At 40.0% G+C, this 144,179-nt stretch overlaps 1 protein-coding gene across 3 annotated transcripts; it reads left to right on the top strand.

Annotated features, from left to right (window-relative positions):
- Positions 1-1,588: 1,588 nt before the first annotated feature.
- TMEM200A (transmembrane protein 200A) lies at positions 1,589-74,524 on the top strand. Of its 3 annotated transcripts, XM_030853478.3 has the most exons (3): positions 1,589-1,913; positions 2,270-2,737; positions 71,569-74,524. In XM_030853478.3, exon 3 carries the CDS (start codon positions 71,585-71,587, stop codon positions 73,058-73,060), a length of 1,476 nt encoding a protein of 491 aa, XP_030709338.1. In that variant the 5' UTR covers positions 1,589-1,913; positions 2,270-2,737; positions 71,569-71,584; the 3' UTR covers positions 73,061-74,524. The 3 variants fall into 3 exon arrangements, with proteins under 3 accessions (XP_030709338.1, XP_030709337.1, XP_060139763.1); XM_030853477.3 differs by having other exon boundaries at positions 1,589-2,737; XM_060283780.2 differs by lacking the exons at positions 1,589-1,913; positions 2,270-2,737 and adding an exon at positions 55,916-56,043.
- Positions 74,525-144,179: the final 69,655 nt, after the last annotated feature.

Consider the following 144,179-nt stretch of genomic DNA (forward strand, 5'->3'; position numbering starts at 1 on the left):
GTAAAAAATACAGTATGTGAAGTGCAGTGCAGCTTGATGGTGAGAGCTTCCATCCATTACCTCAAAAGAAAATATGGAGCTAAATTCAAAATCCATTACTGACCTGGTATTTTTGCTGCGCTTTTCCCAGATGGAGGGATACTGGCCATTAGCAGAGATGAAATAATTTACCTGAGTTTGAACACTCAATGCCAGGGAAGAATTTATAAATAATATCTTGGGAGTTGCTTGGTCTACTGAATTGCAGATAATCCTGTATTTATAGAATATTTTACCCCATTTTTTCTGAGACTAATAGTAATTATTTTTAACAGAAATGTAAATAATTCCCCTTTGGTGATCTTATGTAGTCCATTTTTCAGCTTCTTTTTTAAAGTCTAAGTTCAGAAATGAATCATCAATATTTGTGGCCAAAAGAATGTGCTTATTCCTTATTTCATGGCCTGCATCTTTGAGGGAGGCTCAGTCTTTCACTGTGTAACGTGGCTAGATGACCATTTTAAATGTGTCACTACTTGTCTTAGGATGTCATGTTTAATGGTCCTGATGGACACCATGAGCCCATTCTTCATTTCCTAGAAAGCTACTGAACATAATCAGGAGATATCCTCTCTCAGGAGCTTTACAGAGAAATGTGGTTTCAAGATATTTAGTCATAAAAAGTAGAGGCTACGATTAGAAGGAAGGCACCATGGAATCACACTCCTTTAATGGGATGCCTGGGCAAATGTGTAAGAACACCTAAGTGAGTTGAGCAGTTGGCTGTGGGCTAAAGATTATAGAAAGAGGTGGGGCAAAAATAAAACCACAGATGGTTTACAGCGGTGACTCATTTCTCCACCCCCTTCCAACTTCCAACCCTTTTAGTTTTGTTTTTAACATTTCGATTGTGAAATTTTTACTAAAAGTGCCAAATCTCCGAGTTCTTCTAGTCGAGACAGGAAGATTGTACCAAAGAAATCCATTTCTACCGCAGTCTCTCTCCACTGCCCTGATTTCCAAGATTTTTTTTAATGTTAAAGTTTTGCATGGAATTCTATTCTCTCTCTCCCTCTCGCATACATTTTCCACATCCAGAAACAAACCCTTCTTGAAAATGAGATCAGCAGATTGCACATTGAAAGACACAAATACACTGCACTAGAATGCCATACTTGCCCTCTAGTTACCAGCTCAAATGCATTCAGGAGACACATAGGTACAACCCACTCCCTGCGCTGGTGGATTGTATGCTCTGTACCTGCCAGGGTTGTGGTTGGAATATCTGCTAATCCAGAGTTTTACATAAAACTTTATTTACTGAATTGACCGGCATATATACAACCATCAGTTCTGTCTCTGCGGAATAGGAGGTAACTATCATAACATTTTACTCTATGAATAGGGCACAGTCCCCACTCACAGGATGTTTGGGGGCAAGGAGGATTAACCTACACCCCTCCTTGACTGTGATGTTTGGAGTTGAACCTAAGCACTGCTCATCGAAGCCCTCAACGATCCGGTTCGCCCTCGTCCTCCCTGCCCATGACCCTCGCCCCCGAGCCGCTCTCCCGGAGCCCCTTTCAGGGCTAGATCTGGTGGGCGCTCCAGAGCGGTGCAGATAGCGGACGTTCGCGGTGTCCGCTCCGCGCGGTGTTTGGCTCCGCTTGCGCAGCGCCCGCGCAGCCCGCCAGGGGGACCCCGACCCGCCCAGGCGCCGTCTGATAAGAAAGAGTCCGAGGGGCGTGGAGCCAGTGTCCTGCCGCGCCTGCTCCAGGAAAACCGGGATTCAGCCGGGTCTTCTCCACTCCTCCGGGGACTGGCGGGACCCCGGCTCCGAGACCTGGGGTTCCAGCGAGAGGCTCTCCCCGAGGGTGGGAGTGTCCGTTTCCACCCTCTGGCCTTCCAGCCCGGAGAAGAGCTCCTGGAAGCGGGTATTTTGTTCTCAAAGATAGGTTTTTGTCTGCGGTGATTCCCTGTTCAGGAAGTGCAACTTTGCGGCCGCTGCACGGGTCTTGGGGGCTGGGGGTCCTGGAGGGAGAGGATTGGATTTTGTCTGCATCCTCGAGGAGGAGGCTGGCGGCGAGATTGGGGGCGGCCGGGCCGGGGGAGTGCCCACGGGTCGTGGACGGCTGGAGCTTGGCGTGCACCAGGTCGCGATCGCACGGCCACGCTCTTGGTAGCCCGCCCGGCCCCCTGCACCCCGTCCCCAGCCTCCTCTTCGGCGCTTGGGGCGTGAGGTTCGGTGGGCATCTTTCAGGAGCCGAGCAGAAAACTTTTCCCTTCCCAGCCCCCGGTCCCTTTTGTCTTTCTTGTGCGGCGGCGGCGACGACTGAGCAGCGATTCCCTGTCCCCTGCCCGGCGCACCGCGCCGGGTGACCTCCGAGGGCGGGAGCGCTCGGACTCCGTGCGCCCTACGGCTGCGGCCGGCGTCCCGGCGACCCACGGCGGGCACAGACAGCGACGCGCCCCCCGCCCAGAGGCCGCCGCCGCCACTCCCCTCCGCCGGCCCGCACACCTCGCCGCCCGCCCCCTCGCCTGACTCATCCGCCTGCCGTGGCAGCGCCGCGCCCGCTGCCCGAGCCCCGCCGGGATGGGGAGCGAGACCGCGGCTGCCCGCGGCTGCCGAGCTTCCTGCTGACGCCCCCGACCCCGTCGCCTCCTTCGCTCGGCTCCGGAGGCGCCGGACGTCGCACCAGCTCCGGGAGTGAGAGCCGCGACAGGCGACCGGACCCCCGAGGCCCCGAGCTCAGGACAGGTGAGGGGGAAGGAAAGGGTGCTGCCGGCGGTGGGGAGGTGGGTGGGCAGTCAGTGCAGCTGAAACGGGGCGCTGCTTTATTCCCCCTCCCCCGCCCCGCTTGGGACCCCGGAGTTAGGGTAAACACTGTCTCCTGAAGTTTGCGAAATAAACCAAGCCCGCCGTCAGTTCCGGACTCCCCAGTCCTCAGAGCGCAAGAGGAGCCGCGAGGGGCAGCCTCAGAACCCGGAGCCTTGGAGCGCCTGGCTGGGTTTCTCCAAGCTACACCCTCCTTTGTCTTCGTTCCAGAGACTCAGCATTCTCTGTAAAGATGTCCACAGCGTAATTTATAGTAGTCCTTGGCAAGAGCAAAGTGTGGTCAGGGTTTCCTAAAGCAATATCTGTATGTGGTAGTATCTTCGTAGGCGACATGGAGACGCGAAGCAATTGTTTGCCAAGTTCAGCACTATTCTTCTCCCTATGGAGTCTGTCCTTAAGAGAAAGGGCTGAGGGTTTGAAAGATTTTCTCCATTAATCATTCTTTTGCTATAATTAATTGCCCAAGCCAGCAGTTCACATTTTGTAGGTACAAGCTCTCTGTGTGTATTTACTGCTGCTAGATTTCGACTAAGAAGTATGTGTATGTGTGTGTGAGGTGATATTTGTAATAAGAACAGTTCACTATTTCAATACCAGTTTCAGGCATTGGTAATGCCAGATAGTCAGATGCTTCACATTTATGTAATTTACTCATTGAAGTCAGACCAAGTACACCTTAGTCTGGTGTTGGACTAAGTATGTTGGGCTAAAGTGTCTCTTACCCGGATTTTTCTTCTAAAGACCTTCAGAAGTACTTGTGGACAACTGTACATACAGAAAACATTTCAAGAATCAACAACTATTCTTATTTGTCAGTAAGAATATTGAACTTTTAGGTTTTGCTGTCAAACCGAGTTCTGAGATACACTTTCTGTAGTGCTTTATGAATAAATTATTACCAGCTCCTATGAAAGCTATTTACTTTGCTGGTTTGTCACGTCTTGCGTTATGGAAACTCTTATAAAATGACCTTCAAGTTTGTTATTTGGCTACTGATACTAGAATATGTTACCATTTTGTAAAAAGTAGGCTAAATTTCAAAACTTCTCAAATCTTACTTTATTTTTCCACTACTTTTTCCCCATACAGAAGCATCTGCTTTAGTTTCATGCTTTTCAAACAGCTTAAGTGAAGAATAGGCATTCTTCGTAACAGAAAGTAATGCTTCTATTAAGTAGAAACTATAATTAAATGCTTTAGTAAAGTAATGTTATGAGATATTTTTCACTCAAAATATATATACTGAAGGGTTAGGAATGATTTTCTCTAATGAAGTCCTACTACAGAGCTCATAATTGTGAGATGATTTAGGTATAATTTGTAACCCTGGTTATAATTAGTTTTGTATCCTAGGCTGGGGAATCTTTCAGTGAAAGAGAGTTGTGTGGGGAGCTTCTGTATGCAATTTCCAGGCAGCTGGCACATAGAGATTTACCTGCTGCTTCTGAGTCAGGTCCAGAGAAACACATGTAGTATTCCAAAGGCACCCACAGCAGAATGGATTCTTCAGGAAAGATCATTGTAAAGAATGATGGCTGCACTTGTATTCCAACTTGGAGGAATTATTAGTGAAGCTTTTGAATCTTCCCAGAGTGAGATCGCAACACCTGGACTTTTGTAGTTTCAGAATTTTGACAATAGCTCATTGGACAGAGAAAGATAACTACTGACATACAGAGGGAGTGGATTTGAATGGTTTGTTTCCCATGATAATTCTCAGCATAAAGGAAAAGAAATTCATTTTAATTTAGGAGAATAGATAAGAGCAAAAATAAAAGCAGATGTCACTTTTTACATTTCTTTTTTGTTTTGTTTTGTTTTTTTTTGTTTTTTTTTTTTTTTTGCTGTACGCGGGCCTCTCACTGTTGTGGTCTCTCCCGTTGTGGAGCACAGGCTGCAGACGCACAGGCTCATCAGCCATGGCTCACGGGCCCAGCCGCTCCGCGGCATGTGGGATCTTCCCGGACCGGGGCACGAACCCGTGTCCCCTGCATCGGCAGGCGGACTCTCAACCACTGCGCCACCAGGGAAGCCCACTTTTTACATTTCTTAAACAAAATTAGTAGAAGATAAAATAGTCTTCATGGTAATGCATATTACTTATCAATAGAATGTACAGTCTAAAAGAGGAGGCAGTTTTAAAATAAATTTCATTTAGTGTTGGTCTCCCTAAATGAGAGGCTGCATGGGGAGTTCGGTCAAGCAGAACACATCTGCAAAAAGAACTTGTGTAGAGATGGAAAAAACAAATCTGCAGTGAGAGGGACCCCTCATTTTATGACGCAAGATATGATTTGCAGTTTTATCAAGTGTATTCATTTCAGGACTTAAGATATGTTTTGTCTGCTAAGGTCTGATATGTGCCCAAGCATTCAGAAAACATGGGTGAACCCTTGTTATGGTGCCAGGCTTGCTGAAGGACAGCAAAGTAGCCTCTCCTATGGGAGCTTACAGGCTGGCGGGGAGGGGACTGGAAAAGTGCCATAGATCGCGGAGCACCTGGAGGAGTCCTTGAGCATCAGGGGACTGCTTCATACTGGGGAGCAGGATGGTGGATTTCCAAGGACACTGGATGGGCAGTTGGAAAAGCCAAGTTGTTGTCCTGGCTGAGACACTAATGATGTGGCCCTGGGTATGTTTCTAGGCTTTTCTGAGCCTCTCTGCTTTCATCGACAGACCAAGGACTTTGGACTGTGATCTTTTCATCCTCTTTTTAAAATGCTGCATTATGAGGAAAAATCAGGATGAGGTGTGGGTGGTGGTGGGGTGGGTGAGTAAAGTCTGGGTTGGGGGAAGACAGGCTGTGCTGTACACAGGGAAAGAACAATGACCATGGTAATAGAAGGTCAAGGAGATCTGACCTGGGGCATCTGGCCCATCGTTGATTATATGAGTTTAAAATACATAACAGGGGCTTCACTGGTGGCGCAGTGGTTGAGAGTCCGCCTGCCGATGCAGGGGACATGGGTTCGTACCCCGGTCTGGGAAGATCCCACATGCCGCGGAGCGGCTGGGCCCATGAGCCGTGGCCGCTGAGCCTGCGCGTCCGGAGCCTGTGCTCCGCAGCGGGAGAGGCCACAACAGTGAGAGGCCCGCGTACCGCAAAAAAAAAAAACAAAACAGAAAACAAAGTAATAAATAGCAACATTCACTTAGTACCTGATGGTTTTCGATGAATTTTCACACATAATGCCAATCGATTTTCATTACAACCACAAGAGTTTATTCAAGCAGAAAGGTGATGAAACCAGGACTAATTTCTCAAAGCACGTTTGCACCAGTACACTCCATTGCCTTTCTATAGGAACAGGAAAAGCTAGAACACACTTTGGAAACCCTGTGTAAATGGGAGAGAGATATAAGGGTGGCATCAGATTTTAGTGGAGTTTCAAATTTCTGAGTAAAAATTTAGGTTACATTCTGGAAGATAAGAATCTCCAATTGTGAGATCAAGACCTGACACATCTGGAATTCTGATTGTTAATCTTTAGTTTGATTACTCCTGTTCTGGGCTTCCTCCTGATCTCATCTCCCTCCCCATTCCCAGCAGGAGTTCTGGTGATTTGATTATTACAGTCATTGATAAGACTTTTCCAAGAGTTTTGAGTGCAATTGGAAAAAGGAAATTCTCATATAAAGCTGGGGATTCTTGGACCATTGTACTGTTAATTAATGGGATATGTTCCAATAGCAAATTGTGCTTTGGAAACTGTGACCAGAGGTGAAATTACACAAAATTCATGGGAATGTGAGCAAAGTGTGAAGAGGTGGATGTGTGCATTCCTTCCTACAGTGTCCTTGTCGCTCTGCTCCAAGCACTAAAGGGGTGTCAAGTGCACTAAAGGGGGTCAAGTCCCCTCCCCCTCCCCCTGTGTTCCTGTGGAAGGGAGCTGATCAGGATTCATCTGGTTATACACTCGAGGGACCTACATTTAACTGCGTTAGGCAGAAAAAGTAGATTTATTGGCTCATGTGACTGGAAAGTCCGAACATGGACTTTGCTTTAGTCATGGCTGGAACCCAGAGCCTCACATGACTTTGTTAAGGTTCGTTCTGTCTCTCCTCATTTCTCAGCTTCTCTTCTTTCTGAATCAGCTTCATTCTGAGGCCTCTTTCTACGTGCTAAGAAAGGTGACCATTGGTAGTTCCGAACCTGCATCCTTTGGCTTTTGATCCATAAGAAAGAGAGGTCTTCTCTCTTCCAGGTCCCATTTATAGAATCTCCTGAAAGGGCTATGGTTGGCCCTGCTATGGAGGTCATTGAATCAGTCTCTGTGTCCAGCAGAGAGTGCTACTGTGATAGTCTTGGACTGGATCATGTGCCCAACCCTGTATATATGTGATGCTAGTGGTGGGATGGGGAAAAGGAGACCGGTAGAGGCACCATGATTGACATGTTAAGATCATATAGATCTCCCAAGACAATGAGGCTGCCAATCAAAAACAACATGTCTATTATTGCGGAGAATTGCCCCCTCCATTTTGAGACAGCCACTTGCACAACGATGTGAAGTTTGCACATGGAAGCAACTCAGGTGACCACGGCCATGCAAATTCCAGAAGTGGGACCTTCCTCCCAGCCAAGGCAAAGCTAGGTGATGAAATAATTCCCTCCATGTCTAGACTTTGCTAAGAGGATCTAGAATGTTTTTTTTTTTTTTTTTTTTTTGCGGTACGCGGGCCTCTCACTGTTGTGGCCTCTCCCGTTGCGGAGCACAGGCTCCAGACGCGCAGGCTCAGCGGCCATGGCTCACAGGCCCAGCCGCTCCGTGGCATGTGGGATCTTCCCGGACCGGGGCACGAACCCGTGTCCCCTGCATTGGCAGGCGGACTCCCAACCACTGCGCCACCAGGGAAGCCCCCAGAATATTATTGAATGAGGAGCCCACCATTTATCCATGTCCATGTGCTTTTAGCAAATACCCCTGTGCCTTATTTCCAGCCTAGGGATTTTATTTCCTGAAGGCCTGGTCTTCTAGGGATCATTTGATTAGAGACTCCTACTTTGGGCATTATGAGATTAGAGACCCAGTGACACAGTGACAGTTTGAACAAGGAAGTAAAGTGATGAACACAGAACTATTGTTTATAGAAGTTCATTGAGTTTGTGAGAAATGGGCAGAGAGGAGGCAGCAGGCACAGATTAGGGTTACCACTTAGGAGACCTAAGGTAATAGGTCCTAAATGAGAATACTGGCATGTGTGAGCAACATTATTAAGGTCTGGTGAGGATGAAGGAGCGTCTGTGTTGACAAAAACATTGGTAGGTTGAAACAGATCAAGGGGAACCAAACCAGGAAGGTAGGCTAGGCCAGTAGGTGAAGTGGCTGTGTGTTGCAGGTAGATTCATAGCAACTGGACTGTATCAAAAGGAGGCCTGTGGCCACCACGTGTCCTAGGGGCAAAACCTTTATATGTGTAGCACTGACATTTATTAAAGACCTACCTAGTATGCCAAGTACCATGTTAAATGCTTTACATTCATTATGTTATTGAAATCTCAAAAAAGCCCTCTACTGTGAGAAAGCTGAAAGTTAGGGAGGTAAATAAGTTGCTCAAGGTTATGTGGTCATTAAGTAGTAGACCTGGGATTCAAACCCTGGCAGTCTGAAACAAAAGCCTGTGCTTAAACTACGCACCACCACCTCTCAAGGTCAAGGTCAGAATCTAGTATATCAGGCCAAATTGAAGGGTGGGCCCCATATTGGGCCTCCCAGTAGGCAACCAGAGTGCCAGGAGTCCAGGTCAGACAGAGGGGATGGAATAGAGGCTATCAGGGTGAAGGTGTAGAGCATTCGTGCTCAGTGGCAAACTGGACAAGAGTGCCACAGTAAGAATAGAACAGGCGTAGATTCTTGGTTTGGGGTTTGGGTACAGGGAGGAAAGTGAGTGGGAACAGCATCAGGAAGTTGAATAGGTGGGCAGATCAATAGAACTAGAGCCTGATTGTTGATCTGAGAACAGGAACTCTGCCGTCTGCCCTGCTTTAGATATCCTTCGTGGTGTAAGTCAGTAAGAATACGGCATGGGCAACGGGCAACTCCTTAGAGGGAGACGGAGTTCTATTAGTTGTCAGGCACTATTAAGAGCATCTGCCATATGCCTTAGATACATAATCTCACCGAGTCTTCATTAGACTCCTGGGAGGAGATATATCTCGGCTTTTTTTTTTTTTTTTGAGCAAGGAAATGAAGGCTTAGAGAAGTTAAATTACTTGCCTGAGCTCCTGGAGCCAGACTGGAAAATCAAGGAGCTGTCATGGAAACCGAGATATATCTGTATCTCCACCTCATCCTGGATCTTCAGGGAGACATCCTGGTCCTGGCAGGGCAAGGTCAATTTCAAGTCTGGGCCATAGACAGGGGGAAGTCAGCAGGGTTGTATGGTTGGGAAGGGACATCGTGAGTGAACGTTTAGACATCTTAATGTGAGCTGAGAGCAGGTCACCTGAATGGCGTTGTCCAGCAGGACTATATCCAGCTTTGGCAGAAAACTTAATAACCTAGTAGGTTTTTCCCCCTCAGCGCAGGCTCGCTATCATCATGCAGGATAGATACGTCAGCAAGTCAGATGTTTGGAGGGCTTAATTTTAGTCACTGACTTCAGTTGAAGAGAAGGGACCTTTGCCAGCTGCCATGGCCTGAATTTACCTTTATACACAAAGGTACTTTTCCCAGAAATATGATAAATAAGAAATAGATACATATATGGAGAGAGTTGGAGAGAGAGGAAGAGCATTAGCACATACTGAATGTAGCAGGTATGTGGAATACACTCCAGCTATAAAGGTCTATACTGGAAGATGCTCTAAATGAAACTATTTCCTGATGAAATATGAGTGATATATCATTCCCCAACAAACGCAAGGTCAAATCGGTCTCTGTGTAATTTATGACTGGATGTAGATGTTCGCTGTGTGCAGTGAACTGTGTATACATATGATAAGAAGAAAGGGAATGAAAAGGTAAGTGAAAAGAAATATTTGAGACATAGTTTTGAGAATTCATAGCCTGTTTGGGGAGGTAGGACAACCATGCGTAAACTTTTAAAGCAGCACGATGGAATAATATGATTTCAGAGTTGGCAGTATTTTTCAGAGAGTCATCAGGATCACAGTGCCAGCCAGTATTATGAAATACAAACTTAATAGTAGCAGATGAACGTAAATGTTATGGAAACTAAAAGGAGTGGAACCATCTGAAACCTGGAAGGCTGATCAGGGGAAGCTTCTGGGAGTTCTGATAAGTATGTGTGGGCAGAAAGAAGAGACAAGCGTGTTCCAGGTAGGATGACTAAACTTCTCAGTGAGCCAGAGACCACTGGGAAATTACTTGTAGTTGAACAGGTTGGGTTTGCTACTTGTTACAGTGAGGGAAAATGTACACCACAGGAAAACATGGGGTGTCGCAGTAAAAGGGTGTTAGAAATGCGTGATTATAGGATTTGGTCTTGTAAGTGATTTGGGAGAGGGTTTAAAGAAGCAGGACTGGGCTTCCCTGGTGGCGCAGTGGTTGAGAGTCCGCCTGCCGATGCAGGGGACACGGGTTCGTGCCCCGGGTCCGGGAAGATCCCACATGCCGTGGAGCGGCTGGGCCCGTGAGCCATGGCCGCTGAGCCTGCGTGTCCGGAGCCTGTGCTCCACAACGGGAGAGGCCACAACAGTGATAATGCTATGAGTTTGTATCTTAATAAGTCTTCTCTAGAAGGAGCAAGACTAGAGAGGCTGACACTATAATTGGCAAAGATGCAGCAAATACTCATTAGCCAGATTAGGGGAATATTGGTAATTTTGGGGGTTGGATAATATTTGTGTTTTTGTTTGTGTTCAGATAGGATTACACAGTGGTCTTGTTTCTGTCCTGATTCAGCACGGTCACAGAGTGGCCTTGTCTGGTGCGGATGCTCTGTGAAATCATTTCCATCTAACAGGAGGACCCCAGGGCCAGCTCCCCGATATAATGTCTACTGTGCTCTTTCATAAACTGCAAATGATATTCCAAAGTGTACCTGATTTCATGCACCAACTGAGATTCCCATTACAATATGATGCTGTTAGTGAATTCTTCTCTTGGAGTTATGGAGGTGATTTTCTTCCTATTTTGTAAAATTTTATTTAATAGCATTTATTAAGTTCCCACTGTTTACCAGGTAGCCTGTTAGATTCTGGGGAGGTCAGGATGACAAGGATCTCAAGAATCTCATAATCTAATGAGAGAACTGCATGCAAGTCAGTGACTATGATGCCTTGAAATAAAGCTGGTAGAGATATGAGAATAGGTAAAGAAGAAAAGGGGCTCCTGGGATGAAAGTGATGGTGAGAAAAGTGATCCTCTTTTACAAACAGTGAGCTCATCACAGAGGTGCTGATAGGTGGGCAGCTGCTAAGGTATGTTTGCAGTTTTGAGAATCAGCATCTTTGGGCTGAAACGCAGTATGAACCCCAAGATTCTCAGTCCTCTCTCTAAGCTGATCTTGGTATAGAAGAGGCATGCATTTTTGGCTCACTTGGCAAAGCAAGTATCAGATCAGCTCAGTGCAAGTATGAGAACATACATGTGCAAGTATTTGTGATACAGTAGACTTAGCATTTCTGAAGGGGTGTTATTATTTCTAATAAAAGCAATACATGCTTCTAATGAAACTTTGGAAAATACAGTAACTATAAAAAAAAATCAGGGAGACAATTTGCCTATAATCCCATGACCCCAAAACACCCATAAGAGTCTGGCATTTTTCTTCCCCTTTATATTTAATGAAGTTTTTCCATAGTTAACAACATATTACAATGAGCTCTGTTTGCTTAACCTTGTGTCCTAAATATTTTCCAGCTTCTCGGCAAGCTTTATTAATGTTGTATAATATTTGATTGTATGATTTACCATAATTTATCAACTATTCCCTTAAGATTGGACCGTTAGGCTGTTTCCAAATAACTGGTCTTATAACTGGCATTTTGATGAAATCTTTGTTCATATTTCAGATTACTTCTTTAAGTGAGATCCATGGAAAGGTAATTCCTGGGTCAAAGAGTTTAAATATTTTAAGACCTTCGGTACTTAATGCCAGACTGATTTTCAGAATAAGTGAACTTGTGGTTGACAGTGCAGGGGAATCCCGCCTCACCGTGCCTGCACTAGGGGTTTATTTATTTTTTTCCTAAATGAGAAAAGCTACCATTTCAAAATGAGTAACAGTACCACCAACTGCTGATTTGGTTCCTTTGTACCCAAACCTCTCTTTTAAAGTGGAGGTTGGTCCAATGTTGCGATGAACCACTCGATTTAAAAAAATTTACTCACGAAGTGGTCCTGAATATTCAGATAGGGACCCATGACAGAGAGAAAATTAGCTTGTGAATGACTTTTTAAAGCCAATGACAGGCAGGCACATCGTGCGAGGGCACACTTCAGACGGTGGCGTGGAGAACCTGTGAGTGAAGGTGATGCTGGACAAAGGCCCCACTTTTGGGAGCAAACGCTCTACCAAGCCCGCCTCTGTGGCCTGGCAGTCAGGTCCTCGCAGTCCTGGAACTGTGGAACATTTGGAACTGTTGAGCTCGTGGTCCCTACCCTGTGTGAAGGGGCTGTCACCCAGGGAGCATGGTCTGTTTTGTTCAGGGCCGTGCTCTCAGCAGGCGACCCAGGAGCAGTTAGTGCTGATGGGTAGAATCTGAGGTCGGCTGTGCCCTAAGGTAGGATGTGAACACCTGGGAGATCGCTCCTTCCCGAGGCCCGAGGCCCTCTTAGTCACTGATCCGCGCAAAACGAGCCAAACAAAGATCCTGAATGTGGAACCTTCTGGTTTTACTCCCTTTCCCAAAGGCAAGCCAACCATATCGAAGTGTCTAGTTTTTTGTTTTTGTTTTTTTTGTTTTTTTTTTGCGGCACGCGGGCCTCTCACTGCTGTGGCCTCTCCCGTTGCGGAGCACAGGCTCCGGACGCGCAGGCTCAGCGGCCATGGCTCACGGGCCCAGCCGCTCCGCGGCATGTGGGATCTTCCCGGACCGGGGCACGAACCCATGTCCCCTGCATCGGCAGGCAGACTCTCAACCACTGCGCCACCAGGAAAGCCCGAAGTGTCTAGTTTTCAGAGTGATAAACCTTGCCTTATTGCACAAGAAGGAGGAACTTGGAGTTTATTCAGACCTCTGTGGGGTGTTTACTGCAAAGGAACTATTGAACTTTACCACAGCAGTCAATTCGAGGTGGTTTCTCAGTGCCTGTCTCAGTTTTTCCACAACTGCTCTTTTGCTGCAGAAATAATTCACAACTACAATAAAAATACTTCTGGTTTTCTTCTAAAAGTTGGAGAATATTATCATAGTGTTATGACTCCATTTTCTTCTGTGGATCTCAGTCAATAATTTTGAGCAAAATTATTTTCATTCATTTGTTCACCAAATCATTATTTACTGAGATTCATTCAGTAGTTGCTGTTGAATTATATTTATGACCCATTTTGTCAAATGTGAGGTGTGCCTTACACCATGATAGTGTAGAAAACCTGGTAGGAAAGTATGACCTATACATTTATTATTTGCTCTCTGATGAAACATATAAAAGTTCTCAAATCATCATGCATAACGTAGTAAATGCAAGCTCTGTAGGAAGTTCATTCATTAATAATTGATTCAATAAATGTTATGTGCCAGGGGCTTCCCTGGTGGCACAGTGGTTGGGAATCCACCTGCCAATGCAGGGGACAGGGTTCAAGCCCTGGTCCGGGAAGATCCCACATGCTGCTAAGCCCGTGAGCCGCAACTACTGAGCCCACGTGCCGCATCTACTGAAGCCCATGTGCTCTATAGCCCGTGCTCCACAACCAGAGAAGCCACCGCAGTGAGAAGCCCGCACACTGCAACAAAGAGTAGCCCCCTGCTCGCTGCAACTAGAGAAAGCCCATGCACAGCAATAAAGACCCAACACAGCCAAAAATAATAAATAAATTTAAAAAAATAAATGTTATGTGCCAGGATCTGGGGATAGGGTAAAGATCAAAAGAAAGGTTGTGGTGGAGTGTACATCCTAAATGAGGAAGACAAGTCAGTTTCAGGAAGTAGAAAGTCCTATGAGAAAGGGAAGGAACCTGATGTAACAGAGTGCCTGGGGTTCTGTAGATCAGAAGGTCAGGAAAGACCTCTCTGGGTTTGTCATTTGAACTAAGGCCAGCCTTGCATATTGGGGAGGGGAGGTAGGCTTTATTTTCAGGGAACTGGGAAGCCGTTAGAAGGTTTTTCTTCTGGAGCATGATGTTTGAGGTCATTTATTAAAAATAGTGGTTGAGGTTTAGAATGCTAAGCAATATTGTGATGATGGTGTTGGAGCCGGGAATGAAAGCAACGTTCACGTTAGAAACTCCCTGTGTAGTTCCGCTCAAGATGTGCCCTGCATTATTATGTGGCTGAAGGCATCCCGTAAATAGTATATCCACCTTCAAAGGGTTTTTAATGTGACTACAGATATTCTATATTAATATAAGTATAGTTCTGTCCATAAAATATAAACAACTTAATCAGTCCACTGTGAAGTTTTTATGTAAAGCTTATATTTTTTTAACTGTGCCTAGCATAGTGACTTGTGTATTGTACGCATTCAGTTAATGTTTGCTGAATTAATTATATTGAATCTTCTATACTGTCAGTAAAATATCACCCTACGATATAAAATCACATTTAAGACAGAGTATTTTTATGAAAAGACCAAATTATTTCTTAGAAAAAAATTTAGATAAAATGTTAACTGTACTCTGAATATTAATTTTCAATTATAGTCAAAATTAAAAATTGAAATATTGAAAATAAAAATCTAATTCACAGCTATAATTATCTTCTTTATATGCAGTATAGGTGGAAGTCTCTGGAAAGTCCACATGTTAGATAAGGGTTTCATTAGCAACAGTTGGTTTTATCACACTCTATTTAACACATGTGGAAATTCCTTCTTTATTTTATGAGTCTCCCAATCGTTGAACCAACCTCTATTCAGAACTCTTCTACCAACACTGGCGTAGTGGAACGTAGATGATAATAGCATATAATTAGTGATGTTTGTTAAGCTCATTGTCTTACGGGAGACCGAGTTCAAAATATACTTATTGAGTCATCAGACATTTATGGAGAGTGGGCCAAGTGCCATCCACTGTGGTTGGTTCTGGAAGTTAACAGGCTTCTCGCGAGGAACTCACAGTCCAGAGAGCAATCTGGTACGTACTTAGAGCAAGGGTGAGAGTTTTGAAAGATGATCTTTGGGTCTCCCTGAGTCTAAGCTTGGGGAAAGGAGATGGTAATGAGTGAAACTGGGCATTATTTCACAGAAGGCTTCAATGTGGAATTTGGTTAGGTTTTTTTTTTTAAAGACAGATTACAAAAAGGAGACAAAGAAAAAAAAAGGCAGCACGTGCCATCCATCTTCTGGCAAGAAGGCCATCTACGTCCCGATTCTCATTTCTACTGATATTACCCTGGGGGTTCCCCAGCTGCCAGTGACTCAGTGTTCACTTGGCAGGAGACCCAGGGACTGGCAACATCCCCCTGCCTCCTCCAACACACAACCCCATGAACCCTGCCCCCTTGGCTCACCAGCCTTGGGGTCTAGGGACCCAAGCTTGCCCTGCATGTCCTCGTGGGCACCACTCCTCCAGACCTTCACATACTCCTGCAGCTTTAGATCTGCTGTCTTCTCGGTTGCTAATAGAGCATCACTTATTCATTGCTTTATCCATTCACTCATTCAATAAATATTTTCTGAATACCTACTAATTTAGGCACTGGATATACAACAGGAAACAAAATGAAGTTCCTCGGGAGAGAGACAATACACGTATACTTTCTTGTGACAAGTAATGTGAAGAATGAAGCACAGCTCAGGGACAGAGAACGCTGGGATGGGGGTACTGTAGCCTGGTCACGGAAAGCCCCTGTGATCAGGCCTGATGTTTGAGCAGAGACCTGAATGAAAGGGAGGGAAGGACTCATTAGAACGTCTGGGGGAGAGGAGAGTGCCAGGCAGAGAGCAGAGGGTGCAAAGGCCAGAGGAGGCCGCAGGAGAGGTGGGAGTTGGCTTGGAATGTTTGAATAGCAAAGATGCCATATGGGAACATGTATATGTATATGTATAACTGATGCACTTTGTTATAAAGCAGAAACTAACACACCATTGGAAAGCAATTATACCCCAATAACTGTATATGTATAACTGATTCACTTTGTTATAAAGCAGAAACTAACCATTGTAAAGCAAGTATACCCCAATAAAGATGTAAAAAAAAAAACAGAGCAGGGGCTTATAGAGGGCCTTGGGGCCACGAGGGAACTTTGGGCTTTCCTCTGAGTAGCATAAGAGGCATCTGCCAGGGTCCTGACCTACAGTGGGGGCTTTGCTGGGCTCAGTCCCAATGGTCCTTGACTAGTCTCAGAAGGGAATGTGCAGCGAGTGGAGGCCTAGGTGTTCTGCCCCATCAGCTGTAGGCCTGACTTGATGGGCCTGAACTCCAGTTCAGGATTCTCAGCAGTGATGTGATCAAATGAAAGTGACACGGATAAGGACTTTGAAGCAAGAATAACCCAGAGAATTCCAAAGGAGATGTTTTACTTTGGGTGTGAGCCGAATTTTGCTGTAGATTGGAAACTGCATTCACCGATCCAGAGTGTGAGAGCCATGAGGAGACTTTTTCATACAACAGTAAGAAATCTGAAGTCTGGAAAGGCAGTCCGCTTTTGCTAAAGTTCACTTACTAAGTATTAGGTGCAGATACAGGATTAAAATCCAGGCCTTCCGGGGCTTCCCTGGTGGCGCAGTGGTTGAGAATCTGCCTGCCAATGCAGGGGACACGGGTTCGAGCCCTGGTCTGGGAAGATCCCACATGCTGCAGAGCGACTAGGCCTGTGAGCCACAACTACTGAGCCTGCGTGTCTGGAGCCTGTGCTCCGCAACAAGAGAGGCCGCGATAGTGAGAGGCCCGCGCACCGCAATGAAGAGTGGCCCCCGCTTAAAAGAAAAAAAAAAAAAAAATCCAGGCCTTCCTCCTCCTGATCTTGGCTCTTGAAGAATGGGGTGACATACATGGGTTAAGGAGGAGAAACACTGTGATATTTGGCCTGAGATTAGCTACCTAATAAGAACCAGGACTGTCAGGGTTAATGACTTGGAGCATGCCCAGAAAACCTCCTTAAATATCAGCATTCATTTGGTCAAGAGATGCTCATGGAGCAACTCCTGTGTTCTGGTTACTGACTGCGTGTGGTGCAGGGGGAACAGTGAGCTGTGTTCACAGGGTGGACAGGGAGCTTATGCTCTAGTAATGGGGGCAAAAAATTACATCATAAATAATAAGTGTGGGACTGCCCTGGTGGCGCAGTGGTTAAGAATCCACCTGCCAATGCAGGGGACATGGGTTCGAGCCCTGGTCTGGGAAGATCCCACGTGCCGCGGAGCAACTAAGCACGTGCGCCACAACTACTGAGCCTGTGCTCTAGAGCCCGCAAGCCACAACTACTGAGCCCGTGTGCCACAACTACTGAAGCCTGTGTGCCTTGAGCCCATGCTCCACAACAAGAGAAGCCACTGCAATGAGAAGCCCACGCACCGCAGCGAAGAGTAGCCCCCACTCGCCTCAACTAGAGAAAGCCCGCAAGCAGCAACGAAGACCCAACACAGCCATAAATAAATAAATAAATAAAATTTATATAAAAAAATAAGTGTAATTCGTGGCATGAAGACACACAGGTTGCTAGGAGAGAGGTTCGTGAGTCAGAGGGTCAGTGAAGGCTCCCCTGAGAAATGTCTTGTAAGATGGGACCAGAGACGAGAGGAACTTGTCTGGAGAAGATGCTTGCCAGAAAGGAAAACCCAAGCAGGGAGGTTGAGGAAAGAAGGAGTTGGGTTGTTTTTGAAGGACAGAAAGCAAGCCCTGTTATTGGTCAAAGTGAGCAGGGGAGAGACGCTGGGCCAGCCATTATGCTGTGCCCTGAGGGAAGTGGTAAGGGTTTGATACTTGATCCAAAGAGTAGGCTTTGCAAAAAAGAGGAATGACATGAACTGATTTGCATTTAGGTATCATTCTAGGAGTTTCCTGGTGAAGGAGTTGGAAGAAGCAAGAATGCATAAAGGAAGAGATAACAGGGCCTTCGATCGGGTGGTGGCAGTGATGTTCAAGAGAAGTGGACAGAGTAAAGACAGGTTTTGTGGGCAGAACCAGCAGACATTGGTAACTGAGAGCATGTGGGAAAATGTGGTCCAAGATCCTCCAAGATTTTAGCATGGATGGTGGTAGCATTCATATAGGTGAGGAAGACTTTTCCTAAGTTCCGTTCATGAGTTCAGTTTTGGACATGTTACATTTGAGTTGCAGGTGAGATATCCCAGGGGAAAGGGCAGGTAGGCTTTTGGACAGATGAGTGTGGAGCTCAGATGATAAATTTAGAATGGAGACATAAATTTGAGAGTCCTTAGCTTGTAGTTGGTAATAAAGTCCTGGAGAGGATAGAGACCAAACAAAGAAGGTGACTTAGGAGCATGCTTTGGGGATTTCCACATTTAAGGGTGGTTAGAGAAACATACAGAGAAGTAGCAGCCCTGGAGGTAGGAGAAAAGCCAACGGTGTGATGTCATTCATGAAAGATATGTGTTATTAGCGAGAAAACTTTGTTTGCCTGCTCCTTCCTGAGCCCTTTCTGAAGATTTAGGTTCAATTTCTTTCTCCAATTAAACTTACAAGTGCAACCGTGATGTAGTTTAACCTATAAACTTTTGGGTGAAATGGGATTAGAAATTGCTGAAAATCTTTTTTTGAATTCTATGTCATAGTTGTTGATGCTAAATTAGAACAGAATAAATGCACGAATCATACCTTCACAAAAAAATCATGATAGAATAGCATATCTGAAGGTCATTTTCATTATCATGCTGGTTACTCATCTATTCCTACTATCAATTCCACTGCTGCCTTCCAATTTGGTAGGTCTTTGAACTTTTAAAAGCATTTGCATATACATTTTTTATTTAAATTTTTAAAAAATTTTATTTATTTTTAAAATTTTATTTATTTTTTAAAGATTTATTTATTTTTGGCTGCATCGGGTCTTAGTTGCAGCATGTGGGATCTTCATTGTGGCGTGCAGGATCTTTCGCCACGGCACGCAGGTTTCTCTCTAGTTGCAGCGTGCAGGCTTCTCTCTAGTTGTGGTGCACGGGTTTTTCTCTTCTCTAGTTGTGGCACGCAGGCTCCAGGGCGCGTGGGCTTTGTAGTTGTGGCGTGCGGGTTCCAGAGCGCGTGGGCTCTGTAGTTTGCAGCAGGCAGGCTCTCTAGTTGAGGTGCGTGATCTCAGTAGTTGTGGCACACAGGCTTAGTTGCCCCACAGCATGTGGGATCTTAGTTCCCTGACCAGGGATCAAATCCACATTCCCTGCGTTGTAAGGTGGATTCTTTACCACTGGACTACCAGGGAAGTCCCCATATATACTTTTTAAAAATTGAGACATAATTGATGTATAATGTATGAGTTAGGTATACAACAAAATGATTTAATATATATATGTGTTGTGAAATGCTTACCACAATAAGTCTACTTAAATTAACATCCATCAAATTAACGCATAGTTACAAATTTTTTTTCTTGTGACGAGAATTTTTGAGATCTACTCTCAGCTACTTTCAAATATACAATACAGTATTATTAACTATAGTCACCATGTTGTACATTACATTCCCCAGGACTTATTTATTTTATAACTTTATTTTAAAGCATTACTAGGTCATATGTTATCTATGTGACAGGCATTTTAAAGCTATTTTCTTTTCCAGGACACTATAAGGAAAGTATATAATTTAAAAGAGAGTTGCTTGGATAGCTAGCAGAAGACTCAGAGGATTACCCTGGCTCTTATTACAATTGCATTTTAGCTCGTTAAAAGTGAAGAGAAAAGACACCTGTTATTTGAGGTTGCCTTTAGCCTCCCCACTTGGGAGCTCAGCTTAGCCCATTCCGTGTGTGACAGTGGACCCTGAGGGAGCATCACATCCTTGTTTTTGTATTTTCCTACAGGAAAAGACACAGTGGAAATTCACCAGTAGTACATGAAACTAATGTGCAAAATTAAAAATCACCCTTGTGTGCGCATTGTCAAATTAGAGGGGATTAACTACATTTATACTTTCTCTAATCTTCTAATGTAGTCTTTTCATTTTTTAACATTTTTCTTCATATTAAAAGATTATTTAAGATTCAGGAATGACCTTATTTATAGTATGAAGTTATCAAAACACTTAATAATGCTATTATGTCCATAGTACTTTCTTAAGTTATGATTGAAAAGTATATAATAAAAAACTCTCCTGGACTTTGAGTCCTTTGGGAGTTTGTACCTTGCTACCCAGGGTCCTCTGTGTCAATGAGAATCCTCCAGACCTCCTTCGGCACCTTTCTTTTGTTATTTGAATGCTTAGAAGGTGAACTTACCACTGGTTTTATCCGTCCTGGCATAAGTGTCCATCAGTTACATAAGACCTTCACAGCAATGTGTCCTAAGAAGTAGTGCCAGATACTGCTGGCTATATTTGATGATATGTCTTCTTGCTCGCTCCCAACCAAAAAACAATTTTTTTTCCCACATCTGTGCCTCTGCGTGAACCATTTCTGAAGATAACCTTTGAGGAGAGAAGTGGGGCCGTTTTCTGGTTCAGAGAGGACTCTTTATAAACTAGTCATGGAAGTTGACTTCCCTGTGGATAACTATGTCTGGTGCAGAAGATGAATGAGAAATAACTGTCAGCCCTGGATTACTGTGCTGGGGACTCCAGTAACTTTTCTGCAAGTGCAGTTCTTTTAGAATGTCAGCCATCTTTCTGTACAACTGCAGTACATTGAGTGACAGTCCCTAAGCTGCCTTGTGCTATGTCAGACACACATTATAGCATGATATTATTCCTGCAGAGTGGGAGAAAGCCTTTTTTTTTTTTTTTTTTTCTGTCGAGGTGCACATATAAAAAGCAGTCTGTGGAAAGAGGCAGAGTGCCATTTTTAAATTTAAGTGTAGGCATCAGAAAGGTTTATATGGTTCTTATCCTTTAGTTCTATAGTTTAGCCGATGAGATTTGAGGAATTGCTAATTAAAGGTTAACTTTTGAAAGGCTGGCTCCCGGACCTGCTGGACCATCTCTGAGTGGGATCCCATCTCTTACCTGCATTTTCTCTTCCATTCATTCCAGAATCCCTATCACCTGGCTGAAGTGGCTCCCCTTCAAAGATATTTTTTAAATATAGAGTCAACTTTTGATTATCTGGGCTATTTATGATTTAAGTGAGATTTTGTTTGAAAAAAAGAGTCCCATTGCCAGGGATAATTTGAAAATCACTGGAGAATTTGAGCTTTACACCCTAAAAGCTATGTGATCTTGGTCAAGTTACTTAACCTCTCTGAGCCTTAGTTCACTCTCCCTAGCGTGGGACAGCATGACTTCCTTGGAAGCATGGTTGGGTTATAAAAGGTCATGTAAGTAAAGGGTCTGGCACAGTGTGAGGCACGAAGTGGAAACAGTATGAGGTAGCAAGTCTGGGTGTCCTGTCATTCCAGAGCATAGCCAGAGGGGGAGTGTTCAATGACAGTAGATAATCCAGTCCTTTTCTTGGCCTTTTTCTCCACTGGCTCCCACCACTATGCCTTTGTTTTGCACACACAGTCTGTGGGATACAACTGTTATCTCTGCCTGTTACCTAAGATGAAATCCTTTCTTGGGGTGTCGGGGGGAGGGTGGAAGCACTTTTCGTTCTAGACCCACCTTGATTACACCTCTTCTGTGGCATCTTCCCCTGCCTCTCCTGGGAGAGTTGGTTGCACTTTCCTGCACCTTCAAGATGCTTTGCTTATGCCAGCAGTTAAGCCTGACCCACAAAGAGTGACTTTTCTACCTTCTGTCTCTGTTCTAGACTGAAGTGTATAAGTAGTGAAAGTGGACCTAATGCCTCCCCCAGGACAATAAAAAGAGTTGAATGGAGAGTGGAAGGGGAATTATTTTTTTCTATTGGTGGTGGTACCACCAGGAATGTTACCAAAAAATAGAACCACTTCAGCTTTTTGGAGACCAGTGGACAGGGGTCTCAAGAAAGGCAGCAGCCCCACAAGCAGTAGGGGTATAGGATGAAGAGATACAAACTAACTACTATGCATAACATAGATAAGCAACCAGGATATACTGTATAGCATGGGGAGTTATAGCCATTATCTTGTAATGAAACTAATTCTGAAACTAATATAATATTGTAAATCAGCTATACTTCAATAAAAAAACAAAAGAAGTACCTCCTCCCCACGCCCAGAAAGGTTCTTTCTCTGTCTTCTCGGGGCAGGGGCAAGGTAGACGCACCAAGCAGCCAAGTTTCTGCTCCTAAGTCTGCTAAGATCCTGCTATTAAGTTTCTTCTGTGACCAGGCTCCTCTAGACACCTGCTCTGGCCCCCTAGGGACTCCATACTGGAAGCAAGCCCTCTTACCTGATGAATGGTGTGAGCTCCTTATGGCCAGTTGTGGTGTTCTATTATGTTTAAGACTCCTCTCTAATTTTTGAATTGTAAAATTCAGTTGAATTAAAACAGCAGCTCTGAGGGGTTTATGAACCCCTGTAGTAGCATCAGGTGGGATAGTGTCACCTTGGTTGACGCACAGGTCTTATCAAGCCAAAGGTATTATCTAGTTCAGAGGAAGAGCTACCCTAGACTTAGTAGCTTTCTTCTCTTTTCTGTAAAAAAGAGTCCCATTGCCAGGGATAATTTGAAAATCACTGAAGAATTAGAGCTTTACACCCTAAAAGCTATGTGATCTTGGTCAAGTTACTTAACCTCTCTGAGCCTTAGTTCACTCTCCCTAGTGTGGGACAGCATGACTTCCTTGGAAGCATGGTTGGGTTATAAAAGGTCATGTAAGTAAAGGGTCTGGCACAGTGTGAGGCACGAAGTGGAAACAGTATGAGGTAGCAAGTCTGGGCATCCTGTCATTCCAGAACATAGCCAGATGGGGAGTGTTCAATGACAGTAGATAATCCAGTCCTTTTCTTGGCCTTTTTCATTTTGATGTTTTGAAACATCCATGAAGGTATCTTAATAAAACTGAAAGTTGAACACTTGAATGCCTGGCAGTGACAAATAATCGGCTTCCCAAACATAGTTCATAACTCAGCTGTGTATCTAGATATTACTCCCCGGTCTCTCTGAAAATACTGATCAATAAAGTATGAGCTGTCAGGCTCAAAACCCAATAAGTGTCTTCAGTTTCAATTTTTAATGTTTTAGCAAATCACATTTGGTTGGCATAGAGATAAAAATGAATATCAGAAAGTGGTGAATACTGTCTTCATTATGAGTACAGAGGATTATCATTCTCTTTTAAAAATTTTCTGAATAATTCTGACAAATATTAAAACTTTGAGGGCCAATGGACCCAAAGAATTTTACAGGAATAATATATTCAAATAATATGAAAAAAGAAGAAATCATTTCTTAAGTACTTTCTCAACATTGTAAGTTGTCTTTATCGGTACTTTATAAAAAGTAAATTTATTCTTTATGAATTATTTTTAGTTTATTATAAACATTTGTCATGGTACTGAAGTTTTGATAAACATACCTTTCTAAAGGCTGCAATGTGGTCTGCTACCAACGTTTTCAAATTATAGTTTTTAATTAATTAAAAAGGAAATATTGATTCTTGTGATATTTAAAACTTTCCTTTGCAATTTCTTTGCAGTCTTGGGAAAGAAAAGCATGTTTTTCAGATGTATCATTGGATATTTTGGAATTATTTTAATGAAGCTTAACATTTAAAGTGAAGATCGGGTCACACTTGTTAACTTGTCAAGGGGCAGATAACCGTCCCCGAAAGTTTTCTGAAGGAATTTTTTTTCTCTTAGAAGCTTCACGGTGTCAGACACTTGGGGATTATTTTTGCTTTTCTTCTAATGTTACAACAGTTAACATCTGGAGTACATTTATTATCTTTTCGTAAAAGGATTTATCTTTATTAGCATCTCATCCAGTGGTAGAGAGAAACACAGGAAGACTGTCAGGTTTAATACAATCTTTTGGATATAAATATGGAAGAAAGTAGTCAGAAAAAAGTCTTTATCTAGAAAGGGGATTTTCTTTGTTAACATTTTGCTCCATGCATGCATTTTGGAGGAATTATCAGTTATGGAGACCACATGATAAAACTTTTAATTTCTTATAGCCTGAAGCTAGTGCAAGGTCTGATGGGGACCAGGGCTCCTTACTGGGACTCTGTGCCTGGAGGTGAGTGAGCGACAGTGTGGGATGACATCAGGGCCCTGGAGGACATGGTCACCTGGAAGGTGGCTTTCTATGATTATTTTTATTATCTGTTTATTCTTTCAGGGATCTAACAAAGTTCCTTTAAATTCCTAACAGTCTATTGTCAGGGATTTGGCAGGCCATTGCTTTTGTTAACCTGATTATATAAAGCAGTTGTCTTATTTTGCCAAAGCTTCTCCAGTAAATACTTTTAATGCACAATAAAGATAGGCTGCTACTCTGGTGAAACACTCACTGTAAAAAAGTTTGCAGATCACTTTGTTGAGGAGGCTCTTTAGCAGGATTGCCTCTCATTCCTCCAGGTCTTTGCTCTCCACCCAAATCCCCAAAAGGAAATGCCCTTAGTTAGAAGCTCATTGTCGAAAAGAAAAATTAATTTCTCTGCACTTCTGTAATTGTAAAACTACATTATGTTCTGCTTGGAATGAAAGGAGGTCTATAACCTTGCAACCACTGATCTTGCCTGTCATTTTCCTTTTTGAAAACCTTTTCTAAGAGTCTGAGCCTCAACTAACTCATAACGCTATGTAATCTCACATTATTATAAATAAACCATAAGAAGAATTTTCAGATGAGTTTTTCGGGGCGACATTTTGCCCTTTGGTCATGCTTTGAAATGCAAAATGAACAGCTGAGAATATTATCCTTCAGTTGAGAAAGAAACTCCTGTTCTTCTGAAATCATATTGATATTCTAAGGAAAATTGTTAATATATTTGCGAGCAAAGGGCTCTTACATTTACATTATCTAGAATTTTCCTGTATTCTTTATTTCACTCCTGTGTATGTATCAGGGTTTATACAGCAACTGTATAGTCGTTGGGAAAAATATAAAGTATGGAAAAGTATTTCACCCTTTTAGGGCAGAAAAGAAACTGTAGGTCTTTTTTTTTTTTTAACATCTTTATTGGGGTATAATTGCTTTACAATGGTGTGTTAGTTTCTGCTTTATAACAAAGTGAATCAGTTATACATATACATATGTTCCCATATCTCTTCCCTCTTGCATCTCCCTCCCTCCCACCCTCCCTATCCCACCCCTCTAGGTGGTCACAAAGCACCGAGCTGATCTCCCTGTGCTATGCGGCTGCTTCCCACTAGCTATCTACCTTACGTTTGGTAGTGTATATATGTCCATGCCTCTCTCTCGCTTTGTCACAGCTCACCCTTCCCCCTCCCCATATCCTCAAGTCCGTTCTCTAGTAGGTCTGTATACAGACTGCCAACAAACACATGAAGGAATTCTCAACATCATTAATCATTAGAGAAATGCAAATCAAAACTACAATGAGATATCATCTCACACCAGTCAGAATGGCCATCATCAAAAAATCTAGAAAGAAAAAAAAAAAATCTAGAAAGAAACGGTAGGTCTTTAAAAGCTACTCGAGGCCATTAGCATTGAAACACTTTTTCTCCCACCTCCCCACAGCCAAAAAAAAAAAAAAAAACCAAAAAGAAGAAGAAAGAAAGAAAAAAGAAACTAGTAAAAATGTAATCTCAGCAGGTATGACCTTGGAACATTTTATAGTAAATTTGCTTTGCAAATTTTGCTTTGTTATTTTAAAACTTGGGCTCAAAAGTCAGTATTCCTTTTTCTTCAGCAGCAGCAGTTGAAAGCCAGATCCTTTAATAGATTTCCCTGCAGGACTCCCAGGCACTCCCTCACTGAGAACCTATTTCTAAATCGGAAACCTTTCAGCTGTGTTGAAGGCAGTCTCACAACATGGCTCATTCATCAATAATCGTCTGATGCTAAGTGAGTGGGTAGGAGAAGGCCCTTTAATTATCAATTCTAAGAGGATCTGACCTTTATGATCCATTCTAGCTCTATCATCTTGTGATAGTGTGTCTTCCTTATGTGAAGTTGGTGGTGCAAGACTCTGAAATGCATGAAAAGAAAGAAGGAGGGGTTACCTGTCGGTAAGTGTCCCCCAGCCCTATTGTGTTTATCATAAAAATATCAATCATATAACAACATTAAAGGCCTTTGGGAAAATTCCCATAATTCCTTTGTAGCAGAAAGGCTGTTTTGTCTGGGTAGTGTTGTAAAAGGATACGTCATTGGGTGTGGTCTTTTGAGTGTGGTCGTGTGGACTCAACCACATGACTTTTCAAGTTTGTTTACAAATGGTTGAGCCAAGGGGACTCAAATCTGTAGAGGGGACTCTAGACCAAAATCATGGTACAGTTTCCATACCCTTAACTGTGTTTCCCTGGAACAGTCATAGGTGAGGCTCTTTGGCTACTGGATTTGGTAGTATTTAGGTTTAAACTTTTTTGTTTTGGAGATTTTCTGATATATTCATTGTTTTGTATATTTATTAGGTTTAAATTTTCTGATTAGAGTGACTCAGAGTGCTGTCCAATTGTTTTCTCTTTGGAAGTTTCAAAAATTCTGTTTCCCTTTGTGAAAGTAAGAAAGAATGCAAAGATGTGAAGGGTAGGTATTCCAGTGTCTCAGAGAATTGAAAATTTACAGTTAGTTTCCACTTCTCAGGATAATTTTCCCTTCACAGGTGGACATTTTCATAATGAGTATATGGGAGTGGAAGGGAGAAAGGCAAGTTCCACCCAGGAAAGAGGAGAGTGAAATTTTAAATGTCAGTAACATCCTTATACTATACACTAGTGGAGATCATCATGTCCACTTCAGTAATCTCCAAATGAAGAGGCCGTGAGGGAGTTGATGTTCAGGTGAGCAATAAGGCCTGCTTAAGATGTTGGAAAATGTGAAAGGAACTAGGATTATTCTGGAAAAGAGAAAGTATATTAATAGCTTTCAAATGTAAGAATCAGATACCTCCCTCTTTATTGAAAAAACAATTCTAAAGGAAATGTGCTTAAATTACAACATTAGGAAATTAGCTATATAGACACTTCCTAAGTTGATAACCTACAGAATGAATAATCAAGAGAGGTATTATATCTGTCCTTAGGGAAAATGGGACCTATTTTCAGAGTATGACAATTCATTGCTTAGATAAGTTCAGTGTCTGTTGATGTTACATGTGCATTCTTGATTATGTGTGTTTTCACTCCCTAATCTAAACTCATATAGCCCTATTTTTTCTACTTCTGATAAGGTGATTGATTTAGTGAGTGGCATAATTAGATAACCATGCTTTCTCAATCTTGTCACTAGAAACAATGACTATTAATTTTTATGTACATTAAGTACATATTTGATTTTTTAAAATAATTCCAGTACTTAAAAAATATGTGCATCAATCAGTTCTAAACACTAAAATCACTAAGACTGAAACAAAGAAGCATTTCAGTATCCTTCCAGAAAGCATATTTATTGCAGTTTATGTGAATTACATCAACCTCTGCAGGTATGTGTGCTTACAAAATCATATAGCTCATGGCACTCACTGAATGGTGGTAATTTTAACACTGATCACTACGTTAAAGGAGAAGACAAGAAAACTTATTAAAAAAGCAACAGCTCATCATTAATCTAATAAAGGTAAATTGAATATAAATATAAAATAAACATAATTTGAAAATACTACTATATTCTAGCTTCATTATGTTTAGGTAATTAGATACGCCAATGATATCTTCATGGCCTCTCAACAAATTAGAACCTTAGGATAAAATTTTAGGTTATAACTATAGATTGTTAGATTTGGGTAGACTATAGAAGACCTTCTGATATAGCCCTCTGATTTTACATATGAGAGAACAAAGAGTTAGAATTGGGATCCAGTCATACTGCAAGATATTAGTGGAACATTAGTGGAAGCAGGAAGCAGATTGGGAAGGGCCTGAGGGGTCTCCTGATTCTCAGCCCAGGGCATGTTCTCCTGTAGTGCATTGTCCAGAATGCCAGGTGTAGACTTTGAAAAGGGCAGTGACGGCACAAGCTGGGAGTAGTTATGAGCAGAGTAGATATATCAGTGCTTGTACCATTAGGGGAAGAGGGAGGTGTGAGCCTGCAGAAAAGGAGTAAGGAAAGCTTGGAGCAGGAACTTTGATTCACCAAGCCAGCTCCACTGTACATGACCCCTGTGAAAGGTGGCCTTCCCAAATGGAAAGGTAAATATTACTTTAGAACTTGAATTTCATCTTTCTGTGAAGGAAAATACCTAACATTTGTTAGTATGTACTCTGTGTACCTTGCTAGGTACTTTGTCCATGCCTTCTCACTTGATTCTCACTGTACCATGTGAGGTAACAATTGTGCATCTAAGAATATTCTAGAAAAGTGAAGGAACTTGTCCTTGGTTGCTCATCGAGTAAGGGGTCTGTCACTGGAGCTCTTGCTCCTTTGACATTATGTTGCCTCCCTCAACGCACAACTGTATCATCATCTTATAAAAAATTGAAAGTAAACGTTATATACTTGAGAGTAATATATAAGGTTAATGTGGATCCCAGGGCCCTCCACCAAAAATTGTTGAGTATGAAGGAGGAAAGCAGTGATACAGCTCCAGAATTTTGAGAAACCGTTACTTTTAGATATAGGAGATCACAGCCAGATTTTAACACCATCAATAGATTCTGATGATTCACTGAATTTCAGATTTTCCCGGAAATTTCAAACTTTCTCAGTAAAATTTCCAGGTTAGTTGTGCTAAGTAAAGGACATATGTTCAAACTTCTGTGGGCTCATTACATGCGCCCACTTTGTCACAATAAAGCTATAAATTCTCCACCCAGTTCTTTGTGAATATGCGTCCTTAGGAAGGTTTAACCAGGTAAAAATTGCTCGTATTGACAATTGAGTTACTAATAAAAGTTATTCTGCTTACAAGTACATTAAGCACACCTCGAGAATGGCCAGAAGTGTTTTGATTTCTTGGGTGTTCTGCTTAACTAAAAATTACTCTGAATGCTTTATCAGTTTCCAAAAAACTGTAGGAAAAATTAAATGCCCAACAGCCTTCAAACTATTTTTGACTACATAATTTAATTTTTCTTTGATTATAAAATTTCAGCCCTGACAGACATAATTATAGATCATACAATTTTACTTATTTTATCTCAGTTATTTGGATTCTGGAGAAAGGAGATCTTATTCTACCTCTCAGTCATCTAGTTATTTTTGTTCTTTCTTTTCTTTTCTTTTACTTTATTTTCATTGAAGTATAGGTAATATATACTGTTGTGATAGTTTCAGGTGTATACAGCAAAGTGTTTCAGTTATACATATATATATTTATTCTTTTTCAGATTCTTTTCCATTATAGGTTATTATAAGATATTGAGTATGGTTCCCTGTGCTATACAGTAGGTCCTTGTTGTTTATCTATTTTATAGGTCGTAGTGTGTATCTGCTAATCCTGAACTCCTAATCTATCCCTATCCCCAACCCCCCAGTCATCTAGTTTTAACCAGGAAGCGTTCTGAAGTTCTTCGCTGTAGCTGAATAGCAAACTTGACTGAGTCCCGTTTTGGTGAAATGCCGGGTGCCTTGTGTCATGTCGGGTGGGTGTGAGCTGCGTTCTGCAGGGTGCTATCATGCAGAGGGCAGGAGAAGCAGAGGGTGACATCAGCGTTTGGAGCAACACCACCACGTTCTGTGTGGTCTGCAGTATGTCATTTAATCTCAGTGAGCCATTAATGAACTGACAAAGTGAGGCTCGTACTACCTGCTTCACTGGATTACTCTGAGGTTTATTTATCTTTTTTTTTTTTTTTTTTTTTTGCGGCACGCGGGCCTCTCACTGTTGTGGCCCCTCCCGCTGCGGAGCACAGGCTCCGGACGCGCAGGCTCAGCGGCCATGGCTCACGGGCCCAGCCGCTCCGCGGCATGTGGGATCTTCCCAGACCAGGGCACGAACCCGTGTCCTCTGCATCGGCAGGCGGACTCTCAACCACTGCGCCACCAGGAAAGCCCTACTCTGAGGTTTAAATGATAAAGTATGTGAAAAAGCTTGCTAAGTTAGCTTTCTTTATACCCTTAAGAGTGTGAACCCTGCCTTTCTTATGAATATTTCTCCTCCATATCATGGGGGGATTGCATTGCGTATACTAGGTGCTTAATAAATGCTGATAATGGATTGGGACTGTGAAAAAAAATACGGCTCGGCAAGGAACACGGGTCCACTAAGATCAGATATCCACTCATTTCCTGGCAGATTCCTTCGGCTGGAATCCACTCCAATGCTGAGGTTGCTCTGATCCTCCAAGGCAGCCCCTTGAGTGTTCGGTCCCTCTGCCCTGGACTTTGCTCTCCTTCATTAGAGCAGGATTTCTCAACCTTCCCACTATTGATTGTTTGGACCGGATAATCCTTTGTTGTGGAAGGTCGTCCTGTGCGTTTTCGGATGTTTAGTCTCATCTGCCAGTAACTTCAGCGTTAAGAGCAGACCAAGTTGAACAGTAAAAAATATCTCCTGACATTGCCTCTTGGCCTCTGGGGACAAAGTTGCCAGCAATTGAGAATCACTGTATATCCAGCATCCCTGGATTTGTATGTAATAATCAGCTTGCCTGTATCTCCTCCCAACCGGACTGCCAGCCCCTAGGAGGCTGCACTGTGTCTTTCTCTGAGCCTCAGCTCCCACACAGGGCAGAGGTGCATTGAATATGGAAAGAAAAGGAAAAGACACTTAAAGAACTAATCAATTATAGTAACTGTGTTGGTTCATCATATGAATTTTTTGTTTTCTTCTGGACCAAAAGGGCAAGGACCCGCCATAATCTCAAGTCTCTTTTCTGAAACCATTAGTGCTACCACCTTCTCAATCTTCCTTTCCCCCATGCCCTGATAGTTGACGGAATTATGCAGTGTGTTCACTCAAAGTGGCATTGGATACTTGAGACTTTAGGCTTCAAGGTCCAGGCAGAGATCAAAGGTGCCTCTTTCTCTCCACCTTTTTTTTTAAACTTTATAACACTTTCTGCACCCAGTCTTCAAATACCACCTGTACCCTGAAGATTCCTAAAAATGTATCTCTAGCTTAGAACCTCCCTATTAACTCCAGAATCATGTTTCCTAGCCCTACTAGAGATCTTGTCTTATATATTTCACAAACTCTGGAAACAAAAACCCAGCGTGTATCCAGTTGAAATCATGATCTTACTTCCTTGCCCCTTTTCAACTTCCTTCAGGATTCTTTATCCCAAGGACTGGTGCAGGGCTCTGGAGTCAGAATCTTCCTTTGTTCTTTGATAACTCAGTGACCTTGGGCATATTATTTCTGCTCTTGTTGCCTCCTCTGTCAAACGGATACCAATCTTCCAGGGTTATTGTGAAGATCAAATTAAGTAATGCATGTAAATCACTTAGAAAATATTGCCTGGCCTGCTTAATAAATGGTAGATGTTGTTATTGTCCAAAAACATGCCTTCACCAGGTACCTGAGAACCATCTCTTACTCCTTCGCTCACCATTTCCCTGGTCCCACCCAGCAAATCCCTACAAATCCCTTTTGTTAATCCCACCTGTCATTTCAGTTCAGTGAGGCCCATTCTTATCCATTTTAAGTGCAATGGCTGCAGTGGAGGCTTTGGTCCTTTCTTGCTTAGATTGTTACAGCAGTCCTTAAAACCAGCCTTTCTGCCTCTAGTTCCACCTTCAGCCTATCTATTCGTTGTCTTGCTTCCTGGGTGGGGATACTCCTTAGTGTTTCCCATTGCCTTTATAATGAAGGTCAGCCTCTCAAGCATGACGTGGATGGCCCTTGGTGACCTGCTTACCTTTTAGGCTCACCATGGGTAATATCCCAACGTGCTTTAGCAATCAGACCCTAACATGCCAGGTTCACTGATGCTTGCATGCCTATGCCAACTGTTGCCTCCTCCTTGTTTTCTCTCTTTTCTTTGTTAAGCTAACATCTATTCATCTTTAAGTCAAAGTTCCACTGTCTCTTTATCTTAGAAGCAGTACTTGACCACCCTTTGCTGAAATAATTTGTCCACTATGTGCCTGTGCTCTTACCATAGTAACACTCTGCATAGGTATCTTCTGGCACTTACTGTGATGACTTATGTTTCTTGATTGTGTTTCCCACTAAATTGTGAATTTTTTTTTTTTTGGCCTTGTCACACAGCTTGTGGGATCTTATTTCCCCGACCAGGGATGGAACCTGAGCCCTCAGCAGTGAAAGCACGGAGTCCTAACCACTGGACGGCCAGGGAATTCCCTAAATTGTCAATTTTTGACATTGCATTCATTTTGATTTCTCATTCATTTTGGTTTCCCTAGTGAGTAGCTCATTTCTTGGCACAAAATAAGGTGACGACTGTAAATAACTACTATTTATAGTTGAGTAAAGCTAGGATTCCATAAGATTGAGTCAGGCAGTGTAGACTCACAAAACTGCAGGAACAAAACTGAATCAGAATAAATGGACAGAATTAACCAGCAAAATTAGGAATGAAGAAACCATGTAGGTATCTCTATTGGATGGAATCCAGCGGTCAGTAGATACAGAAGCTTAAAGCTGAGATCAGGTTAGAAGTCTTAACAGAGAAAGCTCATCTGTAATAGATAATAGAGGGAGGAATTCCAAAGGGTCTGGGTGTTCAGGCATGCTGCCTTCTCTTACTGTCGCTGAGCACGAGGGAGACACACCAGAAGGAAAAGTGAATCAATGCTTATAATAGAGTGCTATTTAAAAAGGTATACACCTAGTGTTATGGCAACAGAGATGAAGTACTTTTGCAACAAATGGAGTCATTGCCTGGGGGCCAGAAATGACCAGCTCAACCATCAAAGGCACATGCGCAGTGGGCAGATGTTATACAGCAGTTTCGAGCCTCCAGTGCCAGTAACAGCTGTGTATAAAGAGCTGATCAAAGTTGGTGTTCAGCGGGCCACGCTGCCTTGGGATCACATGGCCCGAGCCACAAAAGGTACCAGTGTTTTGTCATTTTCTACCCAAGCGTTTTTAGACTAGTTCGCTGCCAAAAGCAGTAGTCTCAAGAGTCCTTTTTCAGGAAGACCATTTTTCAGGCCTGACATACAAAGTGGGGAAACGTGGTGTACAGCTTTCTCAACATTAAGGAGGTGACCAAAATATCATTTAGTGACATCACTAATTATTTTAACCCATGATTCCATCGAAGGAACCATGTTGTTTTCTGGTTGGGCAAAGGAACACATTTCTTTGTTGTTCAAATATGTGCCTTTTATAAATTACATTTGAAAACTCTCTAGTCATGTCTTATCGTTTGAAATGTCATCTCATCTTCTCAGGAAGGATTTCTCTCCCTCTTTTTGATTTGACATATCGAACAGCACATGTTGCCCTTCAATTAGAGTAATGAACAAGTTTCCACGCCCGTTATTTGTACATTGCTTTGTCACTGAGGTGAAATAGCAGTGAATTGCATCCCTGGTTTTATTTAAGGGATTCAGTAAACTGTATTTGTGAGTCAGCTGTTAGAGTTTGACGTCAAATTTCATCCATTTCTGAAAAACCTTATACCAACACCAGATTTGGGTCTCGACTGCTCTGTGTGGAAAATGCCAACACCCTTCCTCTAAACCCAGCTGAGAATCTGTAAGCCTGGGACTGCTTCAAGGGAAATGCAGAACTGCTGCGCAAGAAAGACCTTTTATCAAGGCTTGATCTGATTTTGCTGTTTCACAACTGTCACACTGAAATTCCCTTCCGTTCCTGCAGAAGGGGATACTTCCTTCTGCCAGCAGGTTCCTGCCAGGAGCTGGAATGCATCCCTGTAAATACTCAGAGTAGCGGGGGTGGAAGAGCTTTCTTCTCTCCCCACGCTGCTTCTGCTTCGGGCAAAGGTTTGGGTATTGGCAGGGACGCCCCGCCTCTGCACAGTCTGCTCTTGGAGGTGGGGAATTCCTCTTACTTCCAATTACCAGTTTCTCTACACGTGGGAGGACATTTCTGGGCACAGATTAGCCTCTTTGCTTCATGTCTGGCTGACAGCGCCCTTGCTGATTTATTTTTTGGCATTTTTTATGCATTTGTTAAGATGTCAAATGGTACATACAGAGCATTGGAGTGAAGGCTGAATTTACATGCTGGAGCTTCCAGTAGGTATGGGATGTTAGAAGTTCTGTCTTGGGAATGAAAGTTATAGTACTGCGTAGACAGAGGGTAATGGGTGTGATTTACTTGCCGTCTCGCAAAAGTCTCAAGACCCTTTAGTGAACAGTGAATCACAGAATCCTAAGCTTGTAAGTGGGTCAGGATTTGAAAGTTCATGTGATCTATTGCCACGTGATCTGTTGCCTTCATGGAGGCTGAGAACACTTAAGTGACTTACCGATGGCCACCCAGCTGGCCCATGCTAGAACCTACGCCAGAATACTGGTCTTCTCTCTTTGTCTTGCATTATTCTCACTATATCTCAATGCTTCGAAAGTAGTACACTGAGTAGAGCACTCAGTACATTTTATTAGGTATATCGAATACCTTCATGGTTGTTTCTGCATATAGGATGAAAAAAAAAACCCTCATCCCTTTCCCCACCAAAACAATCCTGGCTAGCTGCATAGCCATACTGGATGGATTGGCTATAATTCTTGCAGCTAGATTGAGTTTCCTGGAAAAAGGGTCATTTCAGTAGTTTTCCCTTCTCCCAAGTGGTTGGAACCCCTAGTTGAAATGCCAGCCAGCTGAAACATGTCAAAATCAATCTGTAATTTTGGAGCAGTTCCAATCGCCTGCCCTGGACAGTCTGTTCCGTTATACTATCTGAAACATTAATAGCACATTTGTGAAGGCATGCTCAGGAAAAACAGATCTCACAAACTGTTTCTTCAGAGGGAATGATCACATAAACAACTCATTTGAGTGAAAGTAGCTCAGAAAATATTTCAGGTTCTGGCTGAGAATCTCAAATGCTTAATTAAGTAATTTTTACAAAGCTCTTATGAAACCTGGCATTAGGAAGTGTTTTTTTTTTAAATAAAAGGTTAATAAACTATATATCTGTTCATAACAATGGCTTTTAAATTCACTGGTCAGCTGGGGAAGGTTTTGCTGGTAGTGATGTTAGAAGAGGCTCGCCACTCATTTCCTTGACTGCATGGTGTTATGTATTCAAGAAGGTTACTAGCTGGATCAAAGTCTGATTGAATTTTTTTTAAAAAAACACTGATCTTCTGACTTGCAGTTTAGTGCCCTTTACCTTAGAGCCCATGATTTTATTTTATTTTATTTATTTATTTCCTTTGGCCACTCCGCACAGCATGTGGAATCTTAGTTCTCCGACCAGGGACCGAACTCGCGCCCCCTGCATTGGAAGCACGGAGTCTTAACCACTGGACCGCCAGGGAAATCCCCTGATTGAATTTAAAGCAAATGCCGCATATAATGGTAGTTAAAATATAGAGACCATAATGGTGTGGCCTTTTTTGACGGCAGTTCTAAAAAGCGCAGGGATATCAATTTTGTGATGGTGTCCTTAGTGGCTAAAACTTAACACTTTAATGTCTTCATCTTCCTCCCTGGACTAAGTATGAAAATGCTAATAAGGGACATTTGGTGTTGAAATCGTTTTCAAACAAAAGTATCAGACATACTTTAATTATGAACTTGGGTGCAAAATCTATACGGTTTACATTTTTAGGGGCCTTAAAAATATCAGCGAAAGCTTTAAAAAACGTTCTCCACTCTCAGACTTTATATTTATTAGTGTTTCTGACATTTATGGACGTGGGGCCAGCAATTTCTTACACATAGTGGGTGTTCTGCAGATACTGGCAGGTGATAATATAAAAAGATTTAAAAAATTTAAGGAAAATCTTTTGCACCAACTTTTTCTCTATGTATTTTCTAAAATTTACTTTATTGAAATATAGTTGATTTACAGTGTTGTGTTAGTTTCAGGTGTACAGCAAAGTGATTCAGTTATACATATATATACGTTCTTTTTCATATTCTTTTCCATTATGGTTTATCACAGGATATTGAATATAGTTCCTTGTGCTATACAGTAGGACCTTGTTTGTTTATCCATTCTATATAGAGTAGTTTGCATCTACTAATCCCAAACTCCCACTCCCTCCTTCCCCCACCCCCCTTGGCAACCACAAATCTGTTCTATAGGTCTGTGAGTCTGTTTCTGTTTTGTAGATAAGTTCATTTGTGTCATATTTTAGATTCCACATATAAGTGATATCATATGGTATTTGTCTTTCTCTTTCTAACTTACTTCACTTAGTATCATAATCTCTAGGTCCACCCATGTTGCTGCAAATGGCATTATTTCATTCTTTTTTATGGCTGAGTAGTATTCCATTGTATATATGTACCACATCTTCTTTATCCATTCATCTGTCAATGGACATTTAGGTTGTTTCCATGTCTTGGCTATTGTATTATTTATGTATTTTTGTTTGCTTATATCGTTATTGGAATTTTGAGGAAATCATCAGACATTTTGGGCTTTGACCAGTTTTATTTTTGAACTAAGAATATTCCAAATTGGTGAGATAAAAGTTATAAAAAAAATCAAATTTCCCAAGAGGAAATGAGGGAGTTGGCTTTTGAGACTGTTGTTGTTGGTTTTGTGAAAATAATACTCAACTTTTCTCTTAAAAAACAAATCAGATAATTTAGAAAAGTATAAAGAAATAAATACAAGTCAGTGCAACCTTCATACTCCAAACCTGCAGTGGCTTAATGTCATATTATTTCTGTCACTGGCAGCCTTGCTTCTCTCCTTCTATCTCTAGGTACAGCTGCACCAGGTAAAAACATTTGGGAAAAGCACATGGATGGAACATTCTGTCTTGTATTCCTCACACTAATGGTCCCCCCCATGCTAAGAGGTATCTGACATGTGACTGCATTAGTGATCACTAATTACTACTTTGAATTCTGTTCATAAATGTAACAGAACATTCACAATAATTAATTTTTGATGACAGCAGATCACAGATTTCCTTTCCCATTGTTCAGACAGAATGCATGACCAAAGAAGATATCACTCCCATACCAAGCAAATGCTAGATATGTAGAATAATGGAGTCTTCTTTATTATTGTTATTATTTTGATAAATGGTGTTCAGACATAGTTCTCTCTTTTTTTACCTTTGAGGAAATTTTTCTGGCTAACTTACATTGGTGATCCCTTATATGATCACAGTGTTATTGGAAGAAGCAAATTGTATGTTTAATATTACAAAATTTTGAAAGAGAAATGTGTAATCTTTGATAGCTTGTATTTTTAAATCCAAAAGCATGAATCATTCTATGATTTTTGAGTGAATCATTCTTTTTTTTTAAAAGAATTTAATTAATTTATTTATTGGCTGTTTTGGGTCTTCATTGCTGCACGTGGGCTTTCTCTAGTTGTGGCGAGCAGGGGCTACTCTTTCTTGCAGTGCATGGGCTTCTCATTGCGGTGGCTTCTCTTGCTGCAGAGCACGGGCTCTAGGCACGTGGGCTTCAGTAGTTGTGGCTCGCAGGCACTAGAGCGCAGGCTCGGTAGTTGTGGCGCACAGGCTTAGTTGCTCCGCGGCATGAGGGATCTTCCTGGACCAGGGCTCGAACCCGTGTCCCCTGCATTGGCAGGGGGATTCTCAACCTCTGTGCCACCAGGGAAGCCCGAATCATTCTTATTATGGAAACTTTGAAGAATTGCTTTACTCACTTAAATCCACTACTGCAGCAGTTTGTTTTGATTTCTTCTTACCATGCACTTTCCATTAGTTGATTTGGTGTCATGGTGGGAGAGTCACTTCAAGATGGAGAAATTATGTGCATCACATCCTTGTGAACAGTCACTCACCTCTGACAGCTGGATTGCTCAGGGCTGCTGGAGACAATGCCACAACCTTGCACATCACTGCCCTTACACAGTTGTGGTCTCCAGCCCTGGGTGTGCTTTCAGCACTGCTCAGAGGTCCTCTTGGGAGCCTCTTGTCCTCTTCCTATGCCAGCTCATACCGACCTCCCCAGGTTTCCTCACCCACTGCTTTCTGGTCCAGATGACAGACTTGCAATGCGTACCACCTCACTGGACCACAGCCTCTCCACGTATTGGACAGATCCATATGAAATTGTCAATGTTTGACTGGTTTTGACTTGCAAAGTCAGCAGTTGCATCTGCATCAAACTAATGTGTGCTTCTTTTCATATTTTCATCCTTCTGTCATTCCCTGACTTCTAATAAAGAATAGATGACCCTCTTTTCCAAGGTTCATTCATCCATCTCAGGAACCCATAAATCGTTGCTCTTCTGGGATCCACCTCCAACAGTTATGCTTGTCTTTTCATAACTTCCATTTCTAACTTTCACCTTGGCTCCTTTCCATTAATATATAATATAGCCAAGTCATTTCTGTCCTTTTATTTGATTTTGAAAACTATATACAACATACCACATGTATAAAGGAGAAATATAAAATGTATGTGCAGTTTAAAGATTAACACACACAACCTAGCTTAAAACTAGACCGTTTCCAATACATCTGAACCACTTGTGTGCTCTGATCCTCTTCCTTCTCTCCCCCAAACAATATCCTGAATTTTATATTATTTTCTCCCTTTTCTTTATCGTTTATTCACATGTGTATGTATCTCTTAAAAATCTTTTTGCATCTGAAAATGCTTAAACATATTTTAAGTAACTTCTGAATAACTATGATAGAAGCAAAATTAATTGGAAAAAATCTTACCGAATGTTTCCTTTTATCCAGGGATTCAATCACTTTGGAATGTGACAGGTATCAAGATTGTGAAATATGACACGTTTGGCATCAGGATTAACAACTTCTTCTCATTTGGGCCAGGGTCTTACTATAGTAGGATTGCTGTGCTTAAGAGATATATTTTGTCTGCATTAGCAAAGATTATTAAAATAATGATCTAGGTAATTCAAAACCAAACCTTTGTTGCCTAAATTATCTCTATTCAAATAATTACCTCAATAATTTAACATCAGTTACACCTTTACATGAAGATACTCTTTACATCTATGTACACCTATGTACATGAAGATACCTATGTACATGAAGATACTTGATTTGGCCAATATCATAAATGCCTACGATGTTTAAAACACTGATTCGGGCTGTAAGAAACCCAGCAATGAATAGGAGAGACAGCCCTCAAGTTGCCACCAATCTAGAGGAGAAAAAACCCAAAGTAGACAAATAATGTATATTGCAAATCAGCCTACAAATGGCATTTAATAAACAGAAAAGGTATATAAAGGTTCATGTGAAAAGGGAGCTTGACTCTCACAAACTTTGAGACAATTTTCTTTTGAAGCAGATTTAAGACTACATCTCAGACCTGATTTTTGAATTTTCTGTCCTCTATCCTTTTATTTTTATATAACAACTATGTTGATGTATTACTTACATACCGTCGGTATTCTAACACTTGTGATAAATTCAGTTCATTCATCAAACTTGTGTTGGTACTTACTATGCTCCACTACAAAGTGCAGGCATACAATGCTTGATAAGATGTGGCTGAGAAGTTCAGAGCAGTAAGGAGATAGATGTGAAAACCGTGGGATGGAGAGCGGGGGAAGGATTAGGAGTTTGGAATCAGCAGGTTCAAACTATTATATTTAGGATGGATAAACAACAAGGTCCAACTGTATAGCACAGGGAGCTATACTCAATATCCTGTGATAAACCATAATGGAAAAGAATATGAAAAAAGGATGCATATATGTATAACTGAATCACTTTGCTGTACAGCAGAAATTAAACACGACATTGTAAATCAATTATACTTCAATAAAATTTAAAAAAAAGAGACCATATTCCTAGTACAGTATAAGTGCCCCAGTGTACACAATACTGTAGTGACCCAGTGGAGAGAGGCAGGCGGGAGCTCTGATTAGATCAGGTTGCACAGGCTTCAGGACCCAGTGGGGCTCTTAAAGGATGAATAGAAACTTACCAGAGGGACACAGAAGGGGAGTGTTCCAGGTTTTCTGCCCAGGTGGACATTTTTCATGGATTTTTCTCCAACTACACCTGGGGCTGGCGAAAGTCTATGACAGACCTCTTCCCAGACATTTTGATTAGTTCTACCCTTGCTCTGGTCTCCACCCTGCATCCTCAGATCCCGACCTCCTATTTCTTACCTACTTTCCTTGAATTCTGACTCTAGGTTCTGGATGCCTCCAGAGCCCAGAATGGATTTGTCAGGTGTTGTGGCTTAGATGGGGTTGGGGAATCAGACACAACAGGAAAGAAGGGAGCGTGTGAAGAGTCAGAGAAGCAAAACTGGCATGCGGCATGTGGGGCATGAGTAAATACGCCTGGCTGGAGCACAGGTAGGATGCTTAGGAAGAAGAGGTGGAAATGGAGTTGACCAGAAAAAGCAGGATCCAGATCCTGAAAGAACATATGTGCTTTGCTGAGGAGTTTGGACATTATTAGGTCGAAATGGGAGAACCCTGAAAGGCTTTCAAGTAGCAGAATGACATGAAAGACTTGTGTAGTAAGTATATTCATACTGTTTAGCTAGTTTTATTGTTTCTGCATTGAAGCCGTTGATGAGGTTGCTGTTCTGACCTCCCTTCAGGAGGGAACTGCTGTAGGAGTAGTTAGCCAATAGCCTGCAGGTGCCACATCTTCTGATCTGACACAACATCCTCCTCAGGGCCACACTCTCCGTGGGCTGCTCCCAGGGTAATGACTGAGCGGAGCCTGGGGCCAGGCCAGTTCTGCCCAATGGGGACTCTTCCAGTGGGTGGTCTGCTTGAGGCTGGGCTGGCAGAGACTTTCTCAGAGCCGTACACATCCGAGCCTCCTCCTATTCAATCCTTCTCCTTCTTTTCATGGGTGCCAGGGGTTTATGATAGTCTCAGCCTTCCTCTGTCTATTCCTGAATCCCTCGCCCTTTATCTTCAGGAGTTTCCCCCAGTGATCTCTTTTAGTTCTAATTCTGTCTTGACATTGGCTTTCCATAGGACATGAACTGACATATGATGCCTCAAAGCCTACTTTTAAATTTTAGCATGTACCTTTAAGCGGTTCTTTATATTTTTACTCTCTGAACTAGCATGCTTTCCTTTATATGAAATACACTGTTCTATGAAGTCAGAGGTAATCTTAAATAAATGATCTCAGGACAGTTTGGATTCCTGGGCATGCCAAGCTTCTCCACACAAGTTTGTCATTACAGCTACCTGGGATCTGACAGGCTTCTGAGGAACTAGGGCAGAACTGGCAGCCTTGCTTAGTTCTACTTAGTAATATATTTCCTACATCCCATCGTGGCAGGATTGGCTCAGGTTCAAAGAGTTGATTAACAGGAAATGCTTCAGACAGAGAAGACTTTTTTCCTGACTCTCATTCTTATAAAGTATTTTGATATCTCATGACTAGCAGGTGGTTAGATAAAAGAGGAAGATAATTCAGCATCTTAAAAGCCCGTGACCTAGCATTTGGGAGGACAGGATTAATTATAGCAAATCACTGTATGATTTTTGAGGCAGTGTTTCTCTCTAGAATATGGTGCCTTATATATGAAAAGCACTACCTCTCTCTCTCTTTAATAAAAAAATCACTTTAAGTAAAAACAGTGAATCCTGTTCTTGAAGTAGGTTGTGATCTTCAAACATGAGAAATCTATGGAAGTTAATTTTTTGTTTTTAGAAGGTCTGTCATATTGCAGTTTATATAATATGGCTAACAGCAAAATTGTGTACTACATTTACTTAAAATGAAATGCTAGGTTGAGTATCAAGATTTTTGAAACTAAAATAAATTTGTTTGAGTTAAGTTGTAGAATTGAGCATTATCTAATCTCCTGGGCAGACTTTCAAGTGTTCCTGTGATCAGAGGTCTTTTGTGAATTCTCTGTGAACGGGGATTCCCTGTGTGGTCCAGGATTTAAGGAGGGATTGAGGACCAACCTCATGGTTTTAGCTGCACTACTTTGCTCTCATTTTACACACAGAATCTCTTCAGTAAGTGACAACTAAAAGGCTGACAGAAATTCAAATGGATTCAAACTATGCAGAATGATAAAATGCTAAATACCTTTAACATTAACTTTTCTATTAAAAAAATGTATATCTATTAAGGCCTAATGATGTAACTGGAGTTGTGGGCATTATCTAGTAAGTTTTCATTTAAAGATAATACATAGTAGTTGCTTAAATGTGAAAAGAACCATGTGAAGAAAAATCTCCTATTTCTCTGAACTTACTTAATAGTGCTAAGAAGTTTATCTGGTGAAAGGATTTTGTGTGATATAATTTTGCAGTATTAAGACCCATGCACAATTGAGATGTTGCTCCTGTTCATGTGGCATATCCCTTCTTTAAAAAAATCTAAATGATAATCAGTGAACATGACAAGAGTGATTACTTCAAAAGCCCAAGTGAAATACTGATGAACTTATGTCTTAATTCTGATAAGATTGAATTTCGGGGGCATGACCTTCTTATTCAATTAAGAATAAGTTATTAATCATAAAGATCAGATCAGAAATAAATGAAAAAGAAATAAAGGAAACAATAGCAAAGATCAATAAAACTAAAAGCTGGTTCTTTGAGAAGATAAACAAAATTGATAAACCATTAGCTAGACTCATTAAGAAAAAAAAGGAGAAGACTCAAATCAATAGAATTAGAAATGAAAAAGGAGAAGTCACAACTGACACTGCAGAAATACAAAGGATCATGAGAGATTACTACAAGCAACTATATGCCAATAAAATGGACAAACTGGAAGAAATGGACACATTCTTAGAAAAACACAACCTTCTGAGACTGAACCAGGAAGAAATAGAAAATATAAACAGACCAATCACAAGCACTGAAATTGATTAATACTCTTCCAACAAACAAAAGCCCAGGACCAGATGGCTTCACAGGCGAATTCTATCAAATATTTAGAGAAGAGCCAACACCTATCCTTCTCAAACTCTTCCAAAATATAGCAGAGGGAGGAACACTCCCAAATTCATTCTATGAGGCCACCATCACCCTGATACCAAAAGCAGAGACAAAGATGTCACAAAGAAAGAAAACTACAGACCAATATCACTGATGAACATAGATGCAAAATTCCTCAACAAAAGACTAGCAAACAGAATCCAACAGCACATTAAAAGGATCATACACCATGATCAAGTGGGGGTTTATCCCAGGAATGCAAGGATTCTTCAATATATGCAAATCAATCAATGTGATACACCATATTAACAAATTGAAGAATAAAAACCATATGATCATCTCAATAGATGCAGAAAAAGCTTTCAACAAAATGCAACACCCATTTATGAAAAAAACCCTCCAGAAACTTAGAGGGAACTTACCTCAACATAATGAAAGCTATGTATGACAAACCCACAGCCAACATCATCCTCAATGGTGAAAAACTGAAATCAGTTCCACTAAGATCAGGAACAAGACAAGGTTGCCCACTCTCACCACTCTTATTCAACATAGTTTTGGAAGTTTTAGCCACAGCAATCAGAGAAGAAAAAGAAATAAAAGGAATCCAAATTGGAAAAGAAGAAGTAAAGCTGCCACTGTTTGCAGATGACATGATACTATACATAGAGCATCCTAAAGATGCCACCAGAAAACTACTAGAGCTAATGAATGAATTTGGTAAAGTAGCAGGATACAAAATTAATGCACAGAAATCTCTTGCATTTCTATACACTAATGATGAAAAATCTGAAAGAGAAATTAAGGAAACACTCCCATTTACCATTGCAACAAAAAGAATAAAATACCTAGGAATAAACCTACCTAGGGAGACAAGACCTGTATGCATAAAACTATAAGACACTGATGAAAGAAATTAAAGGTGATACAAATAAATGGAGAGATATACCATGTTCTTGGACTGGAAGAATCAACATTGTGAAAATGACTACACTACCCAAAGCAATCTACAGATTCAATGCAATCCCTACCAAACTACCAATGGCATTTTTCACAGAACTAGAACAAAAAATTTCACAATTTATATGGAAACACAAAAGACCACGAATAGCCAAAGCAATCTTGAGAAAGAAAAACAGAGCTGGAGGAATCAGGCTCCCTGATTTCAGACTATACTACAAAGCTACAGTAATCATGACAGTACGGTACTGGCACAAAAACAGAAATATAGATCAATGGAACAGGATAGAAAACCCAGAGATAAACCCACACACATATGGTCACCTTATTTTTGATAAAGGAGGCAAGAATATACAATGGAGAAAAGACAGCCTCTTCAATAAGTGGTGCTGGGAAAACTGGACAGCTACATCTAACAGAATGAAATTAGAACACTCCCTAACACCATACACAAAAATAAAGTCAAAGTGGATTAAGACCTAAATGTAAGGCCAGACACTATAAAAATCTTAGAGGAAAACATAGGCAGAACACACTATGACATAAATCACAGCAAGATTCTTTTTGACCCACCTCCTTGAGAAATGGAAATAAAAACAAAATTAAAAAATGGGACCTAATGAAACTTAAAAGCTTTTGCACAGCAAAGGAAACCATAAACAAGATGAAAAGACAGCCCTCAGAATGGGAGAAAATAGTTGAAAATGAAGCAACTGACAAAGGATTAATCTCCAAAATTTACAAGGAGCTCCTGCAGCTCAATATCAAAGAAACAAACAACCCAATCCAAAAATGGGAAGAAGACCTGAATAGACATTTCTCAAAGAAGATATACAGATTGCCAACAAACACATGAAAGAATGCTCAACATCATTAATCATTAGAGAAATGCAAGTCAAAACTACAATGAGGTATCACCTCACACCAGTCAGAATGGCCATCATCAAAAAACCTACAAACAATAAATGCTGGAGAGGGTGTGGAGAAAAGGGAACCCTCTTGCACTGTTGGTGGAAATATAAATTGATACAGCCACTATGGAGAACAGTATGGAGTTTCCTTTAAAAACTAAAAATAGAACTACCATACGACCCAGCAATCCCACTACTGGGCATATACCCTGAGAAAACCATAATGCAAAAGGAGTCATGTACCACAATGTTCATTGCAGCTCTATTTACAATAGCCAGGACATGGAAGCAACCTAAGTGTCCATTGACAGATGAATGGATAAAGAAGATGTGGCACATATATACAATGGAATATTACTCAGCCATGAAAAGAAATGAAATTGAGTTATTTGTAGTGAGGTAGATGGACCTAGAGTCTGTCATACAGAGTGAAGTAAGTCAGAAAGAGAAAAACAAATACCGTATGCTAACGCATATATATGGAACCAAAAAAAAAAAAAAAAAAAAACGTCATGAAGAACCTAGGGGCGGGACAGGAATAAAGACACAGACCTACTAGAGAATGGACTTGAGGACACAGGGAGGGTGAAGGGTAAGCTGAGACAAAGTGAGAGAGTGGCACGGACATATATACACTACCAAATGTAAAACCGATATCTAGTGAGAAGCAGCCGCATAGCCCAGGGAGATCAGCTCGGTGCTTTGTGACCACGTGGGATAGGAAGTGTGGGAGGGAGGGAGACGCAAGAGGGAAGAGATATGGGGATATATGTATATCTATAGCTTATTCACTTGGTCATAAAGCAGAAACTCACACACCATTGTAACCAATTATACTCCAATAAAGATGTTTAAAAAAAAAAAAGAATAAGTTATTAGTGATGTCACAGCTCTAGGGAAACCACAGTGGATTGTAGACTTGGCTACTATTGGGAGGCTGCCTTTGTCAAGTGGAATTTTTGGAAAACTCAATATGGCATCTCACATTGACACTCGAGATTTGTTTCAAACCAGTAATTGACTATGTTGGGATGACTGGATGGGGCACTAAATCAAATCAATGCCATTTTGGGAAGTGTTTATTTTTTTTTAAATCTCATGCTTACAGAAATTTTTCAAGTATAGTACAAAGAACATTTTTTCCTAAGCCACTTGAAAATAACTTGTTGGCATGATACCTTCACCTATAATATAACCATCAAATTCAAAACATTCCCATTGGCACATTACTACCGTCTAATTTTCTGACCCTATTCAAGTTTTGCCAGTCGTCTCTATAACGTAAAGGATCTAGTCCAGAATCATGTGTTGGATTCAGTGGTCATGTGTCTTTAGTCTCCTTCCATCTGGAATGTTTCTGTAGTCTTTCCTAGACTTTCATGATCTTGAAAGACCAGTTACTGTAAGATGTCTCTCACTGTGGGTTTGTCTGATGCTTCCTTGTTGCTACATTCAGGTTTGGTGGGAATATCACAGAAGTGTTGTTGAGGTGGAAAATCACTTCTCCTTTATTGTCTTTAGTTCAATGTTTGGAGGCCTTTGAATTAAACTAACAAAAGACAGATTAGCGAGAGGAAAGAAAAACAGATTTAATGCACATATGCACAGGAGTTCTCAAAGAAATGTGACTCAGAGAGGCAGTTAGGATTTGAGGCTTACATACCATCTTAATAGAGAATCGGAAGGGCCAGAGAGATACCTCTGGGAGAGCAAATAACTTCTTAGAAGGGAAGTGGAGAGAAAGGGCACTTAAGGAAAAACAAATGACATTTTGGAAAGATAAATGGGCCTTAGGAGAATAGATAGGATATGTAATAATTTTGTGACAGTATCTGTTTGGCGGTAGTGGCAACTTCTCTTTCTGAAAGAGAAGATTGGAGTTGTTCCCAGGGATGGGATTTATGACAATTGAATTTTTTGAGTTCTTTTGAGAAGCTCTGCTTTTAGGCCGATAAGGGATTTCAGGAACTCAAATGGCTTTAGCTTAAAATAATTTTTATGCCACAGTGGCTTATTCTGGATCCCTTCATGGTGCTGTGTTGTGTCATTTGGTGTGTGATTTCAGTTCATCTCATGATAATGATGTTCACTTTGATCCCTTGATAAAGGGGTATGTGCCACTGTAAAGTTTCACATTGTTTTCCATTTTTAGTTAATAAGTATTTTGTGAGGGGTACTTTGAATTTATGCCAGTATCTTTCAATTTACACATATGTGAGTTTATATTATTGTGGTCTCATGGTTTAATGGGTTATAATCTGTTACTATCATTTATTTTGAGGCTCAGTTATCCCTTATTTGGCCAGTGGAAGCTTATTCAAGCTGACTTTTATGTTGACACACCCCCATTAATCTTTGAGCATTTCCTTGTTTTTTGGGAGGCACATGTTGCTCCAAGATCATCTTATACTTTCCCTGCCTTAGCTCTGAAATGAGCCATTTCTCCCAGAAGCCCTGATTCTTTTTAGTGGAGAATGGTATTTAGAAACCAAGATCTGGATGATAGGTGTGCTCATCGCTATCAGGGTGTTGCTGCTGCCCACAGACTCTCTCAGTAGGTACACAATCTCTCATCACTGCTGCTCCCAAGCCACCCCTTGGGGACTCCCTCCTCATTGTCAGTGCTCTGATTCCCTGCACTAGGCTACTGTGCAATAGCACTCCTTCCTCGTGCTGCCCAGGTCTCAACACCCACGTCAGGCCACCTTGTCCCCTCCCACAGGGAGTCCTATCTCACCTTGCTCAGGCTCTGATGCCCTGTGCTGGGCCACAGTCCCAGGTAGAAATGCTTCTTGCTTTGCTTGGGCTCTGAAACTCTGTGGCTAGACACCTCCCACCCCACAACCCCATGCCCTGCTCTGGCGATGCCTTCTTTCTTCCAATCAGATTTTGACACCCTGGTTGGAGCTGCCACCCCTGTGAGTGTACATCGTCCTCATCCTAGCCAGCCTTTGACACCCCACTCTCTGTCATCGTGGCTCCTCTACTCCTGTGTGGATTTCTGCTTTCCTTAGCGCCACCACATGGCTTCAGGGATGAATTGTTCATGAAGGGGAATAGAGCTCAATGCCATTTTAAAGTGTGGAGTTAGAAGTTACCTAATAATTTACCAAAGTCGGAAGATCTGTGGTCTTATTTTTTAACCAAGATTCTGGAACATATAATTGAAGAGAAATGATTTCTTGAGACTCCTTATGTCGATTTTTTTTAAGATTTATTTTTAATGTGAAAATACATATTTTAGTAAGGCAAAGGTTTGATGTTTGATTCTGCATTCAATGAGAAACTAACATATATTTATAGCATATCTTCTCCAAAATATACATGTGCATTAATTACTTAGGAGTAAGTTATCTTCAGAGGATTCTGTGTCCAAAATCCATGATGAAAATTTTGGAATCCAAGTACCAGCAGTTCCTCATTTACATTCCATCAGATCTGTACTTTTTTTAAAATTAATTAATTAATTAATTTATGGCTGTGTTGGGTCTTCGTTTCTGTATGAGGGCTTTCCCTAGTTGCGGCAAGCGGGGGGCCACTCTTCATCGCGGTGGGCGGGCCTCTCACTATCGTGGCCTCTCCCGTTGCGGAGCACAGGCTCCAGACGTGCAGGCTCAGCAGTTGTGGCTCACGGACCTAGTTGCTCCGCGGCACGTGGTATCCTCCCAGACCAGGGCTCGAACCCGTGTCCCCTGCATTGGCAGGCAGATTCTCAACCACTGTGCCACCAGGGAAGCCCAGATCTGTACTTTTAAATCAGACAAAAGGTCTAAGGTACTCTCTGTTCTACACGTGGGATGTATACTAAGGACCCTGAGTTTATATTTCCAGCCCAGATCTTGGCCCTAGAACTACCTTCAGACTCCCTCTGTTTTGGACTACCCTTTAGTCTCAATGGTGCTAAAACTTTGTCATTGAGATGGCTATGAGATATAAAATGCAGATGTCAAGCAGGCATCCCCTATGCTTCATGCTCCTATAGCCAGTGCCTATGTGACATCTCCATTTTGATGTGTCACGGGCATCTCAAACTCAGCATGCCCACACCTGAACCCTTGAATCCTGATACTTCCCTCCAGAGCACAAATCTTCTACTTCTTCCCAGTCTCAGTTAATGGCACAACCATCCCCTCTTGCCCCCCACAGAGCCCCAGACAGAGATCTGGAGATGTTCTTGGCTCTTCTCCTTTGTCCTTTATGTAGAATGGATCAGTGTATTCTGTGGTCTGTTCTGTTCTTTTCAGCACTTCCTGTCTCAAGCCTAGTCCAACCCACCGACATCTCTCGCATGGTCTACCTCTTACTCCATTCTTGCCACCTTGTGATTCATTATCCTCACAGCTGCCAAAGTGATGTCTGCATATTGGATCATGTCACTAACCTACTTAAACACACTTAACAAATTCTACAATTCTTATGTACACCTGCATGACTAGCCCCCTATTCATCGCTGCAGCCTCACCTTGTGCTATTCACCCCCAAGCACTTGGCCTTCTTTCTGTTCCTGGAACATATCAAACATTTTGCTACCTTAGAACTTTTGAATATCATCTGTCTAAAATATCATTAACTTCCCTATTCCAAATAGAACCTTTGAATCTTTACACTAGAGCCAAAGGCTTACTGATGAGTGTGATTTGGGGACTAATCTCTGTGCTCTTACAGATTATTTATTTTGTACTTGAAGGAGAATCTCAGTGGCAATTAGTACGAAATAATTGTTAAACTTAATTTACTATTAAGAAAACAACAAGAAAGAGTCTGCTTCCAACTGCTTCCAAAATAAAAATCTTAATAAAAATCAATGTAATTATGACATTTAAAATGTAAAAAGGAAAAAAAGGCACTATGTCTATAAAATATTCAGTATATGAAACACTTTGAAACCCTGGAAGAAAAGGGAATTCAATGTATTATTGTTACCAAATTATTACTAGTTTACTTTTCACATGACTCATTTCAGTAAAGATGGTGAATTTTTATTAATGGTGTTTGTAAATACTATAATTCCTTACATGTACGTTGCACAGTCCAGTGTACAAGAATGTGTGCATGCATTGTTTTTCTTGAATTCCAACCTCTTGAGCACAGAGAAGTGACTTGTTGTAGCATCACTTGGCCAAGTCCAGTTCTCTAGACTTATCTTCATTCAAGAAATGTTATCTGAGAGGATATTGTGCATCAAGTGCTATGCTAGGAAGTTATAAATAAAAATGTTCTCTTAGAGCTCCTGGCCTAATGGAGTAGACGCATAATAAACAAGTCAGCCAGCAAATGCATACATGTGGCTAGAGGGGTATTTTTCCTTGTTCATACACACCGTTTTTCTGGAGCCAGGAATGTACTGAACTTCCAAACCAATCTTTGGATATTAAATACAAAAGAAGGGAAGAGTCAGAGACTCTTTTGGCATTATCAACTCATAGGAGGTAAATCATTTTATGGCATTATGAAAGATTTTATTGTTTTGTAAATTATTTGGGGGCATTATAAAAGGTTTTATTTTTTTTATAGATAATCTATCCATGAGAGCTAAAAGCCCATCCCTACCGCCCCATTCAGAATAGAATTCAGTGGAATGTAAGGGCTTGCAAATTTAGCCTCTGAAGAAGGAGGAGCAAGGGGAAGAGAGTCAAGGAGTTAGAGACAGTGGGGGATGTAAAGAACAGAGGTCTAGCCCAGACAGGGAGGGATTTTTTTCTCCTTCCAAGTGCATGATAAGGTGCCAAGTCAGGAGGATAAGCAGAAGAGAGTACTTCCCCCTGCACCCTGTAGAGACGACAAGATGAAATTGGAAGCTGAAGAGATGAACCATTTAGTACGTGCTTCTCCATTCTGTGTGCTTGACTTACCAACAGCAAGCTTCATTATTAATGAATTGCATCATTACTTGGTGAAGAAGTTAGCTCTTTATAACTTAAAGAAAACTACATGTCAGTAGTTAGAAAAAAGAGAACCAAAATCTCCATAACGTAATAGACCCTTAACTTTTGAAAGGACACTGGGACTCGTTTGAACACCATTTTTATAGTTTACTAAATAATTACGATAAATGTGTCACCCCTTTCCTGCTCATGAGATCTATTTCTCTCTACTGAAGTGTCATTAGATGCCTCCTTTCCTGCTGCCCACAAGACAATTTTTAGAGGGTGTCTGGGGTTGTGCCCTTATTTAAAAGAAAACTGCAATCTGATGTATAAATGAGTTACTGTGCTATATATGTGTAAGGAAGTATTATAGTATTTATAAGCATCATTAGTGAAAATTTATCTTGATTGAAACAAGTCATTTGAAAATTAAACCACAAATAATCTGGTAACAGTAGTACATTGAATTCCCTTTTCTTCCAAGACTTCAAACTGTTTCATATACTGAATATTTTATAGACATTGCTACTTTTTTTCTTTTTGCATTTTAAATGTCATAATTACATTGATTTTTATTAAGACATGTATTTTGGAATCAGGCTTTTTTGGGTTGTTGTTTTCTTAGTAGTAAATTAAGTTTAACAATATTCCATACTAATTGCTACTGAGATTCTTTTTCAAGTTATAAAATAAATAATACTGTAAGAGAACATAAATTAGTTCCAAAATCACATTCATCATGTAGTATTTGACTAGTGTAAAGATTCAAAGATTCTATGTCACTAAGAAAAACAGCATCATTATGATTCAGTCATTAAGCCTCATGCTTGTTTTATCGATGGATTAAATTTTCAGCTTTTGATGAGTGTGTGTGTGTGTGTGTGTGTGTGTGTGTACATGTATCGTCAGTTAACAGTAAGTCTCTAGGAATGTAAGATCCAATGTTCAAAGCTAAAATTTTCCCTCCAACAGCTTCTTTCTATTTGTTCCTTATTTTTCTAAAAGGTGCCATTATCCACATCCAGTTGCTCAAGCCAGCAACTGGGCATCATCTTGACAAGTGTCTCTCCTTTATCTCCCACATCTACTCTAATGCCAGGATCTATTTATTCTGCCTTCTAAACTGCCTTCTCAGTTTTGTCCACTCATTGATCCCATAGCCGCCACCTTCATTCAAGTTACCACCATCTCTTACCTGGATTGCCACAGGGCTTCTTAACTAGTCTTCCTAGATCATTTGTACCTCCTTTCCGTATGGCAATAAGAGTCTTATAATAATGCAGATCTGATCCTAGTCTGTCTCTGCATAAAGCCCATGCATCATGTCTCCTAAGATAAAGTTCAAAGCCCTTAATATGATCTATGAAACCTCATGTGGTCTTGCCCTTACTATCTTTTCACTCATCTCCTTGCCTGAGCCACATTGTTTCTGTTCATTTCTTTGAGAACCTGCTACTCAACCATTTCAGAGTCCTGGAACGTGCTGTTCTTCCCTCCCTTCTCTACACTATCGCAGTGTAAAGTCACTTCCTCATACTTCTCGGACTGAGATAGGTCACCTTGATATTCACTTCCCTGTCATCTTACACTTTCCCTTCTTAACACATGTAACTCAGAATTATTTATTCAAAGTCTGTCTTTCCCACTCAACAGGTAGATCCAAGGAGGTGAGGATCAAGTTTGAGTTGTTCATCATTTTATCCTTTTTGACATTATACTTACTTTTGACATAATGACAGAGTTCAAAAAACCCAAATAATTAAAATTTGAACACAAGTGGGTAGTGCTTATTAAAAATTTGTTTGAAAGTATGATGAACAGTCGTGTTTATTCAGGTTCAAATTGACTTGGCAATGTATGGGTACATATGGAAAGAATCTTCCAGCTGAAGAAATTTCAATATATTGGTAAGCCCTGAACAAGTGGCCTCTTTATGAGAATGTATGTGGAATGTAAAATCTTGAAGAGATTTATTTTCTTGTAGTCATGCTGCATGTATCTAAACACATAAAAGAGGTTCCAGTATACTAACTTTACACTCACTGGAAATTTGCAGACAGATTAAGAGCAGCAAAACAGGAAGTAGACACACACCCCAAAAGTCAAGTAGATGTCATAAAGCCCAAAGCGTATGTATCCTCAAAGCCTTCACTCCAACTTTGCTTGCTCTTTATTTGTAGATAGTATCAATAAATCTATTTGCTTGGCTTTCTCATTTCTAAGGCCAAAGCCCCAAACAAGAACTGGACAGGGAAAGACGGTTGCAGGAACCCACTGTTCCCAATGGCAGTGTCGGCTAACAGCAGGGTCATCTCGCCCTCCTCCAGACTTTGGTGGGACCTTACTTGTGTGACAGCACTAACCATATGCTTTCAAAAAGTGGCATGATTATGCTTTCAAAAAGTCACTTCCCATTCTTGATCATAAGCTCTTAAGGGGAAACCTTGACTTTTTACAAGACTTTCAGAGCATCACACAAAACCATGTCATAGTTGATACTCATAATTAAAATAAAGCAAAACAACTCTGAATCATCAAGAGAAAATTGAATTATGTTTAATATTGTTTGAGGAACCTGGAATGAAATATTATATTTTAGAAATGTTTTCATACCTAATAATGGAAATGAAAAGCTTTTCTTCTAAAAGAACTGAATACAAAGTTATTACTTCCATTTTTTAGAGCCACTTATAAACCATGAAGTGTCTCAGAGCTGAAGTTTTACTATTTACTACTCCTAATTCTATTGATGTATAGTTTGCAAACCCTTTAAACAACCTAGCTGACAGCAACCTATGAAGAAGAGAGGGTAAGTGTTCTCACTTTACAAATAAAAACCCTGAAGCTATAACATAAATTATTACCTCAAGATTACAGCTATTAAGGGCCAGAACTTTTAGTCTTTCTGGATACATTTAGCCATAAAACCAATGTAGCACTGTGGTAAAATAACAAGCTTTAGTGTCAGAAACATCTAGATTTGTCTTTCCTTTAGCCACATACGAACTGAGTCACAGTGGGTGATGTGCTTAATCTCTTTAGATGAGGGCAAACTGAGCAATTATTAGTCATGTGATATATCAGTTTGGCAAAGTATGAACTGGAGCCACAAGGGGGAATCTTTGAGGAATCAGCTAATGAATTCCTTTGGGTTTTGAAGCCAGAGGATCAGGTATTAAACAAAAAGACATTTCCTGGTGACACCGACCCTCTGTGTGTGTTTTAGTAAGGTATTTTTCAGTCCATGTGACTCTCAGCTTCTCTGGGTATAACACTGGAATAACAGTAGTACCTATCTGTATCAGTCAGAATAGGTTATGTGCAGTAACGAAGACTCCCCAAATCTCAATGATTTAAAACAAGATGTATTTCTTACTCACTTATGTCCGTTGTGGGTTGCCCAGTAGCTCTTTCACATCACCCTTATATGAGAACCTGGGATGATTGTCTTTTTATTATCTGGAAGGTTGTCATTATGGCATTATGACCATTATGGCAAGGGGAAGGGATCACAGCAAATCACACACGGGCTCTTAAAGGTTTTTGCCAGGAAAGGACATACATCTCTTCACTTACATTTGACAGACCAAGGTAAGCCACCGCTCTTGCCTAACTTCATGGGGTTGGGAAAATGAAAACCAACAGTGGGCCTGTGAGCCTGGGAAGAGAACTGAAATATTGATGAACAGCCCTAATGATCACCACCTGGCCCTAGTAGGATTGCCAGGAGGGTTAATTTAGTGAATGTAAAACACTAAGCTTAATGCCTGGTACCTTACAAGAACTAAGTAAATGTTAGGGATTGTTATGACTTACATTGGTTACAAACTTTATTCATAATGATGATTTGAACCTTATATCAGCTTGTTACATGTAGTGTGTCTTAGGAAAATAGAATTTTTGAAATAGAGCCTGTGTCTGGAAGAAAAATAGAGCTGCATGACTTCCTAACCTTGCATGAGGGAAATGTCTCAGTGTGCTACACAGACACAGCATCAGGACTCAGCTGACCTAGATGGAACAGTAGTCAGTTATTCTTTTCTGTCCAGATGGGAAATTTGTTATTTATAAACTGCTAAATAACAAAGAGGATTGGAATTATACATGTCATGTTATAGAGCCAAGTTCATTATTTTTGAGTGTCCAACCCTGTTTCTGCACATTCCTTTGCACTGTGTTAAGCTGCAAAGCCCTGCTTATGGTTCATAGGTTCTTCCAGGTTGATGGTAAGCAAGTCCTACTATAGTCAAAGCCATTTAGGCAAAAATAGGTCCTCTTGGTTTTTAGAGTCCTCTTTTGTCTTCCTTCTTCCTTGGGAGGAGACATTTCTCTTGCCTTATTTTTTCACTCTTTTCCGCTAAGCAGGAAAGAATCGGTCATTGGGTCATTGTGGTGGATGGTTGATTGATTACATTTTACCACAAGTGACTTCGTGTGTTAGTTGGCACTTTGATCTTAAATGTGTTATTCTGGCCTGTGAGCTTCTCTACAGTGAAGACCCTGTCATCCTTTAGCCTTGGGTCCCCAATGCCCAGAAGCATCTGGAACTTAGTTGGTCTTCATTAACCGTGAATGAAGGACAGAATGACAGTGCAACAAAGGTACAGTCCCCAATTAAAGGAATTTCAGGCATAAAGAGAGAACAAGGGGACATTTTCTCAGTGCAGGGACCCCTGCAATCCTATGCTAATTATCTTTTTCCTTTCTCCTCATTTCTTTCATCCTCACGGCTGGCAGTGACCACTGGGGAAGCAAGGAGGGGTCTCCCAGATCCTACAGCACTGCTGGACATTGTTGCCTCGAGCTATATTTCTCTAACAACAGCATTGCCTTCTCCACCTCCTTCCATCCCTGAAAAAGCATCCTGTTTTAGAAGAATACAGTCAGCCGTCCCCTCCCCACTGTTGCATCGGAGTAAAGACTGGGTCTGTTAAGGAAATTCCTCCATCTCAGTGGCTCTCAAACTTCAGTAGCATCAGCATCACCTAGAGGGCTTGTGAAAACAGATCGCTGAGCCCATCCCCAGGGTTACTGATGCAGTAGGTGGCAGAGGGCCCATGAATCTGCATTTCTAACAAGCTCAGGGGTTATACCAATGCTGTGTTACTTTGAGCAGCACTACTCCATCTGAACTGTTCTGCTGCTCCTTCCAGAAGGAGCACCAATTTTCCAGTGCTAGTTTCTTTCTAGGTACTGGTTTTGCTTCGTTTTTCATGTTGCTTTTGAACTGGTGGAATGTTCCTAATTATTTATCTTTCTGATATCATAATACTTGTCTTCTCTTTTATGTGTCTACCCAAATGTTGTTTTGATTGTTACGGATTATGAATTCCTACGCACGGGAGCTGTCTCATCCCAGAAGACCTTGTAGAGAGAGAAAGCTGAGGGAGTTGCCTGCCCAGCGCTTATGAAGGCTGTATTTGGTCAGTAAAGGGATGGTTTCCTTGTAGCAAACATTTGGAGCCTTTAACCAACTAAGAAATTCATGAGGTTTTTTCTTTTTTTATTATACTCCTGGTATCTAGCTAGTTAGCTGGTCAGCCTTTTTGAAATCATTAAAAAGGAATTACTTCAGCTATATTGGTAGGAGATAAAATTAATGTGTCTGCAGTGTTGCACAAGGAGTTTTATCATTTAGTTGACTGCTTCAAGCTTTAATTTCATGGTATTAGCTCTTAAGTTGATCTTGACGTAACAACAGAGTAATCTGACTTTTGAGAATAAAGACACACGTGAGCCTGAAGAAAGAAAGTCCAGATTTTAAGCAATTTTCTGTTTGGGATGTTTATTAATAGATGAGCAAACTAGAAATTACATTAGTTAGACCATAAAATCAGCTCTTTTCCAAATGGCTTATCTGGGTATTTTCTTTATGTATATCTTTTCTCTGTGTATATCTCTAGTTACAACAGGGGAACTTGTGTAGCTCAATCAGTACACTATAAACAGCTGTGTACATTTTGGTGTCTGTTCTCCAGCCATGTGTGTTTGGTGTGTGTGTGTGTGTGTGTGTGTGTGTGTGTGTGTGTGTGTGTGTGTGTGTGTATGTAAAATATAAATTTTCGAGTAAATGAGATTGCTACCACATTGTTCTTTTTATATTCAATTAGCATATTTATTGAACATTTCTTCCTGTCATTAAATGATTTTCTAGATTTGTAAAACTGACTACATGGTATTCCTTTATTTGAGTGTATCATAATTAGTTGATCAAATCATTGTGTTAATATAATTGAAAGGAAAAAAAAACCATGTTGTCAAATTACCCTCTGGAAAGAGAGAAAAAGCTTTTGTATAAACAGTGCTAACAAAAGCCTTTTGCTAACATTTCCTTAGTTTATACTTCTCATCTGATACTTTAGGTGAAAAGTGAAATCTTTAAGCTGATTGGGTTTTAAAATATTTTCTATAAGTTTAGGGTAACAGGAGTCAGTTTTTCATATCCTTAGTTTTGGAGCAAGATGGTAAAATCTGTAGCAGTAAAAAGATAAAATACCAAAACTTATGCCTCAAAGTAATAAGATATATAAGAAGCTAAATAGATTGAGTGTTGCCATCCGTTACTTGCTTTTGGGGATATTTGATCTTTCTTTTATCTATGTATTGGGTGATGTGGTATTTGGGTATTTGTGGTATTTGGTTTTGTTTTTTGTTTTTTTTTTTTGAGGAACTTGATTACTTCCCACATACTATCTTGAAAATTTTTATGTAAGTGGTTCTTGTAAAGGTTAGAAGCTGAACTCATTTTGTCATCACCAACAATCACAAGTTATTGAGGGCGTGGCACTATGCCATGCAATTCAGAGATGCATATGATTTTTTTCTTTAAATAATGTATTTTTTCTTTAGTGACACCTTTGTTTTTTCTATAAATAATGTATTTTTCCTCACTACATCCTAAATTCACGATGGTAAACTCTTCTTTCTCCCCCTCATCTCCTTGTTTACTCTCAACATTTCCAATTATGCCTCCTTCCCCTAATCCTATTTCTGTTAACAAGCAATACAATTGAAGGAGAAATCACATGATTTTAAGCTAAACAGATCTGGGCTTGAAATCTTGCTCTTCTACTTCCTGGCTGTGTGGTGTTGAGCAAATTACTTACCCTATCTGAGCCTCAGTGAAATGGTACAGCTTTTCCTCTCTTACAGACATTTTCTGAAGATTAAATATGATAATATGTATTAAGTTCCTAAAAAAAAAAATCAGAGCTCAATAAACACTAGTACCTTTCTCATTTTTAACTTTTTATTCTTTTCTCAATTTACATCCTCTCCCCCAAAGTCTCCAGATAAATCATTTGAACTTCTTGGCAGTTCTCTTGGAAAAGATTCAGGATAAAACTTTTTCCCTTCTTTCTGGGATTCATTAGTATTAAAAAGTCACCATTTGGGCTTCGCTGGTGGCGCAGTGGTTGAGAGTCCGCCTGCCGATGCAGGGGACACGGGTTCGTGCCCCGGTCCGGGAAGATCCCACATGCCGCGGAGCGGCTGGGCCCGTGAGCCATGGCCGCTGAGCCTGCGCGTCCGGAGCCTGTGCTCCGCAACGGGAGAGGCCACAACAGTGAGAGGCCCGCGTACCGCAAAAACGAAAAAAAACCCCTCAGATTGAAGTCATGTGAATTTATAGGAAAGCTCATCCTTGGCATAAACTCATCTTAAATAAGCCCAGGGTTGTTAATGCCTTGAAGAAAAGTTCAATGTAAATATACCTTCTTTAGGTTCCGATTAAGCAAGGGAAAGGCACGCATGAGGTAATCCTTGAGTGCAAGGGTGGTCTCCTTCCTGCCCCTCCATCCAGCTCCTGCCATAAGGCCCTGCCCAGACAGACCCTCCCACTGGGATGACTCATGGGTCTCTGTAGACACTGGGCTGTGCTGCACACAAAGGATGAAACAGGGTAAATGGAGGGGACAGACAGAGATTTCACTGCAGAGCATGAAAATTAAATAAAATTCCGTCTTGCTCCGTCATCTTTACGAGGAGGTAAATATAAATCAGGCTAAGTGGAAGACCCCTTTCCGGAGCCCCAGCCCAGTTTCCCCCTCATAATGAAGCTGAAGATCTCTGTCCAGACTTGGTGACTGCATGCTTTATGAGAATAATAATTTTGAAGTTGCCAGATAATCGCCACAAGAAACCCATTTGCATAATTGAATCAAAGTTGGAAGGTGAGAGTAACCAAAGGCTCTCAGCAAGGACTGAGCTCTGGGGAAAGAAATCAAGCCACACCCCCTCTGAAAGCCAGAAGGGAGTTGTGTGAATAGGTCAGGATGACCCAGGCACAGAGAAAGCTGATCAATCCTGATAAAAGATTTGCTTTACAATATACAGCATTATCCTTGAGCATGTTTTAGATTATAAATTGTTTAAAGGCAGATACCAATTCTTAATTCATGCTTTATGTTGCCTTGCACCCAGTAAATGCAAGCGTTGCCTGGGTAGGTAAGAATTGTTTCCTGTGCTTCAAGATTATGATGTACCATAAGTAAATATTTCATTCCTGAATTTCTGGTTTAGTCTGGTTAGTGATTTTTGCCATTTCCTATTTTTTTCAAGTTCTGCATTTTTGCCTCAAAGGCTACATTACACCTGTTTTTAAATTAGCAAGTCCAACGAATTACCCAAATGTCTATTGGGTTGGTCTACTTTTTAATCTTATTTGACAAGTTACAGCATCCTTTTTTTTTGCTCTGTATTTAATTAAGAGTCCCAAAATGGAAATGAAATAAAATCAGTGCACGCTCCTTGCAAAAACGTGAATAATTTGGATATGTAGAAAGTGAGCGTTCTGTTAGGTAGCCCCCGCACTCCCACTCTTCAAACATAAGCACCGTTAACAGTGAGGTTGCCTCCTGCGTTACTTCAGTGCATATTCAAACACGTCTGTATGTTTGACACCAACAGGCCTGGACTCTTATTTCTGTTGTAAAATCTCAAAAATATGATGTGAAAAATTTTCTTTATTGGTCTATATCAATCATTTTTGATATCTGCATAATATTCTATTATACAGATGCAGCACAATCTTCTGTTGATGAACCTTAGTTATTTCCAAGCTGTTGCCATTACTGTAGCACTGAATGCATGATTTTATGTGTACTTCTGCAAGTCTTTCTAAAGGATGTCTTCATAGAAGTGAAATGGGGGGTGTGGCAAGGGGAATGGACAGTTAAACTTTGGAAAGTCATTCCCAAATTAACCTCAAAAAAGTACCAATTTGTCCTCTCATTGCCAGCTTATTAGAGTTTATTTTCTTCCACTTCACCCATAAGGGGCATAATCAATCCCTCTTTTTTTCATTTGTGTCAATTAGTAAGTGAAGTTATAACTTTACTTTTGATATTGCTTTAGTTTGCATTTCTTTGCTTGCTACTGAGTTGCCCTTTTCATTTGTTAGCTGGACATTTGTATTTTTTTCTTCTGTGAATTGACTATTAATGTCTTTTGTCCATTTTTCTCTTGGATTGCTATCTCTCACAGGAAATTACCAATGAAGCAAACCATTCTAAAGTATAACTGATATTTGAAGCTGAAAATATCTTAGCCATGCTCCCCAAATACCCTACCCTTGTAGAAAGTCGTAATGTGCCTGTGTAATGTTTTTAGAAACACAGTTTTATCCCCTGTTGATGTTAGGTTAGGTCTCTCTTGAATCATTTTTACTGCCAAGCATTCTTTCCAGTCTTTTTCATATTGCTGACATTTCATACAGTCTATCATTCTTCTCAACTTTTCCCTTTTAGCTAATATATTATTTAGAGTCAGGATTTGTAGAAGATTCAGTCATCCCAGCAAACCCAGGAGGACAATTCCTGTCCTTATATAAATGTTTCTTTAAAAGAAGAGATGAAAAGAAGTAAGGACCTTTAAGGAAATATACAGGAGTTGTTCATGCTTTCAGATAGTTAATGTTTGCACTAATAATCCATAATTTTCTCCCCCAATAAGTTTCTCCATCTTGTCCTCCACTTTTCCCACCTTTCCCTCTTCCTTCTTTTCTGCCCTTTGCCCATTTTCTCTGTCGTCCTCTCCCTCAGCAGCTCTGAATCAGTTAATTTTGTCTCCTGGAATTCTAGGTAAAAAGTCTTAGTTAAAACAGGCATTGATTGGTACTTTTTCAGGGTGAAACAGTAGGCATTCCCATTCAATAGGAGCGCGGCAAGGATGTCCATGTCATTCCTGTTGTGTACTTGTTTACCTTTGCTCTCTGGGTAGTGGGGGATAGTTAGATAATAGCAATTGTAGGTTTAAAATTGGGAAAGGGGGGCTTCCCTGGTGGCACAGTGGTTGAGAGTCCGCCTGCCGATGCAGGGGTCGCGGGTTCGTGCCCCGGTCCGGGAAGATCCCACATGCCGCGGAGCGGCTGGGCCCGTGAGCCATGGCCGCTGAGCCTGTGCTCTGCAACGTTAGAGGCCACAACAGTGAGAGGCCCGGTACCGCAAAAAAAAAAAAAAAAAATGGGAAAGGGGAGGCAAAAATATATCTGGATGACATAATTATATTTCTAGAAGTAAGAGAATGAACTGAAAAGTTTTTTATTTAAGTGAGCGAGTTCAGTAAAGTAGCTTAGTACTAAATTAATGTACAAAAATCAGTAGCCTTCCTACATCCAAACAACAATCACTTGAAGATAGAAATGATACTGACAGAAAACACACCAATGAGCAATAGAAACCCAGTGACAAAATACCCAAGAAATAAAAAGTAACACAAATTAAGAAAGATCTATGTTTAAAAAAACCATAACATAAAATAAAACCTTTTAGATAAAATGCTGCTGTGGTACAACAGTGCCAAGTTTCCCTATAGTTAGGTAGAAATTTAGCATGATCCCAATAAAAATACTAACCGGATTTTTAAAAATCAAATTCTAAAGTTCGTAGGCAACATAAAATGTGTAACAATAGACAAGAAACTTTTGGCAAAGGAGAATGAGAATGGGCTAATCTTATCAGATATTCAAATATGTATTTTAATACAAATGGTAATTAAATGAGTTTGGTTCTGGCAAACTAATAGACTGATTAATGGAACAGAATGGTAAGTCTTTTTTTTTTTGAATTTTATTTTATTTATTTTTTTATACAGCAGGTTCTTATTATTTATCCATTTTATACATATTAATGTATATATGTCATTCTCTTAATATTGATCCATATGCACATGAGATTTGGCATATAGTACTGATACATGAAAGTAGTACGTAATGGAAGTAGCATTTCAAATCGAGAAAGGAGTGACTGATTACCTGTGAACAAAGTAGATCCCTATCTCAGTTCTTACACAAAAAGGAATTCCAGATACATCAGAAAATTAAAATGGAAGAGAACTGGCATATAAAATTATTAGAAGAAAACATGGGAAAATTTTTAATATAATCTAACATTGAAGAAGGTCTTTCTAATGATTATATGAGGCCATCAATCAACATACTGATAAGGTTAACCACATACAATTGGAATCTTCAGTTTGGTTAAAGATACAATGAAAAAAAGTAAAAATATAAATTGAATATGTTTGCCAGGCATATCACTACCAGAGAGCTGATTTCTTCAGTATATAAACAACTTGTATAAATCAATTGTGAAAAACCAAATGAGAAAATATTCTCCCCCCTCTCTGGAAATAGCTAGGAGAAATCCAACACTCTGCTTACCTCTGGGAAAGGGAACTAGAGAAAACAGGGGTGGGAGAGACTTCTTCACTTTGTACTGTTGGGTTTTTACCTTGAGCACAAGTAATTCCCAAATAGAGAAGATAAGAAAAACACAGACTGGCCAACAAATACTTTTTTTTAAACTGGAAGCCTAAAAATATGTTTTCCTCAATTCCCCTTGCTGCCACTAACCTGTACAAATAGGAGAAGAGAGGGAAGAAAATGAAAATAAAAATAGTTACATGCATCCCCACTGCCTCCTGTATTGTTTTTTCAATACGTTTACCAATAGTAGAGTTTCTCTAAAGGACCTGTGGCACATGTCCCCTAAATGCTAAGGGACTTCTGTATTTCCAAGCTTAATAGATTCTTTTTTAGTGTGAGCTGTGGAGTCTGGTCTTGCCATCCCTCACAAGGCCTCTCTTCATACCACTTTCTATTTTGCCTGAAAGGCAATCCTGCTCAGATTTTACTTATGGGGAAAAAATGTAAATTCTCTAGATGGACTTTGAACTATTTCCTAATGTTTTTCTAGGGTTTTAAAAATGCTATGTAGCTTAGAGCTACTAAGCTACAGTTGGAAAACTTGATAAGAAATTTGATGTACTACCGTACTGTTAGTATGGATTAAAAGATGACATGGCTCACTGCTAATTCAGATGGTGTTTTTGCTCTGGTGAGAGGTGGTTCCTTCTTTACAGTAGAGAAGAAGGTAAGACCTTTTGCATCCTTAACGGTGTTGGCACAGCTGTGTTCCATGCAAAACTGACAGACGTATACAAGATATTGGCTAGAAAGTGGAGCAACTGGGATTGAAACTTCCTACTGCCCTCCAGCTTTTTCCCTTGTCCTATAGGAATGTCAGCATGTATTTGGATTTTCCAGACATTTAAAATCACTGGAAAGGACATTACTACTTTTTAGAGTCACTTTCCAATATCGTCTTCAAAAACATGGTCACCCTACCTGTAAGTGAAGTTACGAAATATGTTCTTCTGCAGAGCAGGGATCTATATAAAAAGTCCAATTTGTGATTTTAAATACTTCAGCTCTTTATGCAGGAATATCTCAGCTAATTTCCTGCATCTTAGTAAATTTGTTACTTCTTTAGTGATAGCTTCTTTACACCAATTTCAAGTCGACTTCCTGTCAGGAAACAAAGTGAACAGGGAGTGTGACAATCCTTCTAAGGACTTGTCCAGATTTGAAGAATTGGGATCCAGGGCGGGAAGTATATTTCTACTTTGGGGAAAGAGGTTCTGATTTCTTCTGTTCCTGTGGAAAATGTCTCCCACTGGCTCTCAGCAGAGTTTTTTCTAACAGCTCATTATGGATCTGTTATTTGGCCTCCTGAAGATTTTTGTGTTCCATGGGCTTCCTGGCTTTTAGCCCTTGGAAAGAAATTGTTCCACGTCATTGTTACACAGCTCATAATTGGTTTAGGCCCATATTTTATAGTTTGTCAGGCTGGCAGGTTATGAAAGCATCAGTAACAAAAAACATATATAGATTTCCAAGTGCATTTTCCATTCCTAGCATTTCTGCATGTTTAGGAGGTACTTGACCATAAAATGATATTTTATCTTTAATGACTGGGTATCATGCTGCTAATTATCAAAAAATTCTCTATTTCCCTTTAGTTTTAGCATTCACGTGGAAGTAGAGCTATACTAAGTATTAAGAAACCATTCTCTCCATGGTAGGCCAGCAAAGGTCTTCAGAATGTACATAAAATCATAGCTTAAACTTTTTGTCACAAAATTCACATATTGTAAATTTTCACTTTATGTCACCCTTTCAGCATCTTCTCTAGTTCTCATATCCCCAACCCATATTCTTCATTTTCAGTCTGTTTTATGTCCAGGTGTCCCAATGGAAACAGAATGGTGCTTGCAGAATTCATCAGATTACTCAGGCATACGATTTAATTGCATCACTAAGTAAAAACAGCAGATGAACTGGTTTGGGTTTTTCTACCTTGTTTTTATTATTGCTATTATTTTTTGACAGAGACAAGTCTCCAAATCTCAACAAATAGAATGAATTGAAAAGAAAATCATGCTTTATTCTTTCTGTAACATATTTCCCACCTGTCTCTCTCTTACATACACTCAACTCTTCTTTGCAACCACCAAATTATTAATGCTTCTGCCACTAAAATACACGGACGCCACTCAGATAGTTTTTGACTCTAAATCCCAGGACAAACTTGCAGTCATAATTTCCTTCCCATGTACAGTGACCCATCATTAATTATTTAACTCAATATATTAAAATATATTTTTAGTTTGCCTACCTGAGCAATGAATAATAAACAATGAAGAGTTAATAGCTATTGTTTATTGAGGAATTACTGTAAAGTGTAATAGTGAACACTTTATATGCTTCATTTTATCCTCAAGAAGACCTTAAAATCAGACACAGCTGACATCACTGATGTAGACCTTAGTTCCCAGACACTGAGCTGTGCTTTGCATTTATCATTTCCTTTGCTTTACAACAACCTTATTGGTACTATCCTCGTTTTACAGATGAGGAAACTGAGGCTCCAAAGGTTGAGCCAGTTTTTCAAGGATGGCTATTAAGTGGTGTGTAGGGATTCAAGTCCCCCCAGGTCTTCTGCCCCCAGTGTACTGTATCCTCTGTATTAAAGACGGGTTTTGCCATTTTATACATGAAGGAACTGAGAGGAGAAAAGTTTAAAACAACACGCCCATGGTTGCATGGCTATCAAGTGATGGAGCAAGCGTGTGAACCCCTGTCTTTCTGATTTCAAGGCCCATGTGCAAAACCATTATGCTACACATTAAAAAATGATTTCTATTCTATTCTTATTTTTTAAACTTTAATATGATTGAGCTATCTGTCACCCATAGGCATTTTCTCTTTCAGCTCTGGTAAAGATATAGATTAGAAATCCTCCTCTAAAAGTTTAAAATGTCTCTACAGGGAAGGAAGTCCTAAAACTGTTCTAGCTTGAACAGAAAATATTTCCATCTGTCACATCTGTGGATACCACATGGGGTTTTAATATAATGCTTTTGTTTGGTTCTGAAGGCATAGATTAATTTTCACCTCCTTTTGGCAGATAGCTTCACTGTCTGACAACTTTTTAAACCTCGAGATTAGAATAAAAATTCAAAGTATACGTAAGACAATATCAAATATATTTAAAATAATAGGCACACTTCAGCTGAGAAGATGAAGAAAAACTGTAGGGCGAGGACTCTCGTGGAACAGTGAGGAACGAGAATGACCTAGAATCTGCATGGCAAACTCCTACTGATGCACCAGGTCTCCATGACTTGCTGCTGTTTCTTGGAAGCTTCCCTTGATTCCTCCAGATGGTGTGGAAGAGCATTCTCTAGTATAGCTCCATCAGAGCAATTCATTCATTCTACTTTAAACGTGTACTTTGCTTTCCCACTGGACCCCATACTCCTTGAAATCAAGGATCGGGTGTCGTTATCTTTGTGTCCCTAGTTACTAGCATATTTCAGTCATAGTCAAGCCTTCATCAAGGCAGTTCACAGTCAACAAATAAACTTGCTGAGCACTTAACTACATTCCAGGCACTGAGCGAGGCATTGGAAGATAGCATGAAAAATAATACAAAGAGGAATATCTAACCAAGAATGAACACTGGCCTGGGAGTCTGAAAACTTAAATTCCAATCCTATTCTTTCTGCTGATTCATTGTTAGATCTTAGACAACATTCCTGTTTTTAGCTGGCTAAAAGGAATGTCTGGATTCAAAGTCTTCTAAAGCTTTCAACTCTGCAAGTCTATTTACTTACCATTACCTTAGATATGAGCACGTGAATGCATTTAGAATCACATCTGGTGTATAACAGGCTCACGTGTGGTGAGAATAGTAGGTCAGTGTGGTCAGAAGAAGACTTAAGTGTACAGAAATAAACTTCCATGGGGCTGTGAATATTCAAAACTTGTATGGATTAGGGCTGTGAAAAGCGAATTCCAGAATGTGCTTAAACTTGTAAAAAGGGTAAAGGACAACAACAATAAGACTTTTAGAAGTATAATCAGAGCAAGAATAGGAGAGGATAAACCTGACAGTTAGATGTGATGGTGTAGTGTTGATATGTGATACACAGGCAGAAATCCTCCTAGTCAAGGAGAAAGAGCTTTCAGCTGAAAGGTGTACAATAAACATGGTCCAGAGGAGAGATGAGCCCCAAGGTAGACGAGTAGATGTTAAGCGTGCTTGAAAGAATGCAAGAGTCTGCGTCTGTAGTGAGAAAGGTAGCAAATGAAATTGAATTCCTACTGATGATTTCTGAGCTCTACGACGAGTGGGTACGATGGCAAAGGCCTGGAGATAGCCCAACAGGATCCTGGTTTGCACAGTGAAGAAGCAGGTGTGTTGTGTGAAATTTAAGCTGCTGATCTTTATAGCTGTTGCTAGAAAAATTGTAGCTGATTTATGAACACTGAGGATGAAAAATAGGACGATTGATATGTAGCTAAAAGTTAACCCGAACTAATTTTTTTTTGTTTTGTATTGTTAACAGAAGAATATCTGTCTTCTAGCTTGGCGTTTGACAAAATCGTGATATCTCTTTGGAGAATACGGAGACACTGAGTGTAGCTGACTCTCTCGTTAGGCTAGTTGAATGACCCCCTCAAAAAAATAGCTGCTAATCATTATATTCTTTAGGCCAGGACACATATTTTGAGCCCTATATCTACTACAATACCAGATATCAGTTTTTACTGATTACGTGAATGAATATTTACATAAATTAACAATGTCCACCTAGGAGGCGGTCTCTAGGGGAATACCACAGGGCTTTCTTCAAGTTTCAGAAGTTTGGGTGAAGCCTTGGATCCAGAGAGACTGATAAACAAAAGCTCTGTGCCCAAGTTAACAAAATGAAGTTCAGTGTAGAAAAATTCTTCACTTGGATTTTTGAGGAAATAAGGCCCGGTCCTACCCTACCCAGGATGGTAGAGTAAGGAGGGGAGTCGGGGTGGAGAGTGGTCTGTTCTGAGTCTGCACCTTCCTATGCTGAAGGTGATCTAGACAGATGTGAGCGGCCAGTGCTCACCCAAGGACGGGTCTTCACCCTCATCTACTCCCCATGAAATGGAAGTGGAAGTCAGTTGGTTCATAGTCACAGTTCTAAAGGCACAAAGCATTCTTTAGGGTCTGGTGTTCTGGCAGAAACAGGAATCAAAATAAGAAAACGGACAGGGAAAGAAGACCTCAAGCAAAAGCAAATTCAGAGCAAATTGAGAGGCCCGTCCCCGTCTCAAATTCTGTAAGAGCATACGCTCTGGAGCCACCTCTGAGCTGTGTGACCTTAGGCAAGTCACCTAAACTCTCTGAGCCTCAGTTTTCTCATCTGCAAAATAGAGATCATAATGATCATAATGATTGTGTCCACCTCCAGAATTGCTGTGAGAATAAATATGTTCTTATACCTAAAACACTTCGAGTGGTGCCTATGAGCACTGTGTGTTAGCTATTATTACGATTATTGTTATTATTAAAACTTAGAAGGATGCTATGATTTGTTACAATAAGAAAACTGTAGTGAACGGGGTCCCTATACTCCAATCCCTTCACCACCAGCAAAAAAAGAAAAGTCATAAAAGTGTAGGATGGAAGAGATGTGGCTTTGCAGCATAAATAAAGAAGTAGACTTAGCTGTTTTTGCATGTACTGAACACATTGGACCAAGCTGACATTGCACTTTGAAGATGCTGAGGCCTGTGCATTCACTGCCTCTAGGTTTTATAGTTTCACTAAGTTTCTTATTGCAAAGCTGCCTTTAGCATCCTCATGCTATTTCCCAATATCAGTCCCTCATTACGGCTTTCATCTACAAGTTGAGATTCATTTTCCTAAGATGGCAACAACTGTGTTTTGCATCTTCCTCCAACTCCACTGAGTGTGAGTGTAGCATTCAAGCATTCGGGAATGACTCTTACTCCCTCCCAAGACCTGGCCCTCCCCCTCCCTCTCTAGCCTTGCCTGGTTCCCTCCCTCAGTGCCGCGCTGGGTGCCAAAGGCTGGGCAGAGCTCTGTTCCCCAGCCTTTCTTTTTCTTGACCTTACCCGAAGTACCATTCACGTGATGTTTTTACCGTGATAAATGTTAGAATGCTCTCGCCTGCATGAGGCCTGCTGTCAAGGTCCTTCCTGATTGAAACTTGTATTCTAGGGGTTACCACCTTATGTTTTACGTAGGTGTATGAGCCCCTTCATTAGCTTGCAAGCTCTTTGAAGCAGGGACTGAGTTTGCACACTTTTGCTTTGCCAACTCAGGGTCAGCTTGGGGTCCTGAATCCCAAGAGAGGCTCACGTAGTGTTGAATTGCCTTGATTGGAATTGAGGGAGGACAGACACCCACCCTGAGCTTGCCGATCCTTGGGCGTGTTGGTGCCCCTGTCCGGCTGGCCAGGGCAGACTGGCTGAAGAAGCTGTGTGAGCCTCTGTCTCCCCCTCAGTCTCATCTCGATTTATCAACTCCTCCAGGAATCTTTCCTCCCTTCACTCACACTCTTAAACGGCCCTTGCTTTTTCTTCCTGTCTCTTCTGACTGGCTTTGCTTGCTTACAGAAGAGCGCAGTCACTCACTGCACTTTTCCACCTTCTCTCCTCATCTGTATTTCTCAAACTATTTTTTTTCTCTTCCATCCCCTTTTCCTCTATCAGCTTCAGGAATAGAAAATGGCATCACTAGCAGAAAATGTTTTCCCAAGTTGGGGAGGACTGGGAATGTGTATGGAATGGGAATTCACCGAGGCTGCTTTTAAACCAGATGCGAGTCTTTTGCCCTTGTTTTCATTCTATTCAGAAAGAGTTTAGACAAATTCTTATCCTGCCATTATGGAAATAATTGAGTTAGATGGCTCCTATGTAATCTAAGCATTTTTTTCAAGAGCTCGAAACTGTTTTTGGTTCAAGAAAACGTAGGTTGACACTAAGCTTTGTTTTAGCCAAGGTTTGGCAAAGGTTCTAAGCTACAGTATGTATACTTTGATAAATTTCACAGACTAGAGCTATGGGTTATAATATGGTTTGTTCTTCCAATATTCAACTAACTTTAATCTAACTTACAATTCCAACGAAGGCAGGATTTACTCACCAGCCAGTTCAGCTAGCTAAAACTATAGATACCATCCACGACCCTGTTATTTAAGGACAATTCAAAAATCATAAATAGAAATTCAAAGGGAGAGCTTGATTTTGCAAGACAGAATTCAATGCTATGAAGCAACCCTCTCAGAACTTTGCCAGAGACCTTGTGGGTCTTAAAATATTCTCTGTTTTCTACCAGCCAGATCTGGCCGCTTGAGAGCTATTCATCACAAATGATGACAACCATTTTACCAAGTCACAAAATGTTGCTGTTTATTTTGGTATTAAATTTGTTCAAATTTTTAACTAGGAAAGTTAGTATAGTAATATTATGATTATATAGCAAATCTCAGGAAAAGTATTACTCCCTTACTGAGCATTTTAGCAAATATCTCTTGACACTAGCTATGTGTAAGGTATTATATTAAATATTTCTGATAATAATAATGTGGATTGAACTGGATGTTTGACCACAAGAAGTGGAAAAACTAAGACATTATAATATGGTGAGTGCCATAGAACACTTGCTAAAGTGTTCCGAGGAATGAACTCGTGTAGGAGTTTGCTTAGTGAGTCAGAGAAGGCTTTACAAAGGAAGTGGAATATCAGCTTCAGTGATTAGCCAGATGATAATATGTGAAATATGTGAAAAGGGGGATCTAGACAGATGAAACATTATTAACGGAGTCTCAAAAATGGTATCGTATGGAGTACAGGCAATATGGTTGCGTTTTAGTTTTTGTAAATGAAAGAGAGCAGCTGGAGATGAAGCTAAAGGCAGTAGTTGAATTCATGGGTCTGAAATCCCAGATTAAAACTTTGGTAGGTAGTGGAGAATATTTTATCCATTCTTCCACTCTTTAAACAACTTTGGAACTGTATTTTAGGATAATTAATCTGCCCTCAGCGTGTGAGCTTGATTGTGGAGGAAGAGAAATGGAGTTTGGAAGACCAGTTGGGAAGTTATTATAATGGTCTAGTAAGAGTTCATAAGACCTGCACTAGGCTGGGAAGAGCAGGATTGGAATGAAGGGGTAGAACTGAGAGACATTCTATAGTGAACATTTCTAGGAGTTAGAACCTGATTGGAAGATGAGAGGAAGAAGGAAGGGAGGAGTTAAAGGTACCTATGGAGAGTCAAGCCTGAGAACTGAGAGCATTGAAAAAGTCAGACAAGTCAAGTAGTATGGGTGGAAGGTGAGTCCAGCTCTGTGTGCTGTGGGATGGAAGGTGAGTTCAGCTTTGCTAGAGGAGCATCAATGTACATATATATGTCCCCCAGTGGACAGCTGGAAATGTGAAATTGAAACTCAGGCTACAGTTTGAAATACAGACTTGGGACTCATTAGCTTAAAGGAAATGGTGGAAAGCGTGGGAGGGAAAATGAATACCAAGGGGGAGCATAAAGAGAAGACGGCCAAGGACAGGACACTGGAGGGAAGGTGGTCTACTCGTAGGTGAGAGAAGATGAGCCAGAATCGAAATAGTCAGTGAGGTCAGGGAAGAGGCAGAAGACTTAGTAGCATAAAAAGCTGGACAAGAGAGAGTTTCAAGAAAGGAAGGGTCAGGTAATATCCATGGAAAGAGAGAAGTGAGGAAGATGAGAATTGAGCAGGAAAAATTAAACGTGGTAGGTAAGTGTTCATTGGTGACCTTCACAAGAATGGTCTTAGAACTGTGAGTTGCTGGAATGTATTCTATTTGTAAATCTAGAGTTTGTTTGGGGCCTATTAAGTGTTCTGGATTTTTCTGTTTCTTTAAAATAACAGATAATGAAGGATGATGTGTGTGTGTGAGAGAGAGACAGAGACAGAGAGAGAGAGAGAGACAGAGATACAGAATATGTGTATCTTGTGACCAAGGAACTGTTTTATATGATAAGTGATAAAATTATTTAAGTAAAATATACCTTGAGCTCACATTTCATTAATAATAGAAACACTAATTCAGCCAAAAAAGGAAATCTCCAGAATTTTACATTAGTCAATAAACAAAACTTCTACCCAAATTAAAGCCTTATTCCTCGGCCCCATTGCATTACATGAAGCAATAACAACAATATACAGCGTTGGCCAAAACGTTCGCTCGGGTTTTTCCATAACGTCTTATATAAACAAGTGCTGAACTGCTGTGCATACCTCAGACCATACTTAAGACTGTCGTCTTTTTCTCTTCTTTTCAGCATAGAAGACTGAACTATGATAGCAACTGGTGGAGTGATAACAGGCCTGGCCGCCTTGAAGAGGCAAGACTCCGCCAGATCACAGCATCATGTCAACCTCAGCCCGTCGCCTGCCGCCCAGGAGAAGAAACCGGCCAGGCGTCGACCTCGGGCCGATGTCGTGGTTGTTCGCGGCAAAATCCGGCTTTATTCCCCATCTGGTTTCTTCCTCATTTTAGGAGTCCTTATCTCCATTGTAGGAATCGCAATGGCAGTCCTTGGATATTGGCCTCAAAAAGAACGTTTTATCGATGCTGAGACGACATTGTCAACAAACGAAACTCAGGTCATCCGGAGCCAAGGTGGTGTGGTGGTTCGCTTCTTTGAGCAGCATTTGCATTCCGATAACATGAAAATGCTTGGCCCTTTCACAATGGGGATTGGCATTTTCATTTTCATTTGTGCTAACGCCATTCTTCACGAGAACCGTGACAAAGAAACAAAAGTCATACACATGAGGGATATCTATTCCACAGTCATCGACATCCACACGCTAAGAATCAAGGAGCAAAAGCATATGAATGGCATCTACCCTGGTCTAATGGGGGAAACGGAAGTAAAACAGAATGGGAACTCCTGTGCCTCGAGACTGGCAGCAAATACCATTGCTTCTTTTTCAGGTTTTAGGAGCAGTTTTCGGATGGACAGCTCTGTGGAGGAGGACGAGCTGGTGAGAAATGAAAGTAAGAGTTTTGGACATCTTATGCCACCTTTGCTCTCTGACAGCTCTAACTCTGTTTGTGGCCTCTATCCACCTCCTTCCCAGACAACTGATGATAAGACCAGTGGCCCTAAGAAATGTGAAACCAAGTCAATTGTGTCATCGTCCATCAGTACTTTTACATTGCCCGTGATCAAACTTAATAATTGCGTTATTGATGAGCCCAGTATAGATAACATCACTGAGGATGCTGACAACCTCAAAAGTAGGTCGAGGAATTTGTCAATGGACTCCCTTATGGTCCCTTTGCCCAATACCAGTCAGTCCTTCCAGCCAGTCAGTATGATGCTCCCAAGGAATAATTCCGTTGGGGAGTCACTGTCAAGTCAGTACAAGTCCTCTGTGGCCCTTGGACCTGGGGCTGGACAGCTCTTGTCTCCTGGGGATGCTAGAAGACAGTTTGGGTCCAACACATCCTTGCATTTGCTCTCGTCACACTCGAAATCCTTAGACTTAGACCGGGGTCACTCCACCTTAACCGTTCAGGCAGAACAACGGAAACATCCAAGTTGGCCTCGGTTGGATCGAAGCAACAGCAAAGGATACATGAAACTAGAGAACAAAGAGGACCCGATGGAGAGGCTGCTTGTACCCCAGGCTGCAGTCAAGAAAGACTTTACCAATAAGGAGAAGCTTCTTATGATTTCAAGGTCTCACAACAATTTGAGTTTCGAACATGATGAGTTTTTGAGTAACAACTTGAAGCGGGGAACTTCTGAAACAAGGTTTTAATGTTGAAAAAAGATCTTATTTTACAAGGCTATATATTCTAAACCTATTTTCACCAGTGTTCCCTTGTTAAAGCCTTGGATATAAGCCTTTTTAACCAAATGGTTTGTAGTGTATTAGACCTGGCTGCTTAATTCTGTAATGGAGATGGTTATATGTTTGGATTACTTAGGATTGCAGTACTCTATATTACTGCATATGAATTAATTCTTTTCCGTTCCCTTGAGCGCATGGGTTCTTTCATTAATATGAATACAAAATACTTCCATCCAAATTAAAGTTCCTATTCTTTACTTTAAAGTTCTTTCACGGATGGTCATATTCATGGAGCAAAGTGTCCAGTTTAGAAGAGGCAGGGTACCAAAGTGTAGACTAGAAGTGCCAAATTCAATGCCAATCTTAGGTGTCATTTTCTGAAGATTTGCTTTTATATAGGATTGGTTAAATTATTTAAAAGGAAAAAGATCTAGCTTCTGTGCAAGCTAAATAATGTGAATCGGGTAAATTGGCTTAGTACTGAGTAGCTAATTGACAAGAATTGGTTGAGTTTGGTTGTGACTAGTACCCTGAGCTCTAGGTAGGCAGTATTTTTTTCAACATCAGTTCTATTTTAGTGATATTTTATTAAGAAACCATGTATTCAAGAGCCATGGCTGAGAATGCCAGATATTCTTAGGGGTAAATATCAAAATGCTCAGCTATAACTTTAGATATTCAGAATCAAAATTTCTTTGCAACTGACTTGAAAAATGAATGAACCAATTTAGTGTTTAGAAGTGCTATCTTGAAATAATTACATATATGAAGAAAAGATTGACTAATGAATAAAAATACATGCTAGTTAATGCTAACTAGTCTCAGTACCTTTTCCTAGCCGTCTCTCTTATCATCTAAGATCCACTCACTCCCACATCCTTGTTTTCCCCCAATATCTTTTAGATCCTGTTATTTGGAAGATAATCAGCTAACCTTGACATTTCTTTTATCTTTGCATATCACTAAGTTGGTGGTTGAAGAAAATTTAGTCCTTGATACATTGCCTTGACATTTACCTTATGCTAGAAAGCCGTATGGTAACTCTGAAGACTTTCTTATGGTGTAATAGATATTTTGGATTGTGGTTCTCAGTTATTGAAGATAATAAATATTAAAATGCATTTTCCATCAGAAAATTTTCATGTTTTCCATTAAGGTAACCTAATTTTACAAAATTGTTTGACGGAACACTCAGGAAATTTTACAAGTTTTTCCCAATGCATACACATTTCTGAACATCAGTATTGCAGTTGTTGTGGAAGAGGAGAAGGAAGATATCTTTGTATTTGTAGCTCCCCACAACTCCACCTTGTATTAGCATCACGAGCTTCCTTGGACTGAGGCACAGTATTACTTGTTAGAACATCAAGCCTGTGTATTGTAATGGAGTGGGCTTAATACTTTACAATAAAGCATTTAATAAACCTCCAGTCTTAATACTAGTGTGTGTTCTTCATACATTTCTATTATTTTTTGAATAAAATACATTTCTGTTCAAAGTACCATTTTTCAAACTTTCAGATACGTTGTACTGAAGGGGCTTGATACCCTAGCGTCTGCATTGGGTGCTCTGGCTTTTTTCTTTTGCTTCTATTAGGTTAAAGAGCTAGGTCCATCCACCTGTTGTATTGAGCTATTTTCATATTTTGTTATTTGGACGTGATGGTTAATTTTATGTGTCAAGTTGACTGGGCTAAGGGATGTCCAGATTTCTAGGTGTGTCTGTTAGGGTGTCTCCCGAAGAGACTAGCATTTCAGTTGGTAGATAATTGCCCTCGCCGATGCAGGTGGATCTAATCCAATCCACTGAAGGCCTGAACAGGACAAAAAGGCAGAGGAAGGATGAATTCCCTCCCTCTACTTGAGCTGGGGCATCCACTTTCTCCTGCCCTAGGACATCAGTGCTCCTGGTCTTCAGGCCTTTGGACTCAGACTGGGACTTATGCCATTGGCTCCCTTGGTTTTTTGGTCTTTGAGTTTGGGCTAGAACTACCACTTGCTTTCCTGGGCCTCTCTAGCTTGCAGGCAGATGGCAGAGAGTAGGATTTCTTGGCTCCAGAGCCAATCCTTCAAAATAAATATATGTGTGTGTGTATATATATATAAATGTCTATCTACCTATCTATCTATCTATCATCTATCTATCTATCTATCTATCTATCTATCTATCTATCGATCTGTCTATCTATCTGATCTTCTATTCGTTTAGTTTCTCTGGAGAACGCTAATACACTTAGGATGATTTTCACTTAAAATTTCATTGACTTTCAGGAAGATAACCAGATACATAGCATCTAGCAAATGTCAGTGATACTCCCAGATCTGAAAACAATGGCTCACAACACCCCTGATGTGACAAATGACTAAAGCCATATAATTTGTTCAGCTCACCCCTGAAAGAGCTCTAGCAATTTGAAGAGGATTAAACAGCATGGGTCTTGGAAGATTTGAATAAAGGAATTGGGAGCTCAAAGCAGAGATTTCTGTTCAGCCTCCACTCCATCAAAAAGCCTGAGTTTTTACTTACCAGACAAACCAAGTTTATTAAACAATAAATAATTTTCTTATTTTAAATTAATCAAAGACATGTTGCTAAGTAAAATTTTAGACGCACATGAAATAGCTGATGTCGCCGTATTGACTTGATGTAATTCCACCCCAAAGCAATGGAGCCTGGAATTTTAGTTAGACTCTATTTTGTGCATTTCCCTTAGGCTTTTATAAATATTGCAGATTACTTATAAACTCCATTTCTTCCTCTGGGAAACCCCAGGAATCTGGACCATGAACTAGCTGCCTCTAGTCCAAAGAGTTTCTAAGGCCTGTGGCCTATCCGGGGTATATTAGTTTGCTCAGGCTACCATACAAAATACCACAGATTGGGTGGCTTAAACAATAGAAATTTATTTTCTCCAGGTCTGAAATGCAAGATCAAGGTATTTGGCTTGTCCTGAGGCCTGTCTTCTTGGCTTGCAGAAGCTACTCTCTCACTGTGTGTCTCTGGTGTATCTTTGCCTTATGACCACACCAGTCATGCTGGATTCAGGCCCTACCCTAGAGGCCTTATTTCACCTTAATTACCTTTTAAAAGGCCCTATCTCCAAATAGGGTTACATTCTGAGGTACGGGGGTTAGGATTTAAACAACGAATTTGGGGTTGTGCCCATCACATGAGGTGTGCCCTTGAGAAGCAGGAAAGCTGCGTGTTCTTAGCCTGGATTAGGTGACAAGAGCACAGTATGCCCCCAATGGCTTTGCCACCCTCGCTGTGTAGCCTTGAATAAATCACTTCATCTCTGCATTTCAATTAATTCAATTTCAATTAATTTCTTAATTTCAAGCCTTCATTCCTCAAGTGGGAAACGAGACGGGTAAGAACATAAATTTTAAAGTCCTTTCTAACTCTAAAAGTCCCGGGTTCCTGGTGCCTTGGGATGAAGAGCCATTGCTATAGATTAAATGGTTTGATGCTCACAGGGGATCCAGGATGTGCCTGCGTGGGCCCATAGCGAACACTCAACATATGTGAGCTATTACTGTCTGAAAGTGTCACCTAAGAGTTCTTCAAGCTTCACACTGCCCCCACCCTACCCCCCAAGTATACCCCCTGTGGTAGGGTGAATAAAAGTCCTCTAAAAGTGTCCATGTCCCATATGGCAAAATGGACTTGCAACTCTAAGTTAAAGATCTTAAAGTGGGGGAGATTATCCTGGATTATTCAGGTGGGCCCAGTGTAATCACAAAGGTCCTTGTAAGAAGGAAGCAGAGGAGACGATGATGTGACCCAAGCAGCTAGAGAATGGAAGGCCAAGATCCTGGCTTTAAAGATGGAGGGAGGAGCCATGAGCCGAGAAGTACAAGGAAGGAAGCTCTAGAAGCTGGTGAAACCAAGGAAGTGGATTCTGCCCTCAGCGCCTCTCTAGGAACCAGCCCTGCTGGTTGACCTTGACTTTAGCGCAGTGAAAATGATTTTGGACTTGCGGCCTCTGGAATTGTAAGAGAAGAAATACATGTCGTTTTAATCCACTATCTTTGTGTAATTTGTTACAGCAGCCATAATGAACTAATGTTTTCCCCCAGTCCAGATGAACTGCTTCAGACCCATGAGCCAGTATTCAGCAGACTCATAAGCAGGGTCAAAGGTGTCTATACTAGGTGATGGCAGGTGGCCCAAAGCAGAATGTATGGTCAATTTTAGATTTATGTTAACACTGATAATCTTAATGTAAGTATAATCATTTAAACAAAAGTGGTAGCGCTTTTTTGAAGCAGGAAGTACTGATTTTTATACATAATAAAAAATAGAAAACCCTATAGTTGGCTTAGAAGTAACCATCGATTATAAAAGCTTTCAGGCTCAAATTAGTGTTTCCATCTACATAATTTTAGAAGAAACAGTGGTAATCAGTAAAAATCATTAAAAAAAAACCCATTTTTAGCACAATTTTGTATCAAAGTGGATATTACGCCAGCATTTAACAATTTACTAGATGAAGATAAGTTTTTAGCTACTTGTTTTAGCAGTTCAAATTTAACCCTTTTTAATCATTACAGGAACACACCATGAATAACTAAAAGAAGTAAAATAGGTTCTTAAAAAAATCCGCCAGTTTACCAAAATTTTACTTATAGCATTTTAAATATTAAAACGTTGACCTGCCCGGTGGTATATATTCAACTGCTATGGTATTTAGATTGTTCAAAGATCTTAATCATTTGTTCCCTAAGTAGGAACCGTAAGAGCCATACACAGATTATTCTGTCTCTTACTTTCAATGAATTGCCCTGTTACCCTTCCCCCACCTTATATGGAATCCTGTTTTAGACCTTATGTCAATAATAGGGTACATAAACTTGATATAGGATCCCCATTGGATGAGTTAAGTGCTTTGTGACCTGAATTCAGACTGAAGTAATTCAGGTGGTTTCTCTCTATATGCTCTTTCTCCCAGGACGATGGCACCAGGGAAAAAAGGCCCACTTCACTGAAGCGCCTTTTACTCAATAGCTGATGTCACCTTGAAATAGTCATTTAAAAATCAAAGAATGAAATACTGCCATTTGCAGCAACATGGATGAACCTAGAGAATATCATACTAAGTGAAGTAAGTCAGAGAAAGGCAAATGTTATATGATATCACTTATATGTGAAATCTATTAATTCATTTACAAAAGAGAAACAGACACACAGACATAGAAAACAAACTTATGGTTACCAAAGGGGAAGGCGGGGAGGACAAATTAGGGCTTTGGGATTAACAGATACTACTATATATAAAATAAACAAGGACCTACTGTATAGCACTGGGAACTATATTCAGTATCTTGTAATAAGCTATAATAGAAAAGAATCTGAAAAAATACGTATATATCTGAATCACTTTGCTGTACACCTGAAACTAACACAATATTGTAAATGAACTATACTTCAATTTAAAAAAATTTTTTTAATAATAAAAATCATGTCTGCTCAAGAATAGGGCTCATTAACATGACAGAATTAGGTCACTCAACCTTTATATGTTCATATAAGTCAATTCCTATTCTTGAAACACATTTCTGGTAAACTTATTTACATTTATGTTTGTTATTTGCTGACAGTATAAGAAAAGAGAAAATAAGTCATAAAGAAGATATAGGAAATCTCTGCACATAGGATCTTGTCATTCTCACTTCAGTTTGGCTATCCTCATAGTCTTAAACTTTATATATACTCTTTCTATTGTTTCCCTCTGCTACTGGTTGATCCAGCCCTTGTTTTATACCAGAAATGATTAAGAAAATTACTTTTATTTCTGTCTCTTCCCTTATTAATTCACCATTTAATAGTTTGAGACTTCTAATAATTCTCTAGTTCTTCCTCATCACTGAAGAGTATAGACTGTGTCTCCAGGACGATGTGTACTCTACAAGTTAAATGCAGAGATTTTGTTGGCAGGGCAATGGTTTACAATCTAGGCAAGGCCACAGCATTTGTGGTACAAATGATAGAATACTTGCTAATAGAAACATGCCAATCTGGAATCAAGAAGCAATAAGGACATGTGAGCTGACACACAGTGGAACACACAAGGTCATGGCAGAGGCAAGACTTGAATCCAGGACTGTTGATTCCCAGTATCACCATCAATTAAAACCAAACCAAACTTTAAAAAAAAACATTTTTAAAAAACATACATTCAAAATCCAATGAATAGATTTTGGGTTTATTAGGACTGGTAAAGAGAAAAGTATCTAAAATTTCGGGCAGAAAATGTAATTTGAATGCTTCATCACATCATAGAAGTGCGTGTGAGGTCATGGGGTGATATACTAGGGGCTGACGTTAGAGAAGGCACAGAGTTTGGAACAAGAATTTTCAATACTTATTTTATAGCTTGATTTCCTGTGTTTGATTTATTAACTATGCAACTCTGCCATGAAAATTATGCCAGTATGCCCTTCTGAGCCATTATATTATCTTTGAACAAGATCTATGGAACTAAAATGAGTCATTTGCACCCGTATCCAATAAACCACATGTACTAGAAGGAAGGCAGGAAGACAAGGGGGAGGGAAGGAAGAAGTGTGGGATTTGGGGGCTAGAGAGAGAAGAGAATGCCATATGGTTTTTCTGTTTTGTTTTGTTTTGTTTTTCTGCTTATTGAAAACTCATGCCCAGCAAAAGGCATTCCATTTACACTTTATTTTGGAATAAAACCAAGCTTATAATTTTTTTTTTTTTTTTGCAGTACGCAGGCCTCTCACTGTTGTGGCCTCTCCTGTTGCGGAGCACAGGCTCCGGACGCGGAGGCTCAGCGGCTATGGCTCACGGGCCCAGCCGCTCCGCGGCATGTGGGATCTTCCCGGACCGGGGCACGAACCCGTGTCCCCTGCATTTTTCCCTAAAGCATTTCCAAATTCCAAATGTGTTACCTTGTGTTATCAGTTACAATGTTAATAATCTGAGAAGTCACATAAACTTTCCAGCCAGTTAGTTGAAGAGCTAAGGAAATGTCTTTCAAAGGCTCTTGCATTTTATGAGTTCGCTATTATAGTCTATTACTATGTCAGGGCATTAAGAGGGCATATGAGCAAAAAGTATGGAAGACATTTAGAACCTGGATCATATTCAATATAGGCTATAAATAATTGTCCTGTAAAGTGTAGCATGCTCCTTATCATTTAACAGAGAGGAAAAAAATATTATCTTATGAAGTAATCTAAGTGAAATATATTCACTTTGCTGTGTGAATACCACATTGTATTTTATATTGGCTAAGAAAATATTCAGCAGCTTACAAAATAAATTTAATGTAAAACATTCTTTTCTTACTCTAGAGTTCTGGCAATGATATACACTAAGAAATTTGGACACAAATTTATTGTATATTTATAAAATTATACCAAAAGGGTCTAGTCCTACAAGTATAGCCTGCTCTCAAGTATTTAATTATTTAGTGTTTAATCTGTGGATTATTCACACTCTTCTCTTTCAACTTTTAAAATTTATTTGTATATTTTATAATTTACTTTCATTAACACAATGTTATGGTTATGTTCTCTTTGGGTGATGGGTTAAAGGAGAGGTAACATTGAGTACTGACCATTCTGCAACATAATAACACTGCCATGGGTTCACAGTGGAAGCAAAGGAAGAAAATCTGAGAAGGTGCTACAGTGGGGTATTCAAATTATGTATTTCATATTTGTTATTTTTGTTCTTTCACTTCTGTTGCCACAGTCTACCAAGAGTTGACTCTTGGTCAGAATGGAGGTTATTGTCAATTCAGGTATGTCATTGAATTATTTGTATGTTGGAAAGTTCAGGAAATTCTGGAACTGATTTAAACAAATTCTTTGTAGACTCTTTTCTCAATATTTCTATTCTTCTAGACTTCAGACTTTATTCATCAAGATGCATCAGTCTTGCACAATGCTGGTACATACTGGGCTCCCAGTGGAGACTGAGAGAATTAATTTACTTTTTGTTCATGGTGAAAAATATAGGCTGTATTTCATTGCCCTACACTTATGGATAGGTCAGTTCCCAAAAGACCCTATGATAAGAAAGGGAGAATGTATGTGGCTGGTTATAAAATTTTAAGTTTTACTAGAATATAAGGCATGGACTGGCCTATAAACCAACTGCTGGAAGATAAAGAAGGAACTAATGCAGTGGTACTCTTGGTATTTTGATCCTAGAATGAATAAGGAAAGTAATCTCAAAAGCTGTGTATATCTTTTTAAAAACATGGAACATATCAATAGAAAACTATTTTTGTAATGCAAAAGCAATTCAGTACCTGTAGAGTTGGTCAATGGCCTTCCTGAAACATTAACTTTGTATTATCTTTGTGTCCCATATACCTGCCTTTTAACTTTAATGCCCAAGCCCTATTTGAAATAAAGCAGTTATTTCCATTTCATCAATGAAACAGTTACCCAGGTATACATAATGTTTCAATTTCATGAATTTATCTGTCAAAATGATCATCTGCGGTTAGTGTTTCTAGAGAGTCGGAGGTTACAATCCATTTACCAAGGTCTTGTGATTGGTATAGCACATCTTCCTCATTCTCCAGTCTCCCAGGAATTCCAACACTACCTGAGCATGCAAATTACCTTCATTTCATAGATGTAAACCTGAAATAGAAACTTGCTCTTACTGAAATTTTATACCTATGAGCTAACAGCAGATACCAGAAGAGAGGGAAAATAGAAATTTAAGATGTAAATAACCAGTCTTCCAAGTTAAGTGAGAAGGAATCCAGATGTTATTCATTTTATTAAATAAAGAAATAGATTTTTTAAAAGACTCTTAAGAATCTTATACACATTCATGAGATGCTGTTGACGGCATTGGGAACCAGCTATGAGAGCTGCCCTATCCTTAACACCCTGAAGGAACATCAAAAAGAAGGTAATGCTTTCTGGAAAGAAACAACTTGAGGTAGACTCTGAAGGATTTGTATGAATCAAGTAAATAGTTCAAGGGCAATCTTTTGGAGGGAAATACCTCCAAGGTTAAGACCCAGAACCAGGGAGAAGTAAAGCCTGCAAGACACGTGGCCTGTCTGGAGCACTGAGTTTAAAATGGAGAGAACAGAAGGTAAGTTGCAAAGGAACACGGAGTTCACATTCACAATAACTTCAAAAGCCAGGCCAGGAACTGGTTCCTAGACTCATGGTAAGACCTCCTAAGCATAAGAGGAATACATCAAGGGAGGTTTTCTAGAAGTACATGCTTAATGGTGATCTGCAGAGTGGTTTGGGAAATATTGGAAGGAAGGAAAGAGTAGTTAGGACCTGGATCAAGGTAGTAGCAAGGAAAATGGGGAAATATTGATTCTCAGTCATTGTCTTACTAATTTACCAGCTTCATTTGTCTGTTTTTCTCTCCCTCATCTTTGGTTTCTTGGACAACATATCCTCCTGACTTTTTTTCCTGCTTTGCTAGTCCCTTCTTCTCAGTCTCCATGGCTGGTCTTTCCCTTTCTTCACTAACATTGGAGTGTTCTAGGGCTCATTCCTTGGTTCTCCTCTCTTCTGGATCTACCCTCACTCACTTGGTGATCAGATGGCTTTTAAAAACATCTCATGCCCATGACTCCCAAACTCTCCCTTTTATTCAGACTCTTGTCTTTTCCACTTGGCTGTCTACTAGACAAATGAAAGTTGACATATCAAAATTGAACTCCCATCTTCCTCTAAACCTGGTCTATCTGTAGTCTTCCCCTTCTCAGTTGATGGTGACTCCCTCATTCCATTTGCTTAGCCCCAAAACCTTACCATCATCATTGATTCTAGTTTCTATTTCATTACACACACCCAATATTTCAGCAAATGCTGTGGGCTCTGCCCTCAACATATATAATCCAAACATTTCTTACCCACCTCCACTGTTTACTTCATCATCTTATCTCATCTGGAATTCTGAAATACCCACATAACTAGTCTTCCTACTTCCATCCTGGAGTGTAGTCTATTCTCAACATGGCAGCTGGATTAGTCATATCACTTGTCTTCTCATGCCCTGCCGTGGCTTCCCAGCCCTGGCAGGACCTACATAATCTGTCCCTTGTTACACCTCCAGCCTCATCTATTACTACCTGCCTCACTCAGCTCCACCCACTCACTTTCTTTCCTGATCATTGAACAGAACAAGCATTTGCCCGTCTCAAGGCTTTCCACGGTGTGTGCCTTTTGCCTAGAATGCTATTCCTTCAATATCTGCGCCTGCCAGAAATCAAGTGGCATGACGTGCCTGGGGCTTCCTTGAGCCACTTCTTCATTTTGGAGCCTGAGATAAGTATTTATGGTTTACTCTTTTCTCATGCTCTCTTTCTTCCCCTGTCCCCACTAGGCATAGCTTGAATTCGCATCTGAGTCCTGACTCATTTGGACAATGGATGCTGATTCCTACCAGAGCCGTCTTCCACATCTCTCTCTCCTGCTCTTCTTGCCAGTTACTATATTCCCTGTTTATTTAGTCTCTCATTCGTGTCTAGGTTTTTCCTTTTGATTTGACACCCCAAGCTACTGCTTCACCTTTGCTTTCAGGACTTTCTTCAACTATTATTCATATATTTAAAATTATTTGCATGGCATTACTGGTTATGGAAACAATCTTCAGTCATTATTTTTAAAAAACACACACATTCCAACAAAATGGAACTGTAGAACTAAGAAAGTGAAATATCTCCCATGATTGCATTCTCGGATAGCCACGGTAACAATCACTTTCAGAGAGCCCAGGGTGCACTAGGCATTGTGTTAAGTGCTGTAAAAACAAAGCAAATTAAGACATTTCCTGTCCTTCAAGGAGTTTACAAGCTCAAATAACCAAGTTCTCCTTTACTGCATGGGAATAGCCACTGTGCTATGACCTTTAGCTCACACCTTGCTCTGGACACTACCAGATGGTATCTACCACCCACTCTGTAGATACCCGTGCTAGCCCTGCAGATACACAGAACCACCTGCTGACAGCAAGAGGGACGAGGAGGTGGAAACAATGGGCTTAGAGTGAAGAGGCTGGATGAGGCCAGGAAGACCAAAGGCAAACAGTTTTGAAAAGACTGTTTCTGAGATGATCCAGAAACTGAAAAATTATTGTCAAGTCACCTATACTTGAATGGCTTTGAGTATATTCTAAGTTTCTTTCTTTCTCAGTGACAGATCTTCTCAGAACTTTAAAAATCATTATTTTAAAAAAAGTCCCTTAAGCCGAAACAAAGTCTTCTCAAAACAGAAACAGACTCACAGACTTAGAGAACGAACTTATGGTAGGGAGTTTGGGATTGACACGTGTGCACTGCTATGCTTAGAGTGGATAACCAACAAGGACCTACCACTGTATGGCACAGGGAACCCTGCTCGATATTATATAACAACCTAAATGGGAGGAGAATTTGAAAAAGAATAGTTACATGTATATGTATAACTGAATCACTTTGCTGTATATCAGCATTGTTAATCAACTATACTCCAATATAAAATAGAAAGTTAAAAAAAACACAACTTGAGAAGCAGAGTGGCACACAGTCTTAACTACACCTGAAAAAGCATCCAGGCTAGGAGGGGTACTTGACCCAACCCAAGGGGGCCCTAGGAAATTTTTAACACATGTCTGTTTGCAAGTCAGCCTTTGCTACTCTCCTCTTCCTATCTCTACACGTGGCTCTTTGGAACAATATCCTCCATCCTCTGTGCTTCCAAGAGGAAAAGATCTAAAATGATAATTCATGCTAGTTAACTGATTAATTGATTACACTTTGATTTTTAGCCTTTTTTTCTCTAACTGTGGAATGAATGTCTTTGTTCTCCAGTAAATTATCCCAGTCTTCGCAAGAAGTTGGGGCAGAGGGAAATAATACTTCTGCAGGCTCTACTCTTCTTGAAACTTCTTTCTCAAGAAGGGAAAACCAGGGCTGGCTTAGCTGCCAGAGAACTTTTCCAGGAATTGCTGGGAATGGAGGAGCTGAAGTCCCAGATCACCTGTTCTTCTAGGACCTAGAACCAGTCTTCATTCCCTCCATGCCAGCCCCTCCCCCAACTCCTCCTCGTCTCTTCTCTGCCTCAATTTGGATTCCATTCTATCTTCTCATCCCTTCGCCTCATTTTCTCCTCCAACTTCCTACCTCTCTATTCCAAGTCTCCTGAACATATGATTTATGGTTTTCATTACCACTACAGACTGACCTAAGCCAATGTGGGCGCAAATAACCATGAAGTTCTGGGTCTGAAAATTAAACTGACAAAGGCAGATTAACAGGAGAAAAACATACAAATTTTATTAAATTTTTACATGTACATGGGACACTTCCCAAGAGAATGAAGACACCTGAAGAAGTGACCAGAGCAGGATGATTTTATAGCCCTTTTAGACAAAGAAACAATAAATATGAGAAGAATTGACAAGACAAAGGGGTTTGGGCTGGGGATAGTAAATGATGAAATAACAAAACTTGTTCATACAGCCTTTCAGCCCTATGCTCCCTATCCGTGGGGACATGTAGGGAACATAAGAATGTCCCTGTCCTTCCAGATACAGAGAGGGTGCCTTTCGCATGGGACATTTATCTCCTGCTTTCAGGGAAAATAATGTGAGTGGAGGGTATCAGGGTGACCTTCCTGCTTCTGCTGTTTTCTCAAATTTCTTCATCTTAAGATATTCAATATGCCGAGGTGCCCTATTTTGGGGTAGCGTGTCCTGAACCCCCTCAATATCCTCCATGACAGTTTCACTCAAGGCAGACACGACAACGATCTAACTAAGGGGTTCTCAAACTTTGGGGGCTCAGGAACCTTTACATTCTTAAAATTTATTGAAGACTGCAAGGAGATTTTGTGTATGTATCTTATATCTATGGGTATTTATTGCATTGGAAGATAAAACTGAGAACTTAAAAAAATAAAAACACACCTTCCTCTAGCTGCCAGAGCAATGATGTCTTCACATATCATGGAGACTCTGGAAAACTCCACTGTATACCCATCAAGGAATGAGAGTGAGAAAAGCAAACAGAACCTTTTCATTAAAAAAATAATTCTGACCTCATGCACCTCTTTCAGGCCTTCAGGGCCCCCAGACGTCCCTGAACCGTACTTTCAGAATCACTCTTCTACAGTCACGATCCAGTTATTCAAAAAGGAACAGACGCAACCAGAATCTTCTGAACCGATATCTTGGCTGTGGGGCAATTTAAGAATAAAATCCTCAGGCACCATCCCTATGGGTAAAAGATGAAGAATGAAATAAAACAGATCTCAGGACTTTAAAACCTGTTCATGAATGTGTAGGAATAACGCCAAAACATGTCAGCCAATCCTCTTGTCTTGAACACCACAGGTTTCACAAGCAGAAGCCCATCTCTCACAGCCATTTTGCTTTTAGAAAGCCACTGATTTTAACAATGGAAACTCATTTCTAACATCATAATACTAATTAGCAAAGTCTCTGCTGCTGAGCGATTGAAAAAACAAAAAGGTAAAGATCTCACCCCAACTACCGCTACCTCTGAATTATCTTGGAGCAAGTCCCAGACACACCATTTCTTCCGTAAATGTTTCAGCATTTAGCCCTAAAGGAGTCTTCTCTCATCTTAATCTAATCACAACATCATTATCACACCCAAAAGTGTAACAAGAATTTCTTAATATTATCAAATACTCACTTGGTATTAAAATTTCTCCAATTGTTTCATACTTTTTTTTCCCTGTCAGTTTCTTCATATCAGGATTCAAATAAAGTCCACACCTTACCATTGATCAATATATCTTAAGTCTCTTTTAATCTTTAGATTTCTCCTCCTTTTTTTTCCTCTTGCAATTTCTTTGTGGAAGGAAACAAAGTATTTTTCCTGTATCATTTTCCACATTCTGGATTTAGCTGATTGCATCCCTCTGGTGTTATTTGACAGGTTTCACTGCCCCATATGTCCTATGTATGGGTTGTCTGATCAGTGAGGTTTTTTGGCAGAACATTTTATAGATGGTATTGTGTACTTTCCACTGGATCCCTTTAAGGAGGCACATGAAATCCATGGACTCTTTTTGTAAATTGAAATAACAGGAAATACCTGTAAATGGTCTCTGCTCCCAGTTCCTGGCACAGGGCTCCTGAAACCCTTGTCGTTTCCTAAGTGATAAGAACACTTAGGAGTATCTTTTGTTCTGATGAGGCATCTCTGGGTGGGCTCACGTAGGACTCCTGTGTGGGGACTGGTCACCAGAAAGACCAAGCCATGATCAGAAGCTTGGAACTTTCAGCCCCAATCCCTATCCTCCAGAGAGGAAAGAGGCAGCTGAAAATGGAGTTAATAATTGATCATGCCTACATGAAGAAGCCTCCATAAAGTCCCAATAGTAGGGGGTTCAGAGCTTCCACGTTGGTTGAACACATCCACACCAGGAGGGTGACACATCCCAACTCCAGAGGGACAGAAGCACCTGAGCTCGGGGCCCTCCCAGACCTCTTCCTATGTATCTCTTCATCTGACTGTTCATCTATGTCTTTTATCATATCCTTTACAAAACTGGTAAGCCTGAGTGCTTCCCTGAGATCTGAGAGCCACTCTAGCAAATGAATCAAACCCAGGGAGGGTCTTTGGAACCCCTGATCTATAGCTGGTTGGTCAGAAGCACAGGTGAACCGGAGCTTGTGCCTGGCATCTGAAGTGTGTGTGTGCAGGGGCAGGGGGTCTTGTAGGACTGAGCCATTACCTGTAGGATCTGACACTATCTCCAGGTAGATACCATCAGAATTGACTTAAATTGTAGGACACCCAGCTGAGGCTGCAGAGAATTGCTTGTCATGGGGCAAAACCTCCACATACTTGGTGACCAGAAGTGAAGTGTTTGTGTGAGTAGTAATGGTAGACTCACAGGGGAGAGAAACACAGAGGGAAGAACTGGGTTTTTCCTTACACAGAAAGGAAAAAGAGCTGAGTTTTTCCAAAATAGTAATGTTACGACTAAGTGGGCTGTTAAAATTGGATTGTGTAGGAATTGAGAAATAATCTTTGTTGAATTAAACCTCTGCAATTTCTCAGATTTTCTGCTACAGAAGCCATGTTATTCGTCAATATTAATACACCTAAGGTAATATCCCTTCATCCAGGAGGAAGTATTATAAAGTAAATTATAAACCTCTCAACAATCATCTTTGACATTATCAATTTTTAATAATATTTTAATAATGTAACCCTCTTTACCTGAAGCACACAACTATTTCTATAATTATTTCTCTCTCTGATACTTAAATTTCCAAGGGAAATATGTAACTGAAACAGTATCTTTGTTGATAATGACTTTATGGTCTTTTAAAACCAGAACAGTCTAATCTTCAACCAACCATGCCCAGTGACAAAGATTTTTTTATTGTCTTGACATTCTGTTAAGAACTCTTTTGTTTACACAATAATAATTTCTTCCTGTCCAATAACAGACTTTCTTGATAACATCTTAGTGTATTTGATGGTTTTGGCAAAGCTCTCTCAAGCAGGGCAATCTCTGTAAAAGCCACAAACTTTTAAAACCTCAAAGATCATAATAATCTAGATTCACCTGATTCTCAAAAGATAAGGATGTATAGAAAAAGGAAAAAAATAATAGGAAAAAAATGCTTGAGAGTTTTCCTTTATGAGGTGGACTTTCTTTTCTGCACCCTGACAGAGTCATTCAACACCCCCTACGTTTGAATGAGAAAAAAGTTCTTCAGTAAATTGAAATATAACTGTTTACCAGGAGACTTCTTTACTCACAGAGAACAAAACTTGATAATACTTACATGGTCTGGAAAAGAGGATTTGGGCTCATGGGCCTTTATAAAAGTGTTTGCTTCTCTTTATTTGATCATGATTAATTTGGCCAGAAATGATGTGATTATAGCCTCCACTGTTAGCCCTATGGGTATTAATCATCTCCAAGGTGATCTCAGTTTCCATGACAACTGCAATATTTAGTTTTTCACTATAGCACTAGCTGGTCTCCAGTGGTTGGAAGGGCAGAGTAATCCTGAAATGTTAAGTCTCAGTCATAAGTTTCTCATTGCTGATATTATTAGAAAGCCAGTTCACTTCCAAGTATTATTATTACTCTGTATTCAGATAAGTGAATTACAAAGGTGTTCTGAGACAACTCTGTCCTTCAGTTCCACGTTCTCAGGCTTTAAGGTGCAAAGGGTTTTTGCTGACTAAAGAAGCTCCTGGTATTTGCATCCAGATTTTCATGATAACTTTAAACATACATAACGTATCACTCTCATATTTATATGGAAGTAGACTGAGGAGGTCTAGGTATAACTCTCTCAAGGAAAAAGAAAAGAAATATTAAGTATAACTTTATATATTCTTCAAAACAGAGATATCAATAAAGCCCAACGGACATTGAATTAAAGTTTCTGAATTTCTTTAAAATGAATAAAATTCAAGAGTGAATTGTAAATAAGAAAAATTCTTCAATCTTTCCTGTCTTCCCCAGAAGTCATAAATATTGTATCAGTTATCAAAATTTTCCTAGAAAGAGTTTCCAGAACAATGAAATCGAGCAGGCTGTCTTACACCTAGGTGGACTCAAAGGTGGAAGAAAGTCTTTTCTGAAAGATGGCCTGGGGCAAAATTATAGATTCTTGGTCCCTTGAATTAACAGTGTCGGTATTCCCGGCACGTTTCTTCAAGTTGTTTTCATCCTGTGTGTCTTCTAAAATATATGATTAACTAGTTAGACTAATACATATTAAAATGATAGTTCTCCTAGGATTTTAAAAACACATGCCATGGAAACATCTTCCACCGTGATCATGCACAAAATTGGCCCCATCTTTTTCCCTGCCAGAAGGTACTGCAGATTGGCACACTGCCCTCTTAGAAACCTGTTTTATCGTCTCTGGGATAGGAGGTGGGGAAAGCTGCAGCAGGGGCAGAGAGGGGTAAGTGTAAGGACAGAGGGTGAAGTCATTAAGATTCATTCACTTTGTGGGGCCTCACTGCTGTGTGCACTGGGACTCCTATCCTGTTCTCTAACGAGCTCTGCCTCTGCTAAGTTCAGAAGTGTCCATGTCTGGTGCCTGGTGGCTGCAGAGGAGACGAGGGTTAGAGAAACTGAGCGCCCAGAAGAGGGTCTTTACACAACACGTGCTCAGAGGACAGGCTGCAGTAAAATGTAAGGAAAAACTTTAGTCCAGCCAAAGGGCACAGCTTTAAACAAAGAGCTCTTGCGGTACATGGTACTCTCACTGTTGTGGCCTCTCCCGTTGCGGAGCACAGGCTCCGGATGCGCAGGCTCAGCGGCCATGGCTCACGGGCCCAGCCGCTCCACGGCATGTGGGGTCTTCCCGGACCGGGGCACGAACCCATGTCCCCTGCATCGGCAGGCGGACTCTCAACCACTGCACCACCAGGGAAGCCCTAAACAAAGAGCTCTTAAATTGGGAGACTGGGGTTGACATATACACACTACTATATATAAAACAGATAACTAATAAGAACGTACTGTATAGCACAGGAACTCTACTCAGTACTCTGTAATGACCTATATGGGGAAAGAATCTTAAAAAAGAGTGGAAAGAACTTCCCTGGTGGTGCAGTGGTTAGGAATCTGCCTGCCAATGCAGGGGACACACGTTCCAGCCCTGGTCCATGAAGATTCCACCTGCCGCAGAGCAACTAAGCCCATGTGCCACAACTACTGAGCTGCACTCTAGAGCCCACAAGCCACAACTACTGAGCCCACGTGCCACAACTACTGAAGCCTGTGTGCCTAGAGCCCGTGCTCTGCAACAAGAGAAGCCACTGCAATGAGAAGCCCACGCACCGCAATGAAGAGTAGTTCCCGCTCTCCACAACTAGAGAAAGCCCATGCACAGCAAGGAAGACCCAACGCAGCCAAAAATAAATTAATTAATTAATTTAAAAAGAGTGGATATATGCATATGTAGAACTGATTCACTTTTCAGAGCACAACATTGTAAATCAACTATACTGCAATAAAAACTTTTAAAAAAGAAAAGTGACCCCAAACAACTAGCTAAAAAATCAAAACAAAAGAAAAAACTCAAAGCAAACAAACAAAAAGAAACAGTGAACAATCTCAAAATTCAAACTTTTGAACTTTTTCTACTGTATTCCTTAATTCAGACACAGTGGACATCTCCAAATATGAAAATAGGACCATGAAAAATGAATCCCAACCTGAGTCCCCGCTCCTTCCTCCAAAATTGGAAACTCAACAATTAAGTGGTTCTATTTCTCTTTCAGTGCTTCCAATATAAGTAGGGGGGTGGGGACAATAAAATACTGCCAGCATTGGGACACAGTAATTAGGTCTGCTTCTCTGTGATGTCTTTATGCTCCTATTACGGAAAATCCCTGTAGAATCTCAGACTGATTTCAAAGTCTGCTGTCATCATGATAAAAGGAATCATTTGAATTAGACATGAATGTAATTAGCTCAGTTCTCTTAGAGGGAGCGCTGTACCTTTGAAGTGGCTATTCAGAGAGTGGACACTCCCGGAGGGAAGTCTTTGCAATAGACAAGATTGATGTGATTCTTTAAAAGCACATTATTTTATGGAACAAACTCTGGAGTCTGGGTTCCTAGTGGTGGCTGCTTTCTATTGGATGAAAGGAAATTGGGGTTTCCTGACGTCGCTCTTTCAGGGTGTGTGTGCGTGTGTGCAGAAAACGAGTCACTTCCTGTGTGGAAGCCAAGTTCTGCCTCCTTTATTTCTCTTCCACTTTGAGCATTTTTCTTCTTGTGTAACTGGCAGGTCTCTGTCCCAAACATGGAAGCACAACTATACTTAACTGATGTTGGAGTGAAGCGCTCACACGGCACAGGACACAAGCGCCTTGGAATGAAACTCACCCTCCCCACAGACTGGCACTTTGCACTGGAAAACAGGTCACTTAGAGCCAAATCCTCCCCAATGATAATTGTAAGCGCACCAACCTGAAGTGGTGAGAGATCCTGAAGTAAATACTAGAAAAGTCCTCGACTGCAGCATTTTGGATTTGCAGGTGGCTTACAGGCTGAAGGAAGAAAAGAAGGAGCAGTCATTGGTGGCCCTGTTCATGGCAGCTCTGTCTGCGGCCTCAGACCAGTACTGGCCCTCTCGGGGTGTGTCCCACTGTAAAGGCACAATATGTTCTGAAGACAAATATAGCTCAATTTTAGGTTCTGATTGACATTCCCTACATGACTTGAGGAGACGGAATTTGGGGGACGGCAAGCAGTATACCACGCAATACAGTGTGCCAGCAACTGGAAAAGTCACATTGGCTTAGGTCCTGCCTCTGAAGGTACCAGTTTTCCAGACCAGGTGAGATGGGAGAGCAAACACAAAGGAGGTAAAAGATGACAGAATCATGGAGCCACAAAATAGAGCAATATAAATAAATCCTAATGTTAATACACTTGATTGGACATTAAAATCCTACTGTCTGATCAGATACCATGTGTTCCCTCTCTGGCTCCTGTTTGAGACACAGCCAAGCTTGCTGACACTTCTCTCCAGGCACTCAGCTCTGACAGCCGCCTCCCTTTCAGCCCTCACCTCTCTCCCACACTGTCAGGTGACTGACAGCCTCCTCTGGGGTCTCTGCAGGGCTCTAGAGACTCAGCCTTCCCTGCGGGGACGCAGAGCTACAAAATTCACTTGGAATCATTCTCCTCGCCTCCCTTTTATTTTTTTTATTATTTTACTTTATTTTTTTTTTTGCGGTATGCGGGCGTCTCACTGTTGTGGCCTCTCCCGTTGCGGAGCACAGGCTCCGGACGCACAGGCTCAGCGGCCATGGCTCACGGGCCCAGCCGCTCCGCGGCATGTGGGATCTTCCCGGACCGGGGCACGAACCCGTGTCCCCTGCATCGGCAGGCGGACCCCCAACCACTGCGCCACCAGGGAAGCCCTCCCTTTTATTTTTAAGTGAGTGAACTCAGATGAAAGAGAATGTCTTAGAGGGGAAAAGAAGGCACAAAAGGGAGTATCCAGCAGAAGGGCGGAGCATAGAAAAATAAATCGGATGCCTCTGAACTTTGTCAAGGGCTCCAGCCTACGTTGGCAGCAGCTGGGAGAAATCCCTCTTGTTCCACCGTCTCTGAGATGCCCGGTCTTGCTAACTCCATCTGCATTCCTCCTGTCCCCATCTCACCCCCGGGACCGCTCTGCTCCTTCATCCCACCACCCACCTCCATCTCGGCAGGCAGATATGACGCAGATAACATAGAAGCCCAAATTGTAAACCAAATCAAAAGCCATGCTCGATCTATAGAAGCCTGTGAACCTCTGTCCCCTAGAGGGTGTTTTCTAAGTCCAATTCTTTGGAATCTAGGCAGCCCATCCTACAGGGGTAAGAGCATGGGTTTGAGAAGAGAGGTCTGCATGTAGGCCATGGTTCTGCCTCTAAACTGGAGTTTTCTCATCTGCCAAGGGGAATAATAAGAGTGCCTGCCTCCTAGGGCTGTTGAGAAGATTAAACGCGATAACGCCCATTAAATACGTAGTAAATGCATTACAAATGTTAGCTGTGGTTATTGGCAGAGTTAGCCGTAGGCAAAAATGGAAGGCAGGCTCTGTTAATTTTTAGAGTCTTTTTGTTCTACTTTCAGTTCTCCCACATCTTAGTGGGCAGCTTCCATCTTCTAAAGCCCAGAGGAATGTCTGTAGACACATTCCCTGTAACCACCACAGCCAGGACTCATAACGTAAGCCCCTTTCCAAGTTAACCAGGAACATAGCGCCCAGCCCCCCGTGAATCAAAGAATGTTAAGACTGAGGCTGCCTCCACAGAAGTATCTTAAGAGATTGTCTAGTTAAAAAAAAATTAATTTTTATTCAAAACTCAGAAAACATCTTATCCCTCACCTAGATGTAAATGTCTATTTACATCCCTCTATGCACTATGCTAAAACTAACCTTAAAACTAAGTGGTACTAAGTTTTAAAGAGTTTCGTCTACCAGGTAATATGTTTGCATAGTAACAGAGGATTTCTCGCCCAAACTTACATAAACGTCCAGTGGTAGCATTTGCAGGCTTTGCTGACCAACTAGAGTAGAAGGGACATTGATTAGTGTAGTAAGGAATGTCAGAGCCAGGTAGATGACTGCATTTTATTTTGGAAACTATTATGTTAAGGGACTCTGCAAGGGTTAGTTATGATATCAACAAGCCCTCACCTTGAGACATGGAAATGTTTTCTTAAACAAAATCCTGTATTTAAAGGAAATTCATTAAAATAGTTTTACTTACGGCCCATGTATTATTGAATTATCAAAACAAATCCCTATTTCAAATATTAGTGAAGACGATGGTTTGCAAATTTCATGTATATAAGAATGTCTTAGGACACTCATCAAACATACACACGCTACCATCCCAGTGATTCTGGAATGGTCTCTGGGACTCTGTATTTTAATGAGCACACCAGGTGTTTCTGATGCAGGTAGCTTAGAAAAATGTCTTGGGAAAAACTGCTGTCAACACATTCTATGTACAGTCGTTCTCAGTTGGAGGTGAATTTGCCCCCAGGGAACATTTGACAAGGTCTAGAGATATTTTTGATTGGTGGGGTGGGGAGCGGTGCTGCCGGCATCTAGTGAGTGCAGGTCAAAGATGCTACCACACATGCTACAGTGCACAGGACCGCTCTCTGCAACAAAGAATTACCTGATTCAAAATGATAATGGTGCTGAGGTTGAGAAAACCTGCCCTATAACCACACTGACCTTGGCAGGCTTGGGTCCCAAACTCTGAACATTCAGCCTTTAGTTCCAGGTTCCCCCCACGTCAAGCCTGGCATTGGTGACTGCTCACCACTCAGCCCCTCCCATGTCCGCTCAGTCTCAGGAGTTTACTATAGAGCATTTTGACAACCTGGGTGCCAAGATTTAGGATGGAAAATGCCAACTCGTCTCTGACCCCTTGGAGGCAATTAGACTCGGAGGCTTGAAGGACGATGGGCTTGCTCTGTGGCCACTCCTGAGTCATCACTGCAGTTGTCAGACACAGTCACGCTGGAGACATTTCTCTGTGAATTTCAACTCCGATTACAGTTCGGAAACAGTGGAGTTGGAATCAAAGTAGATGATCGAAAAGCATGGTTAAGCTAGAAAGCTGTGGAAGCTTTGCTGACCAATTACATCTGTCTCGTTTCAGCTCAACAATTCAACAAAGGATTCTGTGCCAGGCAAAGTGTAAGACAGAGGGAAAGATTGAAAATTGGATAAGACCGTCCCTTCCTCAGGGAGTCACAGCCTCAGCGCCCTCTGCCTTTCTTCTCTCTGCTGTGTACTTTCTCCCTCACCCACCTGAAAAGCCCTTCCTTATGACTGACTTCGATTTATTGGCTGCTTAGGATCTAAGAAGCTAAAACGACCTGAAGAGACCAATCTAGAAGTCCCAGAAAAGGCAACAGAACAATATCCCTCTTTATAGAAAGCTTCTGGTAATTTATCGTTTACAAAGAAACAGCCTTCAATGGGGCTATTAAATACTGACACTATATAAGAACTATCTCAGTTAATGCCTCTACTTTGTAGACAGTGACTGTTTGCAAGTGAGGTTACTCTGCTTGCTTAGGTGGAATAGCCATAGGACCTGGGTTTCGCTGGGAAAAAGATGCAAAAGACATTAAACTGTAACATACTGGAGTCAGAGTAAGAACAATAACACCTGCCAGCCCACTCAGACCTTACCAATATACCCAGGAACCACCCAGCTGACTATGCAGAAGATACAAAAACTCCATGACATTTTCTTGAGAAAGAAAAGTTGTTCAAGGAAACCCTATCCACTCCCCTTTCACTCACATCATTTACTCTCCTTTGCAGTCTTTTGAAAAGCTACCTCATATTGCTGGGCTCTAAGTTCAGGATAGAGGCTTCCTTCCCAGGGCAAGAGAGGCAGTCCATGGAGGGCACCCACAGAGCTTCAACAGTAGGCAATATCCTTTTCCTTGAGCTGGGGGGTGGATATATGATGTAGTATAATGCATCAATCTTTAAATATTTGTGACCTGTATTCCTTGGGATATGTAAACTATTTCACTGTAATGAAAAACAAAAGTTTCTAAGGTAATTCTTACAATCGTCCAGATGTACATTCTGTATTGTTTCTCCAACTTTCATCGCTCTTCTCTGCTTCTTCCAAACTCCTATTCCTCTGAACTCCTATTCCGTCCTGAACTCTCTGTCTGTCTTTCTCAATCCTGTATCTCCACCTGCCACTTCCTCCCACTGCCTCCTCTTCCCGTCTGGCTCCATGTCCCATTTCTGCAAAACCTCCTACTCTTTCTTCCCACAGTCTGGGCATCTGTGAGGAGGGAGGGGCTGGTGTGAGCAGGCAGTCAGGTTAATTCTAGACCAAAAGCTTCACTTTGAGATTGCCCACATGGTCCCCCAATCCTCAGATGTTTTCATAGCTATACTTCTTTAAAAGTGTTCATTACTTAACTTTCTGCACCAAGGATTTGAGATTAATTACCAAAATACATAGACTATAGAAAGATTGAATAAACAGTTGAGAGAATAAGAACAAAGTTCCCACCACTTTGTCACGCTGGGTTTGTATTACATCATTCTGTTATCATCTTAATTAAGCTGCAACTGTACTTCTTAGAATCCCCATCCTTAGATGACTCCAGGTTAGAATTGGCCAAAAGAGAACCTTGTATAAGACAACAGGAGGCAGGACTTAGCAGCAGCCTCCCTCTCTTGGCATTGTATGGTCAGAGGTGCCAGTTGGTTCTAGTTTCAACTCACTCTCCTCTGCTTCTCTGTCAACCATCCTTCCTGACTTCTCACCGTTGACCAACAGTAGCCCAAGCCTATCTCCAGACACCTGCTGTGTCTAGACTTCTCTGCTGGCTCCGTCTGTGCCTGCTTGTGTTTGGCTTCTCAAATTAACTGGTCAGGCACTCTGTTCATCCTTCAGCTCCCCCGTGAGACCATCACTTCCCCAGCACCCTCTCCCTCCCCACAATTGTGAAAGGTCTAATTCCTGTAGTAAATCTATTGCCCCCTAATTCTTAGAGGTTTGGCTTCTTGGATAGACACAGTGAGAAACAGTGTTCAGGATCAAAAAGATGAAACAGATCAGCCATTGTCTGCGAAGCACTGACTGTGGCACAGCAGAGGTAATCTAGTCCACTAATCTCATTTACAGATGAGAATATGAAACCCTGAGACATTAAATTACAATCATCAACCATCGAGGTCACAGCTACACTGGCAGACATGGGAATAGGACCCAGCTTACTGACTTGTAGAGTTTCAATTTTTATTTTTATTTTTTGCAGTACGCGGGCCTCTCACTGTTGTGGCCTCTCCCACTGCGGAGCACAGGCTACGGACGCGCAGGCTCAGCGGCCATGGCTCACGGGCCCAGCCGCTCCGCGGCATGTGGGATCTTCCCGGACCGGGGCACGAACCCGTGTCCCCTGCATCGGCAGGCGGACTCTCAACCACTGCGCCACCAGGGAAGCCCTCAATTTTTTTTTAACAGTGACTACTGTCATATTTTAAATTACTGACTATTAAATCAGTTTGTTTTTTAAAAAAAAAAGAAGAAGAAATGATGTGTCAAAGCAGGAATTAGGAGACTTCCCTGGCGGTCCAGTTGTTAAGACTTCGCCTTCCAGTGCAGGGGGTGCAAGTTCGATCCCTGGTTGGGGAGCTAATATCTCACATGCCTCACGGCCAAAAACCAAAACATAAAACAGAAGCGATATTGTAACGAATTCAATAAAGACTTTAAAAATGGTCCACATCAAAAAAAAAAAATTAAAAAAAAAAGAAGCAGGAATTAGTACTTTGACACTGCTTGGATCATTCTTTTAGAAAATAGAGAACTGTTATGATTATTTTGTTTAATAACTGACAGGAAGCTAGACGGTATATCATACAGATGCTGAATTTCATTTCTTTAAAAAAATCAATAAAAAAAAGTTTTTAGAATGAAAAAAATTCTGAGCATATGAGAACCTCAAAGTTGATCCTGAATCTACAGTTACTATGGCAACATTACTTAGAAAAATTGTATATATTAATTTTGTAGTTCATTGAAGATATTAGCATCTTTAATATTTAAAAATAAACAGTCTCAAGCTGTTCCTGTTTATATATTTTCTTGAATTTTTGAATTTTATTTTATTTATTTTTTTAATACAGCAAGTTCTTATTAGTCATCCATTTTATACATATTAGTGTATACATGTCAATCCCAATCTCCCAATTCATCGCACCACCACCACCACCCCGCTGCTTTCCCCCGTTGGTGTCCATACGTTTGTTCTCTACATCTGTGTCTCAATTTCTGCCCTGCAAACTGGTTCATCTGTACCATTTTTCTAGGTTCCACATATATGCGTTAATATACGGTATTTGTTTTTGTCTTTCTGACTTACTTCACTCTGTATGACAGTCTCTAGATTCATCCACATCTCTACAAATGACCCAATTTAGTTCCTTTTATGGCTGAGTAATATTCCATTGTATATATGTACCACATCTTCTTTATCCATTTGTCTGTCGATGGGCATTTAGGTTGCTTCCATGACCTGGTTATTGTAAATAGTCCTGCAATGAACATTGGGGTGCATGTGTCTTTTTGAATTATGGTTTTCTCTGGGTATATGCCAAGTAGTGGGATTGCTGGGTTATATGGTAATTCTATTTTTAGTTTTTTAAGGAACCTCGATACGGTTCTCCATAGTGCCTGTATCAATTTACATTCCCATCAACAGTGCAAGAGGGTTCCCTTTTTCCACACCCTCTCCAGCACTTGTCGTTTGTTTTCTGATGATGCCCATTCTAACTGGTGTGAGGTGAAACCTCATTGTAGTTTTGATTTGCATTTCTCTAATAATTAGTGATGTTAAGCAGATTTTCATGTACTTCTTGGCCATCTGTATGTCTTTCTTGGAGAAATGTCTATTTAGGTCTTCTGACCATTTTTGGATTAGGTAGTTTCTTTTTTTAATATTGAGCTGCATGAGTTGTTTATATATTTTGGTGATTAATCCTTTGTCCATTGATTCGTTTGCAAATATTTTCTCTCATACTGAGAGTTGTCTTTTTGTCTTGTTTTCAGTTTCCTTTGCGTTGCAAAAGCTTTTACATTTCATTAGGTTCCATTTGTTTCTTTTTCTTTTTATTTCCGTTACGCTAGGAGGTGGATCAAAAAAGATCTTGCTGTGATTTATGTCAAAGAGTGTTCTTCCTATGTTTTTTCCTCTAAGATTTTACAGTGTCTGGTCTTACATTTAGGTCTCTAATCCATTTTGAGTTTATTTTTGTGTATGGTGTTAGGGAGTGTTCTAATTTCATTCTTTTACATGTAGCTGTCCAGTTTTCCCAGCACCACTTATTGAAGGGACTGTCTTTTCTCCATTGTATATCCTTGCCTCCTTTGTCATAGATTAGTTGACCATAGGTGCATGGGTTTATCTCTGGGCTTTCTATCCTGTTCCATTGATCTATATTTCTGTTTTTGTGCCAGTACCATATTGTCTTGATTACTGTAGCTTTGCAGTATAGTCTGAAGTCAGGGAGTCTGATTCCTCCAGCTCCGTTTTTTTCCCTCAAGACCACTTTGGTTATTCGGGGTCTTTTGTGTCTCCATACAAATTTTAGGATTTTTTGTTCTAGTTCTGTAAAAAATGCCATTGGTAATTTGATAGGGATTGTATTGAATCTGTAGATTGCTTTGGGTAGTATAGTCATTTTCACAATATTGATTCTTCCAATCCAAGAACATGGTATATCTCTCCATCTGTTGGTATCATCTTTAATTTCTTTCATCAGTGTCTTATAGTTTTCTGCATACAGGTCTTTTGTTTCCCAAGACAGGTTTATTCCTAGGTATTTTATTCTTTATTTTGCAATAGTAAATGGCAGTGTTTCCTTAATTTCTCTTTCAGATTTTTCATCATTAGTGTATAGGAATGCAAGAGATTTCTGTGCAATTAATTTTGTATCCTGAAAGTTTACCAAATTCATTGATTAGCTCTAGTAGTTTTCTGGTGGCATCTTTAGGATTCTCTACGTATAATATCATGTCACCTGCAAACAGTGACAGTTTTACTTCTTCTTTTCCAATTTGTGTTCCTTTTATTTCTTTTTCTTCTCTGATTGCCATGGCTAGGACTTCCAAAACTGTGTTGAATAACAGTGGTGAGAGTGGATATCCTTGTCTTGTTCCTGATCTTAGAAGAAATGCTTTCAGTTTTTCACCATTGAGAATGATGTTTGCTGTGGGTTTGTCATATATGGCCTTCATTATGTTGAGGTAGGTTCCCTCTATGCCCACATTCTGGAGAGTTTTTATCATAAATGGTTGTTGAATTTTGTCAAAAGCTTTTCCTGCATCTATTGAGATGATCATATGTTTTTTCTTTTTCAATTTGTTAATATGGTGTATCACATTGATTGATTTGCATATATTGAAGAATCCTTGCATCCCTGGGATAAATCCCACTTGATCATGGTGTATGATCCTTTTAATGTGCTGTTGGATTCTGTTTGCTAGTATTTTGTTGAGGATTTTTGCATCTATATTCATCAGAGATATTGGTCTGTAATTTTCTTTTTTGTAGTATCATCATTTTTGATGATGATCAAAATGAGTATCATTTGATGATGAGTATCATTTGATGATATACTCATCAAATGATGAGTATACTCAAATGATGAGTATACTCAAATGATGAGTATCATTTGATGATATATCATTTGATGAGTATCATTTGATGATGATACTCATTTTTGATGAGTATCATTTTTGTAGCCATCATCAGGGTGATGGTGGCCTCATAGAATGAGTTTGGGAGTGTTCCTTCCTCTGCAATTTTTGGAAGAGTTTGAGAAGGATGGGTGTTAGCTCTTCTCTAAATGTTTGATAGAATTCACCTGTGAAGCCATCTGGTCCTGGACTTTTGTTTTTTGGAAGATTTTTAATCACAGTTTCAATTTCATTACTTGTGATTGGTCTGTTCATATTTTCTATTTCTTCGTGGTTCGGTCTTGGAAGGTTTTGCTTTTCTAAGCCTTTGTCCATTTCTTCCAGGTTGTCCATTTTATTGGCATAGAGTTGCTTGTAGTAGTCTCTTAGGATGCTTTGTATTTCTGCAGTGTCTGTTGTAACTTCTCCTTTTTCATTTCTAATTTTACTGATTTGAGTCCTCTCCCTCTTTTTCTTGAGGAGTCTGCCTAAATGTTGATCAATTTTTGTGTGTGTGTGTGTGTTACGCAGGCCTCTCACTGTTGTGGCCTCTCCCATTGCAGAGCACAGGCTCTGGACTCACAGGCTCAGTGGCCATGGCTCACGGGCCCAGCCACTCTGCAGCATGTGGGATCTTCCCGGACTGGGGCACAAACCCGTGTCCCCTGCATCGGCAGACGGACTCTCAACCACTGCGCCACCAGGGAAGCCCTGTTTATCAATTTTGTTTATCTTCTCAAAGAACCAGCTTTTAGTTTTCTTGATCATTGCTCTTGTTTTCTTTGTTTCTATTTCATTTATTTCTGCTCTGTTCTTTATGATTTTTTCCTTCTGCTAAGTTCGGGTTTTGTTTGTTCTTCTTTCTCTAGTTCCTTTAGGTGTAAGGTTAGATTATTTGAGATTTTTCTTGTTTCTTGAGGTAGGCTTGCATTGCTATAAACTTCCCTCTTAGAACTGCTTTTGCTGCATCCCATACTGTTTATATTTTTAACAAATAGATATGTAGTCTATGGAGTATATTTTTGCTGTCATTAAAATAGACACACAAACAATGGAATCTCCTCAGTTCCATGTTCAAAATTTTCCCTCCTAAAATCGAATTTACATTAATGAATATATAAACAGAATATGTGTTGATTGAAACAGCAGTAGTTGCATGAAATTATTTTCCAGGTATAAGAAAAGAGACAGAGATAGTGTAAACCACTGTTTCTACATCTCCCGGGTAAGATGTGGAGCCCAACAGTCAATGGGGCTGATCTTCAGGTGGCTTATGGTGGGAGAAGGGGCTCTGGCTACCAGCCCCTCTGTGTCACTCACTAACTGGGTAACCCTGGGAAAATCACATCATCACCACTCTAATCTGTTTCCTCATCTGCAAAAAAAGAGAGGACATCTGGATAATCTCTGAAGCACCCTTCTCTCTGTAAGTCTCATTTTTGTGTTGTGCCAAGACATAGAATGATGGTATAACTGAATTTTTAAAAATTGAAGTATAGTTTACAATGTCATGTTAGTTTCAGGTGTACAACACACTGATTCATATATATATATATATATATATATATATGTTCTTTTTCAGATTATTTTCTCTTATAGGTTATTACAGAATATTGAGTAGAGTTCCCTGTGCTATACAGTAGGTCCTTGTTGCTTATCTGTTTTATATATAGTAGTGTGTATATGTTAATCCCAACCTTTTAATTTTCCTTCCCTCACCTTTCCCCTTTGGTAACCATAAGTTTGTTTTCTATGTCTGCGAGTCTCCTTCTGTTTTGTAAATAAGTTCCTTTGTATCTTTTCTTCTTTTAGATTTCACATACAAATGATATCATATGATATTTGTCTTTCTCTGTCTGATTTACTTCACTTAGTATGATAGTCTCTAGGTCCATCCATACTGCTGCAAATGGCATTATTTCATTCTGAAATTTTATTAGGGCTATTGTACTGGTATAGATATACTCTTTGGTGATTCATATAATTATAATTCTGACAAATTTCTAGATACTTCGGCAATCATTATCAAAAATTGACTTTTTCTAGGCATCTATGATGGAAGCAGGATTGACCATCAGATCAGCCTTTGGTCTAAGATAAACTTAGCTCCATCTCAGATAATATAGATTTTTTTCAACTCAAGTACCTAAAATTCCCTCTAAAGCACTTCTGGAGCATGCTGATGCACATGCTATGGCTTGGCTACCCAGAGCCATTCACAACTCCTTCCCCTTCCTTTTTTCCTCTACCACGAGAATCCAGAAAGCCACAACACCCGCCTGCCCAGGCTTTCTTATGTCTGCAGTGACAGTATGATCCAGTTCTGGCCAGTGAAATTTGGACAGAAATCACTGAGAAGAGTTTTTGAAACACATTAGAGAAGAGACAGGCAAGCTGGCATTCTCCTCTGTCGGTTGGCTCACCTGCCTCCCACCTGAGATCTGGACCCAAAACTGAGAGGTGCAGTAGTCCTCCTGCCACCACGAGGCCAAGGCCACACGCTAAGGAAGGGGAAGCAGTCAGTAGGAATCTGAGCCTTGATGGCCCTCTGAGCTGTTATCCGAATTAACGCACCCCAGACTCCTTTTTGGGGAGAACAAAGTCCTGATTGGTAGAAGCTTTCACTGTGCTGTTGCTTGTAGCCAAGCACAGTGTAACTAGTACACATGGACTCTGTGGATAGTGTTAAAACAGGGTCTAACTTACATGGCTTAAAGTGGAGAAAGGTGACCAATAAGTTTGGACCACTACACCTCAGTGCCATCATCCACAGCCACAGATTTTTACATATATGTAGTGAGAGCTAGAAGAGTCCCACAAACAGAACTGCAGAGAGAATACCGCTGCTTTGTAGAGAAGATGAGGGGCAAAGCCGCAAGAGAAGTGGAGGGAAACAATGATGAGGCTCATCCTGAGAGAGGTGAGGAAGTTAGTCCTGCTCTTCCTTCCTTTCCATGAGGACTGCACCTAAAACAGCAGAACAATTGGAGGAATGTCTGTTTTTGAATTGTTAGTTAAAGGGAAATACAAGTTTTTAAAACTTTGATCATAATAATTCCTATCTATTCATCACTACTCCTAGGTTGTGTAGGACAATTCTCATTTCTCCACATTCTCAACAACACAGATGATTCCCAATCTTTGTGATTTTTTTTTTTCCAACCAGGAGACTGGATTTACAGCACCTTGGATTTTTACTGACTATGACAGGCTAAATAATGGTGCCTCAAAGATGTCCACATCGTAACCCTTACAACCTGTGAATATGTTACTTAGTAAAAGGAACTTTGCCCATATGACTAAGTCAAGGATCTTGGATGAAGGATCTTGAGATGGGTTACTTCCTACACAGATTATCTGAATGAGCTCAATGTAATCACAAGGGTCCTTATAAGAGACAGACAAGAGGTTCAGAGTCAGAAAAAGGCCACGTGATGACAGAAGCAGAGAAAGAGATTGGAAAATGCTATGCTGCTGGTTTTGAAGGTGAAGGATTGGGCCATGAGCCAAGGAATGCAGGCATCCTTACCAAGCTAGAAAAGGCAAAGAAAGAGCCTCCAGAGAAAACAGAGCCTGGCCAACATCTTGATTTTACTACTCCTGACCTCAGGTACTATAAGATGATAAATTTGTGTTGTTTCAAGCCAGTAAATTTGTAGGAATTTGTTACAGTAGCAGTAGGCAACTAATACACAGAAGTTTTGCACCTCAGAAGAATCTTCCTTGACCATGCCAAGCTGGCAATACCAAGCTAAGTCCAGGGTGAAGCTCAGACAGTTTTTTTGTTTGGGGATTGAGAAATACTTAACATAAAATTTGGGTTTTTTCTTTGTTTACCAGCATTTGAGATATTATTGACATATAACATATATAAGTTTAAGGTGTATATTGTGATTATTGGATATATGTATATATTACAAAATGATTATCACAATCAAGTTAGTTAACACCACTATCCCCTCACATAATTACAATTTGTGTGTGTGTGTGTGTGCGCTATGATAAATGTAAGATCTATTCTCTTAACAACTTTCAAGTATATAATACAGTATTGCTAATTATAATCGCCATGCTGTGCATTGGATCCTCAGATTCTATTTATCTTATAGCTGGGTGTTTGTACCGTTTGACCTTCATCACCCCATTTCTCCCACCCCCAGCCCCCGGCAACCATCTTCTCTACCAGTTCAACTTTTATTAGATTCCACATGTAAGTGAGAACATATAGTGTTTGCCCTTTCTCTGTCTGACTTATTTCAGTTAGCATAATGCCTCAAGGTCCATCCATGTTGTCACAGAAGACAGGATTTCCTTCTTTTTTATAGTTGAATAATATTCCACCATATACATTTTCTTTATACATTCATCCATTGATGGACACTTTGGTTGTTTCCATGTCTTGGCTACTGTGAATAATCAGACAGTGTTAAAGTAAGAACTGGGCGGGCTTGTTTCAGAGGTCTTTCTTTACCTATACGTGATCCTTTCTCTCCACAGGTGCCCCAGGTCTCCCTGCCCTGTCTCTCTTACTCTGTGAGTCCCAGGCCTCTTCTTCTACTTTCCTAATATGTGTTCTCTGTCCCATTTCCTCAGGAAGATGGGCTGCCTTTTGTCCACCCAAGGTCATAAACAAACTCATCAATATAAAGTAAGGTTTAGGAGTCCCAGCTTTGGAGTTGGACTGCTAGGATTTACTAGCCTTGTGGTCTTGTGCAAATTCACCTAAGGCAAAGTAATAATCTTCTTCATTTATGAAATAGGGATAAGAGCAAATATCTTACAGGGATAGGGTGGAGATTTGAACTTGTGATGTGTTTAGTATGGGCACATAGTAACACTCAGTAAACATTAGCAATGAACGCTGATGATTTGGTGTTATTTCATTCAAGTCATTTGGAGTTTTAAAAGGGCTTTTTCAAAATATCACCTTAACACCAATCACTTCATTTCTTATTACAGAATTTCCCTTGTTGTGACACATTAGTTTGGATGATGTTGGGGAAGCAAGACATTCTCTGGCCCATCATATCTATCGGTCAATCTATAACTATTCATTAGGCATCTTCAATGTGCTTGGTGATGCAATAAGCCGTGTGTGTGTGTGTGTGTGTGTGTGTGTGTGTGTGTGTGTGTGTGTGTCGTGAGGAAGCACAGATGAATAAGAATGTCCCTCTAGGAGTTCACTGTGTTACAAGCCATCTGGGCTTCTTCCTCTAGGGTCATTCTGCCCCCATAGATCATCCAGTGCCCTGGGTGAGGGAGGATGATCATTCTGGCTGCAATGAGGCTATCAGGGAAGTTAACCTGCTGCATTTGGGAACTCGATGGCAGGAACAGAACTGGCTCTGCTTTGTGCAAGTCAACTTTATTATCTACCTACTGTGGGACCACAAAGGACACCTCAGATGCTCCCACAAAAGGAGATGGTTTTCTGAAGTCCACAGCATAATCACCTGTATTCTTAGCCTCTGACGGCCCTTTCCACTAGTAGGGCGATTTTCCACATTTTCTAGATTTTAGTCTAACCAACTTAACTGCCCATAGGGGTAGGTTGGAGATGGAATGAGAGACTATGAATCAAAAGTAGGACCATTTCCACTGACATCAAACAAGAGTGCCAAACAGGTAATTAAGCCTAGCATGTTTCTAATTAAAACTCTGATTGTGTCAAGCTCTTCTAACCCAAATAGCTAAGGGACAATTCCTACTGCTTAATGAAAGCAAAATTCTTACCAATCGATGCTCTAGCCTGATGCTCATTCACGTATACAAAGGTCAATTGCCACATAATATCCACTGCTGCTTGCCACCCACAGAAAAAGTAGTAGGAGGGAAAAAATTCATGTGATATTGGTTACTTTCGCCTAGTTTTCCAGCTTTTAAAAATACCTGCGTCTGTGTGATGACTCCACCAGGAGGCCTCGATTGCAGCCCATTTTTATATAACAGAAGGGACTGTGCTTTTTAGCTGTTCTAACATAATATTGGCTTGTACCTACAGGACAGCAAGTCCTTTTGTTTGGTGTCGTTATCATGGTTAGTCATACAGAGCATCCAGCACAATTTCTTAAAATGTCTCCATTGCTCATTGGAAAAGCCTTGTCAGACATGATTCATGTTCCCACCTGTCAAATTTCAATCCGATTTTCAGACAAACACTTATGGAGCAAGATAACATAGTATAACCAAATCAGAAAAACACTAAGATCTCAAAGGAACCAGCAGCCGAGTCATGAAGCAAAACACTTCTCTCCAGATGCTTACCTGATTATCATGCTAGAAATTGTAACTGCTCTGCTAATTAGCTGATGCCGAAGGGCAAAGCAGCATCCCACAACTCAACGGAGGATGGCAAAATCTTACAGAGTATAATGTAAGGAGCCAATTTTTGTTTTTAAATCAGGGAGAAAGTTATTGGTGAGTCAAGTTTAGCAGTGAGAGGTCGTACTTGTGTTTCTGAGGCAAATTCCAAACATCAAAGAAAATTTACTGGAAAGTACTCTGCTGAAAAGCAGAAGGGAAGCCATACAAGTGGGTTTATTTGTCCTGCAAACAAAGATAATGTTCTAGAATGGAGTGAGAGAATTCAGAGGTTTCTCTAAGATACTTAAATCATTCGCATGGGGGCATGCCATCCTGCGATATAGTTGACAGATGCATGTTTCACTTTTCACCTGCTTCTTTGGGGACCCTGTTTCCTCTCCTATCTGGAGTCCATTGTCACGGTTACCCGGGTCTCACTTCAAATACCTATGGGCTCTTGTCCCATTTCCTACCTGTTCATGGTTTCACACTACAGAACACCTTGGACTTTTCTTCACCCAAAACTTACTGCTTCTGTTCAATTTTCCTCTCAACAAATGCTCTTATTCTCCAAACCTCAATGAACCTATTTCACTTAAAGTGTGCATGGTCCTCCATGGTTTCACTGTGTTGTTACACGCCCGCTGTCCCCCTACCCCCCATGACCACCAGGCACTGGACTTGCAGTTAGAAAGGAGCTTTCTCAAATTAATATCTTAATGTCACCATATCTTTTTTTTTTTTTTTTTTTTTTTGCAGTACGCGGGCCTCTCACTGTTGTGGCCTCTCCCGTTGCGGAGCACAGGCTCTGGACGTGCAGGCTCAGTGGCCATGGCTCACGGGCCCTGGCTCACGGGCCCAGCCGCTCCGCGGCATGTGGGATCTTCCCGGACCGGGGCACAAACCTGTGTCCCCTGCATCGGCAGGCGGACTCTCAACCACTGCGCCACCAGGGAAGCCCCCACCATATCTTAAAATAGAACCTGTGGATACAAATTGTCCTGTGAGCAAGCACTTCCCCCCCACCCCGGAGCTCCACACCAGTCTCAGGTGGAGCTTCTGGAGTGACTGCAAATACCCCCACTGCAAAATGGGGCGGAAGGCGGGAGGCTTTTACGGGAGAAAGAATGAGGAAGAAGGAAGAGAAAAACAGAAAATGAATAAGGAAATAAGTATATAGCCCAGAGCTGGCCTGGTGTTTGGGGACTGGCTGGATAGGCTGCGTTTCTGGTCAAGCAGAGCATTTACAGGGACACGGAAGTTATCTAAGCTTTGGTTTGCTGACATGACACCCCGTGCAGGAGAGGCTCCATCTTGGGCTTAAAATTTTATTTCAACAGCCCTCACTCATCTTTCCCCAACTCCTTGCTCTCCTTCCTGTTAAGGGGAAAAAAAAAAAGATCTAATACTTGTTAAAATGGTAAGGAACGCTTTATTCAGGACTATTGCAGTTGGTGTCAAGGCTATTGGGATAGGGAAGCTGGCCCAACTCTGAATACAACAAGGACAGTGGGAATTTATAGCCAAGGGGCCGAGTGAGGAGATGTATGGATAGAAAACTATTAAGAGGGGATATCAGGGTAGTTCTGCTAAACTGACTTAGCAGAATTCTTTCCAAAACTGGGTTAGGCAGATCAAACACAGGGCTGGGGAGGGTGGAGCCAGGGGCAAGGTCAAGGCCTATTCAAGGAGAGGGCTCAGCAGAGACTGACTAAAATTTGGTCAAGGAGAGGGTCATGGTCACTTCCCCGCCTCCCAGCCAGCCTCCCTTCAGGCCCTCCTGTTTCCTGTTCTCCCTCCTTATAAGGAGTATTCTTCACTGCTTCCTCTCCCCCAGCACCTACTCATCACTAAGATGTCAGCTCACGGGTCCCCTGTCCTTGGAAGTCTTCCTTGATCTTGCAGACCCCAGGCTAGGTCTTTGTAACTAAAGATCACCTAGAGACCTTCAGACTGTCTCCTTCATTAGCAAAGTATAGGATGGGGTCTCTTTATTACAATCTGAGCCTGTAGTCACAAAGGCATCACCCACTACCAGAGGTACTGTGAGCAGAGCATAAGTACAGATGACGCTGTACAATTCCTGGAAGCCTGCTTGGGTATTTGTTTAAAAGTCTTAAGTTAATGAAAATTATTTGTTACAATATTTTGCAATTTAAAGATAAGGCAGTAAAAAATTATGCAGAGGCCTCAATTTTTTGATAAGATTCAAAACCAAGTTAATGTGCTGCTTTGAACTCCTAGTTCTTTATCTAGCTCTATGACCACACCAAAAACTGCACTAATTTAAAAAGTACTCACAGATCGTTTGCCTCATTTCTTGTAGAATACAGGTTTTTTTGGTTAATAATAATAAAATTAATTTTAAGGAAAAAATGCAATTTTTTCTCCACTGTTTGATGGTATTTTCATCAGCATTTAATGACATTATCTGAGGTGACCATGCTTTTCAGGATTATAACCTTCTAAGGCATCTGACAAGGAAATGCTTGTAGCCTTTTTAATTAAAAAAAATTTTTTTCTAGCCAACCTACTTTATTTGGTGGGAATCCTGGAGGCACCAGGAAGGAAGAGGAAAAGTGAGACAAAGAATGGAAGTCAGCCAATAAAGGGTGTGTTACCAAGCACATTACCACTGGGGTACCTGTGCTTAATCCCCCTGGGAACTGTGGAGGCCAGTGCAGAACACATGCTTTAGCATGAGCTTGTTCAAGGGATGAGAGAGCTAGGGAATTTATACCTCAGCCCATCAGTCACGGGATGAGTGCGCCTCCTGGGGTGTCAATTCCCTGGCACTTGCAGCCACCTCTGAGGCAGGCAGCCAGAGGAGGCCCAGGGCAAAGGGTCACAAGAGACAGAGTGGGGTCTACTGGAAAGGGAATGTGTGGGGTGAAAGGGCACTGATAGCACCCAAATAACAAACCCTTATTTCCCCACTCAAAAGGTCCAAAGGATGTGTGACCTAATTGAATATATGATCTTTTTTCAAGTCGATGAAATAGTGAAATATCTATTTATTACAATTAACTTACTTGCCATCCATGCCTACGATCACAGGTTACAAGTAATGAGATGTTAATTTAGAAGAGTTGCTTTCTTCACCTTCAGTCCATGACTCAATTTCTTGCCACCTCTTCCAACACATCTGTGGGCTCAGGGTCTCTGTCATCATTAAAGCCGCCTTTTGAGTCATCTGAGTTTTCTAAGCACATCTTCCCTCCCCTCTTGCGATGCAGCATATTTGGAAGCTGTAGGATCTTATAGCTTTTTTAAAAGAGAGGTGATTGAGTGTGGTCTCCAAATTTATCTTTAGATGTTGACTCAATTTCTGAGCTTCCTTTCCTAGTAATTATAACTGAAAAACTTCAGAAGAGTCCCATTTTGGGTGCTCCTAGGCTCATAATTATTTTACTATAGATGATTTTTTACTAAATTGCAGTCGGTGTTTGACATCATAATTTGTCCTTTTGTTACATAACCCCCATTTAAGATCATTGAGTTAGAAACATCGAAATCTTTTCTCTTGTGTGGACTCAACAAGTCATGTGACTCGTTTGACATGTTTCCTATAAGATGACATATTGGTGGTCACAGTTGAACAATTGAAAGTTTTGAAGTGGCTATTCACCTGATTTGCTGAACTATCAGTTAAAGTATCCTTTATATCTCTTTCAGTGTGAAAATACTCCAATTCTGAACCCACAGTGATGCCTACAAACGCACAGAGTTAACTCACCAGTTACTCACATAGCACTATCTTATGACATCCTCCCTTCTGGGCCACCGTTTCATTTATTCTTCAAGCCCTACGCCATGTCATAGAAAATGTGGAGTGATTATTACTATAATCATTATTGAGAAGACATGATCTTAAATTGGCCATGAAGTAAAAATTGGATTATTTACTGAACCAGCCGGTTGTGAATATTGCAAGAGTTGACAGTCCTGTTCACAAGGAGGTAATCATAATCATAAAAACACCTAACATTTATTGCACATATATCATGTGACAGGTACTATGCTTAACTTTTATATATATTTCTAGTATAATCCACTAGGGCTATAATTATCAGCCAATGGAGAGATTCTGTCAGGGCCGTTAGAGTTTTAAAAAGCATAATCAATACTATAATTACTTTGATTTCTTTATTCATCATGATAATTCATTTCTGTTGCTTGCTTTTGTTTTAAAATAAAACATCATTTAACTCTCAACTTTAGGAATAAGGCATCTTTGTCAATTTTTGCTGTTTGCAAGTTCACACAGTATCTCAAACTTGGATTACTGGATAAGAATGATGTATAATTACCCCCTCACTTATTTATTCTGTAAATGTGTACTTCAGCCATGATAATTCCTTTCTTTTGAAATCCCCAAAACATTAAAAGAAGCATATTGGATTTTTTTTTCCAAAAGGGAGCATGGATTAAAGAAATTAAGACAGATTATTCTGAAGGAACAAATAACTATAACACAAAGCAGAATAAGATAAATGTCATGAAAGATGCATGAACAGAAGGTTTCATCTGACTCAAGAAATGGTCAGAAAAAAAATCTTAATGAGAGAGGTTTCCGATGAGTGAGGTTTTGCATGGCAGGTGGCATTTTTTTTTCACAAAAATGGCATAAAATTGGCATAAATCAAAAAGGGAAAGTAATTGATGTAGAAGAAACAGTAGAGTTATGGAGGCAAGAAAGTGATGGGGGGGTTCAATGAATGGGAAGAATATTGAGTCTGGTGGATACTTGGAGGAGAGTTAAACAAGAAGTGAGAGAAGATTCTGGAAGAGGAAGTTAGGAGAGTGCTGTGAAGCAGACTGAGGGGCTTGGGTTTAATCTGTTAAGTAGTGGAGCTACATCAAAGCTCCTGAGCAGGGCTTCCCTGGTGGCGCAGTGGTTGAGAGTCTGCCTGCCAATGCAGGGGACGCGGGTTCGTGCCCCGGTCTGGGAGGATCCCACATGCCGCGGAGCGGCTGGGCCCGTGAGCCATGGCTGCTGAGTCTGCACATCCGGAGCCTGTGCTCCGCAACGGGAGAGGCCACGGCAGTGACAGGCCCGTGTACTGCAAAAAAAAAAAAGCTCCTGAGCAGACATGTGACACGGTCAGCACAGTGCTTAAGGAAAATGAATCTTGCAGGGGTATTTTGAAGGCACAGGTCCAGAAGGGGACTGATTTGGAGGAAACCAGTTAGAGGGCTATTACTACGGTCCAGGTGAGAGGTAATGAGGGCCTGAGCCAAGGTGGTGGCAGCGATAATGAGGAGTGGGGAAAGAATGAGCCCTCCTGTGGCTGAAGACACTGCACCCTGGCCAGTATCAGCCCTTCCGTGAACGGGTGAACGACACAGAATGGTCTCACAAGATGTGAAGACGCCTCATGATTTTATGTTTCATTCAGCAGATCACTTTCCATTTTCAGGTGAAACTCTTCCTGGTTGCTTACTGGAAGTTGCTTAATGGAAATCATTGACATTTTTCTGAGTCATAAAACAATAAGAATTCACATTAGAAAAAAATACAAAGACATTTTTAGTTGATTTCTCCGAGGATTAAGAGAATGGGCCACGTGTTAGGTCCAAGCTTAAGTGAAGGCTGCGGGCACAAAAGCCTTTTATATGGTCCTTGTGTGTGACTGTGTGCGCCACGGATCACAGAGAGTTGTGCTATATTTAACTTTCAGGAAAAAATATAGTTAAGAGGAGACAATTGTTTAACTAGAGTGTCCCTTTGTTGAAAATAGCACAATTGATTTTGAGTCATCAAAATGCACAAACAAGAAAATTGCAGTTTCTCAGCAGGCCCGTAACCGCAGGAAAGTCCAGGCCCTGCAACATGATTAATTCATATTGCAGTTGAGTTTTTAATTAACTTACTCTCACTTTCTATTCTAATTCCTAAACACGTCACACTTTATAGACTCAGTTATCAACACTGATCGCCTCTGGTTTGGAAAACGTTGAATTTGACCATTGCCGTTAATTTCTGACTTCAGAGGAAACCTCTGATGGGTAATGGAAGCAGGATTTTACAGCTGCTTTTTAATTTTCTAATTCTCCCACCAGTGGCTCATGCTGTGAAGCTTGTCTCTAAATCTCTCTGCGAAGTTTGTTTTTCTTTTCAGAAAAGAAAAAATGAATGTCCGAAAGTTGAGGTGGATGTGGATGTCCCCTTTTCTTTATTTACTTAGTAACTACTTTTTCTCCCCTTTAACTTCCATTACTAACTATATCTTTACGCTGTGAGCAGGTAAACATCCTCTGAGAACATCAGAAAGCTGAACACTGCTGAACAAGAGTCTGATATTATAATCAGATGAAATTTGCATCCAAAAATCTCTGAAACCCACTAACTGGTTGAGCACTGTCAGTCACGAAGGGTCAGCCAATAAGCTGTATGAGATTTGTACGAACTACTTTTAAGGGGTATTTGTTTTTTGTTTATCTGTTTATGAATCTGCTCCCTTGCTCTTTCCAAATCTTGACTCACGCACACCTACATATGCTGATTTGTATTTCTCCAATAAATCTCAAGTACAGCAGTCTCTTTGTCCAAAATGGAAGCTCTCTTTCCCTTCCTATCTCTTCCAAGACCTGCTTGCTTCCCTGTATTTCATGCCTCGGCACCACCACTGTGCTCTTAGAAATTATCTGAGAGCACTCCCTTTCCTTCTCCCTTACCCTCAGCATCCAACTTCTAGCAATTTTACTTTCTAGATTTACATTCCAGATACTTCTGGAATGAATAACTTTTTGTTAATTTCTACCATCACTCTCATAGTTCAGGCTCATCTTACCCTTGACCGTTGACAACTGTCTCCAGCCTTCTTTTTGTAGCCAGAAATCCAACCAAAACCCAAATCTAAACTCCCCACGAAAACCCCTTCAATTACTTGCAAATCTAAGGCTCTTCTCCACAGCATAGCATATGAGTCTGTCCATGACCTTGTCCTGGTCTTACTTTCTGGTCTCCATCTTGTGCCTAAGATGGGGGACTAGGGCCAAAAGTGACTGGGCTTTATGGTATCCCCTTTATGGTATCCCAAATGTATCCCCCCAAGATACCCATCACCTTGTTATTCATTCAGTACTAATCTGGGTACTGCTGGAAGGGCTCTGCAAATGTAAGTAAAGTTGCTAATCAGCTGACCTTAAGACATTATGGATTATTCAAGGTAATCACATGAGCCCCTTAAATCAGAACTTTCTCCAGCCACAGGTAGGACACATGAGGAAGAAAGATTTGAAGCATGAGAAGAACACAACTCACAGTTGCCATGAATCCCTGGGCATGCAGGCTGAGAACAACCCCCAGCCAATAACCAGCAAGAAAACAGGGACCTTAGGCAGAAATGAATTCTGCCAATTCAAAGGAGCCTGGAAGCAAATTTGCCTACAGATAAGAAGCCAGGCTGGCTATACCTTGATTTCAGCTTTGTGAGACCTGGAGCAGAGAAATCAGCCAAGCCCACTAGACTTCTGACCTACAGAACTGTGAGATAATAAGCTTGCATTGCTTTAAAATATTAAGTATGTTCATACAGACTGTCTTTTCAATTCTATTCAATTTACTGTAATTTAAATACTGAGATATAAAGTTAGGTCTAGTCCCTATCTCATGTTAAATACTAGAAGAATGGGACAAGAGAATTCAAATATATATTTTTATATCAAAGCAAGGAAGAAACACTCCAACTATTATATTTTTTATTTCTGTCACTGGTCTTGTGGTCATGGTGATTAAAATTACTATCTTCCTCTACTCAATTCCCCGTGTCCTCAGCAAGCACTTCAGATGGCTGTGGTTCCTTGTCTGGTGGGGACACCCAAACCTTTGTTCCTACGGAGTCATTAGTCCTGCCTGAATTGAGCTGATGTGTTTTTCATTGACTTAATCACAGAATTTGGGAGTGCTAAGAAGTGCCCTGTCTCTTGCATTCCAGACAGAAGTCCTTCTTATTCCCACTGTGTAGAAGCAGCCCAGTTTCCCCTTAATAGTCAAGATCAACCATCTCAGACAATTCAGTAACTCCCTTCTTTGCCTAGCGATTCGCTGGCACATCGCCTAAGGCAGTCTCAACTTTTCAGTTTTGTGGAACCACTGTTGTGTCATCAGGTGGAAGCAATCCTTACTTGGAAACCAAAATGCCCAAAATCGGGCTTCCCTGGTGGCGCAGCGGTTGAGAGTCCGCCTGCCGATGCAGAGGACACGGGTTCGTGCCCCGGTCCGGGAGGATCCCACATGCCGCGGGGCGGCTGGGCCCGTGAGCCATGGCCGCTGAGAAACCTAAAATCACCAGAGCCATAAGTCGTGAATATAGGAAGCAAAAATTTCACTAATTGATCTTTTTTGAGAAGAGCTATCCTATTTCTAGCCCCTTGATTCCTAGACCTGCAAGTTTTGCTATGGGAGAAATGGCACTACTTACTGGCTGCTGATTTAGGGAATACACTATAACCTAAAGGATATTACTCCAACCCTGGTATTGCCATCAATAACTGAGTCTTCAAAAACTCATTCCATCATTTCTATCAGGCCAGATGCTTCAGGATGATACAGAACGTAATCATACCAGTACATACTATGAGCTTGAGTTCATTGCTGTACTTCATTAGCTGTTATCACTGGGAACAGGTCATTAATGACTTTAAAGCTAATCATATCAGAGAGTCAATCCCAGATAATGTAAAATCAATTCAGAGAAACTACCCCTAAGGTTTTTTTCCTATGGAAGCACTTCTAGTACCAAAATCTACATCTGTCAGGGTTCAACCAGAGAAACAGCACTGAGATTTTTAAAAACAATTTGACCTTACATATTTGTGGGAGCTTGTTAAATAGTTATGTAAGGTCATTGTCTTACACCTGGTACTGGAGTCTGAGGCCAGTGAGAAGGGAAAATGAATGTGGAGAGGGAGAGAGAGAGGAAAACGTGGACCCCACAAGGATAGACTAGAAACGGTTGGTCTTTGGCTCTAAGCCTCCAACTTGGGTGACATGGGTGTCCCATAGGATCTAAACATGCACCTGGCTCAGAAGTCAGAGATGCTAAAGGAGGATCTTGCAGGAGTTGGAGTAGGTACATGCCCAAAACCAACAAGGTGAGCCAGTAGGTAAGTGATAATATGCAAAGCTTGGTTCAACATATCTCCCAGTGTAAAAGAATATGGCTGTGGCTCCACTCCCACCTTCCAAATATCAATCAAAATATTTACTGTGGCCCATGCTAACATCAAACTATTTAAAGAAGGGGATTCTGGAAAATATAGCTCCATTTTAGCTAAGCTGGAATAAAACAAATCCATCAGAACATGTAATCTTTCTAGCTAACACTGTGAACTGAAACTGATCCTACAAAACAAGACAGCAGTCTTTCTGATTAGTTTGAGATAGCAGAGGTATGCTGGTTTCACTCTTTTCTGTCCTATTTTAAGCACTTTTTCTGTCCTAAAATTAGTCATCCTGATTATCAGGTTATCCTGATTATTTTTAGAACTGCTATTACTAGTAGTCAAAATCCATATTAAACAACCAATGTCTATGGCTTATGGTATATTTTGTGGAACAGACAACATATGCTGAGTTCTGAACAGAACATGGAAGTACAATTGGACTGAGGTCAGCTGACTTTATGTCTAAATACAGTTCTATGCAGATAGCATCTGTTTCTTGGTAAAGGTTTTTACATCTAGCTCTCTAAACAGATTTTTTTCTCTCTTATTTTATTTTCAAAGGGAAAGTGATTGTAAATTTACCTTTCCAAATTTACTCTTCCTTTTTGAAGATTTAGCATCAGTAAAAGGCTAAGAGCGGTGAATGTTTGAGGATCTTGTTGATCCCACATGAGAGATATTGCTGCAGACTGAGGGAAGAGTGGGGCCATGAAGAAACATCCCTCTTCCTTTCCAGACTCCAATCAAATAGAGAATAAGCTCACAATCCTTCAGCTCCATTAGTGGTTGGGTACCCCTAGACTTCACGACTTCTGTAGACTATGGTGGTCATGTAGCTTAGATTAATGGGACCTTCTTCCCCTTCTTATAGATTGGCTGTGAGGACAGCTGAACCTGTAGGGCAGACACCAAGTACACTTGTCTGTTCTAACTTGCTGCAAGATTAACAGGGTGGCCCCATGTACCTGGTCACTGGCAGAAGAGGGAGGGAGTAACCAATAATAAGCTTATACATGTGGAGACATAGATATGCTTATGGTAACAGGGTAACAGGAAGATAAGAGGATGGCTGGAATAAATGAGCATGAACCTCCTCTGATACCCTGGAGATGACTGAAAGTCAGGAACCGTGTGCTCTACCCACTGAAAACTTGGGCCATTCTGCTTCCTATAGGGAGGAGGAATAAGGGGCTCAAAGAGGTCTCCCCAGTACTCACCACTTGTAGGTCGAGGAGACAGAAGTCTCTAGGTACACAAAGGTAAGGTAGAGGGATAAGCACTGACCCCAATGTATAGATTTGTATAGTTGTACAGTTTCGAACTGTTTTCATATAAACATCCCAGTCAACCCTTGCAATCATTTGGTGAAAAAAGTTGTTTTTCGTAGAATCAAGCACATTTTATCCTCATTCACTAAAAAGAAAACCATCGTTTGAGAAGGTTAAATGGCTAACCCATGGTCACACAGATATCATTGTTAAAACCAGGACAGAAAACTATTTCCTCTGACTGCAAGTCCACTCTCTTTGCAACCACCACATGTGATTTTCAGAGCGTTAAGGAATCTTGGAGGTCATCCTGCACAGCATGCAGAAAGCAAACCTCAGGCAATGGTGTATCTGTTGAGGTTTTCTTAGGGAGTGCAATCACAGGGAAGCAAGAGTTAGGGAAAAGGGAAATTAGAAAGAAGAGGAGTGAGAACCAATGAGTGTGTGTCAGGCACCGCTGCGTAGCAAGCTGACATTTATTGAGTGCATCTTCTTTGCCAGGCACTGTTGTGAGGATCTGAAGTGTAATAACTCCCTTCACCCTTGCAGCAACCCCATGAGATATGTACTATTATTATCCTCGTGTAATACACTAAATATCCCCCCCAATTCATATGTGGAAACCTTATCCCCAGTAGGATAGTATTTGGAGGTGGGGACTTTGTAAGGTGATTAGGTCATGAGTGGGATTTAACCCTTATACATGAGATGTCAAGAGATCTCCCTCTCTCCTTCTACCACGTGAGGACACAGTGAGAAGATGGCTATGAGCCAGGAAGTGGACTCTCACCAAACACAGAATCTGTTGGCACCTTGACCTTAGACTTTCTAGCTTCCAGAACTATGAGAGATTAAAAAAAAATTTGTTATTGAAGCCACCCAATCTATAGTTTCCTTTCATAGCAGCCTGAATGGATGAAGACACATTGTTTTATACAAATAAGGCAGCTGAGGCACGGAGAGGTTAAGTAACTTGCTCGTGATCACTCAGCTAGTATCTGCCGTGCTGGAATTTAAAGCCTGCAATATGCCTATAGAGGCTGCACACTCAACCCCTGTGCTCTGCTACCTCTCTAGTAATGGTGCTTTCACATAGGTAGTTAATGGGAGAGGCAGGATTTAGCCCATTCTCCCAAGACAAGACTGAGGCATTGACTAGTATGTGTAAAACTTGCATGCCACTCAGCCTTGAATGAAAAATGCTTCAAGACGGAAACTGTTTGATTTAAATCTACTGTATGAAATCTACCTAATCACTAGTAGAAGCAAGGACTTTCTATTATATTAAAGATTGGTTTTATAGATTCTACTTTGGTAGGCGTTAGGGAGCAGAGAACAAATGCAGTTTTCATACTTAGAATAAATTCTTTTACAAGCGGCATTTGAATCAAAATTCTTGTATAATCATAAGAGTTTCCATTTTCAGCCATCAGCCCACTTATTTCTCCTGGTATTTTATGTAACACAATCCTAGAATAAAAAGTAAATAAGACAGAATCAAGGTCACGGAGTCCTCTTAGTGATGAAAAGAATAATAGTGCCACATGAAATCCCCAGATCACCTGGTATGAATTTAAAGAAGCATTTTCATTGACATGAACCACTGTGGAGTCAGTGGCTCAGAAAGGTCTAAGCATAAAAGGTAGTTGAGAACCACGCTAGAAATCTCCCAGGAGCAGATAGCACACAAAATGGATGACATTTGGTGTATGAGTACAATAAATGCTACTGCGCCTTCTGGCTTACAGGGCTTCTGCAGAGATTTAGCAACTCTTCAAAGAATTCAGTGGCCTATGAGTTAAGAGGAGCTACAGGAATACTCGTGAACGTTACAAGATAAAAACTGCCTGAGAACTACTTTAACACTCCCTCCATCAAAAGCAGGGATCTTAACTATTTTTATTTGTATACTATTATGTTTGTAGTGCTAGAATAGTCTGGCCATCAGAGATGCACAATATATATTGAATGAATGAATGTAAAAGATTCTGAAACAGAGAAACATTTTCACGTACTGTGTACGGTATAAAAATGGCGGTGGTAGTCTGTTCTCAGCACTGCCCATTGGACAGTGAGCAATGACCAAGGGACCCCACAAACAACAGCCCCAGTTCTAACCCAGGGAGGAGGACAGTCTCCATCTCTCTTAAAAGAGGCACCTCAAACTAAAGATCATTCCAGTCCTTTGTTTGTGATTCATGCCGACCAAGCAATATTTTGAATATAATTCTGCTTCCCAGGTAATGCTTTCAATTTTGGGAGAGAATGCACTAAATTTTTGATTCAAGCACTCTAGTCTTTCTTGTCAGTTTTATATCCCATTGTATAGTTATCAACAGGAACTCTTTAAATAAACCAGTCTCCCATGAACTTTAATAGTATGAATCTGTCCTTAAAGTTCTTAATTTTTGATGTACTGATAAGGGTGACCTCCTAGTCTTGCAAAGTTGTAGAAAGAACACCATTGTTGGAGGAAGACATATCTGAGTTTAATTCTTAACTCTGACGTAATCTGTGAGCTTCACAGTGACAATTTTTCTGAGCTTCAGTTTCACTATCTCCTGTTATGTAAATGTGGACGTCAAGTGGGGATAAGATGTAATATAAGCAAAGTGCCTATAGATGGCCTACAGTAAATGCAATAAATGTTCTTTTTCTTTCCTTTCTTTCAGCCAAGAAAAACTAGACAGACTAATACTTGCTGACCCCAAATGATGCTACCTGCCCATATGTCACCAGAAAAGCCTCCAAGTATTCCAGATGACACTGTTACTCTGTGTTTTCCAAATTGCCCTCGATGACGCAGCTGAGTGTGCATGACTTCAGGTGACAGCCCCGGCTTGATCTCATTCTGTTATTGAAGAGCCCCTGCTTCATCTACCGTCAGCTTTGTCTAGCTTCTGTCTGCCAGTTTTGTTCCTACCAGCAGGTGGATCTATAAATAATCTCTTTGCTCTAAGCCTATTGTGGACCTTAAGTTCCTTCATGCCTGTATTAGTCAGGGCTCTCCACTGTCTTCTAGACTGTTAATTAGAACCCTTATTTTGGAAAAGTCTTAAATATGTTATAGTGTGAAAATGAAATTCAGCAAAGACAGGAAAATGTGAAAAGCCTCAAGGTGAGATCAACTATTTTAAATAACTAGATATAAAAATTCTTCAAAACTAGACTAATTTGGGGACTTCCCTGGTGGTCCAGTGGTTAAGACTTTGCCTTCCAATGCAGGGGATGTGGGTTCGATCCCTAGTTGGGGAGCTAAGATCCTACATAACTCGCGGCCAAAAAAACAAAACATAAAACAGAAGCAATATTGTAACAAATTCAATAAAGACTTTAAAAAATGGCCCACATCAAAAAAAATCTTTAAAAACAAAAAAGAAAAAACAAAACAAGACTAATTTTTGTTCCAACATGATGCACTAAAAGCTGTTTGGTGCTAAGTATGTCGTGTTTGTCTTCTAAATCGTTTTCTAGATTTATAAGCTTTAGCACTGTGACCATTTTTTCCTGGGGGCATAACTTTTGTGTCTTTAAGGAGTTCAGTTGCTTAAGAAGGGGCGATTCTTCTGCATAGATGTTTTATTCTTAGTCATGCCAACTTCTGAAAATTTGTAGCTTAGTCCACTATTTTTATTTGGCTACATACGGTTTTCATTTCAGAGGCTCTAAATACACGGTATCTTTAGTTTCCCTTGTGTTACAACCCTTCTTCATCCCCTAAATGACAGGCATCTCGAGGTACTTATTTTTCAAGCTGGAAGGCAGTAAATATGACAACTAAAATTAAAAGCTGTATCCCAGCATCCAGTGAGAATTTTAAAATTTCTGGACAATTCATTTGATATCTAGGTTATCTGGACCATGTCTGCCAATTCCATCTCAGCTGTTAGTTTGTACCAAATTAAAGTATTTGGTTTATGTAATTGAAAGAAGAGCGTGGTATTTTATTTCTCTTCTGCTCTATCCTTCATGCTTTTTTTTTTTTACTTAAAATTCCCATGCTAAAAATAAAATCCAAGCCCTCTGGGGAATAGCACTAAAATTGTTGAGCTACTTCCCTTTATTCAAGACATTTGTTGCTATTCAGGCTCTCTCATCCACATAGGTATAAATGATAGATTAACTTAATAGACATTTTATTCCATAGTTTTTATTATCAGTACAGGCCAAGTAAAGGACACAGGCCCATTCATCAACTGACTCATCCATTTACTCGCTCAGCAAGAATGCACTGAGTCGCTGCTATGGTATGCAGTGATGAATTAAACAAATCGTCTCTGCCCAATAGATCTTATAGTACCAAGTCAGAGCTGAATAGGTAACATATCAACACAAATTGAATAATTACAAAATATGATAGGTTGTGAAAGAAACAAAAGGTCTTGTAATAGAGACGTACAGGAGCCAGGAGGTAGAGTTGTCAGCAAGGACTTGAGAGGTGACATAGAAGCTGAGACAGAAAGGATTAGAAGAAGTCAGCCATGCAGAGATGGGAGAACTTTCCAGGCAAAGGGAACTGCATGTATTAAGACTAGAAAGACTTGCCATTTCAAGTACCTGAAAGCAGGCATATGAACCGACTACAGTGGGCAAGTGAGAAAGTAATTGGAAAAGTAAGCAGGTACCAGATTATTTAGGACCTTTTGATGAAGGTAAGATGACTGGATTTTATTATCAATGCAACAGAAAGCCTCAGAAAGAGTTAAGCCAAGGAGTGAATAATTTATATATTTAAAAGATACAACCTACAGTATGGAAACTGGATTGGGAGGAAAGGAAAGTGAAAGAACAAAGCAGGGAAGCAGTTATTATAATAGTCCATGTGAGAGGTGACAGTGCAGATAAAGTGTTATAGCTGTAGGTGTAAATATGTACACTGCTGTTTGTGGCAGTGGGGAATGGAGAGTGAGGGCATACGGGAAGGAGGGGAGGAAGAGGAAAGAAACAGGGATCACTTCCATGTTTTTAGATTGAACAAGTAGGTGGAAAGAGGTGCCGTCTACTGAAATGGAGGAAAAATGGGAAGGAAGTGATGAATGGACCATATTCTGAGTTTTCAGACTCATTTGAAGCAGAATTAACATCAGCAACAGAAATATAAAAGCATCCTTTTTCTCAATTTTATTTATAATCACCAATATGACTCACTTTTGTATTTATTAAGAGTCATCTCGGGGGCTTCCCTGGTGGCGCAGTGGTGGAGAGTCCGCCTGCCAATGCAGGGGACACGGGGTCGTGCCCCGGTCTGGGAAGATCCCACATGCCGCGGAGCGGCTGGGCCCGTGAGCCATGGCCGCTGAGCCTGTGCGTCCGGAGCCTGTGCTCCGCAACCGGAGAGGCCACAGCAGTGAGAGGCCCGCGTACAGCAAAAAAAAAAAGAGTCATCTCAAAGAGAAAAACAACACATGCAATAAATGTCATTAATTCTACCCGAAGTTCTAAATCTCCATATAACCAAAATTATAGTTATTTTTCACATTACATGACCTCTACCCAAGTAGTTCATAATCCTCCAAAGGGTATCCATATAGGTTAAAACTAACTCTCAAAATATCAATAAAGGTCTAAGGCATTTTGTTGTGCTGCTTAAGTCCTTCATATTTTCCTTTGTTTATAAACTTTGGTATAAGAAAAGGCATCCTGAGTGACAAAGGTTTAAGCTACCTGAGAAAGTTTGGAAGGAGCCTCCTTCAGGTGATTTCCATTTGTAAGATGATTGCGTGCATTCTACTGGTGATAAAGAGAGAGCAAGCATTTCTTTTTTTTTTGGCCTCTCCCGTTGCGGAGCACAGGCTCCGGACGCGCAGGCACAGCGGCCATGGCTCACGGGCCCAGCCGCTCCGCGGCATGTGGGATCTTCCCGGACTGGGGCACGAACCCGTGTCCCCTTCATCGGCTGGTGGACTCTCAACCACTGCGCCACCAGGGAAGCCCGAGAGCAAGCATTTCTCCTTCCAGATATATGGAATACAGTATCATTTTTTATATGATAACAATATATACTATTGCCTGACTTGTGTAGAAATCTTAACATAAGTGATATGCACATTTAGCTGAATACTCATTAATCGAATGTATTTATTTATCTCTTGCCACCATTGACTCACCTCTCTATTTCCGGGACACTTGTATCAGAGACAATTCCACACGTTTCAGGTCTTACCTCAGACATAACTTTCTCTAGGAATCTTCCTTGATATTCTCCCTTCTCAACACGTGGCTGGACTAGATGTCTTTTTTCTATGCTTCAGTAACATTCCGTTTATACGCCTCTCTGAGTACAAGCTGTAAGGTAATTACTGGTTAATTAGGTTATAATCTTTGAGGTCACGGACTATTTTTATATACTGAGGACCTGACACAAAATAAATGCATGTGGTATGCCTGAATGAATAAATAGGCTAATAGTAGAGGGTTTTGTCCTTACACTATAATTTTACTTATTGTTTACAAAGATAACATGTATAAGAATATAGACAAAGGCAATAGCATCTTCATTATACTCATATTGAATCACAACTTCCTTTCCTATGCTGGAGTACAGCAATATGGTGGGAGTGGGTGACAGTGGGTGGAGCTAGATGGAGGTGGGTAAGAACATTTTTATAACAAGTTTTAGCAGGTGGATTAAGCCCATAATTAATAGACTATCATCTCTGAAAATATATGCAAGCTGATTCTTTACCAAAGCATTTATCTGATATCTTGTTCACATGAATTCAGATAGAATTTTCTTGTTTCAAGGTTCATTTAGCTATTAAGGTTTGCAAAATCAGTTCTGACAGATTTATAAATCAGATTTACAAATTTATTAATCAGTTATATTAACCTGGTAAGGAAATGTGCTCTTAGAATTTGAATTCTATGGCATTTTCTTCATTCTTAAATTAATAATTGCAACAAAGTTTATCTTCTGCTTTTCTCTTCCCATATTAAAGCAAAAATAAGCCAAATTAGTTAGTATCTGAGTCAGATTAATAGAATAATTTTCCCCAAAATTCTGTTTTTAATAATGGCTTTAAATTAAATTTTGTCAAGCTGACAAATGTACTTCCTTTTATGGTTTCAAAATATTTTCTCTGATTACTAATAAGTTGGAGCATATCTACAATTCCTTTGTAGCTGTCTGGTTTGCCTGTCTATAATTTGCCTATTGTATGATATGTCAGATGCCCATTTTTCTAAGTTAGGCTCTTGACTTAGTTTTGTTGATTTGTAGAAGTTCCTTTATGGTCTAGATCAGGAGTCATCAAACTTTTTTAAAAAAGGGCCAAATAGTAAATATTTTGGGCTTTGGGGCCTTATGGGGACCTCCATTGCAATTAACCTGTGCCATGTGGTGACAAAGACAATGTGTAATTTTCTTTGTTAGTGGAATATAAAGTAGTATTAAGTCCTACAGCTGAAAACTGACTTGGATTCTGTGATATTTGATAAAGGTTTGCCATAGATATTTGATTCATAATCCTTACTAAATTGGAGAAATTTGCTTCTATTCTTAGTTTAATAAGAAGTAATCATAATTAGATGTTGAACCTGAGCACATAACTTTTCCACTTTCAGTAAGAAAACAAGATAACGTTTCCTCTAGTCGATTAATGTGGAGATTACATTGATAAGTTTTCTGATATTTAACCATTCTTGCATTTCTGTGATAAAACCCTTTGCTTGTGCTATGGTATTTTTTAATATACTATTTATTTTGGTTAGCTGATATTTTATTTAGAATTTTTGCGTCTGTGTTTATCAGTGAAATTAGCCTCTGGTTTCTTTTCTTGTGTGACCCTTTTCTGGTTTTGAAATCAAGTTACATCATGCTCGTGAAATGAGCTAGAAAGTGTTCTTTCTCTATTTTCTATAAAATTTTATATGTTACCATTAAAAATTTTTTTTATTGGAGTATAGTTGCTTTACAATGTTGTGTTAGTTTCTACTGCAAAGCAAAGTGAATCAGCTATACGTATACACAGATCCCCTCTTTTTTTGCACTTCCTTCCCATTTAGGTCACCACAGAGCATTGAGTAGAGTTCTCTGTGCTATACAGGAGGTTCTCATTAGTTATCTATTTCATACATAGTATCAGTAGTGTATATATGTCAATCCCAATCTCCCAATTCATCCCACCCCGCGCCCTTCCCTCTTGGTCCCATACGTTTGTCCTCTACGTCTGTGTCTCTATTTCCGCTTTGTACATAAGATTGTCTATACCAATTTTTTCAGATTCCACATATATGCGTTAATGTATGATATTTGTTTTTCTCTTTCTGACTTACTTCACTCTGTATGACAGTCTCTAGGTCCATCCACGTCTCTACAAATGACCCAATTTCATTCCTTTTTATGGCTGAGTAATATTCCTTTAAATTGGTAGAACTTCCAAAATAAAACTGTCTTAGCTTGTGGCTTTAGAAGATGAACTAAAAAAAAAAAAAAGTTTGTTTTTCTTTAATACTCTTTGTCTATTCAAGTTTTCTATTTCTTTTTGTGCTCATTTCTGGTATTTTATTTTCCTTCAGAAATGTGCATGTTTTACAATGATTTTCAATTTTATTAGCATACAGTTATATACTCTTAAAAATCATTTAAAAACTTTTTTTATCTGTGGTTGTCTCAATTTATTTATTCTGTAATTTGCTCAACTTTCTTTTTTCTTAAAGTCTTGCCTGGGTCTCTGTATTTAACCAATCTTTTCAAAAAACTATTTTTGTTATTCTACACAATTTTTTATTTCACTTATTTCCATCCTTATCTTTACTTCTTCTTTCTTGCTTCTTTGACTTTGCTCTACTGCTTCTTCTGATTGCATTAATTGAACGCTTAGCTCATTTTAAAAGATATCTTTTGTTTCCTGATAAACATGCATAAAGTAATCAATTTCTCTTATATTGGTACACCTGTGCCACACAATTCATGATAAACGTGTTTTCATCCTCATTCAGTTCTAAGTATTTTGCAATAGGCTTTATGAATTCCTTTTACAAAAGAGCTGTATAGTAGTATACTTTATAAGTGCCATAATTGAGTGTTTTCTAAACAATCCACTTATTTTCTAATTGTATATAAATTATTGCCAGAGAATATAGTCTTTGTTATTTTGGAATTTATTGCTGCTTCCTTTGTTTCCTAGTACATGGGGAGGTTCTACAAATTTTCTATGTGTGCTCACAAAGAGTTTATTATTCTATTTGTCTATTTATTGGATGTAATACCTTAGCATGTTTCTTGTGTCCTATTATATAGCTGGTTTCAGCCTATTAGGGATTGAATTATTCATATATTCAGATCTTTGTATCTCTTTGATGGGGGGTGGGAACATGTAAAAAATTTCTAACTAAAATTGGTGATAACTCTATTTCTCCCTGCTATTCTAACGGTTATTACTTTTCTATGTGTCTGGTTATATTGTTATGTGCATATGTATTCATAATACTCATACCTCCTTATTCTATTGTTCTTATTCTTTTCCATTTTTAGCAGTATAAAACTGTACATTGTTCCTCATAATATTTTTTGTCTTGAATTCTGCTATATCAGACAACAACGTATCCACTCCAGTTTTCTTTTGTCTGGTATCTCATCTTCTATTATTTAATTTTCAAATGTTATTTACATATTTGCTTAAATTATGTTCCTTGAACACATTTTGCTAGATCTTGCTTTCTAATAGATTATTGGTAAATTTTATCAAACATTTAAGAAATAAATAATATCTATTCTATACAATTTCCCCTAGAAAATAGTAGAGAAGGGAACATTTTCCAACTCATTTTAAGAACCCAGAATTACCATGATGGCAAAACCAGACAAATATGTTGTAAAGAAGAACACGAGAGACCAATATCCTTAACGTAGACACAAAAGTCCTCAACAAAATTTTAGCAAATCAAACCTGGCAGTATATTGAAAGGCTTATACTTCACAACCAAGAGTAATACTTCACAACCATTCACACCCTGGGAATGAAAGACTGGTTTCAAAATTTGAAAAATCAACATAATTCACCATATTAACAGCCTAAAGAAGTAATACCATATGATCATCTCAACAGATGGCAGAAAAAGCATTTGACAAAACTCAACTTCTGCTACGAGTGAACAAGTATCCATCCCTCCCTGCAGGTCCTCTCTCTCTTTAAATTTTGGGCTATTTGGTTGCCCTGTGACCCCATCTCCCTGATAGTTCAAGAAAACTCAAACTTGAAGTTTGCTCAGGTTTGTGGTGTTGGTGGTGTTACTGTAACATACAATGGTGAGAGCAATGCCTCTTTCAGCTCTCTACATGCTAAGCAGAAACTAAAAGTGGTAATAACCGTCTTTTTATTTCTAATATTTATAATATAGTCTTTTTCACATCTACCAGAACATTTTTATTTCTGATGATTTTGACTCAAATTTTCTTACATTAAGATAGAAGTTACAGATTTCTGTCTCCAGGAAGATGAAGTTGACATAATATTCCCTATTCTTGCTGCTAAGCGCAACTAAAATCCCTGGATATTATATATGAAACAAAGGTAACACAACTCTAAAAGGGGGAGGAAAGAAGGCAGATTGCCAGGGACCTTGACATGCAAGGAAGAACAGAGTACTGAGTTCCCTGGAGTTTCTTTTTGCCTCAAATATATCAAACTTGAAGCTGAAGAAGTTGGCAGTCCTGATACCATCAGGTATAGACAAAAAAGGGCCAAGAAAAGCCTGCTCTCTCTAGCCAAAGGACCAGAAAATGGGAAGCCTGGCAAGACAGAATGCTTTTAGGCAATAAATTGCTTTCCTCCAGCCAAACGTCACAGGAAAAACTGGTTCTACCCAATTCACGCCAGCAAAGGCCAAGTGCAGATCCTTCACTTCCACCTTGCCAGGCTGTAATGAGGTGCCCCATCCTCTGGCTGGGGTGGTGTCAGAGAAGCAGGGTTCATCCTCATGGGGTGGTAATGACATCTGTCCCTGTACTATCAGTGGAGACCATGTGGGAAGCCTGGATTTTTAACTCCCTCCCCAGCCCCCAGGAGTAAGGAGGTGCCCTTCCCCCTCCCACTGGGGTGATTCTGGAGCAGGGTTAACGGAGACTCGGGACCTTTACCACCACTCAGCAACAATGAAGCTACCAATCCCTTCCTAACTTACCACCAAAAGCAAGAGCCACGAAAAAGAAAATTGAGAAATTGGACTCCCTCAAAATTAAACATTTTTGATCTGTTAAAAACCATGTGAAGAGGATGAAGAGTCAAGTTAAAGACTGGGAGAATATTTTGCAAACCACATTTCCAACAAAGGATTAGTGTTTAGAATATATAGAGGACCCTCAAAACTCAACAGTGAAAAAGCAAACAATAACATTAGAAAATGGGCAAGGGATATAGACAGACATTTCAGTGCATGGGATATACAGATAGCAGCAAGCACTTAAAATGCCATTAAAAATGCAAATTGAAACTACAATGAACTATCATAATACACCTGTCAGAATGGCTAAAATAAAAAATAGCAACAACACCAAATGCTGATGAAGATGTAGAGAAAGTGAATCACACATACATTACTGGTGGGAACGTAAAATGTTAGCACCACTCTGGAAAGCTCTTTGGTAGTTTCTTAAAAACTAAACGTGCAACTACCATATGATCCAGGAATTGTATAACTGGGCATTTATTCTAGAAAAATTAAAACCCTTTAATTTTTGCTCCCACAAAAATGTAGACATGAATGTTCATAGCAACTTTATTTGTAATAACCATAAACCGAAAACCCCTAGATGTCCTTCAACAGGGGAATGGTTAAACTGTGGTACAGCCATACCATGGAATTTTATTCAGCAATAAACAGGAACAGACTATTCATAAACACAGCAACTAGGATGACTCTCCAGAGAATTATGCTGAGTGATAGAAGCCAGTCCCAAAACATTAAATACTGTACGATTCCACTTATATAACATTCTTGAAATGAAAAAATTATAGAATTCAGAACAGATTAGTGGTTGCTCAAGAGGGGATTGAATGTTGCTGTAAAATGGGAAAAACAAGAAGGGTCTTTGTGGTGGAAATATTCTGTGTCTGACTATATCAATGGCAATATTCTGGTCGTGCTATTGTACAACTGTTTTTGCAAGATGTCAACATCGGGGAACACTGGGTAAAAGGTACGTGGGATCTCTCTGTATCATTTCTTAACAATTGAATGTGAATCTACAATCATCTCAAGACAAAAGTTTAATTCAAAAATAGAAGTTACATATTCTTTATCTCTTTAAGCATCCCGAGCACATTTAATACTGCATGTAGTGAACTCACATTTTGTTGTTAGTGTTCTTTATCATTTTCTTCATGTATTTAGAGTTTTGTTTTATGTGTTTATGTGAAAAATGTGTGATTTTTCCACCTCCCTTTCCATCCTCCCTCCATCTGTCCCTCCCTTCTTCTGTCTCTCTTTTTCCCTCTCCGCTCCTTTCTTCTCCTCTCATTTTTCTTCTCTACTCACTAAGAGCTGCCCCCCAACCCCCCACCAACATATACAAATCTGACCTCATTCTTTCCTGCCTCTAAGTTTGGTTTTTTTCTCTTAATCACTTCCACCAAGGAGTTTGGGGTCCTAAGCCAAAACAAAGACTCATAACGATGTGTTGGGATCCCTATGCTGTGACAATATTGGAGACATTACAAATGCAAGCACTGAGCCAGCAGATGCATTAGTTCAGCTCATGGTCATGAAGTTTGGCTTGCTCCAACCGTTTCCCTAGATCAGCTTCACACAATGCTGCATGTTAGCAGCATTTACTTATTTTCATTTCATGGGTCAAAGAGCTGTACATGAGCCCATGGCCTCACTTAGCAAGCCTCTCTCCGATCCCTCACTGTGTGAGGACTCTGGCCCCGTTGCCTGGCAGGAATGGGACTCCTGGACACCACTGCTGGCTTCCGGAACCAGATCCCAGAATACAAGTGGGTTCAGACCCACTTATGTATTCATTTCTGGGCGGTTTCTGGTTCATGCACATGTTCCTCTTGTTTTTGAGCCTGGACATATATTTTCGGTTTTCTATTTTATCACTGCTATAGGTTGAGGGCATAAACTCAGTGTATACACTCGACGGTACTGTACTCTCTTGACCTGAAGCACAATCATAGGAATTTGCTTTTCACCTGCATTTTTTATTTAATGTGTATTGGTGATCTTAGCGAGTAGAAGAAAAATAGTCACCAAATAAAAAAGGAATGGTTCATAACATATAACCTGCTGAAGACAGCATGTCAAATGTTTTAATTCATTATATTTATTAAAACTTTCTATGTAACTGGACTTTCTAATATTTAAGGGTGTTTTCTAGGGACACACTTTTTGTATCATTTAAAAAATATGTTGTAAGGTATGAAGTATCCATGATTAATGTCTTATCAAAATGGTTCACAGCTATCTGCCAACCTTACAAAATATGTCATTTCTCCTACCCATGGACAACCAATAAATTACTACAAACTCGTGTGGATAAATACTCAAAAAATGAAAGCAGCTGTGAAAAGAAGCCCATCCATGCCACATAAACAGAGTATCAAAGGTAGGGAGACCACGGCAACAAAGGGTTGATGTACCTGCGAGCTCCACACACATTTCATCCCTGATCCATGTTTTAAAAGGACTGTGCTGAAACTGTGCAGGAGAAGAATTGGGGGAAATGAACTGACAGTTTTGCAGTATATCATCTATTCGCATACAATCATGATATACGGAGCATTCTGTCACATTTCCCTCCTCATTTGCATTTCTCTCAAGTTACATTCTTAGCTAAGAACAATAATACACCTAGATAACGATCTCTCCTGCCTACCCCCCATACACTGCAATATCTAGTTCGTGTCTGCCTTGCATGGAGAGAAGATTTGGCGCTCCTTCAGTTCTCATAATAAGAGGGGACAGTCAACCCAGATAATTCAGGACAAATGTTCCACTGGTGCCCTGAAGTGTCTTGCTTGTTATCCCCATTAATCACGTTAACTACATCATTGCCAAATTCCATTTTGTTCTGGGTGGTATTGAGACAATCAAAGTTTTATTATTATTCCATGTAAATTCAGTTTTTACCTGTTTGCTTTGCCACAGCACAAGGTAAGTGCCATCACTTAAGGAACTGACAGGGTCAGAAACTGATCACATATTTCTAGGATATGAGCCTCACATCTTATGCATTAATAAGCAAGTTAAGCAAATTTGCTAATAAATCCAATGTTCCCTATTTGCTTTATCCCTATGACCAAATCAATAAAATATATCATGTTTTATTGATTTGGTCGTAGGGATAAAGTTGTATATATTCCCAGTTTTAAAAAATACCTCATTAATTCATGGTCTCTCAATATCAACACTATTCACATTTTGGGCCAGATAATTCTTTGTCATAGGAGCTGTCCTGTGCATTACAGGATGTTGATCAACATCCCTGGCCTCTGCCTTCTACATGCCAGTAGCAACCTGGTATCCCAAGTTAGTTAGGATAATCCAAAATGTCTTTAGACGTTGGAAAATGACCTCTGGGTACAAAAAAATTGCCTCCCTATTAAAATCCATTGCTTAAACTTGATGTCTTTTTAGGATATTGGTGCTTTTCACCTTCCAACCCTTCAGTTCACTGTTATGAGTATGACCTTAGAATTTGTCTATGGAAACCCAGCTGTTACAACACTACTTTTTTCCTATTCTACAGGTGGATAATGTTATGAATTAAGAACTTGAGATGTTAACCTATTAACAGCTGTTCTGGTCTGTTTTCTCACCCCACATCCAGTTATCCTCAGATAACAAAATAACAGCTACCATTTGTCCAGAGACTAAGAGAGCAATTTTCACCAGTCAGTAAAGATACCAAATTCCATGTTCCTCAGGCTTTAAAGCTATCTGTGGAGAACCAAAAACCAAGTTTAGATTGACACTTCAATCTCCTTAATGACTTAGAACTTCATTGATGCTGTATTTGAAATAAGAATAACATGAATTTTGTGACCAGTTTACTGAAGACATTTACATGTCAAGAGCCTATTGATCCATATAAAATCTGTGTTGCTAGTAAGTTCATGCACAAGTGATTCACATAGAACTCTATAATTCTTTACATATCTAACATTACTCAGATGTTTTATATCTGAAATGAGTGATTCAAACATACAATGTTTTTCTTGAACCTTTGAAACCGATGGGCTTAGTTTCCAAAAGTATATTGACTGCTATGGCTTTCACATAAATATGAATGCTGTTCTTATATGCCATTTTTTAGGCTTCTGTTCAAAAATCTTGAAATGTGACTTAATGTAATTTGCACATCAATATCCTTAGATGACTCTGTAGCTCTTGACTCACTGCTTTGAAGTAATTTTCTGAAGTGTGTAGGAATAGTCCAGGAGCACAGTCTCTAAACACTGATTATGTGTGGATAACAGAGTGAACGAGAAACACTATAACACAAAGAGTTAAAAGTAAGTCCACAGGAACATGGCCCTGTTGGATAGTGTCCATTCCATGAATATGATGTTTTATAAGACTCTCTAAATAAACAAACTTGTTGAAAAGGATAAACATTTAGCACTGTATGTGAAAAGATAACTCACAGCTTTTTTTACAGATGTAGAAACATATAAGCGTGAGGTTGGAAACAGGGAAATAATTATAACAAATACATGGATGGTTATTAGTATTTATTACTTCTATGTTTTTTATTATTTTCCTAGAATTTGATATTTAAAAAAGCAAATAGGCAGAGAACAGAAAAAGGTAATTCACAAATTAAGAAATACAATTAGTAAACAAACTTCAAAAGATATACAACCTAGCGGGCAATCAAATGTATGGAAATTAAACCAAAGTGCCATTTTTGTTTTGTGTCTACTAAATTGGAAAGAATATTTTAAGCTTGTAATATCAAGTGATGATGACAGGTTCTCTCTAACTTGCATATATTGGTAAGCCATCATTATTTCTTTTGGAAAACAGATTGGGAATGATGACATATTCTCTCTAAATTGCATATATTGGTAAGCCATCATTATTTCTTTTGGAAAACATACTGGGAATTGTTTAGAGAGCAATTTATAATAACGATTCAGTTTTCAAGTAGACATTTAACTTGATCTAATTTACAGCACTAAAATTTATCTTACAGACCATGTTCCTAAAACTAGGATTTTCGAGTCAAGTTTTTTTTATCTTAATCTTTAAAAGATTGTAGCAATTTATTTACCAGGAACTTCACCTAGAAATCTACAGTATATTAAGGAAAATATCAAAGATATAGAAAAACTATATGAATGATAATATAAATCATCAATGTTAACAAAACAAAACAAAAAAATCTGAGGCAAGACAGGTTTCCTACAATAAGAAAATGCTTATGTAAATTATGGGACATCTACTCGATAGAACATAATACAGCTATTAAAACATGTCAGGATCATTTGATATGTAGGATATAAAATTGTAACTAAAATTAAAAAAAACAAAGAATAAAAAAAAAAAACAAATAATAATAAATTAGAAGAAAGAGAAAGAGGAAAAATAGAAGTGATGTCATACAAAGGTGCATGCCTTCCCAACACAGACCACCGATCTGCTGATATAGAGGCAAGATGTAACACAAGAAAGGATTTCAACTATTTGGCATGTGAAAGCCTCATCCTGTTAAAGGCAGCCTGATACATTTTTACCTGCTTTGCTGAGAATTTCAAGATTTAAGGAAAGAACAAGAAGAATGACTCACCCTCCAGGGGGATATAACACATTAAGGGCTTTACATTTTGCAAATCAATTTCCTTCACATACAAAATCACAATGTGTCATCTCAATTTTGACCAGTCTCAATAGTGAAGAACTACACAAGTGATAGAAATCTTGGGAAGTGGTGACTATACCATCCCAGGAGCCACAATAGCCAAAGAAGGGGATGTCTGGGTATAAAGTTATATATTTTGCCAGAGTTTGTAAAAGTGGGTTTCCAAAAGTGGACTGTAAAGTGAGAGGACATGGATCGAGTGAAAAGGTAGGTTGGCTCAAGAGGTTTGGGGGGGATTCTACAGAGCTGAATTCTGATGATACAGTCGTCACAACGAGGAAGAGTACGTGAGGGCTTTTAAAAAGCCAGTGGGGCTCACAGTGGTGGACACACTGAGAAATGGCAAAAGAAGAGACAAAGGCAAGGAGGATGAAAACAAAAGGGGGACAAATAACAATTAGTGAGATTCAATCCTAAAATGATCTGAGGTCTGCTATAATACTAAGGACAAAAAAGTATTAAAAACAAAAACATGGGAAGGAGAGGGTCACATCCTGGGTCATGTGGCATAATTTAAACACATAGTCAGAAGACAGCATCTCAACTTCCCCTCTCTTTCTCTCTCTCTTTTTTTTTCCTTAGATCTTCTCCATCAAGAAGAATAATTTTCAAATTTAAAGGTAAAATAAACATAGGAAGGAAGTGAAGCCCAAGATTTGATAAGACAGTAATAAGGCATCTGAATACTGTGCTGTGACCTGGAGACCAACAACACAGGCACATCCCCTGGAAGTGTTTCAGAAACACAGACTCTCAGGCTCCACCCTGGGTCTCTTGAATTAGGATCTGCATTTTAACAAGATCTCCAGGTGATTCGTATTTTTAGAAGCACTGGTCTAAACAATTTAAATCTTTAGACACTGATGAAGCTGTGATCGCTTAAACATTGTAAAAAAAATCAGAATGATTTTTTTCTTTATGCTTTATAGTATTTTTATAGAAAAACGTCTTACTGTCATAATCAGAGATAAATGGACATTATTTTAAAATGTATATATCATATGTATAAAGCCTGAAAATATACCAAATTACTGCCAGTAGTTTTCCCCCTCTATGTACTGAGATTATGGTTAATTTTATTTTCACATTGCCATATATTCTGCCTATATTTATAAATTATAATAAATATTAAGTGTTAAATTCATTTATAATCAGAAAATACGCTTTTAAAAGGGAAGTCATAATATTATTCATAAATTATCCCAAATACAGTTGTGTAAGAATTTTTAGGTTTGTATTTGAGAGAAACTCATTATTTACAGAGTGCTTTCATTTTGGCTCAGTATCGGGCTCAAGAAATACTTGTGCAGTAATGGATACTTAATAAAGTCTACTATAATCAGAGAAGCACATAAGGCAAAGGAATTTTTAGCTGATTAAAGGACCTTGTCCAAAAAGTATTGCTAAATGAATTCCTGTCAAACTGAAGGGAGGTTTCTGATGTTCATGCCACATGGTTTTGGCCTTATTAGACTTTTTTCCTTGAATGATGACAGAAGACATGTTTAGCTAATACTGCTGTGAAGCAGTAGTGGGAAAGCTAACTTCAAGGCTCTGTGACAGGTCAAGATATTAAAAAAATCTCAAATCGATGAAATAAACCAATACAGCAACATTAATATATAGAAAACCTTTAACATAAAGGAAGCATTGTAAATCAATTAGGTACAGTTGTATTAGTCAGTAAATGATCCTAGGGAAAATGACTATGGAAGAAAATAACAAATTAGATTCTTACTCATACCATACCCCTCAATAAATTCCAGATGATTTAAAACAGTTAAATTTTAAAAGGCAAACACTATATGAAAAAAATTTAAGTGACTACCTGCTTTTGTAACACATAAAACATTTAAAACATTCAGGAAGAGTCAATAGATTTGTTCACTAAAAAGTTAAAAACCTTGATGCCAAAAACTATCACAAACCTAACAGGCCCCCAAAAAAGTTGGGGGGGGGCAGGGAGGGAGGCATGTGCTACAGTAGAACATGGGCTGCTATACTTAATATACAAAGATTACTAAGACACTATTAAGATCCCAAGTAGACAAAAGTAGAAAATCAGCCAAGGACACAAATAGGTCATTTATATAAGAAGTAGGAATGACTAAAGAAAAAGATTTAAACTCACTGCATATCAAAGAAATGCAAATTAAAATGAGTAACCATGACTTTTCACACTTAAAAAAAAGAGGGGGGGAGTATAAAAATATAATCAGTGCTCCATTATGGGAAAGGTAGAGTCAGATAAAGTACCAATGAGAGCATAAATCTCTCATGAAATTTGGCTGCGAAAATTGATTGCAGTTCAACCTTTCCAAAAGACAATGTATCAGATTTAAAAATGATCATCTTTGGCCCAGTAATTTCATTTACAAGAAATTTTCCTAAGGGAATAAGCAGAGATCCAGGCAATACACAAAGATGTTTTCACTAAAAAAAATAATAATGATGATGAAAAAATGAAAACAACCCCCCAAATTCTATCAGTAGAAGAGTAGCTAAATCTATTATAGTTCATGAATATCATATCATGCAGATATTAAAGTTCTTTCAAATAATTTAAGTAAATATGAAAATATGCTTGTTATATATTTAAGAGAATAAAATAGACTCTGTATTTGATACTATAATCCCATGCAATACATTTATAAATACCAAAAAAAAAGAGAATCAAATTTCTTTGGATTATAGGGTTATCTTTTCTTCTTGAGAAAATTTTGAATTTTTCTGTAAGAATAGCTTCTAAAATTTAAAAAGAGGCTAGTAAAATACCAAAACCCAAGAATAATAATGAATATTTATTCAGTGTTTAGTATGTTCTAGAGGCTGTAGTGGTTTAGATGAATGTCATTTAATCCTCAGAACAACACTCTCGAGAAGTTATTATTATAATCCCCAATTTACAGGCTCCTAATGTAGACTCTGCTATTAGACCTTTTTAAAACAAAATTGTCTGACTCTCAAAATATTTCCTTTATTGCTAGTACCTGGAATAGTGCTCAGTAAAAGTATGTTTAATGAAGATATTTAAACCAACTGTATGGAATTCAGAGAATTACCTGTCAGACTCTTCACTTAGGTTTAAAAAAATTAACCAGGAAGGACAGGGTGAGAGACACCTGGCTCAGCCTTGCTGTGCTCTCAGCTAGCCTCGGGTACCTCGGAAGGAACGATGTTCCCTACACTGGATGTGCTCTTTGATCTCCAGACTGCAATGCTGAGATGAATTTTCCTTGGAGTGAAAACATGATTAGGTTTCCTCTACCTTTGAAATCGCTTTAAAAACTGTTTAAACACTGGAATCGAGATCTCATTTGTTCTCTGCAGTTTCACATTACAAAATCACAGTTAACCTCAGAGCCAAATGCTTCTTTTTTTTTTCCCTTTGAATTTTTCCACTAAAGGAAGTTTTTCTTAGAAGCAGATTGAAAACTCTTACTCTTTTCCAAAAACAAGAGAGACAAAAGACACTCACTGGCTGAATTCCACATCAAGTCCTGAAGCTTTATCTGTCGAGAGAAGAGGGAATACTTTTCTCTCAATATCCAAAAAGGAAGGAAATTCTCTTAAGCACTCCCAGCCACATAGAGAGGAAGCAGTTATAAATCTCAAGCCCAGGGTTATAGGAAATATTACTTCGTCCATTTTCCATAAATCAGCTTCATTTTTGATGCTGAGGCCCCATATTTCCTGCTGGCAAGACATGAGTCACTTCTCCCTCAACGTGGTATGTGTGTAAGTTCTGGATGGTAGCATGCAGAGCAACCACCAAGGCACGTGTGCAGTGCATCACCCATCTGCACGGCTCCCTGTCTGCAGCAACAGTGCTGTGCTTCTTATGAGGGCATCGTTGGGGATTCCGGTCACCCCACTGCTACACTTTCAGGTCCCAGCAGGCCCCATCGGGCCACACCTGCTGCTTAGCTGCCCCACCCAGTGCCTGTACCCCCTGCTCAGGCACTCACCCAGTTCTCAGTCTGCCCTCACTGGGTGAAGTCCTTCTCTGCTTGAGGTGGGCTTTAAGAAATGCCCTTTTCTTCCTTCTGTTTCCTCTAAGCCACTCTGCACCTTTTGCAGTCTGTCTTCATTGCACCTTGACCCAAGTCAAGAAGTCTTAGGAGCCACATTTCCTTCATGCCCTGTCTCAAAACTCCTTTGCACAAGAACGCTCAGAAGGTCTCACACGCCTCAATCCTGAGGACGCAAAGTGGAAAATGCGGGAGGAGAGACCATCCAGTCATTTGAGTGACAAACAAAGATGGTCAGGATTTTAAGTCTGGGTGTAGTATCAGTACCACATCCTATATGGCATGGTACTGCCCAGCTTCCCCCTTGGTATCTAAATGCAGGAACCTGTGAGATGTTATGGAAGCCCTAGCAAACGAACACACGTAGCGATTACTCCTGAGGCATAATTTTCATAATCACAAGACATGAATTAGCGTTTTAAAACAACTCTTAAATATATGAAAATAATATAGGTTGTATGCATGTTATAACGGTTTAAACAATGTGAAAGTGTTAAAAACTGAAGCTTCTCCTTATTACAATTCCATTCTTCTGAGGCAATTTACACTACCTATTAATATGTTTTCTTCAATATCAAGTAATCATATATGAACATACAGAAAGAAAAACATAAAAATGGAACCATACCTCACATATTATTCTTTGACATGTGAGCTCCTTTAGATTTACTTCACTTAGCAGCAGAGTATCTCAGAATGTGGATACGTTGTAATTTATTTAGGCTGTGACCTATGGGTGGATGTTCAGTTTGTTACCATTTTTTTAATATGGCAAGCAACGAATCAATCAACATTCTTGTACATATATTATTAATTACATATGCCAGTTTTTATTTCTATCATAAAAATTTCTAGAAGTGGGTTAGAAATTATGCACACTTCAATTTTAATAAACCGTACAAGAATTACTTTCCAAAACTGCTATGCACAAATTAATAATCTCACTAAGCACATATGAGAATATCCATTTTCCCAACATCCTTGCCAGTACTAGATGTTATCAATCTTCTTAATTTTTGCCAATTATTATAAATGATAAGGAATGTTTTTATGTTTCCCTGACTTCTAGTTTGGCAAGCATCTTTTAATATATTTATTGTCTATTGCAATTCCTTTTCTGTGAATTGTCTTATTTATGTTCTTTACCAATTTTATATTTTACTATCTTTTCATTAATTTCTAGAAGGGACTTAAACCTTAGGGATTTTCTTCTTTTATAAAAAAATGCTTTTCCTCAGCGTACCTGAACTTAATTTTTAAATAATCTTTTACCACATAGGAAGTGTAAATTTCTATGTAGAAAAAAAAAATCTATCAATTTGTTTCCCTTTTGGTCAGTGGGTTTCTTCTCTTCCTTAGGAAAGTTGAGCCCAACCTGGAACAATAATACTCACCTGTTTTTTTGTTTCAATACTGGTATACATTTATTCTACATTTAGTTTTTAATTCACAGGGAAACTCCTTTATATGTGGTATGAGGTAGAGCTCTAGATTTATTTTCTTCCAGATTATACCAACAATATTTACTTTATGCATTTTACAGGAATGGAAAAAGGTGCAGAAGAAGAACTTGCCTGAGTGACTGAGTTAATAAGGCAGAGCTGGGATGTAAGCCCAGGGAGCCTCTCTCTTATTCCTTTAACATAGCCACCATCCTTGTTTTTACATCACGTCTGGGTTCTGAAGGAGTGTTCTGATAGAGAATCCAGGCTAGAAGTCTGCATTCACACTTACCAGTCACTGTCTTCATATAGTGAGGCAGTCACCTCAGTGTTTTTGTGCCTTAATTTCACATTCCCACAGTGGCCCGAGCATGATCCCATTGTATCACTAAATACACTGCATATGAGTTGTGGGTTTCTTTTCTGTTCTCTTTCTACATATTGGGAATTTTGAGGGCAAAGACTGTCATCTGCTCATCTTCGTACCCCCAGAGATTAGCACTGTCCCTGATACACAGTAGGTACTTCATAAATGTTTGCTAAGTGGGTAAATGAAGGGCAGTTCCACTTTAAATTCTTTTAGAATTCTTCATTTTACTAATACTAAAATTATCATTTACCAACAATACGGAAATCAGTAAAGTTGCTAAAGACGTACATTCAACGTATGGTAAAGTAGGTACAGGATCCCTTGTGTCCAGAATCTGCATGCAGTGCTCTTTTCACTGTGAATAACTTAAATCGATGGATGTAAATAGGAGGAAAGAGGGGCCCTGCCCATAGAGTGAAAAATCCCAGACATTTTCTGTTACCTAGTGACACCAAGAGGGACATTTCACTTCCGTTTCATCTCTCATAAAAACAAGGGACACCACTGTTAGTATCTGACTCATATCAGCGCAGTGACAACTTCACTGTCTTAGCACCTGGATGAAGCAAGGAGCAATTAGTAAGTGCTCCCATTATAGAAGCACTAATGAGGCAATTTCTTAAACCACTACCCCCCTGCAAGCCAAAATCAGACAAACAAGCTGGTCCATTTGAAGGCTTAGGAAAAGAAAAATTCTCAGTAGAAATAGAAATGAGGCTATGCCAGGTATGTGTGACAGATTCAGTTCATCGGCAGCGAGTACCACAACACACTATCATCTGGAAGACCCAGGACATCCAGCCTGTCCTGTGGAGAATGTGGTCATGACGGTGCCAACAGGCAGGATGGCTTTATTTGGGAGGACTCTCTCCTTCTCCTAACCCGTTGAGTAACAAGATATGGCCAGTAACGTTTTCAACAGAACTATAGCTTCACCCACCTAGCGGGTGATGTTGCGACCTAGGGAGTGTCTTGTCAGGAGAAGTGACCTCGTGTGCTGCTGCACATTCCTTTTCATTCGCCTTATACCAATGTTTCGGAAGAACGTGCACAATCACTCTATGCAGGACGGACTTCAGGCTCTCCTGAGTCTAGACACTCCAGTGATGCCTCAGATTCACCAGGGGAAAGGGGACGGGACAGCCAGTGCTGAGGCGCGCCGACTTGCCTTTCTGCCTCTGGCTACCCTGTGTCCCAGAAAAGACATTTCTGCACACCAAAAAGCAAATAGTCACATACGCACTTTCTCTTTTTCTTAACTCGGCACCGAGGAAATCATTTGGAGGAGGATGCTAGTAAAGACCCGCTAGCTCCCCCAGACAGGTAATTCCAGAACAGAGCACAGGACTGCCAGGAGGAAGGCCCAGGCTCCACATTTTGGCTTAGACTCTAATTGCGACGATAAAACTGCTACTCAACTAAATGTTTCTTTTTGTCTCTTCTTTTATAAAATAAGGAAAATAAAATTCACCCTATCAGACAGATGAGCAAACTGAGGATAAAATCAATGATATATTTGACCTGACTTTGGGATTGCAAAAAGCACAATGGATCAGGTCATTATTGGGATAATAATGATTCTTGCAGAAATATTAAAAAAAAAAAAAAAACCCGTCTCTTCCTTAAAGCCAAAATAGCTTGTGAAACTTCACAGAGTGATTATAATTTTTGACATTTGTAAAGAGTTTAACAGAGCACTTTCACACAAATCATGCCACTTAATCCTCACACTGGTATTAACGTATGTATGATTATTTTTCTCTTTTAAAAAAACAAAAGAAGAAACTGAGTTCAAAAGAGGTTAACCTGCTTTAGAAAGCCCAACTGGTTACAAGTGGACATTAACTTTGCCCTTCTGATTCTCATTTTCTTTTTATAATTCTACTGTTTTAAGAAAACAGTTGCATAAAAACTTGTATTAAAAGCATTACATTTAATACTTTGTTATTTGTGCAAGACAAAGTGCCCCGTGGTATATAATATTCTCAGATTCCTTTCTAATGAAACCAAATTATCCTTGAAAATTATTAAAAGATTTCATTCAGATTCATGTATACATTATGCTGATCAATATTTCCCACAGGTGTTATTAACTACTATAAAAAAAGCATTTTTACCATTCTCCGACTTAAATAGCCTTCCTCATTATAGAAACAAAAGCAATATATGGAATTAGATGCAGCTTTACTAATTACAACTAAAACCAAATAAAAGACATAGATGAAATAAATTATATCCAAATGGAATTATTTTTCAGAAAACTTGTATGAAATATCAGTAGGCTTTTAGTAATAATAGGTTTATTTGGTGATGATTCTTAAATATAGGCTCATTAAGAGATTTATTATTGATGAGTAAGAACATAGTGCAAAAAATAAACTCAAAATGGATTAAAGACCTAAATGTAAGGCCAGACACTACCAAACTCTTAGAAGAAAACATAGGCAGGACACTCTATGACATAAATCACAGCAAGATCCTTTTTGACCCACCTCCTAGAAAAATGGAAATAAAGACAAAAATAAACAAATGGGACCTAATGAAACTTAAAACCTTTTGCACAGCAAAGGAAACCATAAACAAGACGAAAAGACAACCCTCTGAATGGGAGGAAATATTTGCAAATGATGCAACTGACAAAGGATTCATCTCCAAAATTCACAAGCAGCTCATGCAGCTCAATATCAAAAAAACAAACAACCCAATCCAAAACTGGGCAGAAGACCTAAATAGACATTTCTCCAAAGAAGATATACAGATTGCCAACAAACACATGAAAGAATGCTCAACATCATTAATCATTAGAGAAATGCAAATCAAAACTACAATGAGATATCATCTCACACCGGTCAGAATGGCCATCATCAAAAAATCTACAAACAATAAATGCTGGAGAGGGTGTGGAGAAAAGGGAACCCTCTTGCACTGTTGGTGGAAATGTAAATTTCCACCAACTGTGGAGGTTCAGTATGAAGGTTCCTTAAAAAACTAAAAATAGAACTACCATACAACCCAGCAATCCCACTACTGGGCATATACCCTGAGAAAACCACAATTTAAAAAGAGTCACATACCAAAATGTTCATTGCAGCTCTATTTACAACAGCCAGGACATGGAAGCAACCTAAGTGTCCATCAACAGATGAATGGATAAAGAAGATGTGGCACATATATACAATGGAATATTACTCAGCCATAAAAAGAAACGAAATTGAGTTACTTGTAGTGAGGTGGATGGACCTAGAGTCTGTCATACAGAGTGAAGTAAGTCAGAAAGAGAAAAACAAATACCATATGCTAACACATATATATGGAATCTAAAAAAAAAAAAAAAAAAAAGGTCATGAAGAACCTAGGGGCAAGACGGGAATAAAGACACAGACCTACTAGAGAATGGACTTGAGGATACAGGGAGGGGGAAGGGTAAGCTGGGACAAAGTGAGAGAGTGGCATGGACATATATACACTACCAAACGTAAAATAGACAGCTAGTGGGAAGCAGCCGCATAGCACAGGGAGATCAGCTCGGTGCTTTGTGACCACCTAGAGGTGTGGGATAGGGAGGGTGGGAGGGAGGGAGACGCAAGAGGGAGGAGATATGGGGACATATGTATATGTATAGCTGATTCACTTTGTTATAAAGCGGAAACTGCAGAAACTAACACACCATTGTAAAGCAATTATACTCCAATAAAGATGTTAAAAATACATATATATAGTGCAAATCCTAGAAAAGAATACTGTGTTTATATTACAGAAATAACTTATAAAACTATTTTTAAATAAGTGCAAGTTTTTATTAAGAAAACAAATTTGGTATTTGAATTAATAAGACCAGAGCTGCGGGATTTGTTTTGCTCACCACATTAAAAGGGTGATTACTCATCCATCCCTTGTCCCCAGGAAAGAGTGAAATATGTGTGAAAATTAAATGGGACATGGCAGGTGGACATTTCTGAAGCCTGGTAACAAAAATAGCAGACTAAGTAT

This window comes from Globicephala melas, chromosome 14, assembly GCF_963455315.2.
Source record: "Globicephala melas chromosome 14, mGloMel1.2, whole genome shotgun sequence".
Classification (NCBI taxonomy): Eukaryota; Metazoa; Chordata; class Mammalia; order Artiodactyla; family Delphinidae; genus Globicephala; species Globicephala melas.

What these genes read in the sequence shown, in the direction of transcription:
- TMEM200A (XM_030853477.3), top strand. Translation starts at nt 71,585, where the DNA reads ATGATAGCAACTGGTGGAGTGATAACAGGCCTGGCCGCCTTGAAGAGG.